General features: G+C 36.3%; 5 protein-coding genes across 25 annotated transcripts; 3 read left to right on the top strand and 2 right to left on the bottom strand.

The window, feature by feature from the left end:
• Window positions 1-1,748: 1,748 nt before the first annotated feature.
• On the bottom strand, window positions 1,749-28,842 carry kank4 (KN motif and ankyrin repeat domains 4). Its single transcript, XM_058779083.1, is given in 13 exon segments — window positions 1,749-3,201; window positions 4,757-4,957; window positions 5,196-5,338; window positions 5,701-5,920; window positions 6,022-6,106; window positions 7,777-8,010; window positions 10,413-10,506; window positions 12,322-12,732; window positions 12,735-13,871; window positions 13,874-14,728; window positions 14,987-15,054; window positions 25,105-25,183; window positions 26,126-28,842. Coding segments are annotated over 12 exon segments (3,609 nt in total). The 5' UTR covers window positions 25,152-25,183; window positions 26,126-28,842; the 3' UTR covers window positions 1,749-3,087.
• Window positions 28,843-54,051: 25,209 nt separating this feature from the next.
• Window positions 54,052-61,225, top strand: usp1 (ubiquitin specific peptidase 1). Its single transcript, XM_058780082.1, is given in 10 exon segments — window positions 54,052-54,188; window positions 54,588-54,769; window positions 54,854-54,980; window positions 56,225-56,323; window positions 56,534-56,700; window positions 56,829-57,072; window positions 57,075-57,492; window positions 58,116-58,283; window positions 58,386-58,587; window positions 59,551-61,225. Coding segments are annotated over 9 exon segments (2,355 nt in total). The 5' UTR covers window positions 54,052-54,188; window positions 54,588-54,599; the 3' UTR covers window positions 60,311-61,225.
• Window positions 61,226-61,585: 360 nt separating this feature from the next.
• dock7 (dedicator of cytokinesis 7) lies at window positions 61,586-111,610 on the bottom strand. 21 transcript variants are annotated; one of them, XM_058780062.1, is made up of 53 exons: window positions 111,461-111,607; window positions 107,652-107,754; window positions 107,309-107,484; window positions 106,914-106,982; window positions 105,484-105,613; window positions 105,137-105,349; window positions 104,954-105,039; window positions 104,803-104,869; window positions 104,206-104,355; window positions 103,671-103,751; window positions 103,409-103,571; window positions 103,086-103,228; window positions 102,822-102,915; window positions 102,567-102,729; window positions 93,324-93,441; window positions 93,128-93,198; window positions 92,776-92,914; window positions 89,203-89,304; window positions 88,726-88,812; window positions 88,407-88,638; window positions 87,519-87,683; window positions 87,222-87,391; window positions 85,691-85,783; window positions 84,450-84,539; window positions 83,906-84,001; window positions 83,663-83,803; window positions 82,610-82,723; window positions 82,359-82,526; window positions 82,090-82,241; window positions 81,375-81,544; window positions 81,100-81,254; window positions 80,224-80,406; window positions 79,834-79,990; window positions 79,617-79,713; window positions 79,088-79,105; window positions 77,289-77,342; window positions 76,348-76,444; window positions 76,127-76,261; window positions 75,837-75,989; window positions 73,150-73,308; window positions 72,972-73,072; window positions 71,907-72,099; window positions 71,675-71,818; window positions 70,419-70,550; window positions 69,194-69,208; window positions 64,295-64,420; window positions 64,095-64,184; window positions 63,757-63,993; window positions 63,244-63,387; window positions 62,880-62,986; window positions 62,356-62,523; window positions 61,836-61,855; window positions 61,595-61,723 (listed from the first exon to the last, which is right to left on the bottom strand). In XM_058780062.1, the coding sequence occupies exons 1-52, from the start codon at window positions 111,496-111,498 to the stop codon at window positions 61,840-61,842; spliced, it is 6,465 nt and encodes a 2,154-aa protein (XP_058636045.1). In that variant the 5' UTR covers window positions 111,499-111,607; the 3' UTR covers window positions 61,595-61,723; window positions 61,836-61,839. The 21 variants fall into 21 exon arrangements, with proteins under 21 accessions (XP_058636059.1, XP_058636044.1, XP_058636043.1 ...); XM_058780076.1 differs by lacking the exon at window positions 61,836-61,855 and having other exon boundaries at window positions 61,586-61,723; window positions 111,461-111,610; XM_058780061.1 differs by lacking the exon at window positions 61,836-61,855 and having other exon boundaries at window positions 61,586-61,723; window positions 79,834-79,969.
• angptl3 (angiopoietin-like 3) lies at window positions 95,978-99,677 on the top strand. The gene is made up of 7 exons (XM_058780084.1): window positions 95,978-96,708; window positions 96,958-97,068; window positions 97,489-97,606; window positions 97,691-97,804; window positions 97,882-97,977; window positions 98,158-98,430; window positions 98,515-99,677. The coding sequence occupies exons 1-7, from the start codon at window positions 96,199-96,201 to the stop codon at window positions 98,688-98,690; spliced, it is 1,398 nt and encodes a 465-aa protein (XP_058636067.1). The 5' UTR covers window positions 95,978-96,198; the 3' UTR covers window positions 98,691-99,677.
• Window positions 111,611-112,330: 720 nt separating the features above from the next.
• atg4c (autophagy related 4C, cysteine peptidase) lies at window positions 112,331-120,123 on the top strand. Its single transcript, XM_058780083.1, is given in 12 exon segments — window positions 112,331-112,507; window positions 112,883-113,006; window positions 113,143-113,226; window positions 113,413-113,646; window positions 115,282-115,393; window positions 115,395-115,604; window positions 115,713-115,783; window positions 116,624-116,790; window positions 116,926-117,004; window positions 117,656-117,732; window positions 118,299-118,418; window positions 118,717-120,123. Coding segments are annotated over 11 exon segments (1,428 nt in total). The 5' UTR covers window positions 112,331-112,507; window positions 112,883-112,894; the 3' UTR covers window positions 118,879-120,123.
• Window positions 120,124-144,179: the final 24,056 nt, after the last annotated feature.

The raw sequence follows: 144,179 nt of genomic DNA, 5'->3' as shown, positions 1-144,179 counted from the left end.
GCTCACCACACACCAGCTACAGGTGGAGAGTAGAGAGAGATAGAGCCAATCAAGTGGATGGGGATTATTAGGAGGCCATGATTGACAAGGGCCAGTAGAGGGAATATGGCCAGGACACCGGGGTTACACCCCTACTCTTTACGATGGGTGTCATGGGATTTTTAATGACCACAGAGAGTCAGGACCTCGGTTTTAACATCTCATCCGAAAGACGGTGCTCTTTTGACAGTATAGTGTCCCCATCACTATACTGGGGCGTTAGGACCCACACAGACCACAGGGTGAGCACCCCCTGCTGGTCTCACTAACACCTCTACCAACAGCTACCTAGTTTTCCCAGGAGGTCTCCCATCCAGGTACTGACCAGGCTCAGCCCTGCTTAGCTTCCATGGGCAACCGGTCTTGGGCTGCAGGGTGATATGGCTGTGGGCAAAAAAATGAAACGAAAAATAAGTCAAAGATGACCACGAACTCTTCAGCAGCTGGAAACCTATATCAGGCAAGAATGGGACCAAATTCCAACGCCAAAACTCCAGAAACTCATAACTTCGATGCCCAGACGTCTTTAAACTGTTTTGAAAAGAAGAGGAGATGCTACACCATGGTAAACATGCCCCCGTCCCAACTATTTTGAGACCTGTAGCAGACATCAAATTTGAAATGAGATCATTTTGTGCATAAAATTTTAAAATTACACAGTTTAAACATTTGTTATGTTATCTGTGTTCTATTGTGAATAAAATATTGGCTCATGTGATTTGAAAGTCTTTTAGTTTTCATTTTATTCAAATTTTAAAAAAGTCCCAACATTTCCGGAATTCGGGTTGTATATATACAGTATACATACATATAGATAGATAGATAGATAGATAGATAGATGTTAGATAGATAGATTAGATTGCTGTTTACTCGCAGATAAATTGGTTAATCTGTAAACACAGCAATCTACTTTATACTATATACATATATCTGCAAATACTGTTGGGGATTAATGCCAACTCTAGATATTCTAACACTTTCTAGGACTTGCATGCTACATCTTACCCTTGATAAACTGTATTAGGAAGATAAATATTTTTTTAAACCACACAGAAAAGACAAATACAAAATGCATGTTTTTATTAAGTCAATATTTTATCCATGCATATACTTGTATATACTCAAAAATATAGAATTGGAAATAAATAGTCATTACATTGCAGGGTATTAATTCACAGCACCTCCCACAAGATACTGTTACACAGTATACATATATAGATTTATACTTTGTCCAGCTGAGTTATTGATTTGTCGTTATACATATCTCTTAATCACAACTGTTGAAGTATTTATTTTAAGCAGGCACAATGTACAGATAATGCAACTACAGTCCAGTCCATTATTGTGTGCTGCTTAATTCTGTCTGCAGGGGAACTTGAAAACACAATCTGCAGGATGAGAAGTTCTAAAGAAGTTAATATTGCAGCAGGTTAGAGTATATGGTAAACTTTGACAGTGAATAAATTAAAAAGGACAGCTGATTGCTATAATAATTTGTCACTGAAGTTATGAAATTTTCCACACACCCTTTTGTCATGGGTGAAGAGAACAATAGAACAGAAAAAGATTTTAATCCATTCAGATAAATGGTATTTTACCAATAATAATTAAAAGTTTAGCCAAAAATGAAAATTTGTTGAAAATGTACTCATCCTCAGGCCATCCAAGATGTAGATTAATTTGTTTCTTAATCAGAACAGATTTGGAGAAATTTTGCATTACATACTTACTCACCAAAGGATTTTCTGCAGTGAATGGGTGCCATCAGAATGAGAGTTAAAACAGCTGATAAAAACATCAATAATCCACAACTGATCTGCATGACTTCAGTCCATCAATTAACGTCCCGAGAAGCGAAAAGCTGCATGAAACAAATCCATCAAGGCATTTTAACTTTAACATTGCTTCTGGCCAAAATACAAGTCCATAATCCACAACAATGCTTCCTCAAGTAGAAAAAGTTAATTGCATGTTGTCCCCTCACATCAAAATCCACCAAAATATTGGTTTAGGACTGTTTTGCACTGTTGTTGCTTGTAAAAAATGTGCATATTTCTCTCTTGATTCAGTAATGTTTTCAGTAGTTTGAAGTTAAAAATTAATGATGGATTTGTTTATTACAAACACGCATCTTTGCCCAACAGTTAATTGATTGACTGGAGTCATGTGGATTACTTGTGCATTATAGTGATGCTTTTATCAGCTGTTTGGACTCTCATTCTGACGGCACCCATTCACTGCAGGTGAGGTGAGCAAGTGATGTAATGCTAAATTTCTGCAAATCTGTTACAATGTAGAAACAAACTGATCTACATCTTGGATGGCCTGAAGGTGAGTAAATTTTCAGCAAATTTTCATTTTTGGTTGAACTACTTTAAAATCATTAAAACAAGCTTCTACTGTAAATCAGCATTCAAGTTTTTTTTCTCTTTTTCTTTTTCCTTTTTCAGTGCTTGGCTTTTTGTTGGGATTAAAGATGGGAGACATACTGGCAAGACAACTGTGTGACTGTAAAACTCCTTTCCCTGTTCCACCTGCAAAGGCAAGGAATGGTTCGGTACTGGGCCTGACCCAAAAACCCTCATATAGGAAGACACATCAGGCTATAAGACAGGCCTTGGATACATCACGGGGGAAATAGTACAGAAAAGTGCAATAAAAAATAAATATAGTGAGTATCTGATCACTTCTTTAATAACATTCGTAGATTACGCTTGATCGCCTAACAAAAATATAGTCACATTACCTGAAAATAGAAGGCCAAAACATGTAACAATGTACCATGCCTGCTAAATAGCTACAGTAGCTGTGCTTCAGGGCAAATGGGGACCTTCTGGGAAGTTTAGGGAAGCCCACCCTCCATGGCATCTTTGAATGGCGTACAGAAGTACATTTCTCATTGGCCATTTCTCAAACAGAGAATCTGCGAATTACTGGCAAGTGCTGTCTCTCTATTGTTGACTGCTGGCCTGGTCAGCGAGTCAGGTCGAGGCAGTAGAAAGATGAATCTGGCAGAACCAGTTGGACATGAAGACAAGGCCTTTGACCTCAGAGCGGAGCTGTAGGATCTGTGACCGTGGCTGGATCAGCGCGAGTTTTCAGAAGTTCAACAATGTCAGAGTGGGAAGCCTTCATGGCCACCGACAGAGCTGTGTGTCCATCCTATTAGTGATAGAGGGAAAGAAATGAAATGTAAATGATGCTGAAAGGCATGTTTGTGGTTTATGAGGATGATCGCAGGTCTCGCAACCTGCTTATGCTGGGATCTCCCTAATTTGTGTAGATCCTATTGTGATTGTTTGAAATGGACACACAGAGTTTGGTGTGAACAGCAAAAAAAATTTAAGTATGCTTTTTCTTCTCTTATATGCACACTTATAGTTCTTTGTAACCCTATTAGAACCCTATAAGAACAGTTTAAATGATTAAAAAAAGATGCATTTTTATGGCTTCATCAGCCTGTTGGATGGATTAAACTCTCAGATTCTGAGAAACTGCTTGGCAAAAACACACATGAATAGTTAATTGTGCATTCTTTTTTTTCAAAAGGAAACACTATTAGTATGTAAGAAATATTAAATATAAGTATTAATCAAATATACACTGTTGTTCAAAAGTTTGGGGTCAGTAAGATTATCTGTTTGTATGATTGTTTAAATACTTTTATTCTCCAAATTTCTATTTTAAAAAATGCTTTTCTTTTGAAATGTTTATTCATCAAAGTGTCCTGAAAAAGAATGAATAATGGTTTCCACAAGCATGTTAAACAGCACATCTGTTTTCAACATTGATAATAATAAGAAATGTTTCTTGAGCACTGAAATAGCAAAATAAAATGATTTCTGAAGGATTATGTGACACTGAAGACTGAAGTAACGGCTGCTAAAAAAATCAGTTCTGCCATCACAGGAATAAATTAAATTTTAAAATAAAAATAGAAAACATTTTAAATAATATTTTGTTAATCAAATAAATGAATAAATATAGCATTTTTCAGCATAAGAGATTTCTTTCAAAAAATAAATAAAAAAATAACAAACAATAAAAGATAGTTTAACATACATGCAGTTATTTTAAAACATGTTTTTCTAATAATAATAATAATAATAATAATAATAATAATAATAATAATATAAGACTATATTTTTTCCTAATAATAATAAGAGCCAAACCAGTGAAAAGTAAATAACTAATAAGTAAATGTCCATTTTAAGTAACTACTTTTTACCACTGGGTGGCAGTGTTGCATTTCATTGAAATAAAGTAAGCACAACTCATGGCTTGCCAGTTTCATGTGGCTCTTTTTTGAAAGCAGTGAGGCTCATAGTCTTAAATTTTCACCAAAATTGTTCTTTAACAAATTTTCAAACGTGTCAGAATGTATCTTATGTCTTGCACTTTGAAGTGCCACATACTGTCAAAAGTAACTACACTGTAAAACATTTCTGCCTACTTCAATTAAAAATCGTAGGTTACTATGACTTATTTATCACATCATTTTTACAATGTATTTTTCAAAAATGCATATGAAACAGCAGAAAAGATTATGGAGATTAGTAGGCCTATCAAATTTCTAGTGTGGAGTGAAAATGCAAATGTACTATTTTCATAAATAGTATGGGAATTTAGTGGCCTCAAAGTAAAAGGGTTGTTTCTAAAAGCTGGCTCTTGTGTGTCAAGGTTGAGCATAAGGTTTGATATATCAGTGCTCTCTCACCTTATCTGTGAGTGATATGTCACACTCTGGTCTGTCCAGCAGTATTTTGGCTATCTCAGAGTGACCGTGCTCACAGGCACACATCAGAGCAGTGGATCCATCCTGGTCCTGTATGTTCAAATCAGCACCGCAGTCCAGAAGAACCTGGACCATCATCGTCCGACCATGACTAACGGCAAGCATCAGTGCTGTCTGCCCTGACTAGTGTGGAGTAATAAATAAAAAAATAAAAAATAAACCATCTTCATCATACCATATAATCAAATAAACAATGTACTAAATACCAGCTCATTGCTGCATTGCTGCTCATAAAGAATTTGTACAAGCTAAACCATTAAGAATGTAGTTATCTGGTATAACAAATGTCAGTAGGTCTACACGAGTAACAAAATTGTGTGTTTTTGCAGTACAGGATATTATGCTGTCTTGCTGTGTGTACCTGGCTGGCTCGAGCATTGATTTTGCCCATTCTCAATAGTTGCTGAGCCACCTCCATGTCCTCAGGACTGTCTGCCGCAGTAAGAGCTGCCAACATTATAGCAGTGTAGCCGGCCTTGTTCTGGTGATCCACCTCACACAGTCCTAATGAATATAAAATTAAAGAGAACTTTGGTATATATTTGGTAGTGAAAGTGAGTGAGAAACACAGTATGAGAATTAAACACCATCTGTTTCCATTCTATAAAATAAATATATTGATACACACACAAAAGACAAGAGTGGAAACTGCTACTATAAATGTAAAAATAATATAAAATTGCTGTAAATGGAAAAACTTTAATTAGACAACGGACTGATATATCCAAACCAATTAATCAGCAATTCTCTGGACATTTGGGGATTGTAGATTTTGGCATTAAACATTAAATACAAATTAAAATTCAATTAGAAATGCTGATTCTTAGGTTCGACTTGCCTCAGGTATGAACATGCAGGTCTCTCACCTGTGTCTAGTAACAGCTTGACCACAGAGAAGTTGGAATGGGACACACTGTAGTGCAGTGCCATGTTTCCATTACCATCAGCCAGGTTTACTATGTAGCGCAGCAGAGTGGGTGTGTGGTAGCCCACCTCCCTCAGGTACAGCGTGACCGTCTCTGCCTGAGAGTCCTTCTGACTGGACACACGGAACCACTCCTGATATAACACCATCAGAACCTGCCTCTGAGATTCAACAGTCAAGAGTTAGTTCACTAAAGTACTTTAAGATTACATCTATATTGAGGTGCATGTATTTTCTACATTAATCAACATTAACTGCTTACCATGTCTTTATTTGGGGAAGCAACCTCAGCCATGCGATCCTTCAGGAAATGACAAGCAGCCATGAAGTTCTTATCAACTAACTCACTGCAATGACACAGATTTAGCTGTAATTTAAATCACAGGGACACATCAAACTAATAAATAAATAGATAGGACATAGTGTCTTTTCTGCAACCTAAAAAAACTGTTTACAAAAAGAGACCATGAAAAGCTACTTCCCAAAAAAAGAGATATTAAATCATGCATCAGTCTTTCAACTTCAGACGAATTAAATCACTGTCAAATACAGATTGGCTGCAGACCTGAGCCTCAAAAGAATATCTGTATTTGATACATATGAAATACAATGCAGTTTGGTCATTTGAATCTTGGTAACATTAGTTGAGAATGACTCGTATTAGACTGGCCTCTCAAGCAAATTGTTACCAATATTTAAATGGCATAAACATCTTAATTTCAATGACACAAAGATCATGTACTCCAGGCACATGCAAATTCTGGAAAAGTTCTGTCGCTTGAGGAGTATGAACTGTTTCTCATTTTACATTCTTCTGTATGCGTATGTTTTTAGACCCTTGTGTACTGGTGGGCCTATACCTACATTAACCCATTCAAAAGTTTGGGGTCAGTGAGATTTAAATAAAGATTTTAAAATAATTTTAAAACGTATTCCTTTTATGGCAACACTGAATTTTCAGCAGCCTTTACTTTAGTCTTCAGTGTCATATGATCCTTCAGAAATCATTCTGATATGATGTTTTGGTGCTTAAGAAATATTTCTTATTATAAATGCTAAAAAACAGTTGTGCATTATTTTTGTGTAAACCGTGATACATATTTTAGGGATTCATTTATGAATAGAAAGTACAAAAGAGCATCATGTACTTGAATTAGAAATCCTTTGCAACCGAAAGAAAGAAAGAAAGAAAGAAAGAAAGAAAGAAAGAAAGAAAGAAAGAGAAAATCTTACTGTGCCCGAAGATTGACACTTTTGATACTATTAGATATTAATAGTTGGAACTAGTTGCAGAAGAATATTATCTAATATGGCTTATTAATATTAACTTAGAACTAAAGCATGATATAAATGTATTTTTGTGTCTGGTGTATGAGAGTGCATGCAGATAAAATTTCAGCATCATCAGATATTTTTTTGTCTGCCAACTTTACCAAAACAGCAGAAAATTTGAAAAATGTATAATTACAGTTTTCTCTACCCCAAAATTATGAATATTTGAATAAAAAATGTGTTTTCATAATCATAAAAGAAGACCACACCCTCTGGTTTTCCAATATGGCCATGTAGCTTTAAAAGATTCAGTCTTTTGTTCTGAAGAAGTCCTTTAAGTGGACCAGTGACTGGGCATATTAAACTCGTCACTCAGCGCTTGTACTTTCCTGCCAGATGATGGACAGAACAAAAGGCAGGATTGTGTCTGATTCATAACAGAGGCTCCTGCCTTGGGAAACATGCATTAAGGGTCACTGCACACTTTAATGTGTTAAGCCAACTCATATTATGAGCTAATGAGCTTTTCACACCATGTTGAAAAGGTAAAGGGGACTAGCACAAAATAAAATTCCTGTGGGTCTTCCTTAAATACTCTTTGAAGTTTTTACCATGGCAGAGATGCCATTGGATGTAGAACATAATATAACTCTCAGCCGTAGGGTCTTGTATGAGTTACTCGTTGTTAGCAATAAGAAAAGCAATCACTCCAACCCCCTCTTTTCACCACAGCCCTCCATCTCACCTGACAGGCTGCTCCTCCTGGGGACTCATGGCGGCCTGAGCAGCATCAGGCTCCTTAGAGCCCTCTGCCACCTCTGCTTGAACCCCATCACCTTGCTCCCCAGCAGCAGCAGCCTCCTCCTGGGCCGTTCCACTCTCCTCTCCCTGCTCCACCTCAGGCTCCGAGCTATCCACCTCCTCAACTTCATCCTGATCCTCCTCCCCACTGGAGTCCTCACTGGAGGTGGTCTCATAGCTGGACACACAGATACCTTGAGTCAAGGGGGTTCTAGTATCCCATTTTGCATTAGCAAACTTTTCTGTGATCAGGATTTTATGTCAAACCTGCGTTTAGTTATGACAAATCCCATTTTATTTTATTTTCTGTACCCCAGATCTTTTTAAAACTATTTGGTTTACATTAATAAGATAAAAGGGTCTTTTAATCTATATTCTACACAGTCCTTACTGCTAATGGCAAACAAATGTAATTTGTTGGTTGTGAATGAACATGTAAAATTCTTGTGTTTATACAAGTTCTTCAAATGAGAGGGTCCTCTGTGGGGTCTGAGGGGTTCTTATGTGTTGAGTCGGTCTGAATAATGCCGCTCTTCATGGATGTTTTCAGATAGGCAAGAGGAATGGCATTCCCACAATTCCTCAGGGACATGAGTGAATGGAGGCCTATAGATGCAGGTAAGGTGACTATACATTTATTAGGGTGGTGAGTATGAAGGCCTCTTTTGAGTACCTCAAATCAGAGACAAGGAGGCCATGCGTTGGTTGAGTGTTATGCTGTTCTGCTATCGTCTTAGTAATTAAGATTTCTAAATGTGATTAGTCTAATAGCTCTGCATACGGCTCATAAATAAGAGAATTGGACAGAAAATGAACATGCTGGGCAGCCAAAGGTGGCGATTCAGCGTTTTGATACTGCTATTTCTGCTTGGCTGACAGCGCTAAATAACAGAAATAAATTATATTATGGTGGTTTGGGTCAAAACTGTGCGCAAATTCTGAAATCACCAGCTGTCATCAAACAACAGCAGTGCAGGGCCTCTCTCAGGATAATCACAGTCTATCAGACATAGACGCAAGCCAAATCTGCCAACACTCCCACACGGTCTGAGTCTTTTCAAATAATATTTCAAAACAACAGTATAAATAAAAGGTCATACATGTATGTCACTTGATATTACTCACAATATAGATATTCCAGCATGTTTTGACATACTGATAAGATAAGGTCCTAACTTGTGTTTTGTTAACCAGTCATGCGTATTAATTAATTCTGAACTCTTCTACTCAAGGAACTAGCATATTGCAGCATTACAAAATGGGTGCCAACAGTCTTAAGTGTCAATTTTTCGAAATTGAGATTTATACATCATTTGAAAGCGGAATAAATAAGCTTTCCATTTATGTATGGTTTGTTAGGATCTGAAAATATTTGGCCGAGATACAACTATTTGAAAACCTGGAATCTGAGGGTGCAAAAAAATCTAAATATTGAGAAAATCGCCTTTAAAGTTGTCCAAATGAAGTTCTTAGCAATGCATATTACTAATCAAAGTGTGAAGAGTTCATTTGCAAAAACAGATGACTACGTTTTTAACAGTTCTCAAAAATCATGTTTTTTTCATTGTGCATTCCAATTAATCTTAATGAAACTGCAGGGTTTTTTGGGGTTTTTTTTTTGACTTGGTTAAAAAAAAGCTAACTAACACAATAAAACACAATAAATGCATGATAACAATAACAAAACATGATTTTTGTTATCTGTTTTTGCAAATAAACTCTTCATATATATATTGCCGTCCATATATTTCAATATTTCAACCCAAGAAAATACATTCACATATGTAACCTCTGAAGATTTATTTATTTTTTTTGGTCCATAATACGTATGAACACACTTTTGAATAGAAATAAGTAATGATGAATAAAATTTGAGAAAATATTTTGGTATATGAAGGTTAAAAGTAAATATATTTTCAATATATTAAAAAATAGATCAATACGCTAAATGAAATTAGAGAACTCCAAATTTATGTGCTTAAGAAATAGATCAGTTTAGCTGATTTTAGCTATTCCTTTCTGATCAGGCAGGCCAGCTGTTTGCCCAACTCTATCAGGATAATTATCTTATTGTTGAAGGCTGGTCAAACACAGCTGAGCCAGAACCATCTCTGCTGGCAAGCAAAACAAATCATTCAACGGCGCACACAGCAACAGGACGACAGACAGAGACACAGCAAGAGAGAGAGAGGGACAGAGAGAGGACTTTGTTCTTCGTGTCATCTCACTAGGCCTCACTCATCATGCAACAGCTCTCACAGAAAACAATGCTGACACCTCATGGCCCAATTCTAACAAAGCACTCTGATGAAGGATGAAACAGATTAAGGGATGCAAAGAGACAGGCCGGACATCTGATGTCATGGATGTTGATGAAATAGGCTCATCCTTCAACACTTCACATGAAAACACCAGCAACTGTGATTCAGGGGGAATTAGTAAATGTAAGGCATAACCTTCATTTATGTCCCCCATTAGACTTTTAGGAGTTTTACACAGATGGCTGGTGATTTTATGAAAAGCAGTACCATACACATAAACGATTTTGCTGCATGCAGAGAAATATGCCAAAAAACATACCCTCCATTTACGCCAACAAACTTCAAGTTCTTCTTAGCTCCCCCGTTGCCCTGTTTGTCAGGACAATCGTTCTTCTTCATGATGGATTTGAGGCCTGATATGGGGGAGATGGTCAGATATGTGAAAATGTAAGCCAAGTTTGCACCTGTTCATCATCCCTAGCACTAACTCTATGCATCACACAACCCATTTGTCCAACCTGAAAATAAAGAAGTCTAGGAGATATTACTTTTGAATGTCTTGAAATGTCTTTACCAGAAGTAATGTGAACAACAAATGCTGAGCCGTACACTTGCTGTGCTCCACAGAGTGGGTAAGTCAGATGTACTCATTCATAATGCAGCACACCAAACTGTCAAAACAACTGTTAAGAGTCACAGAGGTACTTATATTTTAAAAGAAATAAAAAGAGACCACCACTCTCACCTATACCACAAGAAATTCTCATCAGTCATGTGATCGTAAAAGAGATAGAATGGTACAAAGCATTTCCAGAGATTTGTTCCCTAGTGTTGTTCTGAGATTGTTGAAGAGAACAGAGGTGTGTAACAACCAAAGGAGCCAGTGGATGCAATTACAACAAAACTCAAGACATCAAAGAGTTTGAAAAGCTTCTGGGAACTATAAAAAAGCTCAAAAAAGTCTCACGAGACGGTGTGCGTTCCATAGGACACAACAAGATAAGTCTGGATCAAAATTAGCCTCAATTTAGTAAAACAGGTTGCTTTTAAGTGACCATAGTACAATATTCAGTGGGATTGCAGAAGAACATAATTAGAACAAAAGAGCATAATTAACTGTGGTTGCACAAATAACAATGGATGCCAGTATTTATGAGACCGCATCATTTTGCAAGCACTGTAATATGAGCCAGATGCTTTTAAACTGTCAACACACATCTCCTAAATTATCTTGGCATACAGTAAGCAACTTTAATATGAACGCGCAATGCCACTGGGTCACTCCATTGCAACAGATGGGTTTCTGTGCCACACATGCATGCATAATTATGCAAAAATATGCATATTTGAACTTATTATTTCAAGTTGACTTTAACATTTTTTTTTAGCTTTTTAGATTGTCATCGCTAGCTCCCAGGACCTTCACTTCAAACTCAGCAAGGCCTGTTTCACATTGCTTGTAAGCTGAGTTTATTCAGACGTATGGGTCAACTTCTTATGTAGAACAGATTCAACTGGAATATTTGCTAGTTATCAATGGACAACATGATGTCAATAGTATTTGCAAGTGCTTGAATGTAAAGTGTATTAACTGGGTAACACTTTAGTATAGGGACTAATTCTCACCACTAACTAGTTGCTTATTAGCATGTCTATTATTAACATATTATTAGTACTTATAAAGTACATATTCTGCATGACCATATTCTACATCCCTAATCCTACCAAATACCTAAACTTAACAACTACATTAAAAATTAATGCATCAAATTAGGAGTTTATTGAGGCAAAAGTCATAGTTAATGATTTGTTAATAGCAAGAATTGGACCTTAAAATAAAGTGTGACCATTAATGGCATAGTATATGCATTTTTCGTATGATTGGACAGACACTGAAACATACAATATTAATCTATTAACAGCATCTACAATGTAAACCTTTTAAGTTTAGAACCATACAAATGGTTACGAATACGAATAAATTCATATGGGTCATAGAATACTGATTTTTGTTTTTTCTTAGTGCTATAACATGGTTGACACTTGACACCTAAATAGCATTGATTACAAACTGCACATGCAAGCTTTGTGAAACAGGCCTACAAGAAATATCTAATACCAGAGAACTAAGCATCTAAGTCAAACAGACAATCACATCAGTCATTATGGTCTGTTTATTGAGTGTACTGAGAAGGCACATGACTATATTAAATGAGACCTATTCTTACCTGATTGTCGTGCAGCCCCTCCTTTCTGAACAGGTGAGTAAAAGGCAGACAGGGCACTGAGGGACCCTCTCAGGTGGCTTTGAATTGAGCTTATTTTGGAAGAATGAGGTTTCTGAGAGCTCTCTCCTTTTGCATCTTGGCCTCCACTTCCCAGGCTGGCCCACTGCTCATTAAGAAGGCCTTGTATACGATTAACAACCTGACCGATTGCAGCAGGAGAAGCTGTGGCTTCAGATGCCCTTTGAGACTGAAGTTGGGGTTCCTGTCCTTGTGTTTCTCTTGGTTCCTGCTGTGTTTGCAAACCTGAAGTTCTTTCTTCTCTTGCTTTGTCTGTTACTGTGCTTTCAACAACCGGACTCTCCTTAGATTCAATCTCTTGGACTGTGGGCTTAGGAAATTCAGTTTCACTGCCATACTCTCAACCATGGCACTTTCTACCATGACATATTCTTCAGTGTCACTCTCTGCAACAACGATTTCACTGACTTTGGTATCTATAATCTGACTTGACACACTATCTTTGATATCACCCTCTTGTTCTTTGACAGAATCTGTCTTCTCTTGCATTTCAGAGACCTGTTGACCACTGTTAACTTCTAGATTATCCTGGACTTCAGTCTCCATTGCCTGGTCACACATGACAATCTCTACCCCTACAATTTTCTCTGCTGTAGTGACTTGTGCTAATACTTCAATGTCTCGAGCTTCTACTATATTCGTCTGAGTGCTCGAGCATTTAGAGTCTGTTTCTTTGGGACCCTCAGCTGGTTGAGGTTCTGTTGAGATTCCTTTCTCCATGACACTTTTTCTGTCTGTACTGACTGATGCATCACATGTGACAACTGGTTCAGATAGTGGCTCTGTCTCGATAGGACTTTGAACTTTCTGCTCCTTCACTTGATCAATCAGTTCCTGTATTCTCTCATCCTTTCGTCGATTCTCGTCCATCTGCTCTCTCAGTAAGGCATTTGTCTTTTCCAATTCACAACTGGCCTTGCTTAGACTCTCTTCCAAAGTTTTCAGTTTTGCTTCCAGCTCCAGGTTAGTAAGAAGTTTCTGTTCAGCAGGTTGGGCTATTGTAATTTCTTCAGTTGTAATTACACTCGGTCCCGCAACAGTCGCAGTGTCTTCTTCAGTGGATGTACATTCATATGCAACAACGGATTCCTCTGATTCTGAAATCCCTTGTGACTGCGTTGACTGTTTATCTTCTAACAACGTCTCTGATGATCTATCCTGCTTTTCTGCTTGCTCTGAAAGACTCTTTGATGCTTCTTCTTGAAGTGTAGACTCCTGAAAAAGTCCCTCTGCTTCATCTGGATCAGTTGGAGTTTCTGCTTTGTCTATGAGTATTACTGGGACAGACACTGAAGCTGGCAATTGTTCCTTCTCTGACTCTGTATCAGTTACTTTTTCAAACACCTGCTCTACAATAACCTGCACCACAAGATCTTGTTCCTGTTGTTCTGTGGTTTTGTTGGACTGTACTGCTTGAACAATTCCAGGATCAGCTGCAGTATCTGTGTAAATGGAAGGAACATCTTTCTTTCACTTACAGCTGGAGGAACAGCACTGTCTTGCGCATCAGTTTGAGGAACCTCACTCTTTTGCTCAGATTTGTGTTCCTGAATTCTTTGAAGCAGTTCTTCCCTCTCAGTTCTAAGAGAGCATATTTGAGCCTTCAACTCAGGGATGGTCCTGACTTGCTCTTCTAACTCTCGCACCCTTTTCAGCGCAGCTGTGATCTGTTGATGCAAGCTGGCCCTGTCCTGGGGAACACTGCCTCTCCTGTCACCTCCATCCGCTGGTCGAAAAAGCCTCTCAGCTGAGCCGCTCTGCGATTGGGAACTCTGCTCGTCAGTTGAATCTGAACCTTTCCTACGTGGGACATTAATAGGCATGCTGGAGGCTCTTAAAAGGTGAGGCCTAACATTAAGGCCCATGGGCTGTTCGTTCTCAGATGAGGTCTGTACTTGAGACTCTTCTGCAGCCTTTGGCGAGGGGAGGTAAGCACTCCAAGGCATCTTTGACTGGCTGGCAGGGGAGCTTCCACTGGTGCTACTGCTACCACTAGTGGCATCACTGGCTCGGAACTCAAAAAGCTGCTGGACTTCAGTAACACGTGACTTGGGTTTGGACCCTAAAGTGGAAGTGTTGGCCCATGTGTCTTTGGCTAGAGGTCGAGCGCCATGCCCAGGAAGGCTGAAGTTGCGTGGCAGTGTGCTGTACTTTGGGCCCCTGTTCTTGCGTTGGATGTGCACCCTCTTGATTGTGTTCCCTTTCTCTATGTCATCTACATACTTCAGGAAGTCCAGATCCAGGTGAAACCCATAAGGGGTCTCCACAGAATATGGCAGCTGTTTACGCTGTACTCCACTATCTGTGGCCTTGGAAGGAAAGCCATTTGCTGAAATACAAGGTACATATTACACATTTTGCATTCTTTCATTGTAATTCCAATTCAAGCAGCCATTGTATTATTGAGCATATGGAGCATAATTAGTCAAGACAACAAAACAGTTGATGGTGTTATCACTGTGCAAGGATTTGGAAGACATGAAATGCAAACACTTTTTTGCTGTCAACTATTGTATGAAGACAAGTGGAAGGAATATATTTACACATTTAAAACTGGAAATGACAACAAACAGTCTAGCGCTCTTACCACTTTTCTTGTCCATTATTTCTGTTTTTGCAGTATCATGGGTGGAATCTGTTGTAAACACTGGCAACCTGTAGAAAGATAAAATGTACAGATCTAAACATTTTTTTTTTTATTATTAATCACCTAATGTATCAGTGACAACCATAATTATTTGTCAGTTCCTGTACAAATTATAATAATTACTTTCTGTGCAACATGACTTTGGATTATTTGTTTGTTGTCCATTTTACACCACACCACTATTAAAACCACAGTGACATAGTAGTTCATTCTGTTAAATTTACTCCAGATGGCTCACAGTTTATGTGGGGTTGATTTAGGCAATGGAAAACAATTTTACTATTTTAGATTTAGGATTCTTCAGGGGCTTACGTTAGGCTGCTGATCAAAATACATCATGTTAATACAAACTGAATACACCCTCAGGCTTCAGGTCTGCAGATCTACTTGCTGAAAGTTTCCACTGTCCTATCTTAAAGTCATCCTAACTTACATAAATGTGGCAAGAAAACATACCGCAGGCAAAAGACAATCTCGCATGACTATAAGAAAACAAACTGCTGTCTTTGATTTAGCGTGGGAACAAATACCTTTCAGCAGTCACTAAAGACACTCAAATGTTTGTTATTCTGAAGCAGCACCATACTGTAGTTTGACCTTTGAGCTTTTTAGCAATGATCTAATCTATTGTTTATGATTACTGTGCCATTTCTAAATTAATACACTGTACAGTATGTAGCACTGAAATGGTGTTTGATGCCACTTCATACAACACATTGATTAGAGCCCTTGAGATAATTATGTAGTCTAATTATACATGAAATGTGAACCTTCTTCTGGTGAAGATGATACTTTTCAAATAATGGGACCATAGTCAAACCCCTCAGGGCATGTTTGCAGATCTTAACTATGTACTGAACTTATGGGAGAAAGATTACTCAAAGATGTGTCATCTGGCTCTGATTTCAATGCTGTAATCTGAGCCAAATTCTTGGAATTTGGACAGTTTGGAAAAGGATATTCTTCAAAGATGCTATTCGACTATGTTTCATGAAATCACGATCACTGGCTGGCTGCTGGGTGTCCAGATCTGGACAAACTGGCACAAAAAGCTTTTGACCACTTGGAGCTAAATTTTCAACAACATTTCCACAATGCACCATCAAGAACAGAGCCTTCAGATGAAGTTGTTTGTACCTGTTGGGGATATGTATTTCTCTAAGTACTAGCAAGGATAGAAATATGCCTCGGTTGCTTTTTAGAAATGGGCTTTGAGCCATGGTTTGGTTGAGAAATCAAGCACTAAGCATTCTGAAGCCGAGTGGTATAATAGAGTGCCAACACAGCATTTGGTGATCAGACCATCAATCAGCTAGCTCCCATGATTTCCGTTCACAACACATTTACTTTAGAGAATAATGTTTTAAAATCGATGCACCAGTGAAAGAGAAACAGAGTTGTGTAGCATAGGGGTTATAGCTCTAGGGATGCAATCAGAAGGTTGCTGGTTTGGTCACCACAAAGACCAAGTCATGAGCAATCACTGTTGTGGCCAGGGGGACTGACCTTTTAGTAAGTGTACTGTAAAGTCTGTTTGGATAAGAATGCCATCTAAATCAATGGTTCTCAGCTGGTTTCACTTCAGGACAAAGGTTTTATATTGGACATCAAGAGGAAACACAAAATTAGAGAAACGTTTGTCATACAAATGTAAACAAAATGTCCTTCAAATGACAGAAATGTTGTAAGTTCTTGACATAGGTTTCTTCGTGGTTTTTGAGGATGAGGGCATGTCGTATGCTGGCATCTGCCTAATCTGACACATGAATTTGGATATGGAAATTGAAATACTGAGTTTGACTTGACATCTATTAAGAAAATCATTCTCAGATGTCATAATGCTGAAGTGTTAAAGTGTTGTTGCTAAGGAAATATTGAGCATCTTAATTAGACTCCTTAGTGTACAAACAGCCTGCATTTATCCTCAGGTTTCAAGGCAAAACCCCATAATAGTGTGAGTCTGAGCTTGACTGACAGCTGAATCCCCAGAATCCGACACACTGCAGCAAGCATGGAAAATGTACAGCTTCTTAAGTCCTCCTGGAGAAGAAAGGAACAAGGCAGGGACGGCAAGGGATAAGGGGCATCCCCAACCTAAGAAATGTTTATTGCGATTCAAATACACTGTCTGTCGTTGAGTCTTAATTAGCCAGAGCTGGAATGCAACTTGTAATTGCGGAGTAAAGTAAGACCTAGCCACTTGTCAATTATCCACATGGAACTGAAGAACACAACACTGCCTATTTAATTAGATACTGAAAAAGAGAGAGAGAGTGAATAAGTAAAGAAGAAATTGGGAGAGTGAGAGAAAAAAAGAGGGCAAATCATGGCCACTGGAGATAAATTACTTTAATAAGAAGACTTTCATGCAATCCTCCAATGGCCTCATTTGCAGGAATATGTTTTAACTTATCAGTTGTGATATTAGGCTATTTGAGTGAGTACATCTCAAGACTTCATGTTTCTAGTTTGTTTCAAGATCGCCTTTCCTTTGAAAGATAGTTTGTTGTGAACCAAATGTTTAGAATCAACCGTTTCCATTGCACCCTGAAAAATCATTAAATTTGATTGCAATACCTCATGCATTATATAAATTTAATTGGTTGACCTTTTTATCCTGCTTTAGCTCACAGATAACCTAGAGGACCATGCACTGGTGAGCTATAATGGAAAGTCACTGTTTATTTAGCTATTCACAGCAGATTTAATTCAATATAACTAATCAAATTGCAGTGAAGGAGCGGAAGTAAGGGAAGGAAATCAATCTCATTTGCTGTCTTTGTAACCGTGTAGGGGCAAAATGCACAAAAACGTGCACACACACAAACCACCTGCAACCCTACAAGCTCAGCATCTAGTGCTGATTAGGAGTGCTGAAGCCTTGAAAAGAAATCGAACCAAACAGAGCCAAAGGCAGCAGAAACCGCTTGAACAGCCAACAAAACAACATCTGTTGGCATTCTCAAGGCATGCCAGCTGGACAAGCAGGGAAAGATTGTTAATGTTCCACAAATGATCCTCACCATAACCCTGAGACTTCAGGTCTGAGAATGCACAGATTCAATATTTTCACACCAAAATTGATGGCAACTTAAGGAATTTAAAACATAACCAACTGTTTGTTTTTGTTTTTTTTCCTTTTCATTAACAGGCATTTTGACCAAGATGTTTCTTTGATCGTTGTAGGCACAGCTGCATTGCGAGATGCTGGCAAACTTCACAAAGCATGTGCGCAAATTTACGCATGAGCGTCTGAAAGCGGATAGCAGAGCCCAACATAAGAAATGCTGGGGGAAAAAAATATTGTGGCCACTAATTAAAAATTAAATCCCATGGCTTGTTAATTTGTTCCTTCATTTCAGTTAAATCACAGCCATGTATTAATAGGTTCCTCTGTCAAACTAAATTAAAACGAGGGAACAATTTATAATAACTTATCCACAATTTAACTAAAATGAGAATGCATTAATAAAATGTGGCAATGAATAAATAAGTTGTGGGAACTAATATTTGTGGCCACAATATCTCTTTTTTTCTGCTCGTCATGCGCAGAGCTTCACAGTATAGCACACAGGAATCAAATTATTAAGTCTGTATAATATTTTTGACATATATATATATATATATATATATATATATATATATATATTACTTTAATATAATTGTATTTTCTCCTGACCCTACTTTTTCTCTGTTTTGTCTCTTGAAATTCTCGGATTTTGAAATTGTATTGGGTGCAGATACGAAATCTGTAATGTTGCATATCCTAGATAGATCTGGACCAAAAGAATCACACTCTCAAGCTTTTTGTTCAGACAAACTTCGCCAATGTGTAACCTCATCCTCATTGGTGGATAGTTGGCGTTTATTAAATCCTTCTGCTAAGCCTTTCACTTTCTTTTCTGCTACTCATAAATCCTATTCGCGAATCGACTATATTTTCATTTCTACTTCTTTATCTTCAGCTGTTCGTGATGCCGATACCTGTTCCTTATCTCTGTCGGATCATGATGGAAATCTCAATTTCATATGCCTCTTTCCTTCAGAAAAACCGACACAAAAAGATAGGTTAACTGGAATCACAGCTCCAGAATCTGACTAGACATAATCAACGTTGTTTCTCAGACAATACACTCAGTAAAATCATGGCGGTTAGGTCCGAACTCAATTCATTACTGAGATCCAGGGCAGAATTTTTGATTCAAAGATCCAGGCAGAATTACTATTTTCTTTTTTTTTTTTTTTTTTTTTTAGAATTACTATTTTCAAGGGAGTAGACCAAACCACCTTTTAGCTCTAAGATTACGCAACAGTGAAAAGTTTGCTAATATTTCAGCAGTGAAAGCCCAATCTGGGCTCATTATGACAGACCCAAAATAAATTAATATTGCCTTCCATTCTTTTTACTCTAACCTCTATATTTCTTCTGCTGATGGTGACCCTGACTCTTTTGCATCTTTTCTGTCCAACCTTGATTTACCTAGGCTGTCAGATTCGGATTCGGAATACCTGGCTGAACCGATCACTCTTCAGGAGCTGGAGTCAGCAATCCGATCTATGAACAAGGGGAAATCCGCAGGTATAGATGGTATTCCAATCGAATTGTATACTACGTTTTGGTCGGATTTAGGCCCCCTCATGTTAGATATGATACATTTTTCAGTTACTCAAGGCTCATTTCACCCATCTATTAATATAGCTGTTATTTCTCTCTTGTTAAAAAAAGATAAAGATCCGAGAAGTCTAGAGAAATTTATGAATAGGCTAGTTCATTAAACAGGATTTATTAAATCTCGCTCAGCTTCAGATAACTTACGCAGGTTATATCATATTATTAATTCAACAAATAGTTCGTCCTCCCCTTGCGCAGTATTATCTCTAGATGCGATGAAAGCTTTTGACCAGCTAGAATGGAACTATTTATGGTCGGTTCTCACAGGTGCTGTTCGCTCTAACCCATTCTTTATACATCGAGGTACTCGTCAGGGTTGCCCGCTTTCTCCTCTTTTATTTGCCCTATCCTTGGAACCCTTAGCTCAAGCGGTCCGACAATCTGAAACTATTTCTCCCATAAATATACGGAATACTCATCATCATATTTCTTTGTTTGCTGACGATATCTTATTGTTTTTGGAGAAGCCGTCACATTCTGTTCCTCATGTGTTGAATTTATTTGACCATTTTGGACCTCTCTCTGGGTTTAAAATTAATTGGAGTAAGTCATGTCTACTTCCCCTCAATTCTAAAATTGATTCCATGTCCCTTTCTATATCTATTCCATTGGTTCAAAACGCAGATGTTTTTCCTTCCCTTTAGGAAATCGTCTCAAAAAACTATAATAGTATTCTAGCCAAAGTATCCTTAGATTTGGAAAATTGGTCTCATCTTCCTATTTCTTTTCAGGCTCGTATATCGGTGATTAAAATGAATGTTCTCCCACATATTAATTTATTTTCTTCCATGATTCCTCTCGCTCCACTGGTTGGCTACTGGAACAAACTTGATGCATGTGTTTCACGGTATATATGGGATGGAAAACGTCCTCGTATTAAACTGACTACCTTACAACGATGTAATTACATGGAGGTCTTTCTTTCCCCAATTTTAGACTGTATGCTCAAGCCTTTTCCCTCCGCCCTTATTAGTTTGGTTTGATCCTGACGCTTCTGTGTCTTGGAGAGCAATTGAGGAATCTATTGTTTATCCGTATAAATTGAAGCATCTTGTTTTTTCGGGGGTTCCGCTTAGGCAGTGTAAATCTCGGTTTGGTCCCATTGTAACCCACCTCTTCTCCACATGGAGGGATGTTGAAAGACGTTCACAACTAGTTACAATATGGCATAGGCATTTGCCTATTTTCCACAATAACAATCCTTTGTTAGGCAGTACTCCATTTCATTGTCCGCAATGGACTCATAATAAAGTAAACACTCTGGGAGATATCTATGATGATAGTGGTTTAAAATCCTTCCAGAATCTCAAAACTCAATATAATCTGCCAGGCACCTCCTTCTTTATGTATTTGCACATTAGATCGGCCCTATACGGGCATATGGGGTGCCTTGGAACTCTCAACTGCCTGTTCACCCTTTGCGCAAACTAATCCTTCCTTCTGAGGAATCTCCCTCCTCTGATTCAGTCATCTATCTCTTTTTTCTTGAGCATTGATACAAACCTTTATCTATTACAACCGTTTGGGCTAAGGATCTTAATGAGGATGTGCATGTTTTATTTTCAGATCAGGTATGAGGTATGTTTAAGTTGTCTTCTAAAAACCCTAATCACTAAATTATTCATTGGAAATTGCTGCATAGGGTTTACTTGACTCCAATGAAACGTTTTTATTTGAATCTGTCGTCTTCTCCTAAGTGTAATCTCTGTTCGCAAGGATCTTTAGGCACATTTTTGCATTTTTTTTGGGAGTGTCCCTCTCTCTCACCTTTTTGGACTCAGCTCTCACAAGACCTATCATATTTGTTGGGTACTGAGATATGTTTGACTCCGCGTAATTTTTTCATGAATGACTTTTGGGACTTCACCTTGTCCGTCCAGCAAAGATGTTTACTGTTACCTGCTCTCACAGCAGCAACAAAATTGCTAGTCAACCGTTGGAATCCTCCTCACACAATGGACAGACAAACCTGGACGGTGTATTTGTTGGACATCATCTTGATGAAACTCTCAACTTCTCGTGTACATGTGAAAACTGTAAATTTATGGCATTCAGCTTTTAATGTTGTGTCATCTTTTCTAAAATCTTTGTAAAATTATTTTATTATAATTTTTTTATTTTTTTATTTTTAAGTCTACTAGGGGGTGGGATGGGTTGGGGTGGGTTCTAAATTTGCACAGTTGCTTTTTGTTTTTTACTACTGTTTCCAGAAGTCAAGTCAAGTCACCTTTATTTATATAGCGCTTTTAACAATACAGATTGTGTCAAAGCACTTAACAGTATCAAATTAGAGGATAGAGTGTCAGTAATGTATAATGATAAGATTAAACACTCAATTTTCGAGAAGAAAAGAAAAGAAGAAAATTTAATAAAAAGTTTTTAACAAAAAATATATATATAATTGTATTTTCCACAATTAGTTCGGGGTACTCAAATTTTATTGGTTGAACAGTGCCAACAAAACTAGGATTTTTCGAGGTTTTTGTTTGCATCTTCCACACAAACTGTCAAGCTACAGGTTACGCCAGTAGGTGGCAACAGTCACTTGCTGTAACCGAATGCCTACTTCCATACTATACAGAAAGCAAAAAAACAGTACAACAAAAGAATAGTAAGTCTAAATTCATACTATTCGAAAAATAAAAGTATGCAAAATGGACCTTCATCCCGTTGGCCAACACTATTCATCAAATAGAAATACACTATTTTCGACTGAAGAAAGAAGGACATGGCATCTTGAATGACATAGGGGTGAGTAAATTATCAGGAAATTTTTATTCTGGAAGTAAACTAATCTTTTAATGACTGTGAAATATGTTACAAACCACATGTAGTAACCAATAGACAGTGTGCAATTTGGTACCCAGGTAATATGTCTTTATGAGTCAGTGAATCAATGAATCAATGATTTGTTCAGCAATGAAACACCACTGTGGTGTGTTTGCTCTGAGATGCACAGCAGATGATTCTACTTTGACTTCATTTGTAACTATTTTTGAACAGTAACAAGAAATACTTAGTCTAAAATGTAAAATGTTTATTGAGCTGTAATATAATACAATATCACACTTGCAATCATTTATGTTTATGCCAAAAATGTGTACTGATTTCCTCTCTAATGCTCACGATCATCTCCCACACTTTTCTTTCCCAGTAGCTCAACTCTGTTCCAAGCTTTTCTTCTCCCATCTAATGACAATAAACAGATACCGAGTGGGCTGTCTGACAGGAAGCAAAAGCTCGCTGCACTTCCCCTTCATCATTGAAGGTTCTAGATCTACACAAAAGGCTCTGCAAAGCTTCATACATCTGGAGGAGGCAAAGAACACACAATATCTGTCCCACTGAGATGAGAGGAGGCCCGGAGAGAACAGTGCTGGAATGAAGGTTAGACCACCAGTGAGAAAATGTGTCTGTATTACTGTCCTATTCAATATAAAGTTACCAATGATGAGCGGCATTGACACTCTCATACATATGGAAACGGATACTAATATTTTAATTATGGATGTCAATCAATTCAAAATGTATTTTAATGAATTACCTGATATGCTACTTAATTAATTTAATTTATCACAACTGTTGGAAAATCTACTGTATGTACGAGTCAGGAGGAATGATCAAATGTTTTCATTTTCAATGTGTTATTTTTATACTGTATAGCTAATATGAAATTGCATATGCATTCCCTGGAATGGCATTATATTATATTATTTATTTTAGGGACCAATTCTCACTATTAACTAGTTGCTTATTACATGCATATTACTGACATATTGATTGTTTCTTAGTACTTATAAAGCACATATTAATGCTTTATTCTGCATGACCAAATTTTAGATCCCTCAATCCTACCCATACCAACCTAACAGCTACCTTATTAACTATTAATAAACAGCAAATTATGAGTTTATTGAGGCAAGTCATATTTAATAGTTAGTTAATAGTGAGAAAAATTGGTCCCCAAACTAGTGTGTGACTATTATATTATATTATACTGAATATTATTATAAAAAAATAAGACATGATGTTATCATTTATATTATATATTTATATTATTTATTTATTTACAGTGTATTATTACTTGTACCAAATAATATCTTAACCTGACTATTTTAATAACTAATTTAAATTATTTAAATTATTACTTCCAGTTTCAAAAGATAGAAATAAGTTTAGTTTATCTTTCAACCATAATAGTATTTGGTTGGGTGAATGAGTGAAAGCAAATAACAGGAAGAGAATGTGCGAGAGAGAGAGAGAGAGCTTTCATTAAGGATTTGAAGAAAATGTCTATAAATTATTCAGTCATACCCTGTTTGTAACGCTGCAAGCAGACAAGTCCGAGATTCTCATTAGTACTCTACGGATTACAGAGCGAGAAAGCAATACACAAAGCTGAGAGGAAGAAACAGAAACAGAAAATGTCTAACCATTCAGAAACGCAATGCATTTCAAAGGTGTTTTCTCAGAGGTGCACACAGAGAACACTGAAGTGAAGGGGGAAGGAATGGACGGATACAGGGAGATGACAGAGAGCGGCTGGTGGTGACAGAGAGGAGGAGGGTTATTGAGCTCCAGCAAGTGACAGCCAGGTGCTAGCTGTGTCTGTATGGATCATTCACATCCCACGGGATCCACAACAGCAGACGCATACATACGGCCAGATTCCAACAGAGATAAAACCGATGCCCCATAATGATAATCATTTACAAATGGCAAACATGTTCTAAGCTGCAAGAGTCCAACACATGGTGAGAGCCAGACTAATCCACATTATATATAAATATTAAACACCCAGTGGCTCCTGTTTTTGCAATCGCTTTCAAAATGCACACACACACACACACACACATACACATCAAAACAAATGCACAATACTCTCATTAGATCCTGCCTTCCTTCCGTCTTCCAGGAGGCTCCAGAAAAACAGCCCTACTTCAATGCATCAGGAAGCTCTCCTCACTATGTACTCAAAGAATTACATTAAGCAAGGTCTTATGCACACATTCACACACACAAACAAATAATGGAGAGGAGATGAGCTGGCTATATGCCTGAGAGGAAAAAGGAGCTCGGCAGTTATTCCTGCACTGCAGTAATAGCAACAACAGAGCCATTTAAAAACCCAGCGACACAGTCCAAGCACACATGTATGGCACAGATTCATACATGCACGAGAAAAGACATAGAGCGCTATGACAGGCTGAGATTCTCACCTGTACTAATGTGCTACATGCCTCCTAGAGCGTATGAGAGTGTGTGCATCATCGTGAGATATGGGAAACGATAGAGGGACAGAAAAAAAAGGAGAAGAAGACAGATAGGGAGAGGAAGAAACAGAGACAGCCCCAGAGTGACAGAGAGAGGAGGGGATTCCTCTTACCTCGCATGTGCTGTGAATGCTGCTCTCCTCCCAGCTACCAAAAACATGCAACCCTCCCTTCCTTTCTTTGAACTTCAACCTGATAACGCAAGAGGGGGAAAAAGGGGGAGGATGGATTTGATAGAAAAAAAGGGATAGAAAAAATGACAAAAAAATACATTGAAAAAAAAATGTTTTTATTTATTTGACAAGATTATTATATATTTTTAATGTTTTTGAAATAAGTATCTTATGTTCACAAATGCATTTATTTGATCAAACATATTTGTGAAATAATTTTGTTATAATTAACAATTAGGTATAAAAATTGTTTTGTTATAATTAAATAATTCTATTCTAATATATTTTAAAGTGAAATTTATTCCTTAATTTTCAGCAGCCATTACTCCAGTCTTCAGTGTCACATGATCCTTCAGAAATCATTCTATTATGCTGATTTAGTTCTCGAGTAACATTTTTTATTATTATCAATGTTGAAAACATTTGTGCTGTTTAATATTTTGGAAACCATGATATACATTTTTTACATTTATTCTTTAAAAAAAAAAAGGCTTACTGGCCCCAAACTTTATATTAATTTAAAATAAAAAGGTTTGCCTTCCGGTAAAGCAAAAATAAGAAATATAATAATTGTTTTCAATGAACATAACTTGAATTAAATGTGGTGTTTATGTGTGCAATTGATATATTTATTTTTTTCTTGTTTTAAGCACAAGACTTAAGTTATGCTTAAGTTTTTAATTTGCCAACAGGATATTAAAAATAAACTTAATTTAAGATATATTATCCGCATATTAAAATGGTGAATTAAACATATCTTGTTAAAGATGTTCAGATATTTTACTGGAAAACAAGACAATGGAAAGCAAGACGCACTGATAAAGAAAATGAGTTTTACAGTGCATAGATACTGGAAAGACTATTTATTTGGCTATTGTGAGATATTGGTCCTAGAGGAAAAGAAAAATGCATTGGAAAAACAGCAAAGATGAGTCAGAAAGTGAGAAAACAGTCCTCATACTCTTTTGAATGTTCAGTCCACTGCTGGAGTAACTCCCCATGCCCTCCTTTTGACACAGACCATCTGAGAATTGAACTGACGACGACCGCTGCCTCCGATGAAATGACCCGTGTTGAGGAGGTCTCTTACTTTCTCACCCTCTTCCTCTCATGTAATTTTTTTTGCCCTTACACTCTCTCTCCCCTTCAATAACCTTTTCTCCCTCAATAACTTCCTAATAACACTCTGGTCTGAAAAAGTTGTTTTTTGGGGGTTTTTATTGCTAAAGTTAACGTTCCTTCCTCTCTCCCTGTGGCCCCAGGAATATGTCAGAATTGTGGGGGGATCCCACCACGAGCAATGTAATCATTAGAACTGGGTGGAGGTTAACCATTAACAATGCTACACCAGATCTCCACCGCAACTTATCTTCTCACAACACTTGTGCCTCAGCCAGTGCAGCTGCTCAACTGTTGAGGTACATGCTACATTTGCATTCGGAGCTTAACAAGAATCATTCTGGGCTTAAAGAAATAGCTCACTTAAACATGAAAATTCTAGCATCATTTACTCACTCTCATTCAGTCGTTCCAAAGCCATTTGACTTCCCGTGTAACCAGAAAAATGTATTTTTTAAAGAATAGTCAAGCCAATCTTTTAAGTGAAATTAAATTTAATAAAGCCTTGGGCTCCAATCTGAAAAAAGCCCAATAAAAACACATAAGAGTGGTTTCTATGACTCGTGTTATATTTCAGTTCTTTTGAAGCCATATGATAGTTTTGTGTGGGAGCTGACTGAAATTTAAGTTTTCTTGAAATTTATGACATCTGACCTAGTTCTCTTTGGCATGTTCATGAGAGTTCTAGAGATAAGTAGCAATGTCAAGTACTTGAATGAAACATTCATTTGTGTCAGATGTTTTGGTTCTCAAAAATGGTATTGAATCATTTACAAATGGTTATCGGCTTCAACTTACAGACACAATGATTGAGTTGCAACAGTTAAAAGCTCACAGGAAGGAAAGATTTTCAACAATTAAAAAAAATAATTCACCCGAAAATGAGTTGTCATCATTTACTCACCCTCATGCCATTCTAAACCCAATCATCTTTGGACGAATTAAGATATTTTCATATTCTCTCATCATTTTTGTCCAGCCACTTAAAGTTTAGCAATCAACATTTAAAAAAACAAAAAGTACATGATAGATGCAGCTTGGAAATTTAGATTATCTACACGTCAATCTATGGTCAAATAAGAGAATATTAAAAATAACAAATATTTTATGGGTTTGGACGACATTATGGTTAGTAAAGGATGATGACAGAATTTTCATTTTTGGTTGAATAACCCTTTAAGTTACATTTTGGTCTGTCACACAAAGCCATGAATATGACTTCAAAAAGTCATATGAACCACCTGTCCTTGGGTTTGGTATGTGTATGTGAAAAATGAAACAGAAAAAGAGAGAGAGAGAGAAATTAGTACACTATAGGACATACAAAATGAATAATATGTACACGTCCATCTTAATGTTTTATATTGCACACTTAAGTCACTAACACTTCCGAATACCATGATGTTACCATTGCAAACGTCAAAAAACAAAAACAAAAAAAAAACATGGTACTTATTTTTATGTGCCTGAGAAGATCCCACAGATAAGGCAGCTTGTATTCTTGTCACAGATTCTGCCATGGAGTATTCCTTTTGGCTTTTTCATTTGGAGCAAACAAATTGAAGTGGCCCCTTAAGGAGGAAGCTATTCAACTCTGCAATGTGCTTGAGAGGTCTGTCTAATCACAGAATTGAGATGGCCCTGCCATGACCATATTTTACCTGGGTCCAGAGTGAGTCATCGGCCAGTGTCAGAGCCTAGATTAAAAGCAGACTTGAAGAGAGGAGGCGGTGTAGAGTGCTCAGCATATCTAGCGTATATACTGCCAGTGAAATGCACCCTGTAGCCATAAAGTGCTCTTCCTACTTAGTCCACAGTGGTCTTGCAGACACTAATAAAAGCGAGTATTCAGACATGCATACAAAACACTCACCCACGTATTCTCACTCTCTCTGATACATCTCTGAGACAGATAAACTCATGTTCACGCTTCCACACACACACACAAAAACAAAAAAAGATTTTTAGATGTACTGAGAGGCCATCTCTGGCATTTATTCTTTATTGTGAGTTTCTGCTGATCTTTTAAGCGGTTTAATAATAGTCTGAATCTTTGCTCCTGCTGTTCCTTTGACCGTCTCTTGGCTGAATTAGAGGAAAACGTGTGTAAACACACTCTGACCCCCTACATTTTACACGCGAGTTGGCTCTCAGTCAAATGCACACAAACATGCACACGCTCATTAGCACGATTGTTGGCTGTGGGTCTAAAGGAACGGAGAGCGAGAGTGAGCATATAAGCAATCTATATCAGTACTGTTCATAAAATAGGTCACATAAATACACCACGCCAAAACACAACCATCTTTATCAGCCATAAAAGCCGACAACTTTACACAGTGCAGAGCTGTGTACACACACTTGAGAAACTTATGGCCCTATCTATTATTTCAAGGTCCGGTAAACCTGCAGGATATCATATCGGCCCTAACATACGTCAAACTCACATATTTGCACATTTTACAGCATATTTTTCCATGTATAGTGTTAACAGTCTGAGGCGGCATGCCCACGGACCGCCCAGAGGCTGTTCATTCACTGAATTATGGCTGTGAAATACTCTGGACTTACTACTTTTAGTCAAGCAGAAATTATGATCACATTCTCTGCTGGCTTTTGTGTGTGTGTGTGTGTGCGTGTGTGTGTGTGTGTTTAATTATTTTAATGCATTTTTCCATGATGGTCTGCTATTTTAGTATCATTTGTTTTGAAACAATTGTCAGTAAGAAATTGCTAGAAAGAAATGGCAAGCAACACATTAAATTAAACTTGAAATTTTGACATTGAAAGAGTAAAATAATGCTCCAATAATCTTTTGAAAAATTATATGACTTTTATTGTATGTACTGAAAAACATAATGTAATTGTAATTATATCTTTTTTTGTGTTCTGCAGAACAAAGAAGGCTTTGGATTAACATGAGGGTCTGTAACTAAGCCATTAATACTGCATAATAGCTGTTATCTCAGTGTATTTAGCTCCTTTAAATATTGTATGAAAATAAAAATAATGATCTAACAATATCCAGTATAATGTTGTGAAATCAGACATACTGCAAGAGCCAAAATGGAGGCAAAACCGCTTGTGCAAATAATACTAATAAAATGCAACAGTAAGCAACAACGGATAGTGATCCAAGCCAAGACAAACATTCTTTTTTCTAGGAGAAACAACAGCCTCCTGCAAAGAAAATTGATGCAGGCTGCACGTGTTCCCTGTAAAAGCATAAATTCAGTAAACATGTAAACTATTCTAACAATTGCAGCATCCCTGAAGCTTTTCAGTACCATATACAGAATAGAAAAAGACTTCTAGTCTGATAAGATTTCATCGGACTAGAATGCTTGTTCTTATTTTCCAAGTGTTTATTATCATTTTACTCAGAGAATAAGCATATTTTTCAGGTTGATGTTTTCAAATTACAGAGTAAAATTAGAGGCATCAGCCATGATTAGGTCCAGTGCGTTTTCTGTGCAGATTTTGAATATACAGTATTTCGTATTGTTTTAAAACTCTTATTAGTGGCTGAAAACATTATGAAATTAGCCTTTTTTTCTTTATAATTGAACATGCAAGGGGTGGGGGATTTTCTGGCTCAGCCCCAGTTCTAAAATGTAAGATGTACTGTAAGATTAAGGGTGGGCCGGACGGTGGGTGGGTGGGGTGCCAAAATCATGATTATTTTAGCTGACAATTTCCATTTAGACTACATTTATGAGGAAATTGTAATCTACCACAGTGGATAGTGGTTTTATCAACACATAATTAAAATGGTTCAGATAAATCAATTAACCAGAATGATTAAACTGCTCAACTTTCTGTAATGTGTTAACTACAGTGACAACACACTGAGCCGTGAAAGCCCTCCGCTGGCTTTAACCACAATCCTGTATCAAATTCTGCTCTCTCCTTAAGGCTTCACTGCACATTGGCATCTGTGTCATGTGGCTCTCTCAAGGCATGAGAGGAACTGATGTTAATGCTCACACAATGTGAAGTGAGCTATGTGAGCATCGTAGATTAGATTACAAATTATATGGTGTAAACCTGCTGTAAACCTCAAAACCCCCCTTCGGTGGAGTGAGGGTGAAAAAAGCTATATTTAATAGATCAAAATAACATCAAATGTGTTTCTATTTACTGAGGCTCTGTAATATTGCGGGATTGCAAGTAAATACAGTTACCTTTTGTACAAAAGAGTTCACATAGTTAATGTCAACAACCAAAAAAATAGTAAAGGGGACAAACTGCTTACAAGCCATTAGATTGCGGAAATGGTGGAATCTCAGCTAACAAGGAACGTTCACTCAAATTTCTGAACAGATGTTCAAATCTTCCAGTAAAGTTTATAGAACATTTGTTCAAAGTTATCTGCTCTTTAACTCTTTCCCTGCCAGAGGTTGCCAGTCACCGCCAGCATTTTTCAGCATTTTCATAAAACGGTCATGGCCCCCAGAATATTTTGTTGTATGAATATCTGAACATGCAGTATGCCAAAAGAAAAACAGAGACAGCAACATTTTTAACAAAAAGCTGAGAAAAACTTTTTTTTTTTTTTTTTCAAAGACCATATCCAGATCAGATTCAGAATGATCGCTTCCATCAGCACCTCCACAGTTTGCACAGTCCTATACCACTTCCTGGGTTGACATTTCATTTGGTAACAGTACATTTTTGATGATTGCATTATTTTACATATGCATCTGCTTACGTATGTGACCCTGGACCAGAAAACCAGTCTTAAGTGTCAATTTTTCCATAGATGTATGGTTTGTTGGGATCGGACCATATTTGACCGAGATACAAATATTTGAAAATCTGGAATCTGATGGTGCAAAAAAAAATCTAAATATTGAGAAAATCGCCTTTAAAGTTGTCCAAATGAAGTTCTTAGCAATGCAGTACTTAGTTGTCCAAAAATGAAGTTTTGATATATTTATGGTAAGAAATTTACAAAATATCTTCATGGAACATGATCTTTATTTAATAGCATAATGATTTTTGGCATAAAAGAAAAATGATAATTTTGACCCATACAATGTATTTTTGGCTATTGCTACAATATACCCCAGCGACTTAAGACTGGTTTTGTTGTCCAGGGTCACATATGTGATCTGTTGTTTCTACTTCTTCACCATGTTTTGATCCAGAGATTCAGTACTCTTTCAGAAGTTTGTAATAGCGCATTCTACCGTATAACAGTGAAAACACAGAAAGACAGAAAATTCCATCAATGAAGGGGAAACATTGTCTCATAAATGATGGAAATTTTCATCAATGGCAGGGAAAGAGTTAATAACATTATCACAATGTTAGCAGAAAAATTTTATACATCATTTACAAAAATTATTGATACATTATTTTTCATTTCAATTTCATTTCAAATTCAAGTTTTTAATTTTAGTTGGATGTCTAATGTTTTTTAAACGTTAGTACTTACTGCTTGTTTCAGATGGTTCAGAGAACACTCAAAAGTGAGGTTTCCATAATGTTTGCAAAATGATAAAATGCTAAAATCAAACGTTCACATTAGTTTTTTTTTTTTTTCCCCGCATGATAAAATGTGAAAAACATGAAAAATGAAAACAATACTTGTTCTAAAATCGGCTCAAAATATCAAACTTGCTTGATATCCTCCGATTGGATGAATCACAGTCTGAAGCTAAAAAAATTGGAATCTGTGACCATTATTACACTATGTGATTTTCTATTAAATCTGTCAACTCAAATCTGCAGACTGCCTTTGATGTACGGTAGCGTCGAAGTACAAGTCGTGTATTGTATTTCAGCCTTAAAAACATATTTTGGTTAGCTGGGATGCCCCTTAAAAGAGAGCTATAACAATCTCAAGATTGTCAAGGGACGAAAAAAAAGGAACTCTAGCATATGACTAACACAAAAAGAGAAAAAAGTCAGAAAGATATGAACTAGAAAAAACATGAACAACTCACAAAGTAAGAGAGCTATTGAGAGAGCAGAGAGACAGACATTGCTTCTGATGAAATGGATGGAGAGAGAAAGTCAGCTAAAAGATGTTTAATTCTTAGGTAATATCTCAGATGAAGAGGGGAGCAAGCAAAAAGGTAAAAGTGTGCTTGTGGGAATGGCTGGAGCTGAGGGAGGTGTGGAGGGCAGAGCGTGTGATAAAGTGAGGTTTGAACGGGTTTCCTGGGGAAGAGTGCCGTGTGAGAAAGACTGATAAGAACCTCAGGCTGTTTGTGTTCAAACTGCCACGTCTGTACCAGACCAGAATGCAGACTAATGGAAACGTCTGAGAAAGAGAGAGAGACCGCAACAATAAAACTGTGTAGCCCTGTTAAGAGTATCTCGCATAGATTTAGTCATAAGTAATTGGCACGAAAAAGAGGCAGGCAGTTACACAGAAATGCAGGTTGGTTACGATTTATGAAACAATTATTCCACTGCTCTGCATGATACTTCACTAAAGGCAAAAGAAGTCAAATGAATTGTGTTACACAATACAAATACACTGACTTACACAGACATTTTTGTCAATGCATTTGAGAGTCAAGATAGACCATGTTGTTAAAAATATTACATTAATAAAATAATTAGTCAGCCAAAACAGATAGAGCTCTTTTAGAGCTGGATAAGCTCTAATGTTACTGTGTTGGGATGCTTAAAAAATAGCAATGTTTTGATAGTGCCACAGACTTTACTTTTCAGAGAAATCAACCTCATTAAATTTGCATGGTCTTTGAAACTCATACTAAAGGTTCCATACTTGGGAAGACAAAAGAGCTGGAAATTAGAATCCAGTCTGGGGCCACCATGGGCATAGGAGGCACATTAAGCGATGGGTATTGATTTTCTCCCAAAAAGTGAGAGGGGCAAGCATCTCCAACATCCCCCTACCCTTCCCCATAATTAATGGAGGTGATGCCATTCTGTAGCATATCATTTCACCATTAGTCTACAAACAGATGAGACCACAGTGAGAATACAGTAAGAATGACTAAAAATGAACTGTGCTCAGTGACAGCAGTGTTTATTTCCATGCACTGTCTGGCTTGTTTTTGCACCTGACTCACTAAAGGAATTATGCAAATCAAGTAACAGCAAAATCACGGCCAAAAAATTGCACTGTATGCAATTTGCATGGCACGATTCTCCAAATTTCAGTCTGCAGTCAAGCTTACTTTACACAGAAAAAAATAAAAAATAAATAAAATATACATAACAGACCAAATATATAAACACAGATATGAATAAACCTGACTCATAAAGTTGCATTTACTGCTGCTCTGCGAAATTTCACAGACAAAATCCAGTCAATCAATCAGAATCTTCACAGTTGAGAGGTTCACATGAGGGGAAAAAGTTCATTGTATTATGGTTTGAAAGTGACTCTGTGTGATCAATGCTTAATGCTACGCTACAAAATTAACAATATACTTTTTTGGGGGGCAGTTGAAGGTGAACTTGAAGGCACTAACTTGGATGGGTTAACTGCAGAGGTCATTCACAATTTTTTTGCCTAACATGACCATATCTTATGACGTAGGTTTTTGCACAAATGTTGTGCAATTGTTTATACAATTCACCACTGTGTTTGACTGAAGAAGAGAGAAGGAAAAAGAGAAAACAGGCTTGTTTCATTGTCTCCTAAATGGACAGGCTCTGTTTTGTGTGTACAAGGCACATTCTGGAACTCTACAGATCTGCTGCTGGGGGCTGTTTGTCCTCTGCTGCTGAGGATGTGGCCAAATTGCTCCCACTATCAATAATCATGAGTTTCCCAGCCAGGCATGTGTGTGGCGGGGCTCTCAGCACAAGACCTCAGAATATGTTCAGTAGACTAACCCTATTTTTACTCCCTTCTTTCCATTTCTCAATAGTTTTTTTTTTTTTCATGTATGGTTTATTTTTCTTTTGCTGAAGATTATTCTGTACATTTTAATTAAAACCTAAATAAAACATAGCCTGTATAATAGAAATATCAAATTCCAATTAAAATGTTTCAGGCAAAAAAAATAAAATAAATAAATGCTGTTTTTGCAGTTATTCTTGGCATAGTTTTTTATTGATTGATTGTGATATGAGTAAATTAGTAAATGTGCATGGGTTTTGGGCATAGAGAAAGAGCACAAATTGGTTCCACTTTCTTTAGTGTGAATGAGATTTACATAATATAAATAGCGATATCCATTTCAAATCAATATCTGTCAAATCATTCTTTTAATAATACCCACGGCAAAAAACTAAAAAAAAAAAAAAACGTGTAAAAGGAGTCTAGTAAAACAAAACAGTCCCAAACATATATGGACTTATCCATCCTTTGGGAATTCCTTTTGTTTATGCTATACTTTTTCATTGAAAAAAAACTAAAAATCACTAAATAAATTATTCTTGAACAGTAACAAAATATTGTGTTTAGAGCATAGCTATTTAATGGATCCCACTTGGGTAAATAAAAGTGTGTTTTTATTGCATTTATTTATTCAGACAAAAAAGATATACAGACTGATGGGTTGCAGATTGCTCAGAATAAACAGAAACCATCTAATAGTCATCTAATCATGTCTTAGAAAGACAGACAAACAAATAGACAAACTGATGAGAGGTCAAGAGCAAGCCTGACAATGTATTCGAAAACAAATTTAAAAACATGACCAGATAAGAGTGGATGGGCAGCAGCCGTCCATGCAGAACTTACTTTACATGCATGCTATGTCTGTCCTCCATTGATTTTCATTCATGTCATCAAGGTGAGAACAGGGACAGCTTGTTTTCTCACAATTCTGTCTTTTTTATCATAATTGCGACATATTAAGTCAGAATTACGTGGTATACACTCATAATTGTGAGACAAAAAAAAAAAAAAGTATTGCAGGAAATTAACTTGCTATTCTGAGAAAAAAAAAGAGCTGTGATAGTTGTGACTCGCAATTATTAGAAGAAAAGTTGGAATTGTGAGATAAAAAGTAGCAATTACCTTTTTTATTTTTTATTCCATGGTGGAGACCAAAAAATAGAATTGCGAGATGTAAACTCACAGTTCTGAGATATTTTCTTCTAGATGTAGAAGACATAGGTATGCAAATATGTTGGCCAAGCAGTAATTAACTTGAATTACTGTACAGATATATATATATATATATATATATATATATATATTCACAGTATACATATGTGTGTGTGTATATAATATAACATAATAGTTAATGTTCATGTATTTATTTATCGATGTAACTACAGAATAAGCAAGAGTCAGTGGTCATTGTTGTGAAGTAAATATTATAAATGCAATACTGACTGTCTGACTCTATACAGTATTATCCCTCATACCAAAATATGGCAGGCATATTTGTATTAGTCTACGAGTCACCAAGGAGAGATGCTTTGGGCCGCACACACAGGGGTGAGGGTGGGATAATGAACGTGTGTGAGAAATGGGACTGTCACTCTGCTGAGATAAAGATGCTCTCAGGAAATGCGACCTGATGTCAACAGATGAAGAGAGGTGTATGTGTGTGAGGGCAAACTCATATGTTGTTTGGCCCATTTTTCCATCCCTCCTGCTTGATTTACTTCTTGACAGGATACTGCTGTTTTCCAAGCCATTCCACAATAACTTATTGTCACTCTTTCCCTCATTCCCAAGATACATTTCCCTGTGCTCTATCTGCTCCTCTCAAACCCTTACAGTCTGTCCATTACATTCACAATGGGAATAACAGTTAAAGGGACAGTTCACTGAAGAATGAAAATTATGCCATCTTTTACTCGCATGCATATAGTTAATGGGATAGTTCACCCCAAAAAAGGATATTTTCATAATGTGCTCTGTGTTGATTTTGTTTTACGTAGTTAGTTAATTTTTGCCCACACAATGGAAGTCAGCTGGCTCCAATATTTGTTTGGTTCATAGCATTCTTCAAAATATTTGCACAGGAAAGAAATTCTTACAGGTTTGGAACAACATGAAGGTTTGTAAATTTGGACAGTATTTAGCCACTCAAATGGTGTTTGCCGTTCATTATAATTTCAAGTAAAATGGCTGTATGAATATGGCATATTTACATACATAAATCAAAAGCTTAGGGTCAGTAAGCTTTTTTATACTTTTATTCAGCAAGGGTGCATTAACTTCATTGAATTGATCTATTTCAAATAAATGCTGTTCTATTGAACGTTCTATTCATCAAATTATCCTGAAGAAACGTATCCTTGTTTCCATGAAAATATTAAGCATTATAATTAGAAATGTTTCTTGAGCACCAAATCAGCATATTAGAATGATTTCTAAAGGATCGCGTGACACTGAAGACTGGAGTAACGGCTGCTGAAAATTCAGCTTTGCTATGAGAGAAATAAAGTACATTATAATAATATTAAAAAAGAAATCAGTGACTTTACATTGTAATAATATGTCATAATATAACTGCTTTTACTGTATTTTTGATCAAATAAATGCAGGCTGGAGACCAAGAAGAGACATCTTTCAAAGACATTTTAAAAATCTTACCAACCCTAAAATTAAACAGTAATGTATACACTATTTTTTTAATACATTCAAATGGAAATCAATGGTTAAAGGGTTAGTTCAGCCAAAAATGAAACTTAGTCCATGTTTCACTCACCCTCAAGGCATCCTAGGTGTATATGATGAATCCAATCGGAGTTATATTAAAAATATATACAAAATGAGGATTTGTTTTAATATGGATACGCATGCTTTATTTGACAACTTTTGGACTGTTGAACAAAAACACCCACTCATGCCATTATAAAGATTGAAAGAGCCAGGACAATTTTTAATATAACTCAGATTGGATTCTTCTGAAAGAAGAAAGTCATACACACCTAGGATACCTTGAGGGTGAGTAAAACATGGACTAATTTTTGGGTGAACTAACCCTTTAAATACTAGTAACACATGCACATTCTTTTAAACACTGATAGCTAGAGAGATTCTGCTGCTCATGTGATGTGATGAAAGAAATGTGAGTAGAGAATGACCCCTGAACTGCTGTAGATGGATCATCCTACCTTTCACCAATAGAAACAGGAACACGCACACAGAGAGAGAGAGAGAGAGAGAGAGAGAGAGACATACAAACAAGCAGCTGCAAACAAGCAAGAATGCTCATATAGAAATGCGATGAAAGACAAGTGAAGCCCAGGTCCGCTAGTTCACATAAGCTGTATCAACATGTATCTCTAAGCCCTGGGCACTAAGAAAAAGGCCACAAAAAGTACAACACAAATATACAAACATACAGACTTTTGCAAAAATGCTGACAGATAGGGTTGCACACACTCATAAAAAAATAAATATTTATGACAGAAATGTCGTATTGTATTTTTAAAATGCTTCATTCAGCACTTTGATGGCAGTTTTGAAGAATAGAGCAGTCCAAAAATATGCCTACAGGAGGCAAAACAATGATTCGGTCAAAAGCCCATATATGCTCTGCTCCGTATAGGCTGTTTCATCGATTGAGAACTTTTTAAATGACTAACTACTTGCTACTTTTCAGACTTGCAAATTTGCTGTCAACAGAATCAATCTCAAAATGCTGCATGCTCTCTTGTGAGCTTCTCGCAATTATGAGAGAGAAAGAGTGCAAGAGAAAGTGAATTGATTTTCCACTCTTTGCAAGTGGGAGTCATTTATCTCGTTTTGGTAGCTCTTGGTTGTCAGTGGGCATTTGCACTGCTAGTGGCGCAGTACATAAAGGAATGAAGTGTCCGATAAAAGCTTACACATGAATTCTACCAATAGTTATTAAAACTACAGTATGTACCAGATATATAGTCCACAGGGTGTTACAACACAACTAATTAAATTCATAACAAAGCATGCATTGGATGTGAATGTTTTTAATGCTTAAAATTGAGGATCTTGTCGCTCAGATCAGATACAGTAGTGGGGGTGGTTATAAAGCAAACACAGCTTTTTACCTTCTAGCATTGTGGGAAATAATACATTTCAGTGGGCTGTACACAAGACCTCTCGAGGGACCTAAAATGTTTTAATGGCAAGAGCCTGGTGTTTTCTTCTTTTGCAGAGAGATTTTTTCTAATAAACCAAAAAAGTTTTTTCTTGCCTACAGAGTTTGTTTAAAGTTTTCAAGTTAATTAACGCATATTGCGCCTCTAACACTTTTCAGACACAAATTGCTCACAAGTTCTTGTGAAAAGTGTAGATGGCTATTTATATATTAATATGCTTCTAGACACATTTTAATGTTGAAAATGAGGCTTGGAATTTCTACGAAGCTGGAACCGTAACTTTCCCTCTTTGACCCACAGCTCACAGGCTTTGGCTTCCTCCTCTTCCAGCAGACAAGCAGCATTGTGTTGTTCTTTGATCTGCCTACTTCATCTCTTTCATTTTTTCTCTTTCTTTCCCTCCATCTTGGCTATCCTCATTTTTCCAAAGGCTGGAAGCTTCCAGAAGTGAATCTCTCAGATCAGAGGCATGAGAATGTATAAGAAGTAACAGCTTAGAAAAACAGATCAAGTTTTTAAAGGAATCCTCTCCTACACCTGGCACCATTTCACTTACAACTTGAACTTGAAGTGCTCTCTGTTATCAGTAAATGGCATGTGCGGTATATCTGGAAATGTGATAACATACGTGCTGGAAAAGAGTCTGGATAATTACTTGATATCTTAACAGTTGACATGGAAGGGCCATTGAATGAAGGCTCTTATTGAATCTCTTGCTTCAATAAATCACATATCGCTACTGATTCTGCTTATGGATCAGTTAGTTAGCGGTCTGCATGGTGTAACAAATACCAGATATTATGGCATATAAAGAAGCTGCTTTGAAAGCAATCGCTACAGTTTCCCAGATTAGCATTTAAAGGAAAACACTGTCAGTCCTCTCATAACTCCTGAGGATAGATAAGAAAGAAAGCAGGAGGAAGAAGGAAAAAAAGAAAAGGCCATATGAAATGCAAAACTTCTCCAGCTTAAGAGGAAATAACACAGTACAGAGTTCCCAAGGTCACATTCGTGTAGTCCGGCCCGTCTCTAAGGAACTGTGGGCAAGGCTCCTATTCCATTTCCTCTGATGGTGAAACATCTGATCATTACGTCTCCGAAGGACAAAATAAGAACCACATAAGACAATCTAAGCCAACACTGAACTGTGTTTTATAAGACTATAAGGATGCAGCTGCACTGCAGATTTATGTAAAAATGTATATGCAACGAACATACAAGCAGCTCTGAGAAATCTAAAAGGAATAAAATCAATTCCAAATGTCCCAGAAAATATATTTTAAAACACAGAAAAACAAACAAAACAATGACTGAGACCTAGTTATGGTCTTCAAACAGCGATTATATATTCAAAAATATGATGAAAAATAAAATCATGAATTATTTTTAACACTTAAATAAGGAGGACTGTGGTTCAGATTATTCATAGCAATAAAATCTTTAGGGGAACTTTTTTTTTTTTTTTCTCAGCCACAGAGGAAAGCCTAGATGTTCACATGCTGTGAACTATAAATTCTTCATGTACTGACACTGACAGCAGTTTTCTGGTTGACACTGTTTTAACCAGCAGGTTCTAGCCATGGGAAGCTGCTTGTTTCTAATTTCACAATTACACCGTGCCTAAAATAGAAACTATCATCATGTTCCTAAACTGTAGGCATAACACTGCCCTTTTTCTGAACTTAAGGGGAAATTCATAAGGAGTCATAAGGAGGTCAGAGTCCCTATTGAATATGCTGGTTAGGTATGTTTTGAAGCATGGCTGCTGGTTTGAGCTGGTTTAAGCTGGTCCTTAGCTGGTCATGTGCTGGTCCTAAGCTGGTCTTGAGCAGGAGCTATTTGCTTAGGACCAGCTTAAACCATCTCATGATAGATTTTTCAACAGGGGTGTATATAGGGCTATATGTACCTTAGCTTGTAGACAGTGAATGATCAGAACGATCAGAGGATAAGAGCATTCTAAAACATCTGGAACAAATAAACATTAATAAATTAACAAGATGCCTTATTGAATCAGCAATAAAATGTAATAATAATTGATCAGTTTTTCCTCTTTTAGTACACTGGTCCGGCTAATGCACAAACAAAGAGGAGATGGGTATTTGGCTCTCTCTTTTATTTTTTTCAATGAATGGCTGCAATTTCTTCCTTTCATTTCTTATTCTAATTCTCTCTTGTATAAACATAACTATCAACAGATGAATTCTCTAAATAGCATAGAACACAAAAGTGGTTGGGAAATTATTCTGTCTATTTGTTCTCACACACAGGCATAAATGCATCTGCTATTTGTGGTCTGGGGTTCAGTTAGCGGTCATCTGCAACAGGAAGCATCTGGCACCCTGAGGATCTTCCATATTGAAAAGTCTGATACCTTTTCAAAAGGCCAAAGCAGAGCTAGAGGCAATGCAGCACGTTGCATCTATATCTTTTCTTTATCACTCTGTATTCCGCTCGCTCTCAAATCCAGTGATGTCATCTTATTCTTATCAGAGCTGCTCTGTGAAGCAATTTTAGTTCCCCACTTGTGTCGCTCTCTGTTTTCTTACTGTTCTTTCCTTCTGTGTCAAATCCATTCTGAATCTCAAACCATCTCAAGCTGCTGTTCTAGATAGCACAGGTTGGATGAAGGCTTTATTTCAGACAGGAAAGATTTGTTATCTAAATAAGGCAAACGGATGGTTGGAACAGCAAGAGAAAAGCAGTCAAAAGCAGGTGGCCACATACTTTCTCTGTGGTGGTTACCAAAACTGAATGAAAAACAGATTTGTTGTCCTAAATTATACCTTGAATTCCTTTTATACAAGGTTTTTCTGTTAGATCGTGAGAAAGGGCACGTATTGTATTTGGGATGTGGCTGAATTAATAAGAAGCAAAAAAACATCTTCTTCCTTTAGGATCGAAAGCATTTCACAATGTAGACTTCCCTACTTTCTTTCTAGAATTCTGACCAAAAATAACAAGAAAAAAAATGTGGTACTCTTCCTGCTGGATTTCAGATGTCACTGGACGCTTGTTATTACTTCAACTAACGGCACTCGGAAACATTTATCATGGTTAAAACCAAAATGTTAGATTCAATATGGCCAGTTTACTTTTGCTCAACTGACAAAAAGTGTTATATATGGAAAAAAAAAAAAACCTGGGTCGACCGATGCATGTCGCCAGTCACCACACAGGCTGACATCCTTTAAAAAAAATAAATAAATAAAAAATAATAATAATTTTTCTTCATTCAAATGAAGCTGAGAAAAAAAAAATCATAAAATAACTTATTTAAAAAAAAAATGCTAAAAACCACAGAACAAATCATGTTGTTTTAGATAGAAAAATCAAGCTTGGCAAAACAATGCCTTTAATAAATGTCGACTTTAAAATATCTAAAGTCATTCAACCCCTAGAATGCACACGCATGTGTCATGGTACCAGTGGCGCAAAAACGGGGTATGCAGTATATGCAGTGCACATAGGGGCGCCGCACATAGGGTGGCATGTACAAATGCATGTTCTGAAATATTCTGCAATTCGAGATCACAATAGGGCGCAAGATGATAGCCTATGTATTTTTTTTTTTTTTTGTAATTTAATGCACAGGTAGGCTAAATGTGAGCACAGTGCAGCTGTACTTTGTAATTTGTAAAGTACGTAAATGAAATTATATTTAAATGCATAAAACAAACATTTTACCTTCTGACATTTATGTGCTGTTGACTTCCGTCCTTTTTCACATTATTGCAGATTGTTTTTTATTTTCCTTTGTACAGAGCTCGGTTTAGGTTTGACAGAACTGTTTCAATAAATTCATTTTGACAACTAATAGTGTTAAACAATGACTGTTTTTTCAGAGTTCACACGCAACTATCTGCATGTCTCATCCATGAATAGGCCTGTGAAATTATGGAGGACAAGCTTTTGGGGTGTTGAGACCCAGAACCAAGCTGACTGTACAATAAATTTATAGTGAGCCCTTTTATTAAAATAAATACCTGGGGGTAATACGGAAATAAATTAAAAAATAGTCATATTAACTCAATTACACTCTCAGAAATAAAGGTACAAAAGCTGTCACTGGGGCGGCACCTTTTCAAAAGGTACAGTTTTGTACCTATTAGGTTCAAATATGTACACTTTAAGTACTAATATGTACCTTTAAGGTACCAAAATGGACCCTTTAGGTACAAACATATACCTTTTGAAAAGGTACCGCCCAGTGACAGCTTTTGTACCTTTGTTCTGAAAGTGTACAACTGAAAGTGTATTCAGTTGTGTTTTAGGCACTGAAACGGTCCAGTGTAGTCAAATAGGCTACATTTCTATACTGAAATAATGAAGATTTCTGGCCACCCCTATGAAAACATCCAGTGCCTAAGAAGGCAAATATCAGTTAATACCCACATGTTTGTGAATGTGCATTTGATTTACATTTGAGAGAAACTGAGAAGATTGTAAACAATACAAACTAGCCACCTATCACTAAAAAATTGCCTTTTTGAATTCAAAATAGGCCATCTGTGATTCAAATAGATTTGATGAGTTGAAAACTCTTGCTACTTCATACTTCAATACAAAACAATGCTGAATTTTGACAAAAAGGAGATTTTTAAATGCTATAATTGTGATTTGTATATTTATATTTGTCTAAATATAAATCCATTATCAAAACATGTGAAAAGAACCATATTGCAAAGTGGAAATAGTAAATGAGACAATAAATGATCTTCTGCTGCCATCTAGTGGTCATAGTGGAAATCATGACATTCATTTTAATAGTAGGCCTATTTGTTTTTCTGCCAGGTGAAATATTGACAGAAATCTTCTGCTTAGCATGGCCACTTTTCCATGAATTATCTCTATAAGTAAAAATGAAAAAAAAAAAGCAGACATTCTTTAAGGTAAATTTTACTTACAGTGTTCTCATATTATATAAAAATGTGCAAACATATGAATAACTTTGAGGCAATTGAATGATAGGCCTATATTTAAACTTTTCTGTGGGAGTTTGTTTTAGGGGCTACTAGAATACAGGGGGGCGCCAACACTGATCTTGCATACCCCATGTGCAGTTGCGCCCCTGCATGGTACTCTCATTAACAGCTCTCAGATTTCATCAAACATATCTTAATTTGGGTTCCAAAAATGAACAAAGGTCTTACGGGTTTGGAACGACATGAGGGCGAGTAATTAATGGCAGATTTGTCTTTTTTGGGGTGAACTATCCCTTTAATACATGTGAGAACAATAACATGATCAGCGGTGGAAGTGTTGGTTGCATCTGCACAGCTGTAAATGTGTATGACCGTCCCTTAGGATTAGTGTCTAATCAGTTTCAGTGCAGCTTTCCTCTGTATTAATCTAGCAGGATGAGCCCACTCTCAGTCAAGCTTTCTGCTTTGCAGAGCAATTAACGTCTCTTCATCAAAGCACTATCAATGCTAAATATCAAGCCGTAGAAACACTGAGGTTTTTCAAGTACTACTCAGTGGGTGATGTCACTCATTAAACAGCTGTAGTGATATGAGGTACTGTATATAATGTCATCAGACATATAGAAAGGCCAATGCTACACAGTAAGAAAAGATGAAAAAAAAAAAAAAAGGTTGGTATAGAAAAATAAAACGGCTCTCCACTGCACATCTGTCACCCAGCAAAGAGCTTGTTTCTGCTCTCGGTGCTGGGTATTATACTAAAAAAGACCACTAGAACAGCCACCATGGTCTTTGAGTCATAGAGAAGGTTTTCTCAAATTAAAATAAATGCTTTTGCTGCCTTTGATTGCTTTTGCATGAATCATATATTTCAGGTCTGAAATATTTCTGGCCGGCTTTGGAAGTTACCCAGGGGTGCAATAATAATTAAAAATGGGGAAAGGCTGAGTCTGCTATGGTAAATTAGAGAGAATGAGAACAGGATATGGAGGGCAAGCTTTAAGACATTTTGACCAACTTCAAAGATGATCATACCAAGTTTTCTCAACAATATTTAAATCTTGCCAATAGCCATATATGTTTTGAATCAGATATCATCAAACAAGCTTTTAGTTTATACAATACATGTTAAAGACAGATAAATTGATTTTACTAAGCCTCAGATTACATTTCAGTACAGCCATGAGCAAACTCTAATTATGTTAAATAGTAAATCCATCTAGTTTTCAATTAACCATTCAAATTATTATTTATTTATTTTATTTTTTCACATTAACATGTTAGGGTTTATCCTAATTTGACTTAATTGTAACAACCAAATCACTGTAAAATAAATAAATAAATAAAAAATAAATATCCAATTAAATGTACTGTAAAATAAAAAAAATAAAATAAATACATAAAAATAAAATAACTATAAAAAAATACTGTGACAATGTTTCTGGCATTACGACATGGCATATTGGTGCCTGTTTACTTATAACCACATATATTTTTACATGAAAGCATATAATATAATGAAATCTATTTGAACCAAAATGTGTCACACAGATATCTTTTTTTTTCATGGTAAATTGTCTGGTTATTATATGGTTTTTACTTCCAAAAACATAAATTTAACAGTATTTTGCATAAATACTTTGCATATAATGCAATGCTAAAACATTTACTGTTTTTACCGTATATGGCAATGTGACTTACAGTGATAATTAACCAATTAACAGGTTTGTACTATAAGATTTTTACAGACTTTTTCTGTAAATATTACAAACATTTCTTACAGTGTAAAGCCAAATCAAAAATGGTGTAATAGTTTTCAAGAACAGTCTGAAAAACGAATGAAAAAGTCAACTCCACTGCGCCTCCAAAGAACAAAACTTTCAATATCTTGTAAATATTTGATGACAAGCCAGAAACATAACAGATTTTTGTTCTTTAAGATTTAAATACTGAATTGTGATTATATGAAAAGTCTAAGCTGTCAACAGCAGTTTTTCATGCCAATAACCCATTCCACCAACAAAAATACAAGCAGCAGGTGTAGACATCAAAGACAAACTAAATAAGAAACAGCTGTAAGACACAACATAGCAACACAGCAACAGATGCTCATCGTTCATATTAATGTTCAACACCTCATGACTGACAAATCTACTATGTTGGCAAGTGGCAAAACATCTGACAAGAAGCTTTAATCATCTGACAAAACGAAAGCTCATAACATCAGTAACAAAGCTTTAATTTCTGGTTTTGTAGCCAGGATACCAGCATTTTACCAGGTCACGCTACATATTCTCAACAAAGACATATACAAGCTGGATGCCAGACAGGGCATTAATAAAAAAAGGGGTCACACTTTATATTAGGTGGTCTTAACTACCATGTACTTACATCAAAAAATGAGTACAATGTACTTATTGTGTTCATACTGTATTGCAAAACACTATTGCTGCTATTGAGGTGGGATACGGGTAAGGTTAGGGACAGATTTGGTGGTATGGGTAAGTTTAACGGTGGGTTAAGGTGTAAGGAATGGGTCAACAGTGTAATTATAAATGTAATTATAGAAATTAATTACAGATGTAATTACATATAGGTATTTTTTAAAATATAAGTACAATGTAAAAACATGTATGTACACTGTACCAAATTTAAATGTAAGTACATAGTAGTTAAGGCCACCTAATATAAAGTGAGACCAAAAAAGGATTTAAAAAAAAATACATTTACATATGACCTACATCTCTGACACTATACACCTCCAACAGTCTGGTTACATTATTGGAGTCCACAGAGAAATATTACAGGGCTGTTTCGACACACAACATCAGAATGTGCATACTAAAATCTCAGCGTTTGTAACAAGGTTCTTCAATGTATTCTTTCTCTGTTTCTCTATTTCTGCTGACTGCTGCATCAGAGACTGCTGATGTCACTGCTAAGAGTGTAAGAAAGGCAATAGACAAACCCCCTTCCTCTGAAGATTTCACAGTACGTGACAGATCATATCTATAAAGACCTCTATATCCAGCCCAAGCTGTGCAGAGGTGAACGTGAATGAAGGGGAGTGTAAAAAAAAGGATGATTTGATTTCTCAACTCATGCAGCACTAATTGCATCTTTATGACTACCTACATAAATGTCACTGTTGTCATGGAATAATAATGAAATATGTAAGAAGACTATGTTTTGAAAGTTGCGCAAGTGTCTTTTTATCACTTAAAACAGGAAAGAATTCAGACAAAAACAGGCAGAAGCAGACACAAACAGAAATTATTGCCTGAAGAGGTCAGAAGGTTTTAACTCCTCCATTCAGCATTTGTGTAGACCTCTTTTCCAAGCTTCTCTAAGGTCGAGATCTACAGCTTCTCTAAGGCAAAAAAGCTGAAATAAAATAAAATATTAATATTAGATAAAAAACTTAAGGCCTGTTCCCACAAACAACTGACAGCATGTCTGGAAAGCTGCATATACATCTTTTCCAAGCTTCTTTCAAGCTCTCCAAGCTGAAGAAAAGAGGATCAGGGGAAAATACAACATGCATTTGCTTTTCCGTGACTTAGTATGCAGAAAGGATGAGTAGGATGTCTAAATATTCTGTATTCGTTATCAGTATTTATCATACAAGGAAAACAATACCCAGATATGACACAATGCCTCTGCTGAGACTCTGAAGTGTGCAACCAGCATGCAATCTGCTATCCCATGAGACAACAGAAGCTGCAGTGTTGTCAAATTTGAAAGACTGAAATAAAAAAAAAAATGGTGGAATGGGAATTTGGATGAAACTTGAATGCCCATGTGGCTTTCACTGGTCCAGGAGACAATGTGAAGACATTATGTGCCTGGATGGATCCTGTCAAAATGAACTGAACATTTGTTCAAAAGATCAACCACAAGAACATGCTTAAAAACCAGCATTTGTCTTTGAACACTTGCGTGCACATACACAAGCCAGCACACAAACGCATGCCAGTGGAACTGATTTGATGATACTACGCTGATATATAGCAAACATATTTACATTCCTAACTCACTATGCAACCCACTTGTGCTGCTTTCACTGATAAACCAATGGAAAAAATAGGATGAAATATCATAGTTTAACATATACATCTGTCCAATTCAACACAAGGCATCTCAAAAGGTTGGTGTCTTTATGATTTTTATGTTAGTGAAAGATGTCTAAGGCTGCATTTATTTGTTAAAAAAATAGTAAAAACAGTAATATTGTAAAATTTGGAATGTAAATGTGAAATGTAATTACTGTGATGGCAAAGCTGAATTTTCTGCAGTCATTTACTCCAGTCTTCAGTGTCACGTGATCCTTCAGAAATCATTCTAATATGCTGATATGGTGCTCAAGGAACATTTCTTGTTATTATCTCAGCTGAAAACAGTTATGCTGCTTAAGATTTTGGGATAAACGTGATACTTTTTTTCAGGATTCTTTGATGAATAGAAAGCTCAAAAGAACAGTTTGAAATGTGTTTGGAATAGACATTTCTTAAAGTGAATAATAAATGAATTAATAATGAGTTGATAATGAAATGAAGAATACATTTATTCAGAAAAAATCTTACTGACAAGCATTTCAACATTTGAACATCTTGTTCTCTTCCATGCAATGAATGAATGGTGAAAAAGGGCTGTCAAAATCAAAACAGAAATGGTCCGTGCATTACATTTTGAAGTCCTCCAAAGTCATATGATATTTTTAGTAAAAGACTGAAAAGCACAATTCTTTGAAAATCTTGCTTGAGAGCTGTGATCATCATTTAATTTCAATGTACACTCTTAAAAATAAAGGTTCTTTATTTGCATCTGCTTCCATAAAGAACTTATAACATTCATGGAACATTTTCATTGGACAAATGGGTTCTTTAGACAATTGAAATATTCTTCACACTAAAGAAAAAAGTTCTTTGGGGAACCCGAAATGTTCTTTTATATCAGAGAAAAGAGAAAGTCTTGTGGCCCTCAGTCTACAGTCACATCCATTGGACCCTCAGGGATTTCCTCACATGAAGACACAATAACATTCAAAATCCAGTCAACTTTTGTGGATCTGATACAAATCTAAGTTTCTATTTATGAGAACATGAGATCCATGAAAAGCCAATATACAACTACAATTCTTTTGTCAGATGATTTTCCTTTGAGTATAGCTCTCAAAGTGTCCACTTGATTGCATACTACGTTTTTTTCTTTTACGCACATATGAGGAATACATCTAAAGGGCAGGAGTAGCTTGCAAATCATATCAGCCATTGTTTTCATCTCCGTTCTGTGAGAAATGTCCTTCAGCAGAAAACAATGGACAAGGAATCGCCCCCACAGAGCCTCACATGTGAACCCCCAAGAGACCTCGCTATGCCAAATTCCATAACCTCCACAACGAGCTCTCTCATGCCCACCACTTCAGACATCCAAAAACCTAAGAAACGTACAATACAACCATTTTAGTCTAACAGCAATAGTCAAGAGACTTAAAACATATCTGATAGATTTAAAGTACCCCAATACGTCTCTCTAGGCATTGTTTCCACTAAGGGCCTGTTTCAGAGCTCTACCAGGTCATGGAATTACAGTCACTGGTGCAAGAAGCCCACATGACTGATCACAAGAGCAAAAACATGACCATTTATTTCTGTAGTAAATGTTTCCTGGGTTTACTAGATGTTACTTTAATTGTCCACGGATGAGCATAATCAAATAAATAAGCATAAATAAACATGTATAATATATAAATAATATAAAAATCTATAACTAAATGCAACCAATGAATCAATAATTTGGTCTTCATCACAATAAATGACATGTAGTGGCATCTGGTAAGTTGTATTTGGAAAGTTATGACAAAAACCTGTCCAAAAAAAACAAATAAAAACAAAAAAACACAGGGCCAGCAAAATCACACAGTAAGGCTCACCAGAGTGATGGTAAACTTGCACACTCTTTAGGGAGTCAGAACTCCTGGGTGGCCCTTAGGTCACATGTTTAATGTACCTCTGCATTCCTGAGAACATCAAACAGCCTGTAGGCTCCTAGGGAGGCATTACATGTGCAAAGGCAGTGAGCCAATTATACAAAGACTTGCAAAGGGGTTGATCATTTCATCTTTTTTAGAGGAATTTTTAGGTCAGGTCAACTATGAAAATGTAAAGGCAATTTTGTAAAGGCAGCATGCAATCGGTGCAGGTCTGTGTTGCGCAACACAAATTAGGCTCCGCAGTTAGCTAAATAAATAATTTTCAAATTAGAAAAAAAAAAAAAAAACATTGTGACATGCTCTGGTAATATATTTTTATAATTAGTTTACAAGTAGCATTAGTTTACAAACTCTGTGAAATGCTTATAGAAGTTATTTTATCTTTTATACATCCAAATAATATTGAAAATATATTAAACATATTGCTTTTATTTATTTATTTACATTTTATTTTATTTTAAATAATTTTAACTTAATTTAATTAAATATTATTTGTTCAATTTTATTTGTCTCTTTTAATATATAACGTTGTTTTATGAATAAAAACAAACAAACACACTTTGTTAAAGCATAAGTAATCATACAAACAGCTCATTCTCATATAAATGACACCAGTTCAGAAGCACCTGCAGGTACTTGAATTGTCTGATTTACTTTTATAATATGTTGTCTGAAATAAATATAACAGTTTGCTCTGTGTAGTAGGCCTATTTCTGCATTGCAGTGTCTATTTTACAATAATTTATAGTAGCCTATTATATTCTCGGTTTATTATATTCTTTGGTTCTGCAAAACACTGCAGATTCGAGTTTAACAAAAATAAAGTTAAAATAAATCAAGTTTTGAGCTGCAATTGATACCTTCATATTCATTTGACATGAAATTCATCATTTCTTTTTTTAAATCTAACATTAAGAGAGAGTTATTTCCTTTACAAGTCGGTCCCCCCTTTTGACACCTGTGAGTTTTATTAAACCATAATTATCAGTAAAGATTCAAGATGGACTTTACAATAGAAACCACATCATAACAAAACATTGGGCCATTGGTCTTTGGACCTTTAGCTACATTCGAACTCTTATCTTTATTTAAACATTTGAAAACCCTGTTGAAACTTGCATGCTTGTTTTAATGAACAGATTTGACTAAGATCCCCAAACCATTTGTTTTGAAGGGGACAAGCCTTAATTAGGGGGATTTGACACCCCCTCCCCCATGCTCTATAATCTGCACACTGTGAGAAGGAATTGACTGTCTGTAATGAGATCATATTTTTTGTCAGGTAGGCTAAATCTAATAATATTTGGACTCTCCGATACATATTTGTTTTTTTTTAGAAAATGCATTGCTCAATAAAGCAGCCTAACCTTGTTATGTGCAAATATATGCACAGTGACCAACCCACAGCATCTGAATCCAAAACCTTCTATCTCTGTTGCGCCTGAAACTAGCAAGAAAGCGCGCTCTGCACGCGAAGCAAACAGGAACCTTTCTACCTGGCAGCTAGGATCTCGCCTCGGGCATCGCGGGATATCAGAGAGATCTCGACCAGCTGAGCTCACTGTCTCTGGGTCGCTGCAAATGAGCCAGTCACCATCGCGAAATAACCGAGCCTGAGCTATCGAGCAGCACTGCAGACGAGCGCGCAGCGCAGTGCTGCACTACGGCACGGTTAAACGCATCGCTCCCTGCTCGCGTGTCTCGCATCTCTCCCAGATTGACACACTGCTCGGCATAACGACAACCCAGCGGGGAGGTAAACTGAAACAACACAGCCAAGCGCGAGATGAGATGATTTGTGCTATAAGACACGGGCTGCCCACCTAGACAGCATTTAGGGGTCTATGATGGCCAGAAAAGCTGTCAAGGTGGAAAGCGTAGCTACAATAAAAACAACCAAGGTCTGCAATGAAGGATGTAGTCCAATCTAGAAATACTGAATTATTACTAGAAGAACAGCACATAATAAGAAGAACTGCCTCAAATGCTCAGCAAGAAATGAAAAGAGTGGTTTTAAGGGATGGTGGGTGGGATCTATAGAGGTGTGCTGCATTTTCCAAAGGTAAACAAGAGAAAAGTTGAATAATGGAGCTGACAGACATGGAATGTATCATCTCACATGGCTTACCTCAGTCTCTGGGGGGCCCCTATTTTTTCCTAGGCACTGCAGAGGTGATGAGGCAGACCTTCAAGGAAATCCAGCACAGGGAGGAAGCCGCAACCAGCTGCAACGGCGGTAGAGGCACTCCTCACTCCCCTACACACACACACACACACACACACTCTCAGCCTCGGAGGCTGCGATACTGTTGTTATTGAGGTTTGTGGAAGGGGACGGCAGAAGGCTCTCATAACAGGCGCTTTACTGTGAGCCTGAACACACCCCCTCCCGCAGAGCTCATCCAATGGCAGTCAGAGGGTCAGACACACACACACACACAAACACACACACACAGCTGTATCAGCCAACACCCCCCATCCAGCTTCCCCATCACATTCAAATGCTTAGGATTAAAGTAGTGCAGCTGACTGATAAAAGATTAAACTGGTGTTTAACCACTATGTATGCTGCTTGAGCTCTGCCTGAAGAGCTGACATCATCTCTGTGTGTGTGTGTGTGTGTGTGTGTACCCGTTTTTCTATTCAGGTGGGGACCTGAATACACACAGACTCATGGGGACTCGTGTCACGGTGGGTACCTAAACTGAAGTCCCCACAGGTAAACAAACTAATAAATCACACAGAATGACGTTTTTTGAAAATCTAAAAATGCAGAAAGTTTCCTGTAAGGGGTAGGTTTAGGTGTAGGGTGATAGAATATACGGTCTGTACAGTAGAAAAAGCATTACGCTTATGGAGAGTCCCCACAAGGATAGCAAACCAGACGTGTGTGTGTGTGATCCAGCTGGTGTGTATTGTGTGTCACTGACACTGAGGTAGGTTTAGTATGGTAAAGTGATTTAAAAAACAGCACACAGCTCAGTTGAGGCTGAAAAGAGTGCAGGACATGCCTCTCATTCTTTGAGTGCGCTGGTCTATTTCTCCGCATTTCCAGACTCAAAAGCTTCTTCCCAGGGCTGTTTTTTCTTCTGACAGTGACTGCATTCTGCAAGGATTCACAGTTAACACTATAGGGGAATGAAAAGAGGTGCCTTTCCTCAGGTTTCTATCTACATTCAGATATAAGTACACAGTAACACAAGAGATTATATTTGGTTTATGGGGTAGACCAGGCTAGTTGTCACAATCTAGTAAATATTTATTGCATTTTATTAATGTATAATGCATAAATGTTTTGAGGTAGTTTCTGTTTGTAAATTTAAATGGATTAAACACCAATAAATAGGCTACAGTAAACACATAAAAGGTAACAAACATACAAAAAGGTTGTCATTGTTTTGGCCAAACAAATAATGCATTATTTTATTAAAAATAAAAAGTAACATTATATAGCATTATAATAATTACAGTCAAAATTTTAAATTAATTCATGCCATTTAGCCTAATTTTATGCACAAAAATACAAGATATTAAACACATGTGACTACTTGCCTCAACTGCAAAATATTATTTTCCTAAATGCACAGTTCAACCACAATTGACATTTGCCTGAATGCATTTTAGTGTGGGTACTGATATATAGCCTTTTTTTACAACTATAACCTCAGTCACCTCTTCGTTAAAAGGTGCATTCACACACACTCACAAAAGAAAATAATGTTCAAAGTAAGTGGATCTAAATGATCAGCAGATGCCGATATGATTTGAGTGGTTTGACATCTGCAGATTAGATGCCTCTGTATAATATGTACATGGGCAGGTGAAATGACATTCCACTGCAGTGACAGCTGTGTCCAGTTGTGTAATCTGCTACACTCCATACAGCCTTTTCTTTTATCATTGTTATGCATGCAGTATTACATTCAACTTAAATGTTTCATTTTTTACACTTTCCAATGTATTTCATATACATTTTAAAATGCAATCTTAATATTGAAAAAAAAAATTGTATAAAAAATGTATATTAAACTAGACCAATCTTGAATATGAGAGAAAGAAATAAAGTAGATATAGATCTGGGTGTCCAAACTCGGTCCTAGAGGGCCACTGTCCTGCAGAGTTTAACTTACTTGCCTCAGCACACCTGCCTGGACGTTTCTAGTATGCCTATTAAGACCTTGATTAGCTGATTCAGGTGTGGTTAAATGGGGTTGGAGCTGAACTCTTCAGGACAGTGGCTCCTGCAGGAGCAGGATATTGATGGTTAGTGATTTAATGTCCCAGTTGCTCATGCACTGTTCTTGATGTCCATCTACTGGTGAAAAATAGAAATACTTTTTGTACATTTAATAATAATAATAAACACCTATATGAAACAAGTATTTTTGTAATATTTATTTTCGTATTATTTTAGAATAAAAAAGCAAGCTGGAATTAATTATTTTTTTATTCTTTTATTTTTTTAATGTTTTGGCAAAGAGTTATGTTGCAGTTTCTTAAACTAACGTTTGTAAATGTGACATCACAAATAACTGTGTCCTAAACAACATAAAATCCCTCGTTCTCGTCCTGCGTCGTTTCAAGTCATCAATATTTTGAGACAACTTTAAAGACAATTTTAAAGACATGCCGTTGACAATCGACAATCACTTTACTGATCTCAGATCGGCTTAAAATCTAGTCTACTACACGCTTGTCAGACGATGTAGTTGTCCAAAATTATGCCTGCAAAATTATATTTGCTTTTATTCATGGTTTTGAAAAAAACATTTTCTTAAACAAAAATAATTATTTAATCATACAATTCGCGGCAGTGGTCCTTCTTTAATTTCACATAATTTATTCGACCATCTCCTTTTGTTCAGGCATTAGCGGAGGGGTCTTAGTCGTGGAAAAAGCGCCAAGTTCTACAGACGCGGTTGTCAAGTTTGTGTATATTCAAAAGGAAACCGCGTACTTGGGATTGTATTTTTGCGAAAATGTAACGCGTGCATAATAAGATTCCTTAGGTAAGACCATTAAATATAGTAATATTTTTTTATTACGTAACTCTGAAGTAACGTTACTCTTGCTGAAAATGAACGTGCATGTTGTGTGGGCTGGGCGGCTACTCAGTTAGCCACACTGCTATATATGTAACGTTATCTTCATGCATATGAATCAAAAATGATCAAACTAAGAGTCTCGAGATCATATGAGGCAAATATTTAACATTAATCGATTACACACACACACATATATATATATATATATATATATATATATATATAAATAAAAGTTAATAGTTAAAGTTATATTCTTAGCAGAAAACAGTTCTATTACTTTCTAGGGCACATCTGAGCTAAGGCTTTCCCGCGGTTCGTGGCTGATCGTTTTGATTGAGTTTGTTTCATTTTCATCTTCTCTAGTAAATAGTTAAAATGCCTGGACTGCATATTGAAGGTGGAGTGATGGCTGCAGTTGGCAGTCCTGTGAAGAAGAGCAAACTCTCTCTAAAGTTCTTCCAGAAGAAGGACACCAAACGAGCCCTGGACTTCTCCGAGGCCCCGGCAGAAGACGACAGCACTGCAGAACCAGAAGAGACTACTAAGTATGGAATGTTGTTGTTAGGCTATTTAATACAGATTGTATTTGAAAATACCATATTATCTTTTCCTAATTGTTCTCTCTTAAGTCATGACCAGGTTGTGCCAATGCCTTGCCCTTCATCTCCTCTCACTTGTGAGAAGCCTGAGAGCCTGGTCCCCTTCGTTGGGTTTAATAATTTGGGGAACACCTGCTATCTGAACAGCATCCTTCAGGTATATTGTTTAGCTTACCCACTAATCATGTATTATTCATGACACTCAGAAATTTTAGCTACTATATGAACTCATAATGAATTAATCACTATATATATATATATATATATATATATATATTAGGGCTGGGTATCAATCCAGATATCCCGATTCGATTTCGAATCGCAAGCTTTCGATTCCATTCTTGATTTATTTTTCTTTCTTTTTTTTACATTCAGTGAATATAGTTTTAATACAAAAGCTATTGATACTTCTAAAAAAAATTTACAGTAAACATCAGTTTACAAATGATGAATTAAGAACCACAGGCCTGTATTTTAAACCTATTCTTTTTTTGTATAAGGTCCTTTCTTAAACAATAATAGGGCCCTATAAAATGTTCTTAATTTTTCTGGTAATCAGATGAAGGCATAAAACATTAATTTAATTTATCCTAATCAAATGAAAATTAAACCCTTTTATTGTTTGGCAAACAAAGTGCTGCACAACAGATGTTTACTGTTAAAATTAAAAATAAAACAAATGGGATTATTCCTTTAAAAATAAAGATTTATTAGTAGTAGTAGCATTGAGTCTTAAGACTGCTCTTAACGTTAAACTAAACTTTAATTTTGACAGGTTGCCGTGAGGAACTTGCAGCTGCTGTGTATAATGTGATATGACGGTAGTTTTCTCAAATTAAACGGTAAAATACTAATGAAATGACTCTCAGAGAAGCAGTGTGTTAATATCATCATATAGTGAGACGGCAGAAGACGAAAACACCGCGAGCGTCGTCCGCGCTTTAGTATGTGTGTAGTAAACAAAACAGTGCGTCGCGCCATCCGCCATTCATTCATTGCGGAAGTCATGGTGCCTTATGCGTGATAACAAATGCTTCCACAGATTTATAGTATTACTACTATAGCATTTCACCTGAACATTATGAATCACGCGTATGGCTTTGTTCTTGGTTCTCATCAACAGTATCTCCGCCATGATAAGCACTGAATGAATGACAGGCTTTCTGTTGTAACATCGCACATCGGTAAATAAGGGTGACATCTAGTGGAGAAGACTAATGATAAGAATCACATTAATTAGATCTGGTTTTAAATGTTTGCTGAAATAAATAGCGGAAAAGATCGATTCGCAGCTTTTGAGAATCGATATTGAATCGACATCATTAAAATATATATATATATAGCATTACAGTAGTTTGGATCCCACTCATCAAAACGTTTTACCCTTCTTACAAATTTTAGGTCTTATATTACTGTCCTGGTTTTAAAGAGGCCATCAAATCTTTGTGTCAGTTGGCTAAGCTGAAAGACAAACAGCAAGAAGATGGTGCCAAAAATGAGGTTGGTAAATTTCATCTTTTAAAAAGCGTTTTCCTTTGCCTTGATTATGCTTATAAATATATATCAGTACTAATAGCTTCAATTTAGGGAAAAAGTCGTTCTAAAATTGAGCTTCTAATTGAATAAATGTACAGAATAATTTGTCACATTAAAATTGTTGCCTTTACTATAATTGATTGCATTAAACATTGCATGTTTTTATGTTATTAGGGGGACACTGGTGAGAACACCCTACCTGCTCCCATGGAGCTTCTGGGTAGTTTCCACAGCCTCATCTCTTCTGTGGAACAGCTGCAATCTAGCTTTCTGCTTAACCCAGATAAATACAGCGACGGAGAGCTTGCCACACCACCTCGCAAGCTGCTTAACACGCTCAGGTAATGCTGTGGGCTAGAGCATCATTCAGCAACATTGAAAAGACATTTAAACCTCTCAAGTGTTTTTCTCACTGTTGCCTTGGCTTTAATGAGTTTCCAAACAAACCTGTTTGATTTCTCCATTGCAGGCAGCTTAATCCAATGTATGAGGGTTACTTGCAGCATGATGCACAGGAGGTGCTGCAGTGCATCCTTGCTAACATCCAGGAGGCCTGTGACAATATCAAAAAAGAGCAAACAGACAACCAGAAGGACAGCGCAATGAGCAATGGAATGGGGGAGTCTAACCACGAGGATGACGGCAGCTCTGATGGCCAGTTGAGTGGAAAGAGGAAGAGCGACACAGAAGCAGGCAATGCTAAGAAAAAGCCAAATCTCAAAGCAAATCAAAGAAAAATGAGGAAAATGTGCCTATGACCCGCTCAAAACGAAAGTCCTCCAGCGACATAACCACAGAGAGTTCTGACCAGAGGAATGGAACTGAGGAGCAAGAGGAAAACGAGCAAGAGAAGGACAGAGGGAGCACTACAGAGGAGGGGAAGAATGACGCTCCCCCAAAAGAGGTGGGCAAGAGGACAAGGAGAGGGAAGCTGGGCTGGTTGAAGCCATCTGGGAAGCAGCCTAGCATCTTCTCAAAGTTCCGCAGCATGGGACGAATTACTTCACATGTAGGAGGGAGAGGGGAGACCAAAGAGAAATCAGATTGTAGTGTTCAAGAGAAGCAGGAGAAGGATACCTCAGAGAATGAGAGTAGAACTCAAGAAGTTAAACCGAGTCTGGAAAAGAAGAAAGGTAAATATTTTACACAAAACTGTGACCAAATCTCCTAGCCATTTTTTATAATTATTTTAATAATGCAGATATTCTACAATTAAATGATGGCAAATAAATGTACTATATTATTTTACATAATATTTGAAAACACAAGATGTACTATTAACAGGCCAAATTGATCATATGTATATTTTGGAACTGAGATTGTAAATTATGGTAAATGGGAAAATAAATAAATAATAAAATAAAAAATATATATTAAAAAGGCATAAACTGAGATATCATAAAAATGAACTTGTTTGAAGAGCTGCAATGAAACATCTAGCTTTTAATTAAAAAAAAAATAATTTGAATTAATTATTTTTTAATTATATTTATCATGGCCAGGAACTAAGAATTTGTTCCCACACCCTAATTCATTCCCTCGGTTTAGTATATCACAGCCACATTGATTTAATTAAAAACAATGGAACAGATTAGTACAACATTGCCACAATTTACTAAAACAAGGGAATAAATTTTTAATTTGTGACCACAATAAATTAATAAAGATATATCTATATTCCCCCATGCCATGTGTGGAGCTCTGTTAGGATCAATAACATCAATAAATAAAGAATTTGCCTGTATTTTGTAATTAGAGCAATCAGGCCTGGATGTGCTGAAGTGGATGTTCCAGGGTCAGCTGGTGCTGCGGACACGCTGCCTGGAATGTGAGTGTTTCACAGAGCGGAGAGAGGACTTTCAAGACATCAGTGTACCTGTGCAAGAGAAGGACGACAGCTCCTCTGACTCTGACAGTTCTCAGAGTGAGTACATTGACAGTGTTGAATCCATCTCTGTTTGTGAAGATCAGTCAACACTCTCGGATGCTGGTTAAATTATTTTATTACTGTATCCTCCTTTTTCAGTTTCTCCAGATCCCAAGCCTGAGCTGAAAACTTTAAAGTGGGCCATATCTCAATTTGCATCTGTGGAGCGGATTATGGGTGAAGACAAGTATTTCTGTGAGACCTGTCATCACTACACAGAAGCTGAGAGAAGTCTTCTGTTTGACAAAACACCAGAAGTCATCACAATCCACCTGAAATGCTTTGCTGCCAATGGCTCTGAGTATGTATCCTCTACTGATTTTAATGCTTAGTTCTAGAGCTGCACAATTCTGGATGAATTGAGAATCGAGAAAATTAGTTTTTTTTTTCTATCTCAAATAGAGATCACAATTCTGAAATTAACAAAATAATGTGCAATTTACTAGAGGCTCTGACACAATATTAATACATACATAAATACAGTGTATTTAAAAGCGTTTATTTAATTTGCATGAATTATAAAATGTGTGTGTGTGTGTAAATGTAATAAACACTTAATATAATAAAATATCACTTGTCGCCACCTAGTGGCAAAACATTTAATCGACACAAACGATGCTTTCAAAAGGTGATTTGCTCGATTTTAATCTCTATCATAGACATCAATGTTTATATCCGAACTATAAACTTTCATCCCATTATTTCTGTGATATGAATGATTGCAAGACAGAAATAACACTGTGATTGAAAAGACTGTTTGTGAAGCTGTTTCTTACCTAAACACACATGCTCTCTGTGTCAGTGGCAGCGGAAACGCAGATTCGAATGTCATTAAAGAGTTTTTCAAAGATTTAATAGACGAATCATCCTTTAGAAATGAGATCGCTTGGGTGTTTAAATCGAGATCGCAATCTTTTAATGATGAATCGTGCAGCTCTACTTAGTTCCTATCTTTCTACTATGGAAGCCCTGAAGGGCGCAGGAGTCTGTTACTATTGTTTATTACAGCAGAAAAAATTACAGCAAATATTAAGACAAAGAGAAATAAGGGTAAAAATGTTTAGGATTTAGCATTTTTTAAAAGAAAAACTAAAATCAGTGTGCCCCCCAAGGCTAAAGTTAGCAACTTGAAACCAATTTTTATTCCCCTCCTTTGTTTCACACAACAGAAAAGGTCAGAAATAGCAGCCTGAGACAATTTTTATTCAGTCTTGAAGTTACCAATGTGCATTAAGAAGTTGGTACAATCTTCCTCAATCTTTAGGATGGATCCTTATGCTGGCCTTTCCAAGGTGAATACTCCTCTGCAGACCCCTCTCAAGCTTTCTCTGCATGAGTGGTGCACTCAGCCTGATTCTTCAGACCAGAGCCATCACTACGAGCTCTTCGCCGTGGTCATGCACAGCGGAGTAACCATCAGCAGCGGTCACTACACCACTTACATCCGCATGATGGATCTCCATCGCACCACTTTCAGGCTTCAGTCTCAAGATGAAGAACAAGACCGAGACCGAGAGGAGGACACGAAACAGAAGAAAGAGGAGGTACCTCAAACAGAGTACGATGACGGTGAGGTGTCTTTCAGCTTGCCTGGCAGGGGGCGAAATGTGGGCAGAGTCAGCACGACAACAAGCATGTCCAGCAAATCAGGAAGCAAGAGGTCCTCCGAGGGTGTTGGGCTTTTAGGAGGACAGAGAAGCGTCACCAGTTATGAGCTCAGCAACAGCAATCAAACCAATCCAGAGAAGGCTTCCGGCTCGGCCAGTCGTTCCGCTGGTTCTTTGCTTCAGAACACAGTGAAGAAAGAGACCGAGGAAGAGGGAGTTGATGCTATGGGCGACGGAACCCAGGTGAGTTTTGACTTCGCTCTGCGAAACCTTTTGGACTTTGAGGGAAAGTGGATGCTGTTTGATGACTCTGAAGTGAGACTCTTTGAAGAAGAGGACTTCCTCAGAGCCTGTTCCCCCGAGACATGCTCCACCTCTACACCTTACCTGCTCTTCTACAAGAGAGTCTCTCAGTAAAAACAGCCGATGGGACTCAGTTATGAAGTTTTACTGGTAAGACATGGACTATGAAAGTATGTTTGCAGGCAACTGGAAAAGCAAGTCGGGATGTGTTAATAGTCTATGTACGTTTGTGTAACAAGTGTCAGTTAAAAGCCTATGTGAATCTTTCAAGGCTATGACATTTGTTGGCACTTTTGTCTATTACTGTTTTTGTATTTTACTCCATTTTCTCGTTCAGTGAGTCCATGTCATCTGCTTTTCAGTGACCCTCATGCAAATGCACCTTGGCACTTATTGTAGTGCATGTGACAGTTTTCCTATACTTTCAAGCATTCCATAGAAGCTCTAATGAATAGCACAAAATTATTTCTTGTGCACTGAAATTTTATATATTTTTTAAAAGATCAATTCTTGCTTGTTCGGGTTTTGTCTCAAGTATGAATTCACATTTTCGATGTCCCTGTTTTGAAAGGGTATTATTAATAGCTTAAAAGCCCAAAGTAGATTTTGCATTAGTCTGTTCAATCCCCCCCTTTTTTTTTTTGATACTAGAAAGCACAGGCAATGTGTTTTGTTCCCCGCTGCAGATTATTTGCACACAGAGAATCAAATTTAGTTTGAAAGGTAGGCAACCTCAAAAGTACAGTGTATAATTTGTCTATAAATGACCACAGGGATAAAGTGACCTATTTTTCTAGATTTATAGTTTATCAGCCATACCTCAGTCCAGTCTAAGAAGCTTTTCTTTCCCATTTTGTGAGCAGACTCTGCTATACACAAGATCTCTGAGCAATAAATAAAACAATTCATGAGAATCTCTTACGTTCTGTTGTATATTTGAGGAGGCAGGGAAAATGTAAATATTTTTCTATTACCTGGTTATGTAGATTCTTATTTGCCACATTAAAATACCAACATATAAAAATAAAAGTCTCTTGGTGCAGTTTCTTTAACAACACACTGGAATGGCTATTAGAGTATTTATTTAGTAAAATATTTAAAGTAAACAAAAGGTACATAAAACTACATAATGCTGAAAAAAAAAATCATCACCTTTTTTGCTTTTTCTGTAAGGATTAAATAAACTCTTAAGTTGTACCGTAAATATTAAAAAATGCACTGGGATGAAGTAAAAAAAAAAAAATTAAATAAAAAGTGCACACAGTAATAGAATACAGGTTTTGACACATTGTATGCTAAATTCATCATCAGTCCTTGTGATCATGTAACAGGCCATTTTGTTAACCAATACAAAATTGGAATGATGTACCAAACGTCTTAACACTTATCTCTTTTTACTTTATGGCAGAAACACTGATATTGTGAGGAGGATTGATATATACAAATAAATAAAATTGCATTTGTTCTTTTTATTTCTTCAATCTTCACACGTCAAGCTTGCGAAGGCTCATTCTGCTAAAAGAGTCTCTGAAAGAAAAATGTTAAATGTTATAAAAGGAGTAAAAAATATTTTGGAGGAAACAAAACTTTAATGGTCAGCAAACTATTTAAAAAATATGCTCGCTAACAACTTGACTACCTTCTCAAGCTGTCCTTTTGCTGCTTGTTAAAATGGAAAAAGGAAATTAAGTACATTTAAAACACCCACACCTTTTTAGACAATTATGTAATGCATTATCCATTGTGTCATCCGTTATGAGTAACTAACTAATCTGCTGTTGACATACATCACTAAACCAGGCTATGAAGGCCTATTTCCTGACTGTAGTAGGCTTCAATTCAATTTGATTCAATGATGGAATTTCTATGCATTCTGCAATATTTGTGGTACAATTTAAATCATAATTTTGCTTTCATATGAAACAAACTCAGTAATTGTTGTGTACTTTACAGTGAACCATTTGACTTGATGTATTAATATTAATGGCCCTTTGATTAAAATACTAAGGCTTGAGGGGCTTAAGGAGAAACTCCCACCATTATTCATTAATTCAAACGTAGTTTGGTAAACCAAGTTGCTGCAGTAAGCTGGTTAATCGGGCGCAAGGTGACATATACAGGACATTCTTAACAGCTTATGACAATTTTAATTGTCTGACCTGTGTGAGTTGACCTGTAATACAGGTTTGTAGAGTTGTGGGATCTTCCTGTTAATGAGAGGCTGCAGAGCTTCTTTCAGTCTGTGGTAGTTTCTTTCCAGCTCTCTCTGATACTCTTTCTGGTCTGGACCAATCAGACTCTTATTTTTGCGAAGGGCATCTTCACATCTAGGGGTGTTATTGAAGGTAGCAGGGTTAAATTAAAAAGTCTCTTGAAGGCAGTTCACCCTATGGCCATTTAGGTAATGTTATGTGGCATTTTCCATGCAGGCATTTCAAAGTTTTAATTGTATTACTGACCACTGTATTATTATCATTTAACAGTTAAAATAACTTGTAATGCAACCATACAAAAGCAGCAACATTTACATGGACTGCAATAATCCAATTCTTTTTGGGATAATAGTTGACCTGTATACATACAGTAATACTTCATTATAAATGTGATGTAAAATATCACTAGGGTTAGTAGTTGGACTACTGGAGTCCATGTTAATGTAGTGTGAGAGCATCTGGAATCAAACCTCTTGGTGAAGTCTTTGAAGCACAGTCGTAGTTTATTATGGTGCCTGTAGAGTTTAGGATCACTTGGGATCTCAGACAGAAACACCTGGGCCACCTCAAGAGGGCCCTATAGAGAAATACAATGCATACATAGGTTAGAATCATTCAAATGATTTGCTCATTTCACCAATGACACAAAAATGTTAAATGTTAATTAAATAATGGGAACTACTACATGGCAATGAAATATTACACATTCTGGAGGCTGAATTTGCAGATATTATATGTACCGTTACTGTGTCATCAAGTTGCTCAAATTAATCCAGAAGATAACAACAGTGATATTGCATATGTATTATTAAGTGAATAGGCTCAACTATTCACCTGGTTAACAGTGGTGCCAACAGACCCCTGCAGAACCATCTGTAACATTTTGGCATCAGATGGGTCTTGATGAGTGGCAAAAGCCAGCTCCTGTGTCTTCTTCTGCATGTCCTCAATGGCTACTTCAATAGGCGTGGAAATGATCTGAAAGGCAAATAGAAATACATTAATATCTTGTTATTGTAGATATCTAGTGTTATTGTAAACTAAAACCAAAAATATTAATAAATGTTTTTGTTAACTGGAAGCTAAAGTCAAATAATATATATTTGAAGTATTGATATATATTTATAAAACCTAAATTCCTAATTACTAAAACTGAAATAATAAAGCTAAATAGAAATACAAAAAATAAGCACATAAAATTACTACAACTATAAAAAGAAAACTCAAAAAAGAAAAAAATACTATAATTGTACATAACTAGCTATTTAAATGATCTTGATACTTTTCATGTAATTTTCATCTAGCATGAATACCTATAGAAGCTTTCACAGTGCATGTGCGTGTTACCTCCTCTTTATGGATGATGTTGATGCGGGTCTTGATGTAGGGGAAAGCGTGGGAGGTGGTGAGAATGGTCTTTCGTTTAAACTGTTCGTGCAGGTCACCGTGAGCTCTTCCGTCGAGTGTGAACGGCGTGCAGTAGACGAAGCGGCGCAGGTTGTAGTTCTTATCGAAGTACGTGATGCGGTCCTTCATTTCATAAGTGTCAAAATATGGTTCAACGTACGTGATCTGAATGAAGGCCTGTATCGGAAAGCGATATTATACTCAGTGCAAAGTATTGTCGTTTGTTGTTTTTAAAACTGAGCACAAATTTTGCACCATAACGTGGTAATTTAACGCACCTTATTTGGGTCCAATTTACACTTGTCAACTGGATTGGAATCTTTAATGACTTCCACTTGGTCCTCACCAAACCTTTCACCATAGAAACTCTGGAATTAAGACAAAATTAAGAAAGGTTATGTATGTGTACTACAAAAAAACCCCGTTCAAATTGCGTCTCTAATAAAACGTGAAACAGAAAATGCAAACGGTTTTGTACCTCAAGCCGATGTGAGATTTCTGCCAGCTTGGTGATGGCTGGCTCTTTGTAGACAAACTCCTGCTCATCCAAGTCACCAAATTTAGAACCATAAATTCCGACTCTGAAATAGGTGCCAAACATCCGCTTTCCATCCTGAAACAAACAAATGTGTTAATTACTAATGTGCTGTTAATTAAATCTGCCATTTGAAAACACCAGATAACACGGAAACATAAATCCTGTTGGTACTCATTTAACATGTCATGGGTTTACACTTTAAAACAGTTACTCATAAAGAAAGGTAAAGTGCAATGAGGCAAACACAACGTTTTCTCAAGGCAGCAAGTTATCAAGTGACAGCAGCATTGTAAACATTGTCTGGTACATGTTTACATAAATAATCTGCATTCAACACTGGCAATAGTGATGCAATTATATAACCGTGAAATACAGAAAAACAGACACTACTAATACAGTATCATTATTATAATACATCTACCATTTGAGGATAAAAAAAAAAAAAGCAGCAAAAATTTTGGTTTCATTTATTATTAATATTATTCCAGATTTATATATAGCTTCTCGACTTTACACTACCATTCAAAAGTCAATTAAAAGCCATTAAAAAGTTTTTCTTTAAAAGAAATTAATACTTAAAAAATTAATAAGAAATGTTCTTGTAAAAAAAAAAAACTCCACAGACATTAAGCGTCTTAACTGTTTTCAAAATTGATTTGATACTAAAAGAAATGTTTCTTGAGCAGCAAATCAAAAATCAAAGACCATGTGACACTGAAGACTGGAGTAATGGCTGCTGAAATGTAACAAAGTATATTTTCAAATATTTTAAAGGGGTCATGACATGAGAAATCAAATTTGCCTTGATCTTTTGGCATATAAGAGGTCTTCGTACTATTAAAACATCCTGCAAGTTTCATAGCTTAAAACGTATTCCTCATTATAAACAAAGCATTAATTTAATCAAGCTCCAAAAACGGCTCGTTTTGGATCTGAGATGCAAGATGACGTAACACGGGCACAAACATTTGCATAAACACTGCCTCCAGAGCAAGGCTTTGAAGAATAGTCATCTTCTCATCATAGGCCCCGCCTACTGGCGTTCAGTCACTTAACGGCTTGACACTTGATCAGGCTAAATGAAAGTATCATGTCGCGTCAGAAGCAAATAGAAATTACAATCACTGCTGCTATCTTGTCTACACTGGATACAGTATACAGATGTGCGTTCGCTTTCTGACACAGTCCACGCGTTTGAGTCTGTCGTCAGTAGGGCAAATAGAGTGAAAGAATGTTCGCTTTAACGCATTTGGTTTAAACCGCTCGTTCGCATCTTTGTACAGATATCAGAAGGATCCCAGCGTAACAAACAATTGGATAGCTTATTTTTAACAGCATCCCGGATCGTGTCCGACAATTTTGTTTTGTAACCGAGGCAGTGTCATGGAGAGTTCACAAAGAAAAATTTGTTGAAAGATGAAGCGGAACTAGATCTGAACGCAGCTGCATCACAAACAGCAAGTAAATGATTTCATAATGCTTTGTCTGGAAATGACAGTTTTTTGTTCTTTTAGATGTTGTCACATGCAATAGCGAGGGGGCGTTGATACTTTTTCCAATGCAATAACATTAGCCAATCATAACAGTGCCTGATTCCTGACAAGCTTTGAAGGACCCGCCCCTTAAAACAGGACGTTTTAGAGAGAGGGTTAGAATGAGGGTTGAAAATAATCTTTTTTTTTTTTTTGTGCAAAAAACTTTATTAACATACATAAACCTCAAGGAACATATTAAAATAATTTAAAAAATCATGACCCCATTGTCATGACCCCATTAAAATGGGTTAACAGTCATCTTAAATTGTAATAATTAAATTGCAATTTCACAATACTACTGTTTTTTAAACTGTATTTTTGATTGATTAAATGCAGGCTTGCTGAGCTTATTTCAAAACCATATCTTTTTATAATAGTATATATTAGCATAATTAGCCATAAAGAAAAAGAAAAAAGTGAGCATCTCCACATCAGACAAAATCTGAATACAGTTTGAGTTTGAGCCAAGCTTGAGGACAGTGGTGCAAGAAGAGGTTCTGAACAAAGTGGGAACTTTTGTAAACTGTAGCAAAGGACGACATAACAGGAAGACCACCAGAGGACAACCTGATGTCCTTAAAGAGTAAGTGAACAACTGTACTCCAAATAAGAGACAAAGAACGGAACATAAGTTGCAAGCTCCTCGTGAGAAAGTAAACGTGCTGCTGTAGCCTAATACAGAACGTCAAACTGAAACACTTGTGTCAATAGAAATAGAATGTCAGACAGAATTAGTATGTGCTGGAGTAACAGGGTAGGCCATAGAAGCACAGTAAGGAAAAAGAGTGGTGGCTATACATGTACAGAGCCGGGAACATGTCTGAGTGCACAGGAAGTGAAGTATTACTCAGGTGCAGATAAAGGCTGAACCAAAACAGACCAACCATACAGCCCAAATTTAGATGCTAATAATGCTAACAATGTCAAAAAAATATTTTACATGAAATTTGTGCCATATATAACATCTATCATAAGTAACACATTAAATATGCAAGAGATAAATATAAGAGCGGTTCAAAATGGGTGTAAATGGAAAACTAGTTAAATACTGTAGAGCATTAAAGTTAAGTAAGCATATTCAAATGAGTCAAAACATTGTATAAATAAATAGTAAGGAATAAAAGATGCATAAAACTGTGAATGATGGACGTTCCAGTTCTGTGGAAATCTGTGAAGTTTTCTGCTGAGTTCAGATTGTGTGTAGGCCTGGTTGCCAGGTGTCTGAGATGGTTCAGCCTCTCTCTGATTCATTGCGAATGTATTTTCAGTCATAAAAGTCACAGAAATAAACCCTCGGACTATGAACTTACCACAAGACACAATAATTAAAGTGGGAAGAGGAGGGGTCAGCAACCAGGGAAATAAAAAAGGAGAGAACAGAACATTTTAATCAGGAAACCAGGAAACTCTTTGAAAGACTAACAAAAGACATACACACAAAACAAACAGCAATACTACCATAAATCAATACTTTACAAAGAAAAAAACAAAAACAAAAAAGACTAAAACTCAAAAATAAGCATGCAATGAAGAAGCAGGCAGAGAAAAGTGCATTAAGGGTCTTTATTAAACGGACAGTTGAGAGACGGTGTAATGCATTCCTGGTGTAATGCTGCAAGACGTGTCAAATATGAAGGTTTTGTTGAATCGTTGCCATGCAACAAATCAATACAGTGACATTAATACTAGTATACAAACAAATTGGTGTAAATGGGAACTCAGGGGTCGATTTAGTTTGCAATGAAATAAAAATTCATATAAAGAGAAGGTCAGTTGAACATCACTTTGACTGTAAATGTTTTGAAACGATGCTCAACATGATATCCCTTTAGAGGAAAAACAAGCATAATTTACCCCCCAAAAAAAGAATTCTGCAGAGTCTCCAAAACAGCATCTGGCCCTTATTCAATTGTCAGCTGATTTTGTATATAGATTCCATAATTAATAATGCTATCATTGTTTACTCACACTCATGTCATTCCAAACCTGTATGATGTTCTTTCTTCCGTGGAACACCAAAAATTAATAAATAGATAAAGTCCAATAGTACTCAGTTACGTTTTCAGCAACCTTGGTTCTGGAAATATCTTCACAATCATTTTTACCCCATAGTGATTTAATAGTGATTACCAGCTGCAAGCTGAAAATTTCACATTTTAATTGAAAAGTTAAAAAAGAAAAAGAAAATTGGACAAAACTACAAAAGGTACAAGTTTGTGTACTTATGAAGAAAAGAACTATAATCCCAAGAAGAATTGCAAATGGCAACCAAATGAAAATTTATTCATTTAAAGTTGTTAATTATAATGCACAGTATGAATATTTAATTATTTTGAGAGCACAGGTGAGGCTGACTCATATGTCAATCAATTGCTTGTTTGTTGAAAAATGCTGTTAAAAAATGTTGAAATAGTGTGAACTAATGACTTTTAACGAAAGCATATGCCATCCATTAGCAACCTCTGAGCTCACAGTAAGTTATCATTAAAAATCAGTTCTCCTATGGAGAAAATCACTGGGACTATACTTCCAGAACCCGACTGTTGCACTCTATAATGAAAATAAATGAGGACTGTTGCTGTCAAGTTGTCAAAAAACAAAACAAGAAAAAGTGTAATAAAAGTGTCAAACTGTTATTTTGAGGCTGATCTTTGCAATGACTTGATCCAGTTCACAATGTACATGACTTGTTTACAAATCTGATTCATTCATTTTTTTAAGTTAAACCGACTCAATGATCCAGATTCCAGTCGTATATATTGAAAATATTTTCTTATATGTCCCACAGAACAAAGAAAGTCCTACACATTTGGAATGACATGAGAGTGAGTAAAATATGTTTAGACTTTCATTTTTGGGCAAACCAGTCCTTCAAGGTTATCCACATGTCTCACATAAATCGAACCCTGTGCTTTTGAGACATAAGAAGAAGACATAGATGGCAGTACTGATGAAACAGAGTGAGAGAGACGGATGAGGGAGTGAAATGACGCATTCATGAATAAATCTGTCATTAGTGTCACAGTGGCTCCCATGCATGGCCTGTCAAAAATGACAATGTTAACATTATTTTTCCTCAAGAAAGAGAAGGGAGAGAGAGAGGAAGATGAGAAAAGGAAGAGGGACGCTGCTGCCCACACACCACTGACAGCAGTCCCACGGAAAGAGAGATGGAGGGATGGACGAAGAAATTAAAACGTCCATAAAAAGGTTAATGGGTCAAATTCACAGCAAAGAGAGTCATGATAAATGCCCACAGCTTGCACATATGGGCCAAGCATTAACCATGAAGTGCAACACCTACCTCCCAGCCTGTGCTCTGTATAACAGAGAGAATACAGCACAAATCAACATACACAGGTCACAATCACCCCCTTCACTGACTGCAAAGCATTATGGGGAAAAACTTGTTTCTGAAAATCCATACACTACTGTTAAAAAGTTTGGATGCAGTTCAAATTCAAATTCGGAAAACAACAACACAGCAACACTGAACTGTAGTCTATTTGTTAGACTGTATTCGCCATGCAAGACTCTTCATCCCTGAACACTGCATGCAATAATATAAAGTAACTATATATTACAATTTTTAAAAGAAAAATAAATTACACGTGTTTGCTTGTTGCATGATACTAAGGTGTTCTGGGTTGTTGCCAGGAAGTTTCTATACAGGTGTTTGTTGCATTGCGGTTGTGGTTGCTTACTAGCCCAGGTCAAAAAGGTCACCCCTGTGTCTCTATGATATTCTGGTCACCTCTTTCAATGCATGTAAACATCAACTCTGACTGCTCTCAAAAGTTATAACACACTTCTCCTCAACCAGTCACTCGATTTCAGGAATCAATAATATCAATAACATTAATGCTGCAAAACTAGTTGCTCAATGCTATGCATGAGCAAGATATAAGGCCCGTTCACACCAAGGACTAATAAGTATAAAGTTTTAATAATCGGTCTAATCCAAAGAGCATAGTGGAGTCCACACCACAACTAAAATGATAACGTGACAGAGGAACAATATTGTTGGAATCACTAGCTAATGAATGATAAAACACTGATAAAGCGTTAATAAAATGAGCCTTGCATTTCTATACTAAAAAAATAGTATATTTATATATATATCAATCAGAATCCATCAGACTGTAAAGAACAGACTGTGTGCTGGTGTAGTAGACATAAATATAGTTATTGTTATAGTTATAATTCTTAGTGTGAATACTATTCATAACGCCCAGGAAACCTCACTAAATAAAGTTCACATCCACAGCACCTCAAGGTCACTCTGATGTAAAAGAGATAAACACGGTCATGCAGTCTTGATAATGCAGTCTCTTTCACGTGTCACATAAATCACGTCGATGTGTATACACAAGCAAAATGTTGCCAAGTTAGACATCTGGCAGGTTGTTGCTTTGTGCTACTAAGGCAATAATACAAAGTCCTGTTTTATACAGCATGAAGAGGCTAAACAGAGCATTTATTTTAGGATCCAAAAGATTAATAACTACACCTTTAATATAAGCATTTACCTGGTGTACAATTTTGCCAAAGGCTTCCTGAAGTTTACCATGAATAGTGGCTAATTTCTTGGCATCCCTGTTAGCCTCGTGAATAGGGATGAGGACCTTGTAGACTTCGTTCACTGCTTCGTACATACCAGCCTGGAGACAAATAACGGTAAGAATGACTCATGACCAGAATAAAACAATATGATGTGATAGAGTTAAATGACTGCATGTCAGTTTCCTGAAATTAATATTTTTATTTTGCACAATACTGTATATACTCAAATAGTATTTAAATGAAAAAAAAAAAAAAAAACTAACAAAAAAAAAAACTATTAAATTATTATATAATACCAAAATGTTAATAAGCTGAACTAAATGCTGCTATAACAAGCTAAATATAATTATACATAGCAATCAAATAAATTGAATGAATAGTTCACCCAAAAATTAAAATTTGCTAAAAATTTACTTGCTCAAAGATTAGGAGAAATTTAGCTTCACTTGCTCACTAATGGATCCTCTACACTGAATGGGTGCCATCAGAATGAGAATGCAAACAGCTGATAAAAACATCATCGTAATCCACAAGTGATCGACACGACTCCAGTCCATCAATTAATGTCTTGAAAAGTGAAAAAAAAAAAAGCAAATCCATCAAGGCATCTTAACTTTAAACTGTTGCTTCTGGCCAAAATATGAGTCCACAATCCATAATAACGCTTCCTCCAGTGAAAAAGTCTATCCCCCGTGGTCCTCTCACATCAAAATCCACCAACATATTTGTTTGTTTAGAACTGTTCTGGACTCTTTTTACTTGTAAATGCAGTTTGATCTGTGCACATTTCTCTCTTGACAACTTTTTTTTTCAGTGGAGAAAGCAATATTATGGATAGAGGACTTGTATTTTTGAAGCAATGGTTTGAAGTGTAAAAGGTCTTAAACATTTATTTGTTTAATAAAAACAGATTTTCACTTCACAAGATTAACTGATGGACTGACGATTAGTCGTGTCGATTACTCCTGTATTATTGTGACATTTTTTTATCAGCTGTTTGAACTCATTCTGACGGCACCCATTCACTGCAACAGGATCTATTGGTGAGCAAGTGATGCTAAATTTCTTAAAATCTGTTGCGAAGAAGAAACAAACTCATCCACATCTCGGACAGCCTGAAGTGGAGTATTTTTGGGTGAACTATTCCTTTAAAACAAACAGAATGCAGTCAAGTCATAATAATTAAGTAGGGGTATTTTAAACCATATAGTAAATAACACACCATAGAAAAGGAGGCTGCAGCCTGTTCCAGCAACCCAACTAAGCCTGCCTCAGTGAAGTACTTCCCAGAGCAGATGCCCTCCTCGTCTGGTGACACCACGTCATCTGACACAGCAGATTCTTCCAGCACATTAGAGGAAATGTTCTGTAGAGTGAGAAAGATCTCATGAATATATTATAATTAAAAAGTAAATAACCGACACATCATCTGTGTCACAGGGTGTGGCAGGAACCTGAAAGGTGACACAGCCCACAGGCAGGTACTTGCGGTCCTCCAGCATGCTGAGGTACTCAGCCACCAGGGCGGCGCTGTGTACCAAGCACTGAGCTGCCTCTGCATGATTATTCCTCTCGGAGTGCTTCCCGGCCATATTTTGCAGCCAGGTCAGTCGTAGATCTGGGGATGTCTGGTAGCCCTTAGCAATCCTACATAACAGAAAGGACACATTTGTCTTCATAAATACAGTAAATATGACCAAATAAAATCCAGTAAAAATAGTAATATTGTGAAATATTAATCACAATTTGAAATAACAGTTTTCTATTTAATACATGTTCAAATAAAATTAGTTTTCTCCATTAATCCAGCTTTCACATGATCATTCTAATATGCTAATTTGGTGCTCAAGAAACATGTCTCATTATTATCAATGTTGAAAACAAGTTGTGTTTTCACAACACATTTCCTTGATGAAAAGAAATTTCTGAAGAAAACCATTTGTTTGAAATAGAAATATTTTGTAACATTATAAATATCTTCAATGTTACTTGTGAACAATTAATTTTTTATGTCCTTCAATAAAGTATTAATTTCTTTTAAAAAATACTGACGCTAAACTTTGGAATTGTAGTGTATATTACAAAAATAAAAATAAAAAAAGTCACCACAAAAACAGTTGTTAGTTATTAAAGGGTTAGTTCACTCAATACTGAAAATTCTGTCATTAATTATCCTCATGTCGTTCCAAACCCGGAAGACCTTTGTGCATCTTCGGAACATAAATTAAGATATTTTTGATTAAATCTGAGAGCTCTCTGACCCTCCCATAGACAGCAGTTGATGAACGAAGGTCTTGCTGGTATGGAACGACATGAGGGTAGGTAATTAATGACAGAATTTACATTTTTGGGTGAACTAACCCTTTAATAAGTAATATATTTTAGCATAAATAGAGAGTATGTCAAATTTATGAAATTTTTAATGGGTTTAAAAATAGCTACTTTACATGCTTGGTTAATTTCATGTCAGTTAATAGTGTATTGAATAATATAACAATGTGATGCGATCCATACAGTACCTGTACATCAGATCAATTAGCATCTCTGGATCTTCTTGATGTTCCTTCATTTTTACTGTGTCCGAAAGAATCATGTGCAGGTTAAACACCAGATCTTGAACCTGAAACCAGAGTCAAAATCAGTGTTTTGTGTCAGGAATTAGCAAATAGTTCGTGGAAACAGATTTATGAGCCTCACCTGGTCAGGAAAGGTGGTTTCTCTGAGCTCTAGGTCCTCTTCTGCATACGTGAGGATGGTCTTGAGTGAACGCCGCAGAAATTCCTCATTGAAGTTCTGGGACGTACCCACCAGAGACGAAAGAGACATGGTCACCTGCATTTTCACTCGTGCAAAGTTCTGCAGGAAAGAAAACAAACATATGATATTACTAAAGACTAAATACTGTTTTTAAAAACATAGTATATATACAAAATATATAGTTTATACATATCTAATAATTAATAATTTAATAAACATATCTACTTATAATCTATTTAGAAATATTAAATATATATGTACTCATACATAATATTTTATAAATATACACTACTGTTCAAAAATGTGGGTTCATAAAGTTGTTTTTTTTTTTTTTTTTAAAGGTAATTATTACTTTTTTCCCAGCAGGGATGCATTAAAAGTGACAGTATAAACATTTACAATATTAAAAAAGATTTATATTTCAGGTAAATGCTGCTCTTTTGAACTTTCTTTTATTACTTTTTTTCTTTCTTTTTTTTTTTTTTAAAGAATCTTGTATAAATGGTTTTCAAAAAAATTCAAGCAACACACTGAAAATGAGAAAATATTAATTAAATAGATTAATTATTAATTAAACTGATCACCATTCTTGATCATCTGAAGGATCATGTGACACTAAATACTGGAGTAATGGCTGCTGAAATTTCTGCTTTCCCATCACAATAACAACTTATATTTTAAAATATATTATAATACAAATCGGTTAAATTCTATTAATATCACAACATTAATGCATGTTTTTAGTGTACACCTTTGAATGGTGTTGTATTAAGTAATATAATAATACAAAATGAAATAAATTCCATATTTGCTTATACAGTGAGGAAAATAAGTATTTGAACACCCTGCTATTTTGCAAGTTCTCCCACTTAGAAATCATGGAGGGGTCTGAAATTGTCATCGTAGGTGCATGTCCACTGTGAGAGACATAATCTAAAAAAAAAAATCCAGAAATCACAATGTATGATTTTTTAACTATTTATTTGTATGATACAGCTGCAAATAAGTATTTGAACACCTGAGAAAATCAATGTTAATATTTGGTACAGTAGCCTTTGTTTGCAATTACAGAGGTCAAACGTTTCCTGTAGTTTTTCACCAGGTTTGCACACACTGCAGGAGGGATTTTGGCCCACTCCTCCACACAGATCTTCTCTAGATCAGTCAGGTTTCTGGCCTGTCGCTGAGAAACACGGAGTTTGAGCTCCTCCAAAGATTCTCTATTGGGTTTAGGTCTGAGACTGGCTAGGCCACGCCAGAACCTTGATATGCTTCTTACAGAGCCACTCCTTGGTTATCCTGGCTGTGTGCTTCGGGTCATTGTCATGTTGGAAGACCCAGCCTCGACCCATCTTCAATGCTCTAACTGAGGGAAGGAGGTTGTTCCCCAAAATCTCGCAATACATGGTCATCCTCTCCTTAATACAGTGCAGTCGCCCTGTCCCATGTGCAGAAAAACACCCCCAAAGCATGATGCTACCACCCCATGCTTCACAGTAGGGATGGTGTTCTTGGGATGGTACTCATCATTCTTCTTCCTCCAAACACTTTTAAATTTTTATGCATTTAGCAGACGCTTTTATCCAAAGCGACTTACATTGCATTCAAGTTACAGTTTTTTTTACATTTTTTTTTTAATCAGCTCTTGCTTTCCCTGGGAATCGAACCCATGATCTTGGCGTTGCTAGCGCCATGCTCTACTACTTGAGCATGAGCATGGTCAAAGAATTATGACCAAAAAGTTCTATTTTGGTCTGATCTGACCACATGACTTTCTCCCATGACTCCTCTGGATCATCCAAATGGTCATTGGCAAACTTAAGTCGGGCCTGGACATGTGCTGGTTTAAGCAGGGGAACCTTCCGTGCCATGCATGATTTCAAACCATGACGTCTTAGTGTATTACCAACAGTAACCTTGGAAACGGTGGTCCCAGCTCTTTTCAGGTCATTGACCAGCTCCTCCCGTGTAGTTCTGGGCTGATTTCTCACCTTTCTTAGGATCATTGAGCCCCCACGAGGTGAGATCTTGCATGGAGCCAGTCCGAGGGAGATTGACAGTCATGTTTAGCTTCTTCCATTTTCTAATGATTGCTCCAACAGTGGACCTTTTTTCACCAAGCTGCTTGGCAATTTCCCCGTAGCCCTTTCCAGCCTTGTGGAGGTGTACAATTTTGTCTCTAGTGTCTTTGGACAGCTCTTTGGTCTTGGCCATGTTAGTAGTTGGATTCTTACTGATTGTATGGGGTGGACAGGTGTCTTTATGCAGCTAACGACCTCAAACAGGTGCATCTAATTTAGGATAATAAATGGAGTGGAGGTGGACATTTTAAAGGCAGACTAACAGGTCTTTGAGGGTCAGAATTCTAGCTGATAGACAGGTGTTCATCATACATTGTGATTTCTGGATTTTTTTTTTTTTAGATTATGTCTCTCACAGTGGACATGCACTTACGATGACAATTTCAGACCCCTCCATGATTTCTAAGTGGGAGAACTTGCAAAATAGCAGGGTGTTCAAATACTTATTTTCCTCACTGTATGTACATGTGGTACAGAACTGAGGGGCACAAACAATCTACTATTATTCATTGAGATTATGACAGAGCGTGTTTAAATGTTTCTCACATTTCCAATCTCAAAGTTCTGTCTCATGAGGAGGTAGAGGGAGGCGCTGGCGTGGGCTCTGATGGTGCTGATGCTACTGCTACAATTCCTCAGGAGCCGCAAGCACAGGTCAGCACACTGCTCGGTCTCCTCCTCAAACAGCAGCTCTGGAAACTAAACACACATTAAGACTTAGACACCGTCACAAGAGATCATGTAAAGCAAAAATTGCATAGATCTGCTGGAGCTAAATTGGTCAATACAAACTCAACAGAAAATTCTGCTCTTTGACCTGATCAGCGTTCACTCACCTTTGACACGAGAGCTCTCTGTGTAGCGAAGCAGTGTTGCAAATACAGGGCACTTTGATTACATGCCATGCTGTGTAGCAGGACTTTCAGAACCCCTCCCAGAATGCTTTCTTTGGACTCCGTCACTGACACGGTCTACATGGCACATAGAGGAACCATAATAGTTCAAATAAATGTCTTCGGTGTTAAAATATTGAGTTATTGATAGTAGAGATCATTACCTGAACTATAATTTCTAGTGTATCCAATATGATGAGATTAGCTTCAGTTGCCAGGTTGCCATCAATAATTGCTTCATGCTCCAGCTCAGCCCTGGTCCTGACAAACAATGAGGAAATGAATGTTTAGAGTGGTGTAATATGGCAGGTACAACAGCAAGCGGATCCTTGAATGCCACAGCAATCTCCACACAAGCATTCAAGTGAGTGTATACAGAAGAAGGCTGTCCTCTGCATACAGACCAAATATTTCGATCCATTACTGCATAGTTTAGTAAGTTTTTGTCCTAGCCTTTGTTGTAATATCTGTATAATATTAACCCAAACATTGACTTGCACAGACTTAATTTTTATGCTTTGAAAATAAATAAAATAAAAATAATATAACATAACATATAACATAAACAATAAATAAGCTCTAATCTATATATTACAGACTTTGATTGTACTTATATGGACAATGTTTACACTTTATTATTATTATTATTATTACTACTACATGCACTAAACATTTACAAATAAACAAATAAGTACAGACCAGATTTTTTTACCTACAGACTTAAACTTTATATTTTATCGTAATAATAATAATAATAATAATAATAATAAATGTTTAAATATTAAAACCATTTATTTAATTAAAAATATATAAATATTATAAAAACGTTTTTGTTTTTTTAATCTATAAAATACATTTTAGTTTTAATCTGTAAAATAAATACTTGAACTTTCACTTAAATAGACGTAATCTTTAAAAACATTAAATAAAATAAAATATTTAATGCACTGAATATTTAAATATTAAAAACTAATTTCTAAATATTAATTAATTAAGTTCTATAACCTAATCTTGATAGGTTTGAGTTAGGCTTAATAATTTTAAAGAGGTTTAACGATTCACATGAACTGTGGATGTGTAAGCATATCCTAGTGAGCTTACAAACCTAACTAAGAAGAGCTCCTGGCTTTTCCCATTGTGCAGTGGAATTCCCTTAAACCTGTATGGTAGGATTCATTCAAAAAAGGCCACACACAAACAACTGTATCATAACCCTTTATAGGGAAGGAGACAGCCATGGCCCACAGACTTGGCTGATTATTGTTAGAAGCAGAGAGGGTGGTCTGTTGTTAAATGGTTTTTGAAAATGTAGCATAATACTGTATTGTTAAACTGCAACTCTGCACCTGGAGGTTCACTGTGTACATACATTGTGCAATCCGTGATTAGGCTTTACTCACCAAGATACTTTATTTTTTACAAGATAAATGCTGAATTAAACTTAAGCATTTAGTATAGTAATTTATTCAATTTAGACCCCACAGGTAAACCATAAAATGCTTTTTTTCTGCCGCTTTACTTTAAATGCAGTTTAATATTGAAAATCAGTTTGCACACAGAGGCTCCAGGAGCTAGAGTAGCATTTTAAAAGGGCCCATGTTAATATGAATTCCCTATGGGTGGGCCACTGAATAGGATTCTTTCGAAAAAGAGTTGAATGTACGGAAGCACCCACGCTGCCAGACACTTGTCCTTTTGAAAAAGGGAGCCAAGTGATTATAAAAGGTTATTCAATGGCATCAAACAATAACCATCGGCAAAATGTTTCAATATAACTGAATAAATTAAGACCAGTGGTTCTCAACTGAGGGGCCACAACTAAACAGCAGCAAAGGGACTACAGAAAAACAGCAGCAAAATGCTTTAAATCACTACATATTAAGTTGGATTAACTAAAGGATGAGATTTTCACTACGATAATAAATACGAATACTACATTTCAAAGTGACAAACAAAAGCTTTCACTATAGCACATAACCTAGGTAATTCTTTGCAGAAAAAAATACTATAAACTAAATGGTTTCATACAGGTATTATTTTTTTCATACAAGCTAATTAAAAATATAAACGGAAGTAATTTAAAATATAAAGTCAAATAGTATGATATCAAAGTCAGGTTTTCTGTCAAAATCGTATTCAAGTTATATTTTGTAATGGTACTTGTTTTTTTACCTTAACTTTTTCTCCCCTCATTTTTTTTTTTTTCCAAAATGAATGACTTATTATTTGGATATATAAAAAAAAAAAACTGACAAAAAAAAAACCATGCATAGTATTGTAGTTTTACAAGGTTTTAAGCAGCTCTGTGTCACATGAATATGATGAAAATAATGTGGCAGTCTAATACAAGCAACAAAAATGTTCTGTTAATAAGTAAATATTTAAAACATTTATTTTAAGGTTTATTTATTATTTATTTATTTATTTTGAGAACCACTGAACTCACAAAGGACAACTGCCACCATGTTAATTCTCCGAATTAAATCATTATTATATACAGAATGCTCTTGGAAAAGAAGTTAAAGAGAGCAATATGACAACTATACAATATACTTCTCATAGCTCATTAACTTGACAGTGAATATTAGGGTAACGAAATCATTCACTGCTAAATCTTGGACCTGAGAGGCTGGTTAAAGAGCCATGTTGCACTCTTGTTATAAACAAACTGCTTATAACAGAATCAGATCATTCAAGCTGCATCCTACTCCATCTCCCCAAATAAACACACACAAATTGGTCTGAATCAGATTCTGGTCAGTGGTCAGTAATAACTGCATCCAGACCAATCCAAGCACCAGTAGAGGAGAGCAGAACCAAAGCAAGAGGGAGAGGGGCTTTAAATTCAGGTCTGAAGCAAAGCGGAGGTCATTAAAAGCCAAACACACTTCAGCTGTACAATACCTGACTGATCTCTGGCCCCTAAACACACAGTACATGAAAGAACAAGGTCAAATAAAGGGGTTATTTGAGGTCAAATGGTTAATGGTTGTTTCTGTATAAATATGGAGAAATATGGGTCATACTATTAAGAATGGGATAAAATTAATTAGTTTTATGGGAGGAAAACAAGCAGTTATCTTAATTTAACCATACAGAATACATAGATAATAATAATAATAATAAAAAATATCTTTAAGGCAGACTAATTACTAAATTACAAGAAAATATAATTAAAACTTTATTTTTTTTATTTAATTAATTATTTTTATTTAAATTATTCATACTTTTTTCCTTTTCTTTTTTGACATTCTTACTACTGGACTAACTACTGATGACCAGATTACAAAGTTTGTACTTGTATCATGTAAGTTACATAATTGAAATGGAAGTCAAAGTTCACCTACTTTAAATTTGGCTCAGGAACACACTGACCAAAAAGAAATAAAAAGAATAAAAAATAAATTAATTAATAAATTAAATGAAATCATACTTGTCCATCTTTTCGCTGGTCTGACGCCAATGGGTCATGTCTTTTCTCCAGCGCAGGTTTTCTTGGCTGCCAAAAGCACTGCCTGATGGACTTCTCTCTGTGGAGGACAAAAGAAGAGAAAGGACAACACACCAAGTTATGTCCAACAGAATAGTGTTCATATACATATAATTTGTGTGTGTGTGTGTGTATATATATATATATAATTTTTACTAACCAAGTTGGCCCCTGCTCCGTCGCACCATCTCCTGTCTGGCTCCAATACTGCCTAGGATGGCTTCTTCCAACTTGGCCTTCATGTCTTTGGATTTCTTAAAGGTTAGACTGTTCATACGTTCAAATGCCTTTTTGCCCTGCATGAACAAAAAATGGGCCTTTTTGTATGAGATGGATGGATAGAAACACACAAACATGAATTAATTTCACTTGGTTTGAGAAAGAACCCAGCTGAGCAGACTGGGTGCATTTCTTTAGAGATAAATGGAAATGTAAACAGACGTGAAAGAGATACAGGTATATTGCTACTGAGAGATCCATAAGTGCGGTGGAGACACATCTGATTAATACCTTTGGCATTAGCTCCCTCAACTATGAAGCTTATTCAAACCTTGTATTCGAAGCAGGAGACACAGAGGTAGAGCAGGTCCAACAGGCGATTGAGCTGGGAGACAGACAGGTCAGTGAACCATTTCTGAAGCACCATCTCATCCGCATTCTTCAGCACCCACAGCAGACAGATGAGCAGACTACGACTGGACTCAGCTGAGAACGAGCCATGCTGACGGGTGGCCTGGAGAACAAGGTGTATAGACTTTAGTGAAGGATTGATATTATCCTTTTCAGACATTGCATGAAGTAGCTTTCTTGTTGTACAACATTGCTTTGGTCTAATTATCTCTAACATCAAGTAATCTATTTTCATTCAAAAGAATTAAATTTAGGGATGCACAATATTGGATTTTGCCGATATCCGATATGCTGATATTTTTCAACTCATTTTGGCCGATAGCTGAATCCGATACCGATATCTTTCCTTTTGTTTGGAAACAACACCAAGTCTCTCCTGTGCAGAAATTATAAGCAAATTATTTTTAATTTTGGTTAGTTTTTAACAAGAACGTTTGTTAGAATTAAATAAACAACAATGAAGTTCTTTTATAATGACAGTACATTGAAGATTTGCAATAACTATAAATAAATTATATTCAATCGCTGCCTTTTTCTTTTTTTTCTCAGAAAGATGCAGTGGTAACCTTAACATTTTATTTTAAGATTTAACATTTTTAAATGGTCTAAAGCAAGAGCGATTACGATATTGGTCCGATAATATCGTGCATCCCTAATTAAATTTATTATGGCAGCTTAAGTTTTTTGTTAATAAAAAGGATGTGCACAAAAATGGCTTTACTTTAAATGCAAAGGGTGTCATTTCTGTCATGCACACACACACACACACTGCAACCAATCAGTGAGGTCACAATACCTGTGGATTGAGCAGAAAACTACTAGGCCGTGACATCTGTGGCACGGAGGTCCCTGCAATTGCCATTGCAACAGTCTGGCTAATCATACTATTGCCCTCAGCTTCCTGCTCCTCAGTACCTGGACCACCAGGACGCCCCCACTGATTATGGGATTCTGTGATGGTAAAAGAAAGGTTAAAGGAACTAAAGAAAAACAGCAACATGGGTGGATGATGTTATAACATGGCATATTTACAATGCAACATGAGCAGAAATCAAAAATCTATGAACATACCGGTGAAATCATGGAGCTGGGGAAGGGTTTCCATCACAATGCCTATAAGTGGTAGGTAGAGCAGTGCAACTCTAGCTTTGACCTCAGGGTCAGCATAACGTGGGTCCGAGTCATGACTGGACAGCAGATTATGAACCACACTGATGACCTTCTTATGAAGACCAAACATCCTACAGCAAGAGAAAAAAAAGTGTAAAATTACATATTTGATAGATGTTATAAATAATTCTAATACTTAATAAATGTTAAATAAATAAATAATTAAAATACTTAATTTAAATGATGGATTATATAATAATAAAACATGTAAAAAAAATAATAATAATATACATAATTGTAAATATAATTATAGTTGTTGGTTTTGATTGCTTCTATTGTCCTCATCTACGGCTGCTAAATGACTAAATAATTGTTTATTATCATAGTTAATCATAGTTAATCGTATCAATGTGTCCTAGGGTGTAATGGAAAAACATGAAGAAAAAAAAAAAACTCTCATTCTATTTGTAACTCTAAGAATGAAGATATATTTTTCTCATGTTATTTGTATAAGTTTTTTTTCTAAATTTTTGCTATGTCACAGTGCAATGTTTATTTGTCAACTACCCATATATATACACACACACATTTTTAAAAATATATAAAAATAGCAAAAGTTATAAAATTGTAGTTCTTTAAGAGTTTTAAGAGTTAAGAATGGAAATAGGGCACACACCAGGGTACTGACCCATCAGCCTCAGGGTCGAGTATTACAGCCAGCTCTGTCAGAACCAGACCAGCGAGGTAATGCTGCTCTCTGAAGGGCACAGACAGCTCAAACATGTTGGCGATCTTTTGGTCCTGCACATGGGTAGAGAATCCAGAACTCTGGTGGGAGACAATGAGAAAGAAAAACAAAAAAAATGGGAGGAAGGTTTTCATTACTATCAATTTTGGTGTAATTTAGAGTTTATTAGAGTTAACTTTCTCAGTTAGTGTTCATACCTGAGATGTGGCAGAGGAGACTGAAGGAGAGGGGGAGGCTGGGGGTGTGAGTAGACTGAAGGGCAGGTTTAGAGTGACGTAGTGTTCATGGCTACAGATGATCCTCAGGAAGTCTAGTCTCAGAGACTCTAGAGTGGGGTTCTGTAGTGCATAGAGCTTGGTGGACACCTGGGAACAGAAGGAACAGAAGGTCATCGGAAACGACAATGTGTAAAAAAACATAGCATGTTTGGAGCTGAATTGCAAGGTACCTGTTTCCAGTAGGTTTTGATGAGAGAGAAGACAAAGCCTCTATCCATGACTGACAGGAGGTCATTGAGGAAGAAGGCCAAGCTGGTGTTGAGCCTTTCCACCAACTCAAGATCCTAAAAAGACAATAAAGTAAAGTAAAGACAAACATGAAACGGCAAACTCACCACTTCAAAAGCTTAAAATAATTAGAATAAACAGACATAATGGAAATCATGTTTTTTCTTGACTGATCATCTGCAAGAATTAACCATTGAACTTTAAATTATACTTAAATGACAATGTCATACTAATTTTCATTTATTTGTTTCTTTATTATATTTACATAATATAATTATTACCATTAACTATAATATAGTTATCAATATCATATGTAACATGCACTGAAACATAAATCAAATGTACATATATTTATGCAAAATAAATCTTTTGTAACAATATCGGTCTTTACTATCACTTTTTATTGATTTAACATATCCTTGCTGAATCAAAGCATACATACCTTTCCAAAAAAAATAAAAATTTTGAACGTTAGTGTATATTGTTACAAAAGACAAAGTTATATTCTGAATAAATGCTGTTCTTTTTAACTTTTTATTTAGCAAAAAATCTTAGGTTCCAAAAAAAAAAAAATAATAATAATAATAATTAATCCGCAAAACCTTTTTTTTTCAACACTGACAATAAATCAGCATATCAGAATGATTTCTGAAGGATCATGTAACACTGCAGACTGTAGTAATGGCTGATGAAAATTCAGCTTTCCCACCACAGGAATAAATTCTACTTTAAAATACATTAAAATAGAAAACTGCTATTTTAAATTGTAATATAATTTCACAATATTACAGTTTTTACTGTATTTTTGATCAAATACATGCAGCCTTGATCAGTAGAAGAGACTTCTTAAAAAAAAATATATATATATATATATCTCCATGTTGCTGTACATATGATATTTGTATTATAATAATGATATTATCATTTAAAACAAAAGTTAACAAAAAAGAACAAACAAACAGTTCAATTCATTCATGTAGATGCAGTTCTCTCACCTTCTGGAAACGTGAGACGATGTCACCTGCAATGGTGCTAACCAGAGCGGTGATGTCATCCATGAAGCGCTCAGGGAAGCGGTTCTTCCTGGGAGACTGCAGGCGGTCAGTAAAGTATAAGTGGTGAATGATGCTCTTAACCTGAAAAGAGAAAGAACATCCTTTTTTCCTCACAATAACTGATGCTACACTTTTGATCATAAAGGAGGAAGCACAGGGATTTATGATTGTGGTAGTTCTTACCATAAGCTCAAAGAAGAACCAGGCCTGTTGCAGGGCTCCCTCCCTCACGCTGCCACTGCTGACCACCCACTGCAGGGCAAGCTCCTCATGAAAGAGCTGAGAACAGGACGGAACCATCAAAGAACCATTCACCATCAAATACACTGCATTTAGGTCAGTATGTCTTAGTTCTACTATGGGATATGATACGGTCCTTTGACATAAGGTCCACTGTGTTGCTGCAAGAGTGGGGAGGATTCATTATTCTACAGATCCAACAACGAACACAGATAAACATCCCATTCGAACACAGTACCCGTTACCGGGGCAAGACCAACAGGGTGCTCCATACCACAAGTGACACATCATTCCCTCTTCAAACAGTCTTCAGGTGCATTCATAGTAAAGAGAAGAACGTGTACCCAGCATCCACAAGAACACGACAACCACAGCAACAAAACAACATCAACAACAACAACAACAACATCCAGTCATTCCAAGACAGACAGGCGCAGGTGAGGCGAGGAGGGGGTCGGCTCCTGCCCTCCGGGAATTGGGTCTCTACCTTTTTGGTCGGCAAGCGTCCTGTTAATGTTTGCAAGAAACTGGCACTCTCAGTGTGCGATGACATGCGATTGCCACTGCGCTCCATGGCCTACGGGTGGGGATGAATGGAAGGGTGACAATAGATTAGTGTGGAGGACAGGAGGTATGTGGTGCCATTCACTACCAATACCTACACACAGACACACACACACGCACGCACGCACGCACACACGCACACACGCACACACACGCACACACACACCCTCAGCCCACACGCACAAAACACAATATAGAACAAGACTGCACAAACTGTAATATTGTAATAGATAAGTAATTAAAAAATGCAATTACTTTCACATTAAACAATTAGTTTCCATCAGACAAACAGCTATTCTGAGGGATATAGTCTACTCGATAAGGAGATTTTAAAAAGTGTTTTGGTGTGCGTCTGAATAAATCAAATCAAATAAATAAAAAAGTATGCATGTAATGCTTTAATGAATCAGACTATTACAGGCACTGAGTAATGAGAAAAGAAAATTATTAGCCTTAACCAGGTGCCGGTTATTAGAAATAAACAAACAAGCAGACCAACATTCACACACGCATACATGTGCATGCAGCAAATAATGGTAACACTTTACAATAAGGTGTCATTTGTTAACATTAGTTAATGTATTAACTAACATGAACAAACAATGAACAATGCATTTATTACACTGTTTATTAATCTTTGTTAATGTTAGTATGAAAATACAGTTGTTTATCGTTTATTCATGTTAGTAAACTAACATATGCATTAACTAATGTTAACAAACACAACTTGTGATTTTAATAATGCATTAGTAAATGCTGAAATTAACATTAACTAAGATTAATAAATGCTGTAGAAGTATTGTTCATTCTTAGTTCATGTTTACTAATTTTGTTAACTAATGTTAACTAATGAACCTTATTGTAAAGTGTTTCCCATATAATAACATGCCAAGCAGAGAGAAAATGGAAATTGGTTAGTTATGCCCATGCAATGCTTTTTAGAGTGAAATGGTGAATAAGAAAAATTAGGTGGCTTTGGAAATGACTGTTTAAGAAGAGTGAATGGAGTTGAGGAAGTAAAAAATAAATAAAAAAAGGAAAATGGAAGTGGAAGAGGATTGTGCCATGGAGTTATCAGATATTTCTGTTTTAGTGCTACTGGGAACGACTGTGTGAAATGGGGGATTCTGCTTTGTATTTGGGGGTTGGGATAGTCAGAATGACCTGCTTAGCATCGGATGATGAGCCAGGGCTGGTCCCCCAGGGGGCGCTTTTGCACCCCATGGTATGCACCCAGGAGTTGGAGCGATCTAAGCCCTGCAAGCCAAGGGTGGCATCAAAAGGATCACGGGCAGACGCAAGCAAGCCAGGGAACAGTGAAAGGTCAAAAGTTACAGGTCAATGAGATAAAGTGAGCAAGGGAGCAAGTTAGTTTATATTAATTTCATATCTTTGAACAGCAACAGGTTAAGAGTATCAAGCATCGTTAAGTGGTAACAACAGGCTTAGTTCGGCACAGTTAGCACAGAGAATGCACAATGTGAAATCAGGTGGATTCATTCATTGCAATGGGGGGAAAAAGGATCACTAGTTAGCACCAATAATTTATAATTGTATCTCAAATATAACATCTTAAACATCTTCAGACCATTTGTACATTATAAAAGTCATGAGCACTACATGTACACTACCTTTCAAAAGTTTGGAGTAAATTAATACTTTTATTCGCCAGAGATGCAATAAATTGGTCAAAAGTGTTAGTAAGAAAGGATTTTTACACTGTCAAACTAAATCAGCATATTAGAATGACTTCTGAAGGATTGTGAACATTAATGAATACTGAACGTTCAGCTTTGCCATCACATGAATAAATATATATTTTTAAATATATTAAACTAGAATTTCTAGAATGTTTCTAAGAAAACAGTAATTTTCAAATTGTAATAATATTTCACAATATTACTGTTCCCATGTATTTTTGGTCAAATAAATGCAGACTTGGAAAGCAGAAGAGACTTTTTTCAAAAGCATAAACCTTACTAACCCCAAACATTTGTAGTAGTGTATGTAATGTATTTTTCTGAAGTCATCATGAGAACATTCAACAGATTTGCAAATTTGGAGCATTTTGAAATAAACTGCAATCATTATCTTATTAAATGTACATTTGCCAAACATGATTTCCTCTTTAATTGCAGATTCTTAAGATTTCATGCACTGAGATAAAGTTTATTTACAGCCAAGTAACGCATACTAAAATCTAAGATACTTAATTGAAATAACAAATCTCTTATTTTGCCTGTTTTACCTGATTTGCATAATTCCTTGTATGAACTGGGCGCAACAAATAACTGAGCTATCAGCTATACATTCTAAGACAAACTGTTGAATGGATTATACCCAACGACCACACATTCATTGTGTTATAGTTCATTTTTGTTTTTGCTTTTGCAAGATTGCGTAACATGGGTTAAGTACATAAAATGTTCCAGCTAAAGTTTGTCTTGCTAGTGAGCTATAGGTTGATCTGTAACATTGAGAAATGCTGATGATCAGCTAAATCAGCAGAAAGTCAATGACCTATAAATGCACTCATGATAATGAACACAATTAGTTAAATCCAGCTGGAGCAATCAAAGCATGTCTTAACAGCACTAATAAAATACATTTTGATGTGTATATAAACAACGATGCATCTATAATATTATTAGAAATAAATTATAACCAACAGAGCTGCTGAAATATGTCTACCTACCTTGCTGCCAATGATGGACCGTACTTCATCATCTGGGGAAGTTGGAGTGCCAGAGATGTCTGGGTTGCTGTTGCTAAGGCTACGAGAGCGGTTGAGGTTGAGGCTTGCAGGTCTAACTGCAGAACGGGCCATGGTGGCATAATGCACTGAACCACCCAATCCTCCTGGGCCTATTATGCAGAACAGAATAAATCAAAACTGAAACAAATCAGATTGACAGCTAATTTAACTAATCATCAACCCCCAAAAAGCCACAGATTGAGAGACATAAATGAAAGGATCAAGCTGAAACCTGACCTGGAGAGGGGGAGTTGGGGTCCATGTTGGGCAGGCGGAAGACATAGTGGATGTATGAAGAGAGAAGGCTGTTTCGCCCATGCATATCTTGACTCGTGTCCAAGTACTTATGTAGACGGTTCACTATGGATGCCATCACTTCAAAAGAAGCCTGACCAAGATTCACTACAGTAAAGAGAAAATAAAACACAAGATCTTTAAGAAACAACAGCCAAAGTCAGGAGACTAACAACTATTTTATGCAGTTCTCACAATCAAGCTATATACTATTTTTTAATAGAAAGTTGCACTTAAACATGGAAGAGAAATGACTGAAAAGAGGCCAATCATTTATACAACAGTCATAGTTTCCAAGCACATTCTGAGCATTCAAAGGACCAATTTAGAAAGTTATACAACCAACTTCTGATTTGACTCACAAACGAATCTTTCAGTCTGATATATGAGCTGGTTAAACTAGTTGAAAACAACTGATTTGTTTGTGAATCTGTGGTTTGGAGTAAATGTTAACAATTTTGATTTGTCATTGAACTACCAATTTAATATTAGATAAGTTAAATTGAATCCATGCAAAAATTAAAATTCTGTCATCATTTATTCATCCCCATAGTGTTCCAAATCTGTATGCATTTCTTTCTTCTGTGAATCGCAAAACAAATTTTAAAGAACGTTGGGAACCAAACATCAGAGCCCATGGGGGGGGGGGGACACAGGCATTTCTCAAACTATTTGTTTTTATGTTCCACCACAGAAGAAAGTCATTCAGTCATACAGTTCTGGAAAAACATGAGGGTGAGTAAATGATGACAGAATTTTCATTTCTGGTTGAACTGTCTCTTTAAAGTAAAACTTTTCTGAGATTATGTAGGTTTGGAGGACAGAGGGTACCTATCTGGCCGGCTATGACAGGTGGCCGCACCATCAGCAACACCAGTTTGTCCAGCAGTAGGTGGAGGAAGCGCACCACAGGCTCCAGCTGAGAGGAATTTAGAGCTGCTATACTAGACTTCAGCTCAGCCTCCAGATTATTTTCCATAATGCGCATGTCTCCTATTCTCACAGGGAACATGTGCTCATCCAGCGCATGCACCAGTGCAAAGAACTTATCTAAAAACTGGTCCTGGGCAGAGGAAAGAAACACATCAGAGAACGCATTTGTTTGAAGTGGGCTATTAGTCAGTGCTTTGACAACTGAACTACTAATTACCTGCGTGTGGATGGTGGACGCAGCCACAACCTCTACATTAAACACCCCTCTGTGGTTATCCACCCATTTCATTCCAGGAAGAGGAACCTACACACAAATGCATGAATTAATTTTCAGTATAACTTATTTGTATAATTACACACTGTTACACTAAAACACTCTCAAACACACTTCCTTCAAATCATGCGTCCCACTGTAATGTATATGAAAAATTACAGCATTACTAACAATACAGGTATCATAAATTTAAAACAATTAAAAATATTAGTACTTTGTATGTAAAAATGGTAATGGTAAAGAAATCTTCAAGGTTCAAAAAGACTTGAAAAAAGAACATCAGTGACCAATGAGAAAAGTCTTTTAACAACTAATTTATATAAATGAGGGATACATGATACTAGATATTAAACAAGGCCAATAAAAAAAACTATCATATTTAACTTTGTGTGTTGTGTTGTGTGACAGAAATTGACTTACATCAGGAGAGAGAACAGAGTAAGACTGAGGCGGTTTCTCCAGAGATACTGGAAGGCAGAAGTGACCTGTTCTCAAGCGTCCATTTTGCAGCATGGGAATCCACTGAGGAAAAATAAGAGACATAATATTTACTACAGGTGTGACCCTTCAGGCACATCATGATTAGATAGATTTTTATTCAGAGAGTCATGATTCAGGGGACAGTTGAATAAACACCACTACGTTAATGTTAAATGTCACCATGTTAAGCCTGAGTCTTGATAACAAGTTTGACTAACAAGCAGTTAACCAAGTGGTAATAACTTCCATTTCTGACTCAAATTAGACCAATCTTTTATGTCTACATTTTTAACTGATTTTAAAATTATGAATTATAAATTTATGAATAGTCTTGCAGAAAAAAATAGATAACTAACTTTTAAAACTAGTCTAAACAACCAGCCACAGTATCAAAACTATTCTCGATGCATTTCAATTTCCATGTTTGTTATTGAAAGGCGACTTGTTGCCAGAATCTGTGTACAGATTTATAGAAGTGTTCTCTATTAGCATGGTGTGAGTGCCAAAAATGTCAAAGAAAATAAAATGTTCGTGTTCATGTCATATCATTCAAAAGTTTATGCCCACTAAGGCTGCAAATATTTAATCAAAACAATATGGTGAATATTAACAGTTTTATTTTAAAATGTTATTTCTTCTAGTGATGGCAACGCTGAATTTTCAGCAACCACTACTCAGGGGTTAAAGCAAAAAAAAAATCCTGAGCCTGAACTTTTTTTCCGAGGGTTGGGGGGTTGCAGGGGTGGACACATACACAGGGTTATTTGGCGAACAAACAAACGAGAAAAAATTTAAAATGATTTTCCTTGAAACTACCTGATAAATACACTAATAAAACAAAATGGTACAAATTAGTGATCGACCGATATTGTTTTTTTTATAACCGATACCAATTATTTGCATGTTTATGTGCCCGATAACCGATATGCAGAACCGATATTTATTTACTGTTATAAAGTAAATAAATAACTGAGTGAAGTAAGTCCATACTTCACTTAGGGTTTTCCTTCTTTCAGTCATCTTAACAACAACAAAAAAGGTTGAAAATCAACAGTCTTTCATGTTAAATTTAATCTTCATATTACAACAATAAAAACATTTTGTTTATAAAAAGCATCATCAGCAACACTGATATTAACAATAAGCAAAGGAATGTCTAATGTTTTCAAATGGAGAAAATAAAGGACAGGAGTCATATCAACTTCATTTTAAACTGCAGTTTTAGGTTTATAAGCTGTTTAATAGGCTAAAGAATGAAGAATAATTCACTGTATAATGTTAATTCACTGAATAATATTCTCTGGAATATTGAAATAGGCTGTAACAAACAAAACATCATATTTTATTGCATTTCTCAACTGGTATGTTACCAGAATTATTCATATGTTTTTGTCATTCTAGATTATGAAATGCCTGCTGATAGCGTGGTTTATCTATGAATTTAACGTTACACAGAACTATACTCAAACTGCGATCGCTCGCGGAGATAATAAATAATACATTTCCATAGAGATGTATTTATTTAGATGTTTATTGGCGAAATAATGGTAATATAGTAAATGTTAATATAATTTAGCATTTTAAACAAGTGAATCTTGTTAAAAGTTACATGCGGTGGCCGTGCTGAGTGAACAGCAATATGAAACGGCTTCACGAGACTAATGATGAGCAAATATACAACAGAGAGAGAATTAAATTCAGCGCTTTTATTTCCAACATGCGCTCATTCATGGCTGTATTATTTAATTCAGGCAAAGTTATGTCTTTATTGGGTGAGGACTTGACAGATTATTTTACGTGACTCCGTGTGTTCGTCTCTCTTTCTTAGAGCCAAGCTGCATAAACTGCATATCAGGCATTTATGTAATACATCTAATTTGTGCATTAATGCCTGTTATGTTAAATAAAGTTTACTAACTACAGCAAATCAAGTACCTGTGCATGCCGTTGTTGTTGTCTCGTCTCCCCTCAGATGCGCAACAATGGCGATCCTGCGCGCAATTCTCAAAACAACCACAAGATGGCGGCATTTATCGGTGAATCCGATATTACAAAACCGATATCCGATTATGGTAAAATGCTTACATATCGGGAAAAATATCGGTAAATCGATATATCGGTTGATCTCTAGTACAAATAAAGTGCTGCACACGCAAAGAACGCAATGACTGTAGCAACTTTAACATTTGAAAGGATACTATGGCAAAGTTACTGCTTGCTTTATTCTAACTGATTTTTTTTTTTTTTCATGAATATATGATTGACCTGAAGAAAGAAAGCTGTATCATACACTTGGAAAATTATGAGCTAAAAAACAGGTTTTAATATGACTATATTTATATATAAACTAATGTGAGGCAATAATAAAGTATCAAAACCAAGTAATTACATGGTTTTATTGTTAATTACATGGTTTCACTGTTAAAATACATGTAATATGCCTATATTAAAAAATATATCTGCAGAGGGCGTGAACGGCCTAGTGATGTTTCATGTGATTCAACGATGTTAAAATCAATTTAATTTGAATGTTTGGCCACATGCAAAGTCAGAAAGTTTTATTTTGAAATCGCGATGTACAATCAATCACATAATTAGAAATATTTATAAGGTTTATAAATGATTTAAGGCACAGGTTTATAAATGATTTACGTTACAAATCTAGTGAGATAACGCACAGTTTTCCCAGATGAACGTAAACTCACCGCATATGCAGAGGAAGAGTTTAGCCCCTTTCACACATACAGTCTTTACTGGTAAATTAAAATCCTTTTCAAAACTATCGGTAAATTTGTTCTGGCAATCATACAGTTCTTATGGAGATTACGTAATTATTTTGAGCTGTTTACAAAGCTCTGCTGCTTTTTTAATGGCTTTTCTATGTAAATATGGCGCTAGATAGACACCTTTGCAGACACCTCGAAGCTTTTTCAATGTGTTTCAATGTGTCGCGTCTTTTCCATTCCTCTGCTATTATGCTTATCTCGTGTTTATAAGAGCAAACACTTCTGATGGCTAGTAATGTTAGTTTGGTTGAGAGTGAAAGCTGTGTTCCTCTCATACCATTGGTAGGAGAACTAATGAACTCGAACGTGATATCAACAAGTTTTTTTAAATGTAGCCCTGCGTCCCAATGTGCATACTATCCAACCTATCTGCCCTAAATAGTATTGAAAATTACTAATATCACACAGAATTTAGGATGGATATTATGCACATTGGGACACAGGCTCGGACTATCTTTTTTTGCTGCCAAACGCCATACGCCGGAGATCCAGCATGGTGCCGGAGAACTTTAAGCCCTGATTACTGCTGAACACGTGATCCTTCAGAAATAAATGAATATGCTAATTTAGTGCTCAAAAAAACACTTGTGGTTGTGCTGGTTAATATTTTTGTTATTTCTTTAATGAATACAAAGTTCAAAATAAAAGCATTTATTTGAAATATAAATTAATGCTTCCTTGCTAAGTGAAAGTTTTTTTAATTGTGTGTGTTTGGAAAACGACGTACTGTGTATCCAACAGGCGTCTCCAGTGGAGTGTTCTGTTTCTGTTGACAGCTGACATGATAGAAAGTAAAAAGGATGTGATGATGGTCGGTCAGCGAGGCTGGTAGCTTGATTTTAACTTCATCATGGAAATCCGGCGATCTGAGGAAACAACATTTGATATACAGAAAAGAAAAAAAAAAAAAAACAGAAAGAAATTCAATGTCAGTGTCTATAATCCATCTCTTATACAAAAACTCGACCAACACTTGTTTCAAATTCACAAAGAACTGACCCTGCCGCTCCATCTGTTGATGTTTGATCTCATGTTAAAGACTTCTGGGTGGAATCATATAAAAATACAAACAAACTCACCGATTATGATAGACTACAGCAGTGTATGCTTCCTTTGAATACTCTGAACAACTGGATTTCCCAAAGATTACCTAAAGAGTGAAGGAGTGAAGAACTGTAAGCATATTATGCCATTTCCCAAAGTCAAGAGAATGCTTCTCTATGACATGTTTGGTCAAATCAAAACTGTAAATTGATTTGCACTGTCAAAACTTACAGGCATAGCATTGCTAGGATCTTCCCCATTCATGAACTGTACTTTCACTGTAATGTTACGGGCTGAGCCTTGACGGTTAGCAAAGTTCAGGCTCTGTGGGTCCACATACAGCAGGTTCCTACACACACAGGTAGACAAAGAAAGAAATTGTTTAAACATCAAAAGTCTGATGCTCTTATTCAATAAAACAAGGTTGGAATCTAATTTTCATTTTTTAAATATATTTAGAAGTTCCAGTAAGTTTTCTAAATCTTAAATTCAATGATTTGATAATTTTATGTGTAATTAACTTTAGAAATGTTTTTTTTCCTGTTGTCACAGACGATTTCTTAAAGAGTTCCTTAAAGTTTGGAATGACATGACGGTGAATAATTAATGACAGAATTTTCATTTTTGGGTGAACTATCCCTTTAACTGAAATTAATTATATTTAAAAAATAAAATAGAAATGTGTCCATGAAAAAATAAAATAAAATGAAATCAACAGTCCCTTATTAAAATGTACAGGAAACAACAAATCAATTTAATAATAGCATTAAAAACAACAAAAAAAAAATGTACACCAAGTTTCACACTTCAAAAACAATTTCTGGTCACATGTGAAAATGTCTTTAACGTTAATCCCCATTGATCTTTTCATTGCATAGATGTTTGTTGCACAGCTGTTTCCGTTACAGTAGCTGCAGGAACGGACAGAAATACTGCAGTGACGTGGAACACACTCTCCTGGGAGACCACGCAGACTGCAAAGGTCACAGACTTTCCAAGGAGCACAGATCTCCCATGCACTCTCAATATTACCTCCTCTCTAATGTGGTGCAAAAGTTACTTTTATTTCAGACTATGATCTTTTGTTCGAGTTGTAAAGGGAAAAAATGAGTAAGGGAGACTTTTACATTGTGCACTCAAATCATCAACAGTTTGATATTCCATGAAAATATTTAAAATGTTTCAATATTAGTTGCATTTGAACACACATACATGCAAAAAAAGAGAGATGCAATAAATTAAAAATGTGGTGCAATTCCAGTTAAGTTCTATTTAGTTCAGGAAACCCATCAAACAATAACGGTTAATCATTTTCTATTTGGTGCAGGGTGTAAGAAGGGGCACTGCAGACCTCCCATATCACTGACACACAAGCTTCTACACCCTGAATGGCCTCTAGGTACACAATGGGAGTCTGGTCGTGTTTGCTGTGTCCACAAGTATGGATTGAGGCCAAACTGTCCGCACCTGTCTGAACAGGAGCAGTTAGTCTGAGTGTGCAGCAGAGCAATGATAATACATCACTGCAGCAGCACAGAAGACATAAAACAAGTTAGCTGGCAGGAAAAAAAAAAAAAAATACTTTTACTCAACAGCTTTCCAAGATAGTTTCAAACAGAGTTTCAACAACACATTATATGTATCTAACCACAGTACGGACTTTAATCAGATAATGAGCATATAAGTATGGTCAACCATTCAAAATGCATTATGTATTAAAAAATGTAATAACAGCTAACAATGTGCTAAATATTTCAAATTAGCTGAATGTCGCCATGTTAAATGTATTTTTATTTTAAATGTATTTACAAAACAAAATCTGTCTGCAAAAGTGTTAAAGAGTGGACATTGTTCCACAATTAAAAGATTAATCAATTCAATAGCTCAAAAATAGTAACAGGTTCAATAGTTTATCAGCAAGTTCCATATTAAGGGGGTTTGCAAACATTTGGCCATGACTCATCCCCATTACAAGCTGCTAAGTTTAAACATTTAAATCACAGCACATGTAAACAAAGAAAACTAAGGCTAAAACATTTACTGAACAATGAACATTGTTGCTGCAAATTCTTACAATTAAAACTCTTCACCAATGTAACATTACCTAAATGGCTGACATAGATGAGATTGTGTTGAAATATATATGCGTCTATGAATACAGCTGTCATGAAGTTGCATTATACCTGTATAGTTTATTGAAAACTGAAAGCCTAGTAATTTTTTGTAAAAATGAGAATTTAATCTTAAAAAAAAAAAAAATCAAACTGTTTAAAAAAAAAAAAAAATTCTAGTATGTGAGAAAGCGAAAATACTTGGCAAGTTAAATTCTTCCTAAACTACTGGCCCGACCAGGCCAACAGAAAGGGAAAAAATAAAAATAAATAAATAAATACAAATCTCCTGCTGAAGCCTGAAGGGAGATTAATATGAAGCAGCAGTAAATAAAAAGCCTGTACATATCAGTGCAAATGGCACAAACTCCCCCAACTTCAGTCATCACTCATTTCTATTACCGCCTAAGCCGAACCGTCCTGAGATTCAGTGACGATTCTGCTTGTACATGCAGACCCTCTCTCAGTGGCACCTGAGAGTGATGCTTCGCTGATTCAGGAGACCATTAAATCAAAGCCAGAACCATAAATTGCACACTTTTATTATTAATTCCCATCCAGTGGTACATGCACAGTGCACCAAGTGGCCGTGGTGATGATTTGATCGATCAGCAGGATGATTCATCAGCATCGTTCATCTTTGCTTATCAGAGGCAACCAGGGGCCAGGTTATGGATGTGTGTGTGTGTGTGTGGCTGTGTGTGGCTGGCTGGCTGTGTGTGTGTGTAAAACTGTAAATTGTCTGCACCAAGTAAACTTTCCAGATTGGGAGGAGGACGCTCAAGCACAGCCAGCTTAATAATTACCAAATGGTCCCTCCCCCTCTCAGTGTAGCTGTATATATTTTGAGGAATCTCTGCTGTTTTTGGTGTTGTTCTCAGAGTAGGAGATGAGAGGAGTAGCGAGAAAGGGAGGCTAAAAGAGACGAGTACAAAGACAGGCATTGGGAACGGACTGACTCGGTGAACAAATCTGCCTTTAAACCACCTGACAAGATGTTGATTTTCCTGCTTTTTTGGCTAAGCTTGTCAACAACAAGCGCAGCTCCCAATCTAAAGAAAGCACCCACAGAGGCACCTCTTCTTGTCACCGCACCGCCAACTGAGGCTAGATCCCGCTTTGCCATGTTAGATGACGTACGACTCCTTGCTAACGGTCTTCTCCAGCTCGGCCAGAGCCTCCGAGAGTTTGTGCACAAGACCAAGTCTCAGATCAACGACATCTTCCAGAAGCTCAACATCTTTGATCGCTCCTTCTACCAGCTCTCGGTGGTCACCAGTGAAATCAAAGAGGAAGAGGAGAAGTTGAAGGAGACGACCATATTTTTGAAGGCAAATAATGAGGAGATCAGAAACTTGTCATTGGAAATCAACTCCAAAATCAACAACATCCTTCAAGAGCGAAGTCAGTTGCACAGCAAGGTTGGAGGGCTGGAGGAGAAGCTGAAGGGCTTGTCTCAGAGCATGATGCCTCTGGAGCAACTTCAAGAGATCACTGCTTTGAAGGTGAGTCCAGTAAGGTAAATTCTGAACTTTTATTGTAAATGGAAACCATTCAATCTCACATTATAATTACAGGGCTTTACAATACCGATTTTAAAGTGAATGTCTAAAACTGCATGTAAATCACACTTGATGGCAAGAGCAAAAACTAAATCAATGCATATCAATAAAACGGATTATATATCTGTACAGGCATCTGTTCCAGTTGAATCCAGTTATGCATTTACTGCATTAACAACTTGTCTATTGCAGGATGTGATTGAAACACAAGAAAGGACCATTACAGATCTGCTTAAATCTGTTAAAGAGCAACACGAACAGCTCAATTACCAGAAGACCAAAATTAAGAGTCTTGAGGATAAGGTATTCATCTTTGTTTCTATAATATTAATGTTATTTGTATTCTAAATTAAGGATAATGAATTTTGAATTTATCATTCAAAGCATTTATTTAAAAGGGTCCCCACATCTTTAACAAATGAATTTCCATTTACAATACACATCTAATTGAGATTGCAATAAGAAAAATCTCTAGCTGACAAAATATTTTGTATATTTAATTCATTTTTAAAATGTATTTTACTTTAAGAATTTGATTTGAATATACTGTAAAATAAACTGATTAAAGTCATATTTTTAATGAATTAGATTTTAATAATGTCAAGTACTAAGAAATTCTATTGAATATAAAATAAAGAATATTGATTGAATTTAAAATAATTTTCAGTGTAACTCTCCTGGCTTTATTTGCATTCACTGAGAATAAATATTATTTTATTTCAGGTGAACTATGACTCCTTTCAAGACACAGTTGAAAAAGCTTTGGATTTAAATCCAGAAACACTTGACCCTTTTCGTTACTTAACAATGAACTCCACCAATGGAACTGCAGAAATAAACGGTAAGAACAGCACAAAATCAATTAGCAATTTAAAACACTGCTTTAATAAATCCAAAATCATCAACTGTGTGTTCTGCTGCATAGACTTTCCAATGGATTGCAGTGATGTGTTCAAAAGAAGCCAAAGGACCAGTGGAATTTACCCAATCAAACCCAATCAATCTGAGCCTTTCTATGTTTACTGTGAGATAAGTGCTGGTAAGAGTCCAGTAATGTACATCTAATCACCATACTTCCCACTGATATCAGTTACAAAAACAGCATTTTATTTTAAGATGGTGCAGCCACAGTCATTCAGAGGAGGGAGGATGGTTCTGTTGATTTTGACCAGTCATGGGAAAAATACGAATATGGATTTGGCAAACTGGAAAGTAAGTATGCGCTTTTTTGTCATGTCAGATGCTTTCTTCTCTATCACTGCAACTGTGCTTATCTCAGTTCACACAGACTTTAAAAGAAGAAACTGCTTTGATCATCTATGAGCAGCTTATGAATTTGTATTACAATGCATCTTCAGATGTTGATTAAGCGGAAATATCTTTGTGTTACAGAGGAGTTCTGGCTTGGCTTGGCGAAGATTTATTCCATTACTCAACAAGGACAATACATTTTACACATTGAACTGGAAGACTGGAAGGAGGAAAAGAGATTCATAGAGTACACGTTCACCCTGGAAGGTCCTGCATCTGATTACGCTCTTCACGTGGCACCTCTGTCTGGAGATCTGCCTGATGCCATGAGCAACCACACAGGCATGAAGTTCTCAACCAAGGACAGAGACAACGATAATCATGACGAGTCAAACTGCGCCCGCAACTACACAGGTATTACATGGTCAAAATTAATATTTAATATCTCTCAATATACAACAGCACAACCCTTGAATGTTAACTCTTTGATGGTTTCAGGAGGTTGGTGGTTTGACGCATGTGGGGACACCAACTTAAACGGGAGATACGCCTGGATGAGGTCGAGGACTCGGCACCAGCGCAGAAAAGGAATCTACTGGAAGCCAGCCAAAGGAAGCTCCTATACCCTCAAATACACAAAGATCACCATCAGACCATCAACCCAGTTTCAATAATCCCTGACCCTATACTCTCCATTGGGTAATTCAGAATCAGTCAAGAGGGGTCACACTGGCAACAGACACTGGACAACAAAGTTTTTCCCTTTCTCTACAGACAGTAGAAACTGAATTATGCAACTGCAACAGGTCATTGACTCTGGTGGAGGGTAAAAACCAAGTCAAAGGGGTATTGCAACATGCATGTGTTAGTTCAGAATCTTCATAGGTCATCAACTTGCAGCTTGCTGATCAAGAAAAGTTGTTAGAAAAACTAATATTGAACAGGTTAAAACGGCATAATCGCACAGAGGATCACATCTCTGGAACAGGATTTGATGCATGTTATCAAAAGTCAACAATAAGTTTGTAGACTATGTGGATAATATTATAGAACTACATTGCACTCAACTATAGAGCTTCTCAATGTCATTTCACATACAGTATGTTAACTTGAAGTTTTTAAGTATTTAAGCAATTTACACAAATGAGCAACAGTAGAAAAGCAATGGGTAACACTTTGTAATAACTTTCATTAAATCATGACTGCAATGCTTATGAACACATGCCTATATTATATTATCATATTTGTAATTTTGATATTGAAAATTATTACAAAGTGTTACCAAGAAATGTGCTATTATGGTTGAAGTTGGATCTTTTGCTTGTCTCTTTCTGTTACTGAGTCATATTGACTCCTGGTTATGCTTTGTACATACTCAGCTGTACTGTATACTGTATATTTAGTTTACACAATGTTTCTCAAATGGTAGTCAGGTGCATCATATTTATAGCAACACATTTAGACAATAAGGCAACTTATACTATACTTGGACTCACATGGCAAACCTTTTTTTTAAGTGGTAATAATTGTAAATTTCACTGCATAATTAAAAGAAATTCGAGCAATATATTCTCAAAGGAAACAGTATATGAACATCTTCACTGCAGGCTCACATAACTGAAATAAACCAGTTTCCAGACAGTTTAAGACTGCTGTTTGTTAATGGGGGAGGAAAAAACCTAATTTAACCGATAATAAATACATAATCCAGCAGGAGGATCGAGCTTAACCTGTATGAGAAATCAACCCTTCATAATTAACATTGATTATATGACCTGCATATACAACAACAGACATGACAAGTGTGATAAATCCAGAATATGCATGTTGTCTGCAGTAAATCATGTCCCAATCTGCCCAGTCAGCATCATCTAAATCAAGGCTGACTATGCGGCATGTCCGGAGGAAGATAACAAAGTTGGCACAGGCTGAGAGCGGACAAACATGCCCTCTGAATGACAGGTTATGTCAACATGCAGAGGATAAGCATCTTTGTCTGGTCAACCTTGACTAAATTAGTAAGCTTAAATAGCAGGGTTAGACCATACAGTGAAGGCCATCTGCTCACACAGAGAGTGCTCTGGTTACTTAGCAATAAGAAAAGGTGAGACAAGGCATTTCTAAAAGAAAAAAAATGTTTGTGTTGGTGTGCAAGGCCAATTTATTTGATCTAGACCGGTGGTTCTAAGAAAACGCTTGCCTGAAACACCTCCTTTCTAATCCTGCCATTATTTCAGTGACTTAGCAATGTCGCCATGATACACATTTTCATAATGCCTGGATAGTGGCTGCTTTGGCCTGCCCTCAGACAGTTCAAGGGCAAAAAAAAAACATTATTTGGACTTCCAATAATTATGCCATAGTTATCATAGTTGCACACAAAGCCTTGGGAGTTGAAACCCAATAATGGTAAGGGGAGTAATATTTGAGACACGCACATTTAACAACCCCAACAGACTGTACCAGATGACCAACTAGAGCCGACTGGACTCTTCAGAAAGGCAAGCTTTACAAAAACAGGAACTAAAACAGAGCCTATTAGGCAGAGAGTGAAAAGACGCGCTGCAGCAATATACGGTCTGTGAAAAATAATGTGCTTTTTGAACTAACCCTAACTTGTAAATAAGCACAAAATTCACATTAAAAAAAGTCATTGGTTAAAAAGTGTAGAAACACTGAAGACAATTCAGCTCTTAAAATTTCTGAAATCCTGAAATGTAATTATTTCAGATTGAATTAATTTAGTTACTTAAAGTTACAAAAATTAGGTGTGTCCATAGATTAATCTTTGAAAACAAAGTTAGGGCTAGGGCTGCCCTATATTAGGGCTGCTTGTAAGGTCCCAGCTCTATATCAAATCCCAAAAGCAACAACATATGGTGCTAATTAGGGCTGCAACAACGAATCGATTAAATCGATAAAAATCGATTACTAAAAGCGTTGGCAACGAATTTCATAATCGATTCGTTGTGTCGCGCGACGCGAGACGTTTGATTATTAAAAAAAAAAAAACTTTAGTTGAGCGCGGAGCGGAGTGAACACACTCGGTCTCTCGCGCACGGATGGTAGCAGAGTTTGGCGCCTCATAAATAAAAACAAAAGTAAAAAAAACAAACAAAAACGAGCGGAGGTAGAGGAAAGATACATGGCGGAGGCAGAGAAATCCGTGCGACCCAAGTCATCCAAGGTGTGGGAGCAGGGGCGGCGTTTGCGTATGGCAGAGTATGGCAGTTGCCATACCCTAGCCCAGTCAGGTGCTGTGAAAAATTATCCAAACTTGAGTCGCTTATAATTCGTTTTATTATTTTAAATCAGAGAGTTTTAAAAATAGTAAACCAATGATAAGCATTAAAATAACTTGTCAGTAAAACTGTGAACGCCATTGGATCATCGAGCTCTCAGCGAGACCTCGTAACTTCACCCGCCTCCGTTCAGATTGACGCGCGCGCACAGCCTGGAGAAGATGAGATCTCTGCTTTTTCGCAATGCAAGGGTGAATAAATAATTGGTGTTTGAATAGTACAGCGTTTTCTTTACTCAAACACTATGTCAGTAAAGGATAATGTTTTTGTGTGTTTGAAGAGTGGAGAAGAATTAGTTATTTGCCGTCTATATACGTTTTAAATATCCTGTGCATTATGTGCATAAGCGCTTAATTTGAGATTTTGGCCAAGTGTATTAAACAACAAGAAAAAACTAAGCGCCCATATAGCTACAATCAAAGTTATATAACCTGTAAAAGTTGATGAAAGCATAATGCACTTGCTGCTTCAGATAACAGTTACAGCCGTTCTAATGACAGACAAAACACTCCATCTCCGTCATTCTCTGGTCAAAAACATTATTAACTCCATTGAGCTTGATTTTCATATAATGTTAAGTGCAAGTGTCTGATACAATACCAACGCTAACGACGCAGTGTTGTTAAATTATTTAATTTTTTGCACTCCCCCCCAAAAAAGTCTATATATTTGGCAGATGTAAAGCATACATGTGTATGTTTTTTGTGTTAGTCCATTTTTATTTTATTATTATTATAACAGCTCAGGGATGTTCAAGGAGCAACATGTTTGTGCACTTTCTAAAGATTTTAGTTCTGTTTTTGAATAAAGGGTTGGAAATGAATGCTTTTCTTTTTTTTCTTTTTTTAATCCGATTCATCAATTAATCGAAAAAATAATCGACAGATTAATCGATTATTAAAATAATCGTTAGTTGCAGCCCTAGTGCTAATATACATTAGAGATGTGCTGTACTACTACTACTGAAATACCATGATCCTTACCTTTATTCTCCTTATCAAAACTTTCCTCTTTTCTGAATCTTTAAAATATTGGTTTCTAGGACACTGTCAGTCCAGAAATTGTAGAGTTTTTAAAAGTTTAGCTTAAATGTGTGCTATAAATAACAAGTGCTACACATCAAACATCTACATTTCAAGTCTCACTTGAATAGGGTAATATTAGCGAATATGGTAACTTTGAATATTATTGTGAACAGTGGGTGGGCGGGCCAAAAAGGTTGAAAATTACTGATCATGACATTTATACCTGTAAGTGGTGTTGGGCACATAAATGTCCCTGGCAGGGAACTCCAGGATCTCTTTTGTTGGCCGCACTCTACTATCTGGGTAAGGCTTCACTTGGAGCAGATCAGGTGTCAGGCAATAGTGAGGGTTCTCGGGGGCTGGTGAGATGTCAATCTTCAGCTGGGCTGAGGGCATTTAGTAAATCAGTTACATGACTCACTACACAAATATTAATATTGCCAAAATCTATTGAATAAACATGCCAAAAGAGCTCTACCTGTAATGGGCCTCAGTCTACGCAGAACAGAGGATGGGCGCCTCATGTCAGCTAGGAACTTGTAGAGATCTTCATCACTTAGTCGATCTCCTTCCTAAAATGATATATTAATAAAACAAAAAAAATACATTCAAACGTCAAAAGCAGGAGCATTTATTAGCTTTAGCGGTCTGACCTATGCAACGGCCGATAACTGAAGGACAGTCAACTTTCAATGAACAAGATCAATACTGGGATGTTTTGGTTTTTGAATAACAGCGTGACCTGTTTGAAGAAGTTGGTGACCGTCAGGGTAGCTGGTCTGAAGCTGGTCAGACTGCATGATTCATCTCCGCTGGTGGTTCTCTCCAGCGAACGACGTCCCACAATACTAGAGTTCCTCCGTTCGGACCATGAGCCTTTCCGTTCTGTGTAATAGAGCAAAGTCAAGTACTTAAAACTTCAGTACTATGAGATCAGATCAAATGCTGTGGTATGGCATTAAGAGCAAAAATTAAATATGGGACAACATTCAAATGTTGTAATTTCAAACTAAGTACAAGGACAGGATAAACATGCACAATCATCTGTGTCATTTAAAGACTCACCGGACAGCCCCATCTCCAGCTCTGTGTCTCTCTCTAGGCTGCCAGCACTGTTCACTATATTCATGAGGTGTATGGCCGTCCAGGCAAAGGGCATCCGATAACGCCCTAGTCGCTGGCAGAACTGTTCAGACTGACTGCGCAACTTCTCAAGCTTTTCCTTATTCTGCAGTACCGGAGAAGAGAATATAAAAACAGTAACCATGCTGGGCTGAATTCCACTAGGAGCTGGTGCACAATGTATAAACTGTTATGAATGGCTTACTTTGGCAGCATCTGACTCTTTAAAGACCATGTAAGGCTCTGCACACTCTCCAATGTCTCCCTGCTGAAGAACCTTCTCAAGCTGAAAGCAAACACATGCAACAATGCACTGCTTTAGCGAACACTACTCGAAACACTCAAATTAAGCAATAAATGAACACCAATGCAAACTTAAAATCAATGCAATGATCATCAAACATGCAACTACAAAAAACTATACACTTCATAAATCCATTAATGCCATATTGACTTGAAAACATTAATGCATGCACTAATAATATAAATACATAATTATAAAATATATAAAGTCTTCAGAGTCACATGATCCTTCAGAAACCATTCTAATATGTTGATATAATGCTCAAAAAAGATTACTTATTGTTGATCTTAATTTTTTTGTTTTTTCAATATTTTTGTGGAAATTATAATTTTTTTCTGGGATTCATTGATAAACGGAAAGTTCAAAAGAACAACATATATTCTGCTCATGAATAGGGCTCTGAATGTTAAGAAGGATGCTGAATGATGTAACCAACCTTGATAACAAGGAAGACGTCTTGAGAAGGGTAGGTGATTGAAAAGACAGCAGAGCGGGCCAGGGTGGAGATAGCAGCAGAAGGGATGTGCGGACGCAGCATGGCCTTCGTTTGCTCAGAGTTCAAATCGAAGTAAAAGTTCTCTGATATCTGAGGATGAAGACAGGAGAACGTTAGGATGTCGGAGGGAGTGCTAAGGAACAAATAAAATCTTTGAACAGGTGACTACTACCCTCTAGTGTTGAAATCAGTTAGCAACATCATATGACATTTCCTTTAGACATAAATGTAACTTGTATTTGAATGTATCTTTTGGAAATCCATGCGGTAAAAAAAGAAAAAAACTAATTTATTCCCATCAAAATTGGTTTTATAAATGCAATTTTAAAAGACACAATTAAAAAAAAAAAAAAAGAAGAAAAGAAAAAAAAAAAAAGAAATTCTCTTCTGATTTTCAAGTTTGATGTAATATCCATTGTGTATATTTTCATGGCACCATAATTCACTTTAACAGTGATTAATTAATTAATATTCATTATTTTATATTCTTACACAACTTTGAACTTGTACATCACACAGGGAATTATAACAGCTTACCTTTTTCTTTTCTTTGATATCATATAAGGCCAAACTTGCAAATATTGGCTCAATTTCTATCTCAAACCTTAAAAGGAAGAAGAGAATCATATCAGCAACGTTGTAACCATTAGCATTACATTTCAGTCCACAAAAGCTGTTCCCCACTTACTTCAAGGACAAGCACTTGACAAGAAGCCTTTGACCAAAATGTTCTTTTGGAACATCAGGCACACAGTGGCGCTCAATGGGTTCATCCTTACATGAGAAAAAAAGATTAATGCAAGAAGTGTTTTGGTAATCCATACTTTTAGACACAATATTGGAAATATTGAAACAAAATGTCATACTCTACCTCATCCAAAGCAGGATGCAGTGCGAAGAGCTCTCGATGGCGGTTTGACTTGCGCTGGTCCTCATTGTGGCGGTCGATTTCCTCATTGGGTACTCGATCCAGAAGGTGAGGCAGCAGAGCATCAGGCTGAGAGTTCTTCAGGTCAAATATACTGCAAGCCCAGCTGCCACGTGGAGTGTCATCAATTGACATGGACCTTCGCTTCAGATCATCCTGTGACATGCAAAAGTCAGTGTTTATATTCAGTGAATTCAAAAAGAAACTCACAGGGATATTGTGCGATTATTCTACTGGGCTTAACTAAAAAATATTTATATAACACACAACAGTAGCAAAGACAGGTCTACCTGATCATCTTGATAGCTGCTGTGATCTGGCAACTCGTCAGACTCAAAAACCTGCTTGGGTAAACCTCTCTGCCTCTCCTTCTGCTTATCCAAAGTGTTGGGATTAAATGCGGTGCCCAACTTGTGGTACCTGTGCATCAAAAATACTTTATTACCTGTATGCTAATCAGTATACAAAATGAGACATAATAAAATGAACTGATTAAATGTTCCATCCAAATTTCCCCTCATGTACATGCAATGATAAAATTTAAATGTAATTTGTTAAGCCTTTTTTTTAATAAAAAATAAATAAACAAATAAATAATTTACACGGAAAGCATTTCTATGACATAATTAGGCATTCAAAAAATAAAAATGTAAACCTAAATTAATTTCTTATTTCTTTCTTTCTTTCTTTTTTTTTTTTGAATTAAAGAAACTTATCCGTTTAACCACAGCAACAAAAACAAAACAAAAAGTGAATGCAAGTGTTCATGTCATTTGTTTCAAGACTTTTTTTAAATAAATAAAAATTGACATGGAAAGCATTTTTATGACATAATCAGGCATTTAAAAAAAAAAAAAATGTATGCCTAAACTTATTTCTTTTTCTTGGAATTAAAAGACTTATCTGTTTAATCATAGCAAAAAAATGTGAATACGTGTGTTAAGTAATAGCTAATTAAAATGAATCACTACTACTAATTTTAAATAAAACAAAAAAATATCTATTATTTTTTTAAATAATTTATCACTAAAGCATTAAGCATTATTTTATGAAATGAGTATTTTACATAGTAATGTTAAAATGTAGTTCAGTGGTGCTTTTTCACTGATGGATAAAATTACACAAATTCAGTTCACATAATTATATGTGAAAGATTGTAAACTTTCAACCTTAATGACAGTAATTACTTTACTTCCATTTACTTTTCTCGCAATGACTGGGTAAAAATAATCAGTATGTGTTTGGATTACTATCCATGGTTATTCAGTGACAACCATATGATCTCAGTCAAGATAAGAGTTTGGGCTTATCAATTATGAATCACCAAGGTAACCGATTCACAGTAACTTATGAAGGCCCTATAAATATCTAGGAAGCTGCTTGAGTTTGTCTCCTGAGCAGAGTTAAAAGCCCCAGTGAAAAGTATCATAAAAGCAGCATGTTGGAGAAAGACTGTAGGCAAAATGCACTTGAATTCCTCTTTGTCATTTATGAGCAGGCCCACACAAAATTTGTGCCTGCAGAAATCCACAGACAGCGTTGCAGATACGTCTGCAGGATTGGAACATCCGTTAATCACAAAGAGGTACTCGGAATGTAACACTTTCAGCTCCACTTAACACATTTTCCATATTTAAAACCATGCAACAGAATCCCATGTATCAGGAGAAAAAGGCTGTATGAATTCTAAAGAGAGAACAGATGTAGTAAAGCATCATACTTGCGGTTAACGATGGCCCAGTCCTCAGTGTAAGACCGGGTGCAGTCTCTAACGTGTGAATCATTCTCACTGGAAAATTATTTAAGAGGAGGAACAAGTAAAATATGTTAAAGCAGTATGCCTACACACCATAAGAATAATAAAATGACAGCTGTGATACTACTATTTGTGTGCAAACAATATATACAAATTAATTTATAAGTTAAAAAAAAAAGCCTTTTAGGCATATACATGACTACTGAGATAATCACAGCACAGATTTTAAAACTGTTCACACTGACGATCTGATTTCATTTTGTTCAGTAATACCTCTTGAACTATGTGCATGCTGGTTTGCAGAGACATGCTAATGTATGCCTCAGTTCTTCGAAACAATTCACCCTGAACACACTCACCCGTCTTCAGGCACAGCCTGGCCAAGAGTTCGGCACTCTCTTGGCGTGTAAAGCACTTCAATGTCATCTGGAGGAAACTCGATCAGATCTCTCAGAGGTCCTGACTCTATAAGGGGAGGGTGTGTGATCAAATACTCTTCAAAATCCACTGGCTCTACAGCCTCTGTCAGAGGAATCTGCAGGGAGTAATCCAAAGGGGACAGAAAGAGAATGTGAGAACTGTTGCAGCTATCTTCAAAGAAAGACAGTATCATGATGAAGGGATAATGGTAAATACTTTTGAAGTGTCAATCTCTCAGATTTAAGATAGAAAAGTATATTCTCTTTGAAATGTAGTACTTACAGCATTGCTAGTTGCATTCCCACCCACACTGAGGTTCTTGAGAAGTTGAGGTGAGCCTCCGTACTGACCAGCAATCTGCTTCCTGACCTCAGCTGCTACAGTCCTAGAGAACAAGACAGCGTAGAACGGCATTATAATAGAAAACAGATAAGAATCCCACGACCTGACTGTCATCTCACTCTATGAATGAAATACTCAATTACTATAAACACTAATGTTCAAACGTCAGACATCATATCACATTATATATATATATTTTTTTTTTTTTTTTTTTTTTTTAAATAAACACTGTTCTTTTAAACTCGTCATCAAAGAATCCTGAAAAAACTGCATCACGATTTTCACAAAAAGTAATATTAAGCAGCACATGTTTTTTGATAAGAAGAAATGTTAGAATTACATTTTAAAATTACATTTTAAAATATATTAAAATAGAAAACATACCCTAGTGAATAATAAATATACTTAAATGTATTTGAAATACATTTATTTCATACTTTGTATACTTCAAATACATTTTCATATTTATGTATTTAATAAAATGCCCTGCGATTGTACTTTTAGTATACTAAACTGGTATACTTCAAGTTTGCTAAACTGGAACAACTAATTTTGTACTTAATGCACTTTAATTGTCCGGAAGTAGTGCTGAAGTCCAACTAAAGACATACTTAGTATACTTGATAGTCCTAAAGTGGAACTATTGCAAGTATACTTTAGGTACACTTGAACTATTTTGCATTTAAAGACCGATATTATTCAAAGATCATACAATCCTCATTAAAAGTGACATTAAAACACATATGAGGCTTATTAATAAGAAATGTGCATTGTGCACAAGTAATACTCCAAATAAAGTTTCATTAAAATTTTATATCAGTAAGTCTCAAGTTATCTATCAGTAAATGTTAATAGATTTGAACTATACTTAGTATGAAATAAAAAAATTAATATATTACTTTTTTACTAGGGTAAACTGTAATAATATTGTACTTTTTTGACTTTTTACTGTATTTTTAATCAAATATGCGCTGCCTTTCAAAAACATTAAAAACAAAATCAAACCAACCCCAAACTTTTAAATGGTATACAGAATGCTGTATGCAATGATAAAATGAATGTATATGGGATAACTTTGTCGTCACATGACTTCACTATAATCCATCATGTTTAATTCAGTGCCACTGCATCATCCATGTAGAAAATAAATAGTTATTTTGCATTTTTGTACGTAACAATACCGATTAACATGAGCCAACAAATGAGTCAAGAAAGAACTGATTGTTCATGTTATTTCCAGATTATTCGTCCCGCTGAAAATAGCTTGATAAAGAACAGTACAGTATATCAATGCACCATCCAGGTATTCCAAGCATAATCAAAATGTGTACAGTATACAAACCGCTTCCTGCTAAAATGGTATAAGTAGTATGCTATTCCAAATATAGACAAAGTCTTATGATCTTCTTCTTGGCACAGGCTTTTGTAAATAACAACAATCTATGATACATCAAACTAATTGAAGATTCTACGCTCACAAAAATAATGCACTGAAAATGAGGTCACTATTTTCTAGATTTTTCATTCATTCAGCAGATTTAGTTTATGGTACTGAAAATACTTTGTTTTATTTTAACTTTTAATTTAACTTAAATTTAATTGAATCCAAAATATAAGTTAAGATCCACAAGTCGCATTTGTAACCTAGCAGGAATAGTAAACGGTAAAATAGGAAAACATCAGGAAAAGTCAACAAAAGAACACTCTACAAAATCTTGTAATGAGACTAGACGAGTTCACACCAAAATACACCAAAGCCCCTCCATTAGTTAGGTTGACAAAGGGTCATTACTACAGAGAAATAACATAAGGGTGTAACTTATTATTATTTCGTTTTCACAGACTGAATTACAGGTCTGTAAAGTACAAGCAGAACAAACACTATCAAGTTTTTAATGAAAGCAATGTGTCTGGTCTACATTAAGAACCAAATTTACAGTATTATCAGAATGTCTTTGTTGTAGCATAGTGCACAGGTCAATATCTCAAATCAGAATCCTCTTCTAATACATGTAGAATGATGTACACTGAAACAAAAGCCCGCCCCCTGTGCCCTTGTTGGTGCTGGAGGGACCTTTATTTAGGCTGGACATTCCTGAAGAGGGAACAGATGATTAGCCCACGCGGATGTGTTGTTTACCAAGGCACCGGGTAACACCGTGATTTTCAGTGCATATTTCACACATCTCTGAAAATGTCTTGCACTTAAGTAAACAGAGCCATGAGAAACAGCTTCTGTGACTTTTCAGAGACGCTTTCAGATTTCATCTGAATATCTAATTAGCAAGTCATTCAATAAAAAGTGGGGTACTTCAAGATTTTTAGAGCTTTCAGTTTTGCTTTGACTGAGTAAAACAAAATGAGATAGACACTGACTTTTCTGGGGCTTTTTGCATTCTATATTATGGGTAATACCTATACTGTCTGTATTATGAATAAAACAAAAAAACACAGCTATTTGCTTGATCATATCAATAAAACATTTTTTTATTATTATTTGGTTAAGTAACAAGTAACGACTGGAATCAAGGCCCCAGGTGCCACAAAGTCTATATTGAACTGATCTAATCATCCTATTACACGTCACTGACAAGACAACAGCATTTTCAAACATCTGGGAAATGCCAAGACTGTGGAAACCACCAGGGAGCCTAAAAGGTCACTTCCTTTTTTAAATCCATATGCAGTCTATTCTCGGACTTAACATCACAAAGGAAACCTTGACAGAAAAGAGATGTTTTTTAAGCCAATGATTAGACTTAATTATAGTCTATTATGATAACCTAGGGCCCCTGCTCCACAAATTGTGGGCCACTAGCCAAAATCTGAACAGATCTAAACATTAATCACATAGTGTCATTACAGGGATTGAAATTTAATCATACACTGTTTTTCAGGTCATTCTGCATCTCAGTCTGAAATGGCCTTAAAAGCTTTATAATAGCTGCATGACTACAAAACAGCAATGCAAACCATCAATATCATGCAAGAACATCTGAACCCTTGTCGGCTGATGGTGTTCTCCATAATACACCAGAAATGACTATGCATAATTATTATTCATGATCTCCAGGCTTAAAGTCATTGTTTACATTTATTTTTAAGTCTCGTTATTTACTTTTGAGTTTAACATCATCTTCTTGTAATCAAAGCCGTGGTGTACTAAACATATACTACATGACTGTATATTGACTACTACACTAATATAAACCATATGCTTGCATACTGACAGTATAACATCTCATGATCAACCCGATGTGTCAGTATGTCAAGCCATCGTCTCAAACCCTAAACATCGCATTTCATTGATTCACCCTAGGCTGCATCGTTAAATTCCTAGATGGATTTATCAAAAGGCGCATTTATGGATTATAACCCCATGGATAAAGACTGATTTTAATGCACAGAAGCACAAAGGCATCATACCGCTGTCTTGCAGCTTAGGGTGGGTCACTCGGGCATCTCTATGGATGTGTATCAAAACCAAGCAAGGCACCTACCTAGACGGCATTCCAAACGCGCCTATTAGACTCAAACGTGTAGTCTGGGTAGGCAGCTCTCTAGGATTTGAGACACAGCCTATAAACTCAGCGTCTGCTCCAGCTAACTCAACGCCTAGGCCTTATTTGGGAAAGACTGGCAAGCTCGCCAGCTGCATCAGGCATCAGGCAGCAGACAAAGAATGGTCGCAGGGCGCTGGGAGAATATATTTAAACGCAATAGCTTGGAGGTGCGTTAGATATCCTTACCTGCTGATTTTCTGGGCAAAGGCGCGGCGCTCAGCCATGACTGTAGCCGCTGAGTGCTCGAGTAACTCCAGCGCTCCAGCCGCGATATTCCTTCCCCACCCGTACCAGTGTTTCCACAAGCCCCGCCTCCTGACGCCTAAAGTAAGTCTGTGATTGGACAGTTGAGAAGTCACTCATAAAGCCGTAGTAACCATAATAAACAGAGAGCAAGTCGGGGGCGGGACTTGTTGGAATACTGCTGGGGGAAAATAACGCCTCTAGACGCACAAGAGAGGTGAGAACGTACCGTAAAGCCGGAAAAATAAACGCACACCATCTTTCAGTCTTTTGGGATCGTGGGTTGGAGTCTTCCCAGTGATTCATATCCTGTGCGTACAATAGAGGGCTCTTTTACAGGAAGCTATCTGTGTGGCGAAAAGTGTGAAATGCATCCGTTACCACTTCCACCAGTCGTGTAATCTGTAGACAATGACAGCTTTATTGGTGTATAAACATATCGCGGTTTGTAATAGTGGTTGTTTAATTTTGACTCTTCTGATCATGAATTATATAATGATATTTCTTAAAAAACAAAATAATGCTCATGAAGTGCAGAAAACCTTAAGTAATCGATAAATGTCACAAAACCGGTTCAAAGAACAATGTCAAAGCATTGATCAGTGTGCCAAACTCATAAAAGACGAATAACAAACGTCTTACAAATAAAACACACTATAAATATTCTTTCTTGCGACAGTTATAAATACACAAAGTTGCTCTTAATAAATATGTCATTTTATTATAACATAAAAAAAAAAAAAAAAAAAAACTTTCCAGCCGAGAGATGTATTAAAAGGAACCACATAAGCACAAATCACAACCATATTTTTTTGAAACAGTTCTTTGGAAAGAACCGTTTAAGTTTGTGGGAATGAGTCAGACGCCCTATCACTATCGTGACCATAGGCTGGTATTTTATGTATATGATCGTTACAGCGCCAGACGAGAGAATATCTGAAATACCGCGAGACCGAACGAGATGGCTGCTTCCTCAAAATGTAAACAGAAGTGAGTAGATGCACAGTGAGTTCTTAAGTATAACACGACATGTGAACAGGTATGTTTTAAAGTGTATATTTAATTGTTTGATTGCTTATTTTACAAAGCATTCGCCACTTGTTTGCATTTACGCTTATTGTAGGCAGTTTTGTAAACTAAACAAGCTTACTGATTAATTAGCATGCTAGTCAGCCGGTATCTTGAGATGTATTAGGTTAATAAATTCGTATTCTGGCCAGTGATTTTATGATTATTTAAAATGCAACGTTATCGCATTCTTATGCTTGTGGTGGAAATGTCATCTAAGCATTAGAGAAAGTAAAATCAATGACATGTTTCCAAGTACGATGTAACTTGTTTGGCCGTACTGAAAACTTTTCACAGAAACTCCATCGTATGTGCTGTGATGGGTTCTGCTCCGTGGCTGATAAAATGGAGACTAAAGGGACCGACGAGGTGGAGAAACTGAAGTCCAAGTTTATGTCAGCATGGCACAATGTGAAATATAGTATGTAACGAGAGATCTTACATGTCACTAGTATGTTAAGATGTTAATTTTCCGTTCATCTGACAGTCTTTCACATGTCACAAAATTGACATACATGTACACGTGACTAATCCTGAAATGTTTTTAACCCTTCAAGGTTGGGCTCTTAAGTCAAAAACTGCCTTCAGCCGTAATTCTCCTGTTTTCTTGTTGGGGAAATGCTACCACTTCAAGGCTGTGGGTAAGATGGTTTACACGCAGAACATTTAAACCGATTTGATAATCTTTAAAATCTAAAGTTTTATTTGGGTATTTTCTATTTTCTATTTTTATTAAATTATTTAATATATCTGGCATTTTAAAATACAGTTTACCCACCAATACTCAAGGTGTATAATGGAATGTTTATGCTAACTGTTGTCCTCAGATGATGAAAGCCCTACTGAGAGTTGTACTGCTGAGGCATTAGATGACAATATTGTCACCGGTAATGTTGATGGATTTCGAAAGGACTTCACCTCGCGAGTTTGGCTGACCTATCGAGAAGAGTTTCCTGCTCTTCCTGGCTCCACCATCACTTCAGACTGTGGGTGGGGTTGTACACTCCGGGCAGGGCAGATGATATTGGCCCAGGCTCTCTTGCTTCACATCTTGGGTAGAGGTGAGATCGGGTCATATGTGAATAATGTATGTATTTCTATGTGACATTAACAGTTTAATTGTATTGAAGCTGTATTCACTCTCAGGCCATCCAAAACATAGATGCGTTAGTTTCATCATTAGAACAGATTTGGAGAAATTTAGCATTACGTGACTTGCTCACCAGAGAATAGGTGCTGTCAGAAAGAGTCCAAACAACTGATAAAAGCATGATTCCAGTCCATTATTAACATCTTGTGAAGTGAAAACCTGTGTGCTTGTAAGAAACATCCATCATTATGACATTTAGAGTCCTTAATAACGTTTCTTCCAGTGAACAAGTCCATCCTATGTTTTCTTCTAACCAAAATATTTGTTTAGAACTGTTTGCTTGATCTATGCATACTTCTCTCCTAATTCAGACGAAACTACTTTTTTACTGGAGAAAGCAATATTATGGATAGAGGACTCTTTAGTTTACTTTTTTATTTTAGTTAAAATGTCTTAATGATGAATTTATTATTGTTACATACATACAGCTTTTTGCTTAACAAGGTATTGGATTGGACTCACTAGATCATGTAGATTACTTTGTTTTTCACATTTTTATTTTTGGGTGAACAATTTTTTTTTAAACAGTAGATTTAAAAAAAAAAATAATAATAATATAACAGTTTTCATAAGATAACTGTCCACGTGAGAGCTGCAAAAACAGTTCTGAGGTGTGTGTTGCTTAAATCTAATAAGCCGAAGTTTTCATCTCCTCATTTGCATATTGAAATTCTGTATTAATTTTTCATTTCAGAGGTTGGGTTTTTCAGTGTCAGAGGTTGTCACTCTCTAATGAATCAGTTCTCATATGATTGACGGAGGGCAGTTTTGTGTAATATGGTGAACAGGCCACGACATTTGCCAGTTTAATACCTTCATTCAAAAAACAACATTGAAGCGTCATCCAGAGCCCACGTCTATAATGAAATATGTCATTATAGAAATATCTGTCTATAAAGAGGCTAATGGCTAATAAAATATACTTATTAGCCAATTACAGGCCTTGACAAGTAGCAAGGTCATTGCCTTATGGCCCCACAGCCAGGTCCGGCACCTTTATGACCCTCAGCACTTGTACTTACACCATTTCAGACACCCACTCTGTTTGTGAGGAGAAAATGTAATAAAAGTGAAATACTGACTAAGCTGAGTATCGTAATTGGACTTTTGTTCTTAAAGCACAAGCCCCACCGTCTATTTAAAAGTCAAATTTAAATATGTCTGTCATTTAGAGAAATCTAGGACAAACTTTTAGGACTTCTGAAAGACTTCTGCTCCATTGTCCCTTACTGCATTACTGATATAATTTATGAGGTAATCAACAAAATAAAGATCATAATTACACTTCTGGTCAAAAGTTTGGAATAATTGATGTTGGTGATGTTTTTGAAAGACGTCTCTTATGCTGACCAAGGCTCCATTTATTTGATGAAGAATATATTAAAAACAGTAATGTGAAGTATATTAGAATTGAAAATAACTCTTTTCATTTTAAAATATAATTTGTTCATGTGATGGCAGAGCTGAATTTTCAGCAGCCATTTCTCCAGTACTCAATGTCAGATGATCCTTTAAATACACTTTCTAAAAAATTCTCTATCACCAGACTGGACCTGGTCAGAAGCACTGACCTTGGAGCCCCTGGATACAGAGACATGGACCAGCAGTGCAGCACGAAGACTGGTGGCAACATTAGAGGCCTCCATTCAGGGGGAAAGAGCAGGTCATCCAGCCTATCTGTGCTGCTCAAGGAGGGGCTGAGGAGGCTGACTCGTACCTGCAAGAGGCGTATCACCGCACCATTGTGTCCTGGTTTGGGGACGCACCCTCAGCCCAGCTGGGCATCCACAGACTAGTGCAGCTAGGAATGACATCTGGAAAACAGGCAGGAGATTGGTATGGCCCAGCAGTGGTGGCACACTTACTCCGGTAAAAAGTGCATTATTTTATTTTTTAAGTTAATTCTTTGTTACCCTTTCCTCATTATGATGATTGTCAAATATCTCTCTTACCCTGTCACTCTTCACTTTCCCTCAGAAAAGCTGTTGATGAAGCAGTAGATGCGATGCTGAAAGGGATAAGTGTTTATGTAGCACAGGACTGCACCGGTATGGAAAATCTAAATCTAAAATCTTTCACAAAACAACAACAGAAGGGCAAATATGATTAACAGAAGACTTACAAAACTGACTAAAATTCAAACTAATTTGTATTTAAAAGCAGTTTTGTGCTTCTGTAGAGATTCTATATACTGTATAAATCTAATCTGTTTATGATTGTTAGATTTGGTCAACAAATCTAAAACCAAAATGTATATTTGATAAGTTTCATAAAAAAGTACATTAAGCTTAATTTTGGACCATACTGTATGTATTGTTTCTAAAAAATGTATGTCTGTGGAGGAGTGTCAAGGAAATATATATATATATATATATGGTTATACATGGTTTTCACAAAAAAATATTGAGCAACGCAACCGTTTTCCACCAATAAAATAAAAGGTTTCTTGTACACCAAATCAACATTTTGGAATGCTTTCTGAAGGATCATGTGACACTGAAGTGTGGATTTATGGCTGCTGAAATTCAGCTTTGCTATCACAGGAGTAAATTACATTTTAAAATATATTAAATACAAGATTTTACAGTATTACCATTTTTATTATTTTTTTAATCAAATAAACCGTAAGATATTTCTTACAAAAAAAAAAAAGAAAATCTTACCTACCCTAAACTTTTGAATTTTTTTTTTTTATCCCAGTATGAACGAACTCACCCAAATGTAATATTACATAATATAAGATAACTTACAAACATTATACAATTGTAGATGAATCATGTAATGACACAAGTACAATTAGATTTAGTAACGACTGTATTTGTCCCACTCACCAGAGAGAGGGACAGACAAAGGACCCGTTTTTGACCTCTGTTATTGATTGTCTTCAGTGTACAGTGCTGATGTTATCGATAGCCATTCAGAGCAGGCGGGCAGCCACAGCGATCCTCAGGAACTCAATTCTGGAGCTGCCCCTGATAGTAGAGCTGTCATCATCCTCATTCCTGTGAGACTCGGTGGAGAGAAAATCAACCCGGAATACTTGAGCTTTGTCAAGGTGAGGCTTTGGAAACAACCCTTTTGTACAACAACAAAGTAGATTACACAGTGACAAAGAGAAAAATATTTGTTAAAGATGTGGCTATCGACTTCAATACTGTGATCTTAACGACTCTCTTTCTCTTTTCCCTAGAGCATATTAAGCTTAGAGTACTGTATCGGCATCATTGGCGGAAAGCCTAAACAGGCCTACTATTTTGTTGGATTTCAAGGTTAGTCTTTCATAGGAGACAAAGTAAATGAATGCATGCAAAGAGAAGGCCAGCACCATCAGAGAAGCTTATTTTATTTTTCCCGAACCCATCAGAAATGCTACGCCATTCATCATGCGAGTATCTGAAATAGCGGGCTTTTTCCATTTACATAAGCAGCTTGCATAGATTTCAGAGCTACCCAGAGTAGCCCACTCTCCATCACCTTCAGTAGCCAGTGGAAACCTTCAGTTGTACATGTAGGTAGTCAATATTTACCCATTTACATTTTAGCAATTTGAAATGCACTCAGCGATGATGTCTAAATGACAAGCAATACATTCTCCCCGCCAGCTTCAGCCTGCCGTCTGCATTCATCATATGCAAATGATCTAATATAATTGCGTGTTTGTAAAAGTAATTTCTCCACACCAAAATTAAGTGACAGCCCCCTTTGCGGCGTAAAGAATGTGCTTGTACAACCAGATTCGATTATGCAGCGTTTAATCCATCCGAGTTTAGGAAAGACCAAAAAAATTCTCACGTTTGATTGTTCGAAGCCCAGTGGAGGTGGGTGACTTTGAGCTGCTCTGCATAGAAATTGGGCAAGGATATGCATTATAATAATCACTGTGTTTTTTGAATAACTTGTCTTTTGTTTTGTCCTTGCAGATGACAGCTTGATTTACATGGATCCTCATTACTGTCAGTCTTTTGTGGATGTCAGCACAAGCGATTTCCCTCTGCAGGTAATGTGGAATTACAAAAAGCTGACCGCCGCACAGTGATGTGAATTTAATAGTTTCTGTACTTAAGGGTATGAATCTGAAAGTAGACCTCCACACTCAATTACCGAACACAAGAGATTTACACATTGTTCTCTACTTTGTATCAGCTCCAACATATTTTATATAGCTTCAACGATTTTATATTTCAGCATCATAACTTATTTTTACGCTTTTTGTGTGCTGTAGAAAGTGGCCCGGCGAAAGACAGAAATATTGGGCCATACTTTTAGCTCAGCTGTCTAAGCCTTTCAGATCTCAGGCAGAATTTAACATTTGTCAAAAAATGTGTCAAAAAGGAAAATCTTTTATTTCTGCAATCTGGTTGTTTCACGTGAACATGCATCGCTCATTTGGAACAGAACTGGGCTGAACAGTTTAACATACGTTACATTGTAGACAGATATTATGGACAAAAATGTCTAATACTTTAGTTGTGCTTTTGGATCAGTGATTTCATAAACGGAGAAATAAATGGCTTATTTTGACTCATTTTAAAGGATATTGCAACTTTTTTTTCTTCTTTAAAGTCTTTTCATTGCCCATCACCAAAGAAAATGCCTTTCAATAAAATGGACCCAAGCTGTACGATTGGATTCTACTCAAAAAATGTTGAACACTATGAAAGAATTAGCAACGAGCTGTCAAAGGTGGGTAAATCTTTCAAAAAATGGCATGTTAACTTTCATTTTTAAATGACAAACTGTCCAAATAAAACCTAATATTGTAAGCTGGAAAAAGGCTGTTATTTAAATGTATGTCAGCAGGTGGCAGCATTTAACTACATGATTGGAAACTGTCAGCCTGTCAATGTGTCCAGCATAGACTACTGTGAGGGGAAAATGTTGTATAGTTTTGTCCTTCTGTATTATAAGTGAGAATCTGCCATATATACCTTTTAATTAAAAAAATTGAATGGTTGATTAAGTGTGTTTATTAATGTGACAGATATTGCAGCCTTCATCGAAAGAGAAGTACCCTGCATTCACCTTTATGAAGGGACACGGGAAGGATTACGAACTTTCAGTTGCTGTAGAAAAGCGAGAATGGCCTTTCATCGGGGACACAAGGAAACCAGGGACAACATCGGGAGACTTTGTGCTGCTCTGACTCTTCAAGCCAGTAACCCAAAACCAAGTGATACACCACAAACAAGGACTGGATCAGTCTGTATTTACACTGTGCAACCCTGTGCTACACTGTCCTCATGTCGTTTCAGAAAAAGCCCATTTTAAAAAAGACAGCAAGCAGTGCATGCATTAGATTCACGGAGTTGACCGTTTCACCGAACCAATACTGATATCAACACAGCTATCTGTTTGTGCATGAAAGCAAAGTTTGATACAGAGATCATGCATCATGCATATGGTCCTGACCAACATCCACATTCGATTTGATTTAAATTGTATTTACAACCTAATCCTGCAAACATTTCAGTGTGCTCGTATAAATCCAATGCACATGTTTAGTCAAAACGATTTTTTTTTTTTTTTTATTAACAAGACAAGTTCCCATGGAATCATGTTTCATTCCCCTGGGTACATGTAGTTAATATTGTCTTAAAACTGAATCAAAACACCTATATAGTCTACTTTTTTAAATTTATACATGATATAGTGATTTAGCTTCACAGAACTTACATTTTATGGTGACATGTTTTATGTTATGTTAACTGGAAGGATAATGTGCCTTCACAAGTGAGTAGAAAACACTGTTTCATGTCTTAAATGTCTTAAATGATATTTAAAAAGCCCTTTCTGCCACAAGCTTTTTAAGAAATATTAAATCCATAGCACACTGATATTCACAGAAACTGTGCTTAATATAAGATTAAGTACAGTAATGTTAACAAATATATTGGTATAATGCCAATGTGTGAAAGGATCAATACTTCCTTGGTAGCTCAGCGTGTTATTTTTAAAGGTGTAATATAAAACATAAACCAGTATGAATCAAGGAGTAATTTATTATTAAATTATGCCTTATTTATATAACTTCAAGTTTTTTCTTGGTGAAATATCATTTTAACAAAATTGTCAACATGATGACTAACTTTCTTTTTTGTTAGAAACACCTATGAAACCAAAGCGCTCTGCTTTGAACAGAACTGTAACACTAGCTCTAATACAGTGTTCATATATTGTGTTTAACCAGCGTAATTGTGTTTTCTGTTGTTTATGCAAACCTATTAATTCCACCATTTGTAAGTTTGAAGGGTTTTGTAATTCACCACAGTGTATTGTAATATCATACCTTAATTGCCAAAATCATTTGCACAATGAGCATTTCAGTTTTATAATCGCTGATTTCAGATTTGTTCAATAAATCTAATGTGGTTTTAAAAAAAAAGTTTCTACTCATTTGTCTGTAATTACTTACATGATTTATTTTAATTTCTTCCTCTTACATTCCTTACTGTACAGCAAATTTGTTATTGACCTATTTTCAATCTATTAACTCATTTTCCCCAAAAAACACTGCAAATGAAAATGACTTGCACTTGCTGACTCCTTTTCATAACCCATTCAGCCAAACGGAACAAATCTGTATCTGGTGATTACGCCATTTTCCGGGGGAAAGAAAATATCCTTGTGTTGGACTCAATGTTGCCATGGTTAATTCCTCTGTTTCTGTTCCGTTTGAGCAATGCTTGTGCTATTTTCATGTTAAATACAAATTCTTATATTAATAAGGTCATGGCCTTCAATTATAGGGTCTGCTTGGGGGAACAAGTTGCCCTTCTGTGGGACCAAACAGAATAAGTCACTGCTTGTCTCACTACTGCATGTCGTGAAGACAGAAGCAGTGGAGCACAATAACCCCATCGTCTCATAGTGTGTCTGTGATCAGTAAATTCATACTGGGCTGTATTTAGGAAACAAGGCATGGAGGAGAGAGAGGGAAAAAAGGAAGTTTGGGACATTAGGGGTGAGGCAACGTGCCGACCTTTCCATCAGTGTTACATGAAAGGGCACTTGTGCTGGGAGGCATGGAGGCTTTGAGGAGACTTTGTGTTCTAGCTGTATTTACGATGCTGCCTGTATGAATATTTGATTAATGAGTCATGCTCTCCTGGGGGGGAACACTGTATCCCAGCAGCGGTTACGGCACCATACCAGACCTCGTCGCTCCGTTATAGCACAGCTGCCAATAGAGGCATTGATTCCGGCAGATGCCTTAAAATCTAATCTGCTCCGGCGAGCAAATTCCACAGATGAAAGAAGCGGAATTCTGTGAGAGGCTTTGTTCTGCGGGCAATTTGGATTGAATAAAGTTTTCTCTCTTCTCTCTCTTTTTGATATGCATTTTGACAAGATAGGATATGACATAGGGTTTTTGCTGCAGGCTGTAATGGAGAAATCGCAGCCATCCATGCTGAATGGACTATCAACAATCAGTTCAGTGTTTATTCCGTTTATTTCTTAATGTCATTCTTTTCGTTTCTAAGACCATCTCTTGGGGAAGCCCAAGCTAAATTAGGCCATGCACTCGATTATTTCCTTCAGATGGAAATGGACAGACAAAGTCTGCTAAAAGAAGAAAAAAATGCAGAATTGCAATTTTAATGTGAATGTAAAATTAAAATAATTTAAATTCAAAGAAATTTGTTTGACTTGACAAAGGCTAGTTTGAAAGTGTTGGAAAAAGAGAGAGATAGATAGATAGATAGATAGATTACTAGAGACTATATTTTTACAGTTTTACTGTAAAACTTGACTGGTTAGCCAAAGCTCACAACAAGTGTTTGGTGTTGTCCCATGTGACCATTGCACACGTAGTATTGATGGATTATACATGTACTTTCACGTGTGAATTTACACTGGCAGACAAGCACGTATGTCTTTAAGTAGAGGAGTGTGTTTGGCGTGAGCTCAGGTGGCAGCAGGGTTGGGCGTCTTGCACCAGGTGCTCTGCTGTTTGATTTATTCCCCTTCTAGAATTTTGGAATGCTGGGAATTTTCAAACAGGTACATGAAATTTCATCCTGATGTTATAGCAGCGTGGTTAAATATATCTGCTCGTATGTACTACTGTGTGTACCGTGTCTGTCTGTCTATATATTTGCACAGTTCCTTCAAAACATAGTTTTCCAGGACCAAGCTGATTTCTTAAAGGGATGGTTCAACTGAAAAATGAAAATTCATTTAATCAACCTCATGTTGTTCCATCTGAATGACTTTCGTCCTGTATGATTTTCTTCTGCTGAACACACACACGCACACACAAAGATATTCTGAAGAAAAAAGTTTCAACTGTGTGTTTGTCCATACAGTAAATGAAAATGACTTTTATTAAGGAAATAATATGAAAATAGTAAAAAAAAAAAAAAAAGAAAGATGTCGAGCAGATGTGCTCTGGGAGTATGCACATTTTAAAGCTGGAGTTTAACTTAGTTTTTTTTAGTTTTTTAATATAAGCTTTAAAATTTGGATTGAGGATTTACTTGTCATACTTGCAATGACAGACTTTGTTATTTTGGAGTGAACTATCCTTTTAAATTACAGTGTTTTTTTTATTTTTTTTATTTTTATTTTTTTTGCTTTTTCCCACCACTATACCATTTCCCACTACTGAGCACCCAAGCCTCCCCTGAGGAGGGTCTTAAGCCAGCCACAACCCCGTTCCCCCTCCGCCGTGACAACACGAGGTGCCCGGAGTTAACATTTGGATAACAGATGTGTGTGCCTGTTTTCATACGCCTTTCAGGTGACAGGACATCACAGGGAAGGTTCTGCATCTCTTGGGCTATACGGAGCAAACACTTGTTTCCTCATTCTCCTCTCCTCTCAGGCATGGCCGACCCCCTGTCACGATTTACTAACCAAATCCATCCAGAGCTGGCGGGAGCAAAGGCTTGAAAGCAGGGGATATTGCCTGTTGTTGGGCCTGTCGAGTCAGCTATGTGTGCTCCACAGTTGAGATGGAGGCTTTGGAGGGGGTTGGAGAGGAGTATCGCTAATGCACACACAGACATTCATTCCAATGAGAGGAGACACTTTACACCACAGAGAGGCACAACATCTATCTCACAGACACACTTTTGTCATCCAGTGTTTCTTTGCAGTCATAAAAACATACCCAAGGTGTACTGTCTGCGCATTTTAGTCAGAGTTAGCACTGCAATTCTTTTCCCAGGCGAACAGATGAAATCATGTTACTTGTCTCATTACTTCAGGTTCCATAAGGAAACAAGACACTGTAAAACTCTGCCATTAATTAATGGGGATATGACAGTAATTGCAACAGTGAATAAACTTAATCAGCGGCTCCCCTAAAACGTCCACTTGATGTCACAATGAAACCTCTGCAATAAAGCGAAACTGGAGAGAGAGATAATGTTATACCGTTCTTTTAGCCTATAAATTTAAAGCACTACAAATGACTGTAAACATAAACATAAACAAGTGAAAAGTTCATATACAGAACTGAAAATACCTGATCACTTTCACTGTGTATATCAGTGTGTAGCACCAATAAAGCAGTGATTCTCAACTAGGGGCCCAGGGCCCACTATGGGGCCTCATAAAAATAAGAAAAAAACAAACACTGAAATAAGCTAAAATAATGAAATATCAAAATATTCCCTATTTTAATTCACTCCCTTAACAACTTTTTTTATTCTTTGAAGAATCAGGGTTCCTATTGTCTAGACAAACCTGGATATACTGTATGAGCTATAGAGCAGTGATTATCAACTAGGGGCCGGGGCCCACTAGGGGGCCTCAAGATTACATAAAAGTGCAAAAATAGGACAAAACAAACACTAGAATTAACTAAAACAACGAAATATCAAGATATTTATTTTTTGATTCTTTCAAGAATCAGGGTTCCTACTGTCTAGAAAAACCTGGATGGAAGTGTTATTTCTAGACTTGGAAAAATCATGTAAATTAATTGAATCTTACAACTCCATGGACATCTTTATGAAAAATACACAATTTTCTACTTATTTCAAGCTCTAAAATATTGAATCGGGTATATATAAAAATATATATATTTATCCTTAATCTTTATACAGAAAATCAGTGAAAAAATCATGGGGCTAAAATCTTTTTAATATTGTTGTGGCCAATAGGGAGTCGTAGAGTAAAAAAGGTTAATAACCACTGGCACAGAAGCAACTATTAATCTTTGTTTACATCTTCTTATATAGAATGGCAATTAATGAATTTGCTTAATTTAATATAATTAATTAAAATGATAATTCTTTATAATGAAGTAACCATTTTAAGCAACATCAAATAAACAAGGATATTATTGTTCCAAATGTTAAGGAAATCTGACATGCAAATATTCAGACTGCGAATTTATTCAACATTTCAATAAACAAGAAGTTGATATTGAGGAGCTTACAGTTTTGAAACAATATTTTCAGTTTCAGTTCTATTTTCCCTCCGCCAAAAAATAGTTCCAAATAAATCAGTAAAGCAGTATCAGGTGCCTAAGATCAGTTCAGTTTTTCTGAACGAAACAGCCAATGATTGCAATTAATTATTCAATGATTCATGATGCACAAAAAATATGTCCTCTACTGTCATAACAATGTAACAGTATCACTAAAAAATCTCCACCACTAATATACAGACTGTCAGCTTTTGGAATAAATATCAGCATTCTTGTAACATTGCTCAGCCAATCAAATCCAAAGAGCGGAAGGAACACTGTACGCAACATGACAGTCTTGAGTGCCTTATTGTTGAATTCAAATATGAATAACCACATCAACAAAGAAACATCAACAAACTTTTTTATATCTGAATGTAAATACAGGATGGGCACACTCTGTTAGATGCAAAATACCCTTTACTTATTCACGAAGGGGACTAAAATAGCATCCTACAACGAAAAGGAAAAACGCCAAAAAAACATTCATCTATTAATGATCCATTAGTCTGTGCTGCTGAAATATTGGCCTTCTCAACACATATACCTATATACTAAAAAAGGCCATTTAAAATGATTCAGTGGCCCTGTGTGGGGGCATTAATTTTCTGTACTAAAAATATATTTTTAAAGCAGGTCTCCGTCCCTACTTTTTCTTGTGTGCGATGCATAATGGATTTCCATCTAATCCATTATGGCTGTGGCTCCTTGCCTCACCAAGGTTTTGTCTTTTTTAAATGAAGTTTTAATAAAGCACGACCGAGGGTGTCCAAGGTCAATTATAATCTGCCTTTCCCCAGGTACAGATACTTGTGCTTAGTTAAGCATAATATCTGTCAGTCATAGACCAGTAATCCATAATGTCTGAGGAGGCAAGCGAAGGCTGAAGTGATCTAACAGAAATGTTTTTGCGTGTCGACAGTGCACGCATACTAGTGTGTGTGTGTGTGTGTGTGTTGACTATTTTTTCCTTTGATTGGCATGTAAGGTCGACATTTCCTGTTAACAAGTGGACAAAGAGGCTCACTTCATCCCCATCATTTACAGTGCGTGTCAGCAATGGGAATATATCTCTATGCATCATGAATAGCTTGAGAGTCAAGAAAGAAGATGGGAGGGAGATATTAATTCAATATTGTGGCAGAGAGAGTGTATGTGATCCTCTCCTTGAGAAACATTTGATGTAGAACTACTTAAGTATTTACCTATTACCTATAAAACTAGGCTTTATTAGCTTTAGCCTATTAAATATTACACTAGCCTGATGAAAAAAAAAACAGCTGAAACCAGCCTAAGATGGTTGGCTGGTTTTAGCTGGTCTTCCAAGCTGGTCATAGCTAGTTTGCAGGCTTCTTTAGCTGGTCAGGCTGGTCATTTATTTTTCTTTTCTTTTTCAACAGAGGAGGCTAAAGCTAAAGGCTAATTTAGTATAGGTTAAAGCTTTAGTTGCTACAGCGGCAACTGAACACTGAAAACAAACTGTTTTCTTCAATTAGGCATCAGATTTTTGCAAATCCATTAGCTGATCGATTATGTTAAAGCAAAAGTGTCTTCAGTGGCATTTGAACATTGAAAATAATCTGATTTCTTCAATTAGGCACCAGATTTTTGGCAGATTTATAGATTAAAATAAATAAGATTTACTAGCTCTAGCCTCCTAAATACTACCTAGGCTAAGCAAAAGTTGATATAATAATGAGATCATTTAGATAATTAGATTTTTTTTTTTTGCATTAGGCGTTACAGATTTTTGGCAAATTTATAGTTATTAGCTTTATTAGCTTTAACCTCCTAAATACTACCTAGTTCAAATAATTCAAATAAGCATGTTAAAGGTGACGATAGGGGTATATATGTGCAATAATCTTATCCTCACCAGAAATCCTTTCTCTCTCCCCTCTTCTCACTCCCAGCTATGTACAGATGGGTCTTTGACAGGTCTACAGCTGTTCCCCTAATTGTTCATTAAGTGTTCTATTGATTCCCTGATTCGCAGTACATGTGTGTTTCAGACTGGCTCTGGTCTGAAGAGGCAGACCCGCACATCCAGCCCCTGAGATGACAGAACCGGCTCAAGCCGAAAATGCAAGCTGTCACTTTCGATCCAGCCTGTTCCCCTCTGAGGACGTGTCCAGGATTGCCTCTGATCACCTGCTAGCTTTTTATTAGCTAAACTTTTAGCATCAATCAATTAAAGTGGGGGCAGTAGCATGAAAAAATATTTAATTCCTTGTTAGGCTGGCCCGTGCCTCAGATTGCACCTGGCTGTTGGGAGAGGCTTTACGTGAGTGTTATCAGTTGCGATTACATGGAGTTTATGCGTTCAGGGAGGGTTAAAGCAAGATGGCGTACATACAGCGGATGGAGAGAGAGAGAGAAAAAAATAGCTCTTGCTCATCCCTGCCGTCGACTCGAGGCAATTTTTAAAGAGATAAGATCATCTCCAATTGTGGATTGTGGCAGTCAAGCTGGTCTCTCCTCGGGCTGATCCAGATTTAATCTCCAGACAGGGCAGATCAGAAACACGAACGCCCTCACAGGCTGACCATAAATCTCCTGCCTAACAAATAGACCCTGATAAAACTGTAAAAGTTATTTAAATTCTCCTAATGGACAGATTTATCCATCTTGGTCCTCTCGGCATGCCGTGCTCAGTCAATGCTCGGTGCAGCCTCTTTGACAAAGTCATCCTTTCCTATTTCATCTTTGCAGATAAAAAGAACAGGTGAACAAGATTAAAAACAGACACACACTCTGGGAAGAAAGGAGATGTATTTCTCTTATAAAGCTGAGAGAAAGACTTGGGACATAACAGTGCGTCATTTTCTCCTCAATGGGTTTGTAAGAGATAGCAATTGCAAATGTGGTCAAGAATAGAAATGAAAAATGTCCTGAACAGACAGGAAGCGTTTATGTCTCAGTCTACAATTTGGCTTTAAGATTGGATGTGCTTGGACTAAGTCAGTTAGTGACTTAGTGGTCTGTGTGTATCTGTATGTGTGGACAGGACTCTAATGCCACTGAGGGACTGATAATGTTCTCTGTAAAACACAATCACTCACCCCCGCCTCCTCTTTAGCTAAGTCTCCTGGACCCCAATCAATACTGCACAGCCTGGTGACTTATCATCTTGTTCTGTGCGACATAACCACACCTGTTTTGTAATAATGGATTACCAGTGGGATGGTGGTAATCCAGTGGTTAAGGAACTGGGATCATAACACAAACGTGACTGGTTTGATCTAGTGAAGAGACAAAGTGTTTAAGAAAATTGATCCTAAAGTTTATACTAAATGAAAATAAGAAATATGCATTTATCCCCTATATTGATATGTATTCACCCTCACGTTGTTCCAAAGCCATATAACTAACTTTCTTCCATAAAACACAAAAGGAGATATTTAGAAGAATGTCTAAGCTGTTTTTTTTTCCCATATAATGATCGTGAAAAGGAAGGTCACCATTCTATTTATATTCTAGTAGTTGTTAATATTTTGAATTAATTGTAGCTTTCATTTTTTATGGTTTCAGATTTAATTTTAATTTTAGTTTAAGTTTTAGTAATTTTGTTGTTTAGTTTGTTATACATTTTTCATGATTAAAAATACTCTTTTAAGCTTTAGTTTTAGTTTTAAATGTGGTAACTTTAGTAGTTTTTCATCTAATATTTTATTTCAGCTTTATTTCAATTGGCAATGAATCTTTTTTTAATAGTTTTTGTTAACAATAACAAAATTGTCACTTTCATTTCAGCATGAGTAAATGGCAGAATTTTTATTTTGAGGTGAACTATTCCTTTAAGAAAGCTAATGCAACTAAATGCTTATCACGTAAATTATGAGAAGAACAGTATAGGCCTAAAGATTGTTGTTTGGCTCACAGGCAGTACAGCCGAAACGATTTAGGCCTGTGCATTATGATTTGTGTGCTTTTCCTCTTCGTAACTTTGGTCAGTGCAGCAGAGTTTTATTTTCTCTCAGTGCTGAAGGCCGTGACCTTTAGGTTGCTAACTGCAGCACCCTAAGCTGACCACACACTCACACACACATACACATACAGAATGATAGGTGGTCATGAACCATTGCTCTATGGCCTTGCTTGCCTTTGCAGTTTTGTGGCAATACTTACAAGGCCTTTTGATTCTTAACTCTTCCTTGCCAGCTCTGTTATAAACTGCTCCACAAATTACAAAGAAAAGAAAAATGAAAGGTTGGCACATTTTTTATTTTTTTTTTCTCGATATTATCCTTACATTTCCACATGGGCTGACTTTGTTCTTTTTTCTTTACAGTAAGTACAGTAATATTATGATAGTGTGTAAACAGGTTACCCATATTTATTTCAGATACTATTAACCGACCGCATATTAGTAAGAAATACAATAAACAATTGCGTTAAGTTATGCAAAGCAATGCCCCTTTCTCTAAAAATAAAATAAAATTCATCTTATTAATAATTAAATAAAAATAAATTTGTTAAATGTGTACTACTTTAAATTTATTTCCTTGTAAATGATCACAGAAATATTTATATTATATTATATTATATATTACATAAGTATATTATACTACCGAGTTCACAGTAATTACAGTAATATTAGGATATAGTGTGTATAAAGGTTACCCATATTTAACCAGTTACTATTATCTAATTGCTTATTAATAAGAAATTTAATGAACAATTACATTAAGTCATGCTAAACAATACACATATGTCCTAAAAATAAAATAAAATTAATTGTATTATTTTATCAGTGATTTAATAAAATAATTTGGTTTAAAGTTACTATTTGATATATATTTCTTTGTAATTTATCACAGAAATATATTATATTATATTATATTATATCATATTAGATTAGATTAGATTAGATATGATTATATATGATAAGTATATAATACCAAGTTCACAGTAAGTACAGTAATAGTATGATTTAGTGCATAAGCAGGTTACCTATATTTAACCAGATACTATTATCTAGCTGCTTACTAGTAAGAAATACAATTCACAATTGCATTAATTTATGTTAAACAATGCACAAATATAAAAAAAATCAAATATTGAATTTTTTATCAATAATTTAATTCAAATAATTTTGTATATTATATTATATTCAATATGACTTAAGTATATAATAATACCGAGTACAGTAACCCTGTGCAGTGTCCAAGTTGCACAAATAACAATTAATAACAACAGGAAAAAATAAAATAAAATGATATGTGTTTCCGAGCAAGAAAACTCTTAGTGCTTTCCATGACATGTGAAACATGCTATTATACATATAGATGACTTGTTCCAGTGGAACGTAATCATCATTGCAAACCATCTAAAAAATTCACATTCAGCACTGAGATCCAATGAGGTGGAAGTGTTGCCCCGTTAGCCTTTTTATCAGGACTAACAATATGATGAGCTCTAGCCACTCTCTCTGTCCTTACTTTCTTCTGTCGCCCTCTCTGTTCATTCAGCATCCTCAGGCTAACCCGGGCTGTGGTTAAGGAAATACTCACATTTCCGCCCAACGCTCGCACCCTCCCACGCACACACAAACACAAGCGCTCTAATGCTGAGTGCTTGGGCTGATTGGGGCTGATCTTAAAGAGAGCACTCCAAGCCACTGTTTACCAACATTTCAGTTTCTATGGCTCATCTATCAGAGGCTGGAATAAAAGAGCGGTCAGAGGGGTGTTGGACTTGTCTTTAACCTTGATGATGTTTCCAGTGAGGCCGTATAATGGGCCTCTAATTGCTTTCGCGGAGAGGGGGACGTGTTGACATTTCCTTTTGTGCTGGCAAGAGGCTGCGGCTCGAACCATTATGCTAATCCAACCATTATATATCCAAGGCTATTTATGGGCCTGACACAAGTGATGTTGCAGGTAAAGGGCTGTGAAATGGTCTGTAAACAGAAGGAATTGATTCCTGGGCTCTGGCGATGGTCACAGCCTCTGAGCAGAGAAAGACTTGCCATCTTCACACTCGTCCGAGTCCTAAAATTGCCACAGACGGCTTCAGCAGGTCTGTCTGTTGCCTGGCATAAAAACAGGAAATGTGAGAGCAGATCGGCTGACTGTGTGTAGAAAACAGAGCGCATTCGAAATAGATTGATAGGCACTTAAACCCTATGCATGTATAAAATGAGAGCCTTGTGTTTAGGAACTTCAATTCTAGTTTTAATTCAAATTAATTAAAGGGAAGAAAAAGGTGCCGTTTATGTTGATGTAATAGTGTGCTTTCGTGCCATTGCGGAGTATATTGAAATGATTTCATTAAATTTCATTTTTATGGCCAGCTTGTAACAAACCCTGTGAATTCCAAATTCATTTAGCCCAGTTTCTGTTCACTGCCCTGAGAAGATTGTAAAACCTCCTCATTGTTGATAGAAGAACTGTACAGAATTACACTGTCTGCTAACCTCCACCAATATTTCTGCAGATTTTCATCTCTGAAAGTATTTTTATATATTTTTATATATCATATGATAGTCACAATCTTTTTTTTTCTGAATAAGAAAGATATTAATCTGATACATCTAAACAATATAACTTTTCTTCATTTGTCTTTTGAATTTGTGACTACAACAGCTACAATAAAATTATAGTATTTATATATTATATTAATATTATATTATTTAATTTTAGGTGACATACACACTAAACCGTTCAGAATCATTCATATTTTTAAATGTTTTTGAAAGATGTATTTTATGCTCTCAAATGCTGGATTTATTTGATCAAAATACAGTAAAACACTAATATTGTGAAATATTATTATAAAATTATCACAGTTTTCTACTTGTATATTTTAAAATGTAATTTATTCCTGTGATGGAAAAGATTAATTTTCAGCAGTCACACGATCTAATTTCAATATTTTATGCTTAATTATTATCAATTACTATTGGTTATCAATTATTAATAATGATTATTATTATTATTATTAAAGATTATAAAAACAGTTTCTGCTGCTTAATTGAAAAAAAAAAAAGAAAAAGAAAAAAAAAACATTTGTTTTGATCAAATTAGGTAGTGTATCATGGTTTTGACCAAAACAAAACAAAACAAATTAAGCAACAATGATACAATGGTAATAAGACGAAATGCATGTACACATAATTATGCATAGTATGTATATTATGTATTACATCTGTATTGTTTTTATATAGTTTCTTATATTTGGTAAAAAAGACTTTGATATTTGAAAAGTGATATTTGAAAGATTGACAGCACACCCAAATGGAATCCAGCACCTTATTCAACATAACTGTCAAAAGCAGGGTGTCTGCCTTAATTACCTCGATCTATATGTGCTAAAATAATAAATCTGCTGGATTAATCTAGCCAAAGCTCCAGCATTTCCCTGGTAAGATAGAATTTTAATAAGAACTACAAGGCTAATAAAAGATAGCGCTGTCATAATCAATCAGCCAGACCAGTGTCAGCCTTGCACACTCTCTCTCACACACAGACACACACACACACACACACACACACACACACACACTGTAGGTAAAAACCTGGCTTCACACTGAGGTCAATGAAAAGGAACATTATGCTACAAATTGTTTAATTCAATATAACTATTACAAAGAAAAGAATTTACCATATTATGAAATTGCCTTGAACTATATTAAAATAAAAAATAAAACCAAAATCACACACACTCAAATTACAGTGTATAACAAATAGTCTATTTTCTATGTCCATCATTCTTGATACCTCCTCAGGTAGAGTCTAGCGCATTTCCACACTGAGATTAACTTCTGAGACCAGCGGCAAACCTGCATTCTCTCTCTATTCAGCATCGGCCCCAAAGGGACACAAGACAGATTTGCATCTCTGGTGGTGTCCTCTGCTGCTACCTGCTGTTAATGCATTATTGTGAAGAGGATGATCTCTCAACAGCACTTCCTAGCAAATATAGGCCCACACGCCCAATATGCATGTACATAAATATCACAAAATCTGCTGTGCTAAACACGGAGAAATAAGAGTAAGATCCAAGACATAAAACCAGCAAGGCTCTGCATTTGTTTACCGCTAGAGAGGTACATGTGAGGTCACGGACAGAGGTCACCGCAGGTGCATGGACTCACCTTTCCCTCGTCCCCTACATGACTGACCCGGTCTCACTGATTATCTATTATCTTGTTATTGGACATAAATTTTACAAGCTGTTGAGAGTGCGGCAAAATCAATACCTTTTAAATGATGTTTATGTGTGATTAACTGTTAATATCCTCACAAATTATTTAATATAATAAGGTCATTTGTCTTTCACATGGGTTCGGTACCTGGCAAAGAATAATAGAATAATAAATGAGGACACTAGTAAAGAGGAGATTTTCAGATGCTTTCCCCAGCTAGTTTTATCACCCATATCCTCTTTACAGCCACAAAGCAGCACTATGGTTATTTTATGCAAGTAATAAAATTAGCCCGAGATGGAATTAGCAGACTCGGGGCTCTTTATAGGTCAAGCCGGTGGTTTATGAGCCTGTGACTCCCTCACACTATTGTCAAGAGGCTAGTTAGAGGGGTCTTTAAGCATGATTTAATATGTCCATGCCTCGGAAAATAGTTAAATAGCTAATTAAATGGAGGAGTTAATTTACATATTAATTGACCTTCCAGTAATATTTATATTGATACCTATATGAGGAGCCCTTGTCTTCATTGCCTTTCATCATAGTTAGTCTGAGCAAATATGGTGTAACTTTTTTTGTTTAAACTCAAGTTGCTCTTTATCGGTGTCGGAAGCTCACGCCGAGGCGCTCCACGCAGCTGGCGAGGGGCTTGTGTGGCCCTGCCGCCTTTTGTTGTCATATAATGGGACGGTGCCATAAACAGCCTTGTGAAACGGTCTCAAGGGTCCTCCAGAGGAGAGCTGCATGGGGAACGAATGAATGAATGGACACTGGCAGAGGGTGGGGACACGCTAAGAGGGTTTTCTGGAACACTGCCTGTGTCAAAGCTACTCTTAATTATAACACTGATCGCTAATCAGCCTCTATGTTGAACAGTCCCCTGAGGCATATCATTACCTCAGCTTGTCAAGAGCAGGCATAACATTTTAGCTGCGCTTATACACCAAGGTTATCTACTGCCCTCGGCGCTCCAATTTCGTTGTTTGTTGCTTTGAAATACGAAAATAATGGAAGTGTCTCTTCGGGTTAACTGAGCTTACGTCAAACTTTCGTTTTTCCAGGAATATCAAGTCTTAAGTTGAAGTAGAGTCATCGGCGGCTGTTGCGCTGTGAATGTTAATGTTTTGTGCTAACAATGTCTTGACAGTTCTGATTGATACATTGTTTGTGTCTGACTCCTTATATTGTGCGATTTGGTGACTGTGTTCTGGGGGTGTATCATTAGTCACCACTTGTCCCTCTTTTGTGTCCACTATTCTATTCAGACAATACACTATCTAAAGGATTAGCATGCTGGCCATATTGAATAATAGACAGACTGAATGGATCTCTAAAGCCTATGTAAACTGCAAATGTGGTGACAAATGGAGCTGAAAACTTGGGGTGTCTCGATATTTTAGCTGAGACGATGATGGTTCTGACTCTACAGACAAACAATTGTGCTTATTTTGCCTTTCAAGTCAACATGAATTCAAAATGTACTCTATTTAATTTACACTTCATACATGTTACATTGTAAAGCATGTTATTCCAAAGAAAACAATGTTGGGCTTCATAATATTTCTTCAAAATGTAGTAATTTACTTTTCCTCTGAAATGACTTTGTTTTTCTGCTGTCACACTGGCTACTGAATAATGTTTAAAAATAGCCAAATAGCTACTTGTATTGCATAATTGCATTCACATTCATTCACATTCAGTCTGTCTCCAATTAGGTATGTAATCTCCATTTTTTCTTTTTAAAGATCGATTCAATTCTTGATATATAAATGAAATTTTATATAATTCTTGATATGTAAAATCTAAAGATACATGAAATAAGAGTATTATTTACCTTTTCCAATTATATGTATAATATGGTAATAATTTTAAAAAAGTGTTAAATGTAATTTATTTTTCAAATCTCAAAACGAATATACATTTTTCATACTGTACAATATAATATTGTGATGCCTAAATTCACATGAAATCTATAATGATTTGTTGTTGTTGTTTTGTTTTTGTTTAGACAAAATAGTGTAACATTTTAATACTGGCCATAACATGAAAACAATTATTGACTTACTGGTAATTTTTGTTGAATTTCCCGTGTCACAGAAATATGTCAAAATACAGACTAAATAAACAGACTAATAAAACTAATTAGGACAGTCAAGATCAGACAGATTAAAAAGTAAGAGTAACAACCAGCATCCCCACAATATATATATATATATATATTTTTTTTTTTTCCCTAGAAACTGTACTTAGATTTAGTGTGTTTAAAGAATGATCTATGTTGTGGATTATCTTAATGACCCTTAATGAAAGTGTGGGAGACTAAACCGATGTTACAACTCCTCTTTCATTAGATCACACTCCTGCTGGTCTTGAGAAGTGTCTGATTCTGAGCCAGCTGCTTCACACAAGACATGAGGCTCAACACTTACTAAAGATGCCTGTATATCTTTATACATAAGCACAAGAAAACATCAGTATCATATTTAGCTGAATAAAATCATTTTGTTCCGCAGTACAAAAACTGACTGTTAGTCCAGTCTTTTAAATCAGTTTGGCGAGCCAAAGTGTAAAGTGCACTGATGGATGTACAGCCATTTGACAAGACAGCAATTGCTGCAGCAGAGCTTAGAAATAAATTCAGCAGAGCTACTGGGCTTCAGTCCAGCCTTTAGCCCATGGCAGGTTTGTTATTGCTATAGTGCAGGCTCTTAGCGGCGAGGATGCTAACAGTAGCTATATGGAAGTCAGAGGTTCTGGCTAGGGCAGAGGGAGGGGCGGATGGGGGTTTGCTGAATGTGTCAGCTGCACAGGAACAATAATCGCAGGCCTGGTCACCGGACCGAGCATCCAGCCTTTTTCACTGAATAACTCTATAAAATGGACACCTGCCACAGCGGCCACATGTATCACTGGGGGCCCCTGTGAACGCAAGCCTGCACAATCGGCCGCGAGTCACGGCTAGTTGCCCACTGATATATCAGATGTGAGCTTCCCCGGTGCAGGGTTCAGCACCCCAGCCAAATGTTGGAGTTATTTGTTCTTGTCATTAAACTAAACTTTATTGTGACCCTCTCAGGCTGTTATTGCACTGGTAGCACTTCTTCTGGGCCGGACTTTATCATTCCCACCATCTATGAATCTCCCAGGTTTTGCCACTGCACTTCAGTGAGCAATAATTCCAAGGCGCCCTCACACACTGGAAGGGCAGGAGCGAGTCAGAGCAAAAGGGACACAACAGATATGACAAGATGCTTTCTCCCCCGTTTGCTCTAGTCTTGATTTGCAATTTAATAAAACTTTCAAAGCATGGCCGATAGTCAGACATTTTTCTATTGCATATGTGTACGCTCAGTCCTTCAGCCTTACAAACATGGTTTGCGAGACACGTTTATCAAATTTTTTGTTCTCTGTGCTCTACATCAACGGCCATTTAAATGTACATATTGAAAACGGTAATAAATAACAGAGGGTTATTTGAATACAATACATTTTGTATTGTTAAACCTGACAAAGATTGACAGTAGTTCACTGAAACAGATTAGACAATTTAACACATTAATTACAATGAATTTAAATACATAAATGAATGCATGTAACTATGGCTGTTTTTAACTCAACACAGTGTGTTTAAATATGGCGTTCATGGTGCGACACACTTTTATGTTTTCACGACATAATTTTATATTTATATTTTAATCAAATTACGATTTAAATTGGGAAATAATTTTTAATTGTTTGACAGTCCTAGTAAATATATTATATAAATAAACAAACAACAAAACAGTATAACTGGATAACCGATTATCCCTTTTTTTTATTGTATGAATACATTGTACTTTATTTCATTATCATTCAACCTCCTCAGTGTTTTAAAGTACTGTATACTTTAATGACTACACATTTCAATAAAATGTGCGAGTGCAAAATACGAAAACATCCAGGAGATACAGTATATGCTGTCTAGAGTATTCAAGAAGGATACAACGCGGTCATAGAAAATATAAACTGCAGATAAACGAGGTGACATAAAACTGCAGCCCATGTCCTGTCATACTTGGGTGCTTTTCAAGTCAGGAGAGATAGAAAGAGCGATTAAATTTACCAAATATTAATAGCTATCCTATCTTACTGACCTTACGGGGCAAATACGATCATATTCAGGTAAAATTAAATAAGGCTGATTGACAAGATCATCATTATATGTGCTGCATGACGCTACAATGAGACCTCACAGACAGAATCTGACCCCCTGTAAAAGCCTAAAATGTTTCCTCTTCAGAAATGACATTAGTTATGCTAGAACGGTTCATCCGCTTGGTAAGTTTCTCAAAGACAGCATTGCTTTGGCAGATGGCCCTTCACTTTCCCTGTCACTTCTTTACCAATCAGCTAAAAATGGCAAGTTTTTGCTCTTTAAGATGGCGGGACATAACCTGTCCATGGAACATAAATGTGTCAGGTCTTTTTGTCTAAGATGAACTGAGCACCGCATGCTTGCCTTCATAAAAAAGGTCTTTAAACCTACATCTAGGTTCTCTTTCCAGGGAAGCATGAGATTAAAGAACAAGGGACTCAGCTTGGTAAACGTAATGGATTGCCAGCGAAAGTTTAAATGCGCCATCGGTCTGTGGTAGGGGGAGGAAGAAGGCCATTATGCAAAAGAGAGCCGCGCAAGTAATCTGCACCTTGTCTCTCAGGCTCGAAAGACAAAGAACACACAGCTAGACGGCCCTGATTGCTTCTTAAGAAACCCTCGCACACAGACGCCATGATGGATTCTCATATTTTGACTGTTAATGTGTTTGAATGAAAATTATTTATACATTTCCACAAAGCTTGAGTGCATACTTAGTGATTACTGTCTACACAGATGGAAGCAGAGGTATCTGGGAAATGTATTCCCAGATTAAGGCCTGATTGCAGATCAGAATGAGTCCTGCATGGACTGCTTTGCCCGACTCGATGACAATTCTGATCCCTGACAAGACGTCTTCGTATCTTCTGTTATTAATGCACTCTGCGCAAATGCAGCGAACGTCTGTGTGCGAAATGCTCGCGTGGGGATTGTTCTGGGCGGAGAATGTTTAATACATTCCACCGCCGACGGGAAGAGGAGATCCTTGAGTGTTTTCATCCTCGAGGTGATCAAAATAGAATCACATATGTGAGATCTACATGCGTGATAATAATACGGTCAGCGTCAGGCATTTATCAGCTCACTGAATCTCTGGAAAAGATGAGAGGAGAATGAGCCACGGAGGAGAAGACAGGTGGAGGGGAGAGAGAGAGGAAAAACAGATGACTTTTTCATCTAACATATGCACAGATGCAAGGACTCTCACACACTTTTATGCATGCGTTCTTCATAATGGTACTCACATCAGGTCATGGGGTTCCTGTGTTCCTCTATCTAGCCTGTCTGAGGTTATCAGCAGACCACTGGAAGTCTTTTGCATGTGGAGGTCCATAGTGATTCCAATTTTAACAAATGAAATGATACTTTAAATATTAAAGTAAAACCGCCATTCAACCGATTTTATTCACTTTTCACTCTTTTCACTGCGTCCAAAATTGCATACTCTCTGAGTAGGTACTTTCTTCTTTTGAATAATTACTGTGCCGCTTGAAAAATAAAAGTGTGTTCTGTGCAGTATGAATGTGTGAAGTGTAATTGTCATCCAGATGTATTTACCATGTTGTTACTGTCAGTTGTGTCACGTCACTGCCATTCACAATTTCTCTCCCATAGCCTCTTGGGATAGCATAGTGTCCATTGGATGTACACTTCTCACCGAAAGTAGTAGGTCACCCTACTTTTCACCTGCTGTTTTACGAATACTGTGAATTTGGACATAATACTCTTGTCACATACTGTTTTTTGCCTACTATATAGTAGTGAAGTGTGTGATTTCAAATGCAGCCACTGTCTTTATGAATGTATCATTAATTCATTGACTCATTCAATCTGTTCTAAAACACAGATTCATTCCATAAAAAAACACCGCTGTACTTCCATTTGCAAAACTGAGCAAAAAACAGACAGAATTGTGTTTATAGCTTAACATATTAAGTTCTTGGTTTTTGGACCGCTGTTTAAAATCAACATCATATTTGTAGTTGTACTGATATTCTCATGTGATATATGTGCGATACTGTACACGACAAGACCAAAAATTGCATATTGTTAAAATAACAATTGCAATATTTCCGCAGATGATACATAAGCTAAATCACACTGGCTACAAATAAAATAAGAAAATAAAGAAATAGTCCACCCATATTATGTCATTGTTTAGAGTTCTAAAGTAGAATGTAAAGTAAAAAGTTTTTTAAGCAACAATTTTACACAAAGTTTTATGGCTTCAGATAAGTTTGCTCAATTTGTAAGGACTACTTTTGTGACGCGCATTAGCCACTTTCATTATATGGAAAAGAGCAGCTCAGACATTCTGCTAAACTTTTCCTTTAGCATTTCATATAAGAATGTAAGTTTTACTGGTTTGGAATGACATGAATGTTAAAAAAGGATGACATAATTTTCATTTATGTGTGAACTATCCTTTTGAAATAAGGTCTCCAGTGGAATATAATGGCTGAAAGCAATACATTTTTGTGAACAATCTGCTAAAACGTATCCTGACAAGGGATAATTAGACTTTTCTAACCCTGTAATTTTAACATACGAATATGATAAGTGTAAATTTACTCCAAAGCTAAACATCATAACTAGAGACAACGTCAAAACCTCCACCCATCTGCCTAAAGCATTCTCTCTAAGTTCCGTCTGCTCCCCAGACCCCTAAACCCTTCACGGCATCCCAGCATCAGACAACCCCTCAGGCTGCGCCCCTCTTTCAACCTCCCTTGACAGTTATAACCGCACTGAACCTCGTCTCTAGGCTCCGGTTTGGACCTGATTTGAATACGGGCTTGTTTTATGGAGGCAGGTAATTGGAAGAGGGTGATTTACTACAGTGTATACAGGGCCTGCATCCAACAAAATATCTGGAAGCAGGGAATAATCACTTCCCCAGCCGTCGTGACATTTATCTGGACACAGGTATATTTTAAACACCCTGCGTTGACAGTGTTGACTATTAGCCGGGAAATAAATTATTCACCACTTACAAGGGGAGAAAAAATGAGAAAATTCTCCTTTCTACAGCCATAACAGGACAAAGCAGCATGTCCGGGAAAAAAAGAGGAGTGAGGGAGGCAGTCATTTTTCGTTCAATTACAGAAGGCAAATATTTATTATTTATAAGTACTTGCCTTGTATGGGCTTAAATGTTATTTATGAACCTGTTGCATAGTGATTTCCAATGTAACTCATTATTTTTCGCCAGAGGGTGTTGTAAAGGAGCAAGGATATATTTAATGACACTCTGCTAGTCGGTGCAATTACACTGTAATCATTATGTAAAATGTGCTATTAATTAAACCAATTTTCTGCTGGGAACACTCTTTTCTTCAGGGCTTCATCTTCATCGTTCAGCATCGTCTCCTGTGTTTTTCTCCCCTCCTCTATAATGTTGTGACTTGGGCACATACATATTTATAAAAGAAATTTTCATTAGCACCCCTTGTTAATAGGACCACATTAATATGGAGATGTGTTGGGCAGTTTGGTGGATAATAAAATCGAAACTTTTTTATGGCCTCCTTTCTTTCTTTTTTTTTAACTGGGGGCGGTGTTCTTGTGGTAACCTGGTATCTACCTGCCCAACTAATTAACTAAGTCTCCCTTCATTCATTTAAAAATTTCAAATCAGCTCCATTACAACATACTACAAGAGAGGCACAATTGTTTGTAAGGACAAAGTAATGATGTACATTAGATACAGTATGACATTTAAAAGGCACACAATCAACATTAACACAACCTCCATTCAAATAATTTCATCACAATTAAAAACACAACCAACCTTTTGTTGTTAAGTACAACTGTTTGTAAGAGTTTCGAGAGTGCAATGTCTGACCTTCTTGCTTTCTGCTATTCTACAAGATGTAAATGTTGTTGTTTACAACTTCTTGGCACATCTTGTGTTTGCTCTTGACTGAAACAATTCAATATTTCAAGCACAACCTTTACTTTGCAAATGTGATGTTGCTGTTTGGACAGATTGAGGTTGAGGACTATGGTGGCAGAGATCACATCAGGTTCCTTGTGCAATGGCATCATGGCCTAATGTTTATTCAATTAGTTATAAATTGATTTTCTTTTCAGAGGAGGACAAAATGATGTCCTACTGTTTTGAACTTTCACTTTGTACAGCTGAACAGAGCTGTGACTTAAAGGGATCCCTAGTTTAAAAAAAAAAGCAAATAAATCAAATCAAATAAAAAACATATACTTCCAATCCATGACTGCCATCACTTACTGATATAAAATTATAATTAAAGTTTATTTGGAGTATTTCTTTGTTCCACAATGCACATTCATGCACAGTTTTAATGTCACTATTAATAAGGATTGTCACTATTAATAAGGATTGTATGTTTAATATACCAAAAGTACAACTGTAGGGAATTTTTATTAAGCACATAAATATGTAAATGTAAATGTATTTGTATTTGTTTTTCACTAGGGATAATTCATTAAAAATGAATATTCTGTCATCATTCTCAAGACATTTCAAACCTATATGACTTTCTTTATTCTGTAGAACAAAATGTATTTTTTTTAAAAAATACACTAAAACATTATTCAAAATATGTTCTTTTATGTTCTACAGAATAAAGAAAATCATCTTTGAAACAACATTACAGTGGATACATGATGACATTATTCATTTTTGGGTGAGGATCCCTTAAACTACACTGACAATAGAATATAGGTTAGAAAAAGTGAAAAAAGTGCTCTAAATGAGAAAATAAAAATAAAAAAACATGCACACAAACAAGGGACATAAACTACAGCTCAGAATTTGGAGTCAGTAAGACTTTATTTAAAATTTGAAATATTTTTATTTTGTAAGGATACATTAAATTGATCAAAAGTGATAGTAAAGTCTTTAATAATGCTACAAAACATTTATATTTTAAATAGATGTTGTTCTTTTGAACTTTCTATAATTTAAAGAATCCCAACAATATATATCAGTGCAACTGTTTTCAGTATTGATAATAAAAAGAAACATTTCTTGAGCACCAAATCAGCACATCAAAATTATTTTAATATTTATTTTAATATTTTTAATATTTTTAATATTTTAATATTTTTCCATTTTAAAATATATTAAAATAGATATAAATATATTAAAACAGTTATTTTACATTATAGTAATATTTCACAATATTAATGTATTTTTTATCAAATAAATGATGACTTAGTGAGCATAAGAAACTTCATTTAAAAATACTTAAAAATCTTACCAACCCCAAGCATTTGAAAGGTAGTGTTGTACATAAGTACACACAAAGTACACACAATGAAGACCCCATTAGAATCTCTATAACCCACACTTGATTTTCTCAGCCAACATAATGGTAGGCTTTTGATTACATCAGGTAAACAGTAGGCAATATCATGATTTTTTATCGCAATCTTGAATTACAATATTTATCTTGCACAATCTGTTGCAGCCCAATATTTGAATGAACAGATCCCATTACAATCCATTTTCCTCCAGCCTGGTGTCATATCAGACAACTGTGATTAATAAACTAACATCAAGACTATATTATGACCAGAAAGGCTGAAGTACATTCATGAGAGAATGAGCGAGAGAGGTAGCAAAGGGAGGACACAATTGTACATCGGGAGCATTATGTACATGATCATCCTCGCCCTCATTCCTACAGATGAGCACATTATTAGAACATACTCCGTATCTGTTTGGATAAGCAGAACGCATGCGTGTGATGGATGAGCCTGTTTACAGATGAGGTGGGATAATGTTAGGGTGAGCTACACCACCGATTGTGCCGGTAATGAGCCCTTGGCTGGTCAGGTGCACAATGAGGGCCAGACAGATTACACCGCCCCGACCGGCACAGAAGGCAATCTTCTAAACAGCTCTAGATTGATAGAGCCACCGTCCTACACTCACCGATTGTAGAGAGGTGACTCCAGTTTACTTTCCTTGGCAAAATATGAAATTAAAGCTTTGTAGAAGAATATGTGGGGGAAAGTAAATTTGGGATCATTTTATATATGTCATAATATCTGCGTAAAAATACATCCTTCCGGGATGTTTTTACCTATATTACAGCTGCATGCAGTCATAAATAACTGTGACCAATGGTGCTACATTATATTTAATAAACATTAATCTTCACTCATTCGTTATGTGTATACATTTGTTCTTGTATTTTAATAGATAGATAGATAGATAGATAGATAGATAGATAGATAGATAGATAGATAGATAGATAGATAGATAGATAGATAGAGACAGATAGACAGACAGATAGATAGATAGATAGATAGATAGATAGATAGATAGATAGACAGACAGACAGACAGACAGACAGACAGATAGACAGATAGACAGATAGATAGATAGATAGATAGATAGATAGATAGATAGATAGATAGATAGATAGATAGATAAAATCAATTTAAAAAAATGTGAATTTAGTTTGATAAACATAGGGGATAACAGTAAACTCTATATACCCATTATAATCTAAAATTGTATGCATCAAATAAATAAATAACGTAAAAAATGAATAAATGTGATGACATTAAACATATTTAATCCAACTGATTAAATAAAAAAAATCTAACATTTTCAAATGAATTCCTTTATTTAGTTAACCTAATAGGATCCGTAAACATACATGTCTGAAATTATTCATACGTAAAATAGTTTAGCTGCAGAGATGTTAATAATGTACGTTTCAGTGTACATGCAAATCAATAAAATGTATATGTGCTACAACCAACTTTAGGAACGAATCTGATTACTAATGCGATCACTTTGGAAATAATGATTTATTTAATTCTTTGTGTATTACATTGGAAAATTACAATTTAATAACTTAATGAAAGGTTACAAGCCCTGAAAATAAAATAAAAGGCAGCAAAAAGTTCTTGGACACAGCAAGTTTGATCAATAACAAAAGCACCTGTTTGGGCCTGGTCAGAACGAATAAATCAATAGGCTTGTAGAAAAATGGCGAAACAGGGAAGGTTAAGTGTTCGGAATAAAATATGTTCCCTGGAGCATGTAAAAAGAGTCATGGAAAAGAGAGCAGGGGGTTCTCTGCATAAGTCAATAGTCCCCTCGTCATCTTTCTCCTCATGTCACGGGAAATAGACTGATGGATCACTTCCTGGTGTCACTGCTTGAGACTTGTGACAATCAGCGAAATGATTGTGTCTGCCTGCAAACATAGGCTCATAACTGATAGCCTAAACCCCGAAGACTCTACTCACCATGTGCAGTGATGGAGCATTGGATTAAAATCACTCCCGATGAGGAGGAGCCACCACCATTTATTATGTACTTCCCCCGGCGCTCCGCCATGCTCCCTGCCCCCCGAACCCCTAACTGGAATTTTCACCACAAGAACACATTATGGTAATCAGACAGTATGTGTGTATAGGAATCAATCAACAGGAAAGCCATGGCAAAGAGTTATGACAGTACAAAGTCTGTTTGTAACTTTTGATTAATGGAATATTTACCATGGGCCCGCTTGAGAATGAGGAAGGCACGAGGTGGACTTGGGGGTTAACCCCAAAATTTCCATTTAAATGCAGGAAGGGAATGGGCCATGGAGCCCAATGTACAAGATGCTCTGTTGTGGCCAAACCAATTTGCTAACATACAGCATGCGTTTGGATTAGATGAATAACCTAGGCAAAATTCATCTCATCTTCATCATTATCATCAAGATCATGCTCCCAATTGCCGTATAGCCACTCGAC

This window comes from Onychostoma macrolepis, chromosome 06 (assembly GCF_012432095.1).
Source record: "Onychostoma macrolepis isolate SWU-2019 chromosome 06, ASM1243209v1, whole genome shotgun sequence".
Lineage (NCBI taxonomy): Eukaryota > Metazoa > Chordata > Actinopteri > Cypriniformes > Cyprinidae > Onychostoma > Onychostoma macrolepis.
The sequence above is the reverse complement of the archived record's forward strand: the minus strand, read 5'-3'. Positions and strand labels throughout refer to the sequence as shown.

Bases quoted from the DNA above. Each gene is read 5' to 3' on its own strand.
- angptl3 (XM_058780084.1), top strand. From the start codon at position 96,199: ATGTTGATTTTCCTGCTTTTTTGGCTAAGCTTGTCAACAACAAGCGCA. The intron at 97,607-97,690 runs GTAAGAACAGCA...TCTGCTGCATAG, and splicing joins TGGAACTGCAGAAATAAACG to ACTTTCCAATGGATTGCAGT. The intron at 97,805-97,881 runs GTAAGAGTCCAG...TTTTATTTTAAG, and splicing joins TTACTGTGAGATAAGTGCTG to ATGGTGCAGCCACAGTCATT.
- dock7 (XM_058780076.1), bottom strand. From the start codon at position 111,498: ATGGCTGAGCGCCGCGCCTTTGCCCAGAAAATCAGCAG. The intron at 64,185-64,294 runs GTACAAAACCGT...TCTTAATTCCAG, and splicing joins AAATCTCACATCGGCTTGAG to AGTTTCTATGGTGAAAGGTT. The intron at 62,987-63,243 runs GTGAATAGTTGA...ATTTCTCTATAG, and splicing joins TTGGCACCACTGTTAACCAG to GGCCCTCTTGAGGTGGCCCA.